This window comes from Maylandia zebra, linkage group LG7, assembly GCF_041146795.1.
Source record: "Maylandia zebra isolate NMK-2024a linkage group LG7, Mzebra_GT3a, whole genome shotgun sequence".
NCBI lineage: Eukaryota > Metazoa > Chordata > Actinopteri > Cichliformes > Cichlidae > Maylandia > Maylandia zebra.
In genome coordinates, this window is record NC_135173.1 from 60,953,229 (window position 1) to 61,055,339 (window position 102,111).

Here is a 102,111-nt window from a genome sequence, read left to right on the forward strand (position 1 = left end):
TTTCGTCTCATGTGTTTCATGTTTAGCTTTGGTTCCTCGGTTTTGTCTTTCTTAACTGTTACCAGCTGTTTTTCCACTGGCTTCCTGACCACTTGTTATCCCATACTTGTATGTATGGTCTCACGTTCCCTTTGTTTTTTGTTATGTCCTCCCTCATGTTGTGAACTCCATGCATCTGTATTGATTCCACACATCTCAGTAGTGATGGCAGAGATAGAACATTATTTTGAAACATTTTAAACACATCACTTATTACATATGGTGACCAAATAAATGTGATTAAAAAACATTGCACTCAATAAACTGTAATGTTTTTGTGTGTCTTGTGTCTTTTTGTCTCTAACCTTTGTGTTGGTTTGTAGTATTATTTCTATGGATGGATATTTTATTTGAACCAGTCAGTATTTGTATGGGGCTCTTCTATACATTTGAGTATTTTTATTAAGAAAGACAACTGTTAAACAGTACTCAAGCTGAGAAGGTTTCATGTCTTGCTCTCTCCTGTTTTGGAGAATATTCTTTCACAGGGGGACTGATGTGGCTGGAGTAGAAAGCTATGTCTTGACCAGGTGGAATAGATGAGAGAATATGGTGGCATGCTGGGTTCAGTAATCTAGAGGGTTATCTCCTCTTGGTAGATATGAGGCTGAGGGATAGCGCTGAACCTCAACAGAAGCATCAGCAGTAAGACTCTGTTTTTGGTTGGTTTCATCTACCCTGCGGTCAAAAACGCCCCACAGCCTCTCTTGATGATGTTCACTTGCCTCTTGTACTGTAGTGGCTGATTTTGATGGTACACAAGCACTTGTTTGCGCTTGAGAAGTTGACTGTTTCTAGGTCAGCACTGTTGAAAGGAGTCAAAGTTTGTTTTCAGGGAGGACAAGGCTGCTGCAGCTCGTTCACAGGCGCTGAAACCTATTTAATGTGCTGTTCCATCTAGTCTCAACTTCCTGTAGGAGTTTCATCACAGGTTTTCCCATTTGCTCCTGAATGTCTAATAGCTTCTGCTTAGCAGTGGTACTAGATGCAATATATCAGTTCAAGGGTTTCTTAAATGGATTTTTTCACAAACAAATTCAGTGTGTGAGCAAAATAAGGCATGTGTCACACTTGTAAAAGTTGTGCACAGGCTATCATGTTGAGGACATCATCAGTAAATTAACATGTAACCTCGTTCTGTATCCCCCCCCCCCTCATATCAGGGCCTAGTGCTGACCAACTCTTCATGCTTCAGACCCTTTCTTGGATGTCTGGCATTGTTCAGAGAGGTTGCTGTTATGATCTGCTCTAAGATCTGCAAGCCACTGAACATTAATGTTATGGATTGCATCCTTCTGTCATATGCTTTTCCAGTATTGCTCTGTCACAAGCCTTGGTCAGGCTGCTGTTCTCATATTGTTCAGCGTCACCACGTTGGATGTAGGTCAATGATGATCTGGGGATGCATCCCCCCCATGTAGTAAATGGTAAATGGACTAGTTCTTATGTAAAGCTTTTCTACTCTATCTGAGAACTTAAAGCGCTTTACACAACTTGCCTCACTCACCCATTCACACCCATTCACACAAGCAGTTTTTTCTATGCTTTGTCTAAGTGCTTTCTATCTAACATTCACATGCATTCATACTCTGATGGATGCATCAGAGAGACTTGGGATTAGTATCTGGCCCAAGGATTTTTGGCATGCAGACTGGAGCACACGGGGATGAAATCACCAACCTTTTGGTTAGTTGGTGAACTACAGCCACCTCAGGATTATGGCAGGAATATGCAGGCAGTCCCTGGAGTATGAAGGAATTGATATCATGCATGATATCAGATAGTTAATCCAACAGCTAATATAATAGCTAATCCATGAGCTAACTGGAAAAGGAAAAGAGAGTAGAATTTTAAATGTCAGAAATAAATCTTTGATTTTTGAAAAAATTTACTATATTTCTCTTTTTTAAATTGTGTTTGGAAAAACAATTTTGAACACCTGTTTTTTTTTTATTATTTGGAATTCAAAAATGGTTTTTGAAATGAGGTTTTTATTGAGAGTTTTTTACTGGTATTGGGCTCTGAATAGCCACTTGAAGTGTTCACTTCACAGGAGTACTTTACTCCCTGGTATAACTCACAAACTCACGCCTTAAAGCAGCAGAGGTGGCAAAACATTGACAGACATTCCGTATTTAAGTAGAGGTACAGATACTTTTGTCAAAAAAATCCTCTGGTAAAAGTTGATTCAATTACTTTAGTTAAGTAAAAATTCAAACACCAGGCTCTGAAATTTACTCTAAGAAAGTAAAGTAAGAAAGTAAAAAATAGTTCTTTTAAGGATGTTTCTACCAGCAAGTTTTGCGAAAAGCTAACTCAACCTTGTGCTATATAAATACAATGAAAGTGTGGCGGGCTGTGCTTTGTGGCTCAGCTGCAGGGAAGGGGTGGAGCAGCGGGTTAAGGGTGTGGTGTCAGGGGGAGGCCGAACCACATAGCTGTCCTCCATCACCAGGTTATGCCTATTTCAGTGACTGAATCTACGCATCATCAGCTTAAATTCAAATGAATCTCTGCTATCCATTATATAACCCAGAAACACCGCATCCATAGTACACTAGTATAACACACTGTTCTTTACTTTAAATTGCAGTTACATCACAAAACTGAAAGCTAACCTGTTTATACTGCATTAAACTGCAGAGTATTTTCATGCAACCCTTCAATAACAAACAGTTTGTTATATATTAGTGTGTGTGCTGTCTCTAGTAGATACACTGTGCAACAAACTTCACACAAAGAGTTTGTCTGTTTGCTGATATTTGTTGAGCAGACAGAAACATTGCATTTGATATTACCTGCCATGTCACTTCCTTTATGTTCCTCTTTTTTGGAACAAACTAAATGCTGGAGTCATTTTGCTATCTGGGTATACATTAAATATATGATTTTTTTTCTCTTCTCTTTAGGCTCAATTCAGTCTGATGTTCTAAGGTCTGCAGTCATGTTAAATAATAATAATAATGCCTTTTAAATGTCTCAAATCAAAAGTAACAAGCCTGTTTTGAAAATTTAAGGAAAAGAAAATACAGATATTTTTGTTAAATTGTAGGGAGTAAAAGTAAAAAGTTGTTAGAACAATAAATGTTGAGGTAAAGTACAGATAGCTAGGGATGGGAACAGAGTACTGGTTCTTGTAGAGAATCAGTTCCCAGTGGTTCACTTCCTTGGAATTGTTTGTTCCTGTCAATCGCCCTTATTGGTTTTACTTGCACTTGCAGCTGATTTCTGTCATGGTCTGGTGAGTCACAGTATTTTTCCACACTGTCTGCTCTCCTTTTCGGGGCGGAGCAGTCATCGCTCGCCCAAGTATAACCACCTGGAACTGAATTTGAGCTGTATTTAAGACCAGTGTTCTCCACCAGCCTTTGCTAGACTGTCTGCTAACCTAAGTTAGTTCATGGCTTCATGTGTCTCGTGTTTATTCATAGTTTTCATACCTACCTTTGCTCTCGTCCTCTCAGGTGTTCCCTGGAAAATCATTCATCCTCGCAATTTAATTATTCAAACTTGCTTTAATAAATAATAATAAAAAGAGGAAGTGTTTTACTGGTGATTCCTCAAGGTGGATAAACAAACACATGAACCAAATATCTCTAGAAACATCCCGTCTCAGAATTAAAAATAAATATGCTGATGCTAATAAAAACGATTTTATTACTTCTAGGGTGAATTATTGTAATTCGTTATTATCAGGTTGTTCTAAAAGTTCTTTGAAGAGCCTCTAGCCAGAAAAGTTACAGAACATTTCTATTGAATTCCTTTTATTGGCTCCCTGTTAAATCAAGAATTTAAAAATCCTCCTTACTTACAAGGTCTTGAACAATCAGGCCCAATCTTATCTTTAAAATCATAGCACCATATCACCCTAACGAAGCAGCTTGCTCTCAGACTGCAGGTTTACTTGTGGTTCCTAGAGTATTTAAAAGTAGAATGAGAGCAGAGCATACAGCTTTCAGCCCCCTCTTCTATGGAACCAGCTCCCAGCTTGGATTTGGGAGGCAGACACTATCTCTATTTTTAATATTAGGCTTAAAATGTTCCTTTTCAATAAAGCATATTAATTAGGGCTGGATCAGATAAACTCTGAACGAGGGATAATAAATCACATTTAGGCAGATGTTGTTGTGATTTGGCACTTTATAAATAAAACCAAATGGAACTAAAATGGTTGCACAATTGAGAAAGGTGAAATATTGTATAAAGAAACCATAAACATGTGAGAAGACATCTAAAAATAAATGTTCACAGGTAGAAACAACAGCCAGTCAGTTGTTTTATCTGAAATATTTCAATTCAGCACATCAAAATCTTTTAGTAGTTGGACACTGTGTCTTCAGTGTTGCTATTTTCTGAAAAACTGTTGAATACTGTTATTAGCAATAAGAACTCAGTTTCTACTCCAGTCTTCTATGGATGTCCTCTCTGTGACCTCAGTTTGGGCCTTGAGAAAACTCAAAGCTAGTATTTTCACATGTCACATCGAGTTATATGCTGGACTCCAGGCAACATCGAGATTTCTCTTTGAAAACAAAGAGCTTTCCAAAATCTGTTATGCGTAATCATAAACTACACAATGCAATCATCTCAATTCTCTTGAAAATGATCCAAGGTGTAAAAATCTGTATTTATTTGTTACAAAAGTGGAACAACTGTGCACAGTTCAAGTAGGAGTAGACTGCAGACACAAATCAATCAAAAAGTACAACAGGCTTTTTTGGTCATTAAATAGAAAGGCAACAAGTCATTTGTTTTGTGGAAATCAACTTTAGTTCTAACTGAAAATGTTCTCTAATAGTGTTTGGGGGGCATTTTTACTCAGAGCAGAAAGGCCCACACTAACTTTCAACATGTAGAACATATAACACAATATTAATAAGGAAGAAAATTTATCATTAACATTCATTCATTAGTAGAGATCTCACGAGTCGGTCCGCATCTTGCGGATCAAGCTGTTGTTTTACCCAACCAGTGGTGTAGACTTCTGTTAAAGCTCCAGTGATGTCTGCTAACTTATGAGGAGCGCTGAAGCTGCCTCTCTGATACAAGCCACAGCCTTCTGGATGTCTTCCTCTGTTTGTTCAATGGTGACCACCACTCTGATACTGGAGACACACAGGTGGAGCAGTGAGACACACTGAGACTGTGTAAAGGTAATGTTATTTAAACAAATTATTTCAATCAAATGTTTGAATGCTTCAAACAAAATCACCCTCAAATGAGACTTTAACTCATCAAATAATAAAGCACGTACAACCCCAACGGGTCATGGCAGATGGCTACCCCACGCTAAACCTGGTCCACCGCCAAAAAAGCTATGGACCATTGAGATACAAATGCATTAAAGTACTAAACAATGTTAAACCCCATGACAGAACTAATAATGTGCCAGGTGCATAGAAATGTAGGGTCTTTTACCTGGGAGGTGGAAGAAAGCGCTCCTCTTTTTCCAGACACCGAGCTAGGGTCAGAGCCACGTGTCTTTCCATACACTAAGACAGAAATCATAGAAACTCGATGAGAAACTAAACATATTTTATACAGTATTCCATCACGTGATCGATGGGAACTCGAAAGTGAATTATAAGAATGTTTTGGGCATAAGACAATACAGATACTAAAAACACTGTGTACTACTGATCAAATGATGAAAGCACTATGCAGTCGCATCCTATTACAATGTAGTCCCAGTCTTAACCATATACCATACTATTCACACAAGTAAATGGTAAATGGACTGATTCTTATATAGCGCTTTTCTACTCTCCCGGAGTACTCAAAGCGCTCTATACAACGTGCCTCATTCACCCATTCACACCCACTCATACAAGCACTTCTAAACACTGTTGGCCTTTAAAAAACCAAAAAAACCAAAACTATATTTGTGAAGTTATGGTACTATCTTGCTGTCATCTAAAATAATGTGCCAATGACATGTCCATACTTTTGCGTTTTGATGGGGACGCCCCTTAAACTTAACCCCATTGGGGATTAAGTGTAAGAAGGTAGTTACAGTGAATTGTTTCATTGTTTCTTGTGTATTTGTGCCTTAGTGGCAGGTTTTACAGTGAAAATTGTTTTATTGTTTTCTGCAACAACCTGACTTGTTGTCTGCAAAATGCACACAAGTACAGGGTACTTGCGCCTTATTCGCAGGTCGTGTTATAAAGTGTTACCGGATTTCATCTTGACTTTGACACTCTGTCTGAAGTTATATATGAAATCCCACAGAGGTCTCCAAAAACTTTAAATAACAGTTTCAGTGTGCGACTGATTGAATTATCTGGTACTGTTAGACTTACATAATCGACAACTGAACGGAGCTGCTTCATGTCAGATTCCCTGGAACCAGAACTTCTCTCTAGCTCCAAGTGAAGAGCTGGGGCCACTGGAACTCCAGCTAACTTTAGACCTGGTGTTCTGTTTCACATAGAAAATAAAGCAAACATATACCAAAACACAATTTATTATGGACACTGTAAAGGAAGACAAAGCCAGAGCATAATTTGAATGTAAGCCTATGTGTTTCCTCTATGTGTGAAAGGCTGTAGTGTCTGGGGATGCAAATAATGATGCTGAATCAGAAACCTGATGTGGAGGGACACCTCCCCCACCTACAGAAGGAAAAAAAGAAATCATCATAAACACAAACATACCCTTGTAAAGCGTTGTAGACATGTTTGCACTTTTCTCTGAGGACTCGAAAAACATCTGCAAAACAGAAGAAATTCTTTTTACAAAAATTCTAATGATAATGTATTTTTCCGGAGCTGGAGTGGATGAGAACAGATTGTGTACCTGGGTCCTCCTCCATGATGTTGAGAGCCTCGATAGCAGCAGCAGCCAGCATGGGAGGCAGAGAGGCAGAGAAACAGTAGCCTTGACCTGAGAGACGCTACAAAATACATTAAAAAAAAAAAAAAAAAAAAAGTTTTACTAAATCATATCTTCATGATTAACGTGCTAAAATTGATCACCTTAAAAATACCTATCGATTAATGGAATAACAAACCAGCAGTTCTGGCCCATATCAGTATAATTTCAGCTTACGTTTCCCCAGATTCACTTCACTCAGCTAGGTGTAATGACTGAGGTCTGAGTTTACAGTTAGGCCTAGAAACTGTTGGCACCTTATTAAATGTGTCTTTAAACATTTCCCAAAAGATTTGAGAACACATCCACAATGAAAGTAGTTTACTTTTGTTTCATATTAAAATATTATAAATGTTCATATTTTCTATCATAAAATTCGACCAATTGAGATGGAATGAGAGGAGAGACACCATCCTGTTCTCGGTGCTCGCTTCAAAAGCCTGCATCTCTACTTCACCTATTAAGACAGCAAAGCTTCATAATAGAAGAGTTCTGGTGCTTAACCGGCCTTCTTGCAGTCCAGACTTTTCACCAATTAAAAACACTTCGCAAAGTCACAGCAACTGGTCTCCTCAGTTCACAGACATTTGTGGCGCTGCTACACAGTAGGGGTGATGTGGGCCGCGAGTTTGAGACCCCTACTCTATAAAATATGATTAAAATATGGGTCAATGAGATTTGCAAATCATTGCATTCTGTTTTTATTTAAATTGTACTTCAGTATAAAATGTAACTAGGCGTGTAAATAAGTGAAACGTTACAAAAAAGCAACAGATATATACTAGATATAATGATTTGTCAAGCATTTGATTAATCACTAATCTTGACAACGACATGTAAAAATGCTGGCTGATTATCTGATGATGCATTACAAGACAGACTCCCAACACGGCTGTTACAGTACCTGGTGGTCGATGACAAAGGAGCGGCCGCAGCAGAAACCTCCGATGGAAGCCAGAGCATTTTCCATGTTAGCACTTATCAGGTCAATGTCATCTATCTGCAAGAAACACAGTTTTTTCATTTTGCTAAGATAGATTTAAAATGAAGCAATCAAAGTGCAATTTAATGACAAACTGTCATATTTGTTTTAAAAAGTTAAATAAAAACAGATTTTCTTCATTTTTGTCACTACAAATTTCACTTTAAGTATTCTACACATTTTATTTTTGCATCATTGTGAAATAAAACTATACACCACTCAAAACTGTCACTAGCTGTCTTTTGCAATGTGAAGTTTATTATTAGTCCCTCTGCAAAATACAACAAAATAAAAGTTTTTGTTATATTTTAACAAGTCAATTCTGAGCAACTGATGCATCTATTGATCTGTCGTGATTCACTCCCTTTTCTTACCACTAAAATGAAAGTTTGAGACTTTTATCTTTAATAGCTTTTGAGACATTCGTGTTCAAACATTGCCTCAGATTTCAATGTGGGAGGAAACTGCCTGAAAGTAGGCTGACAGAACAGTTTTCAAAACTGCTCTGTCAACCGCACACACACACGCACGCACACGCACACCAGATACTTGGACCACAACATTTTTATGGCAATCAGAAAATGGTTGAGCAGAAGGCCCACATTAGATTCACTAATCTAAATGAAGCAGGCTATCATTAGACCTAGACAAACATCTACAGGCCTACTAAAGAAAGTTCAGAAGCTTTAAGTGTGGCTGTAACCGACTGGTACACCACGGTACGCCAAAGTGCTAGAAGACAGCTAAAATGGATGGCTGCATAACGTTTCCCTTTGCAAGCAAAACCCCTTCATAACATACAGCCAAGTCAAGAATACTGGCGAAGAAGAGGTCCACATAAATGAGGAGACACACATTTCTTTCCTTTCTTTTTTTCGTTAGTGCAAATCACTAGTCTGCTAACCAAAGATTCAGATATTGCCATTAACAAAAATTAGTCCGAAAGGATTGTGCATTTGTGCAAGCTCAATGTAATGGTAAATCTTACAAAGCTTTACAACAAATAAAATTCAGCATTTGATCGTGTCCATAGATTCCAGACGTTACATAGCCATTGTCTGCAAAGAAACCTTCTATTTTATTTATATTTCAATCACTTTTATTTATTTGATTGCATCAGCTGACCTAGACTAGTTTGACTATGGTAAAGCTACCAAGAGAGAAAGATAATAACACATTTTGAATCAGCTGTTAAACTGTTTACTGCCAGTATTAAGTATTTTTGCATTTCAAGCTAAACTACTCACATTGACCCCAAAGTGTTCTGTGACTCCTCGGCCATGGTCTCCCAAAACACCAAATGACATGCTCTCCTCAAGAAAGATCCGCACCTTGTATTTGTACTTGAGTTTTACCTGGAAGTTAGAAAAACATAAAAAACAAAACATAAAGTCAATAAATGGCAAAAGTATCTATGTGTACACTATCTGGTATAATCAAGAAATCAAGCGGGTGGTGAATGATTTAGTCTACTGTAGTAGACGGACATCAGCTCAACTACAGAAGGTGAACGATGTTAAGCCATAATATTTGCCTGTGCTTTGGTGGGGTTTTTTAACTTTTTTCTGCAAAACAAGCAAAATTAAATTGGAAACAAAATTGTTTTCCATTTACCAGTTCAGGCAGAGGACAGATATCTGCAGTGTTGATGTAGAGCCCCTCCACTACAATGAACTTCCGGGTCACTCGAGCTTTGCGAGGATTCTGCAAGAGAAACATTCTTATTTGGAGATTTTTTAAAAAACCCAATGAAAATAGCGAGAATGTAGAAGCATTTAACATCCTGTACCACCTGTAACACCATTACAGCACATTTGTGACACTTGAGTTTCTCAAACGGTCCTAACCTTCAGGTCCTCTAGCTCCTGCTCCTTAAGCAACCTCTCCAAGTCCTCCATGTCATTGTGTTTGAAGTACTTGATTAAGCTGCGGGATGCCTGAAGACCTTTTTGTATAGCGAAACAGGCTGCTTCATCTCTGAAAGGAAACAAAAGAGAAAACATTAAACTATGGAACCAAAATATCCCACACTTGGAGTCAGTCAGACTTACACATGGTAGGTAAATCAGTCTGTGCAAACAAAATCTGACTGACAATCACTTCATCCAGTCCATCAACATGTCTATGAAACCCCACCCCTACAAGACTCCTCAAACAATTCTTAACAGTAATTACTGCCTTTCAGTATTATCAGTTTATTTTTAATAACAGGTTACATATTACAGGCTTTTAATGTGGTTAAACCATTACTTAAAAAGCTCTTACATAATCCAGCTTTATTCAAATATAGATCAATTTCACAGACCAAAACCTAGTGAAGCTTAATAATCGTCTTATGGCCTCTGGCAGTGGCCTGAAAACGGCTTGTCCTGTTACACCTCAGTGCCGCATTCAACCGTTGATCACAACAGTTTACAGAGACTAGAATACACTGTTAGCTATAAAGGCAAAACACTGTGCTGTTGTCTGACAGATTAAAATTTGTACATTTAAAGAAGAAGTCTCCTTCACATACAGAAGTTAGTCTTGGAGTTCTACAGAAAACTTTATGTTAGACATGCTTTTCTTAGGCAATTTATTTAAAAAACAATTTACACATTTCTGTTGCTGTACAGATGATACTCAGTTATTATCATCTAAAATGTTATCCAAAAGTTTTGAGCAGCCCATGATTTGAATGATTTGACTTTTTTTTTTTAAATTATTTTGTTTGATCATATTAGTTCCTCAAAAAGCCCACCCTCGGCCTGGTGGTAATTATTCATTTTTTCATCTAAAAACACTCCTCTTTTATTGATTGACCTGTTACATGTAGCTCTGGCTCATGTTTACGTGTAACTACCGTAATTGTCGGGCTATAAGCCGCTACTTTTTGCACAAGCTTTGAACCCTGCGGCTTTTAGTCAGGTGCGGCTTTTCTATGGATTGTCCATGATTTTTGTCATATCGTAAGACGATTTGTTTTGTTTGTTCCGCTGTTGTACGGCACTACGTTGCCTGGCGGAAGGGCATGTGATCAGACACACAGTATCTGGGTTCAAGAGTGGTATGTTGGTCACGTGTCCATCCGCCAGGCAACATAGTGCCGTACAAGTAGCGCGAAAAACAAACTTCAAATTAACGCTACGCCAGGGGTGGCCAACCAGTCAGAGACCAAGAGCCACTTTTTTTTTACTGTGTGTCTCTCTCTCTCTCTCTCTCCCTCTCTCACACACACACAAAATACACACATCTCTGCTCAGCCAGATTTATTGTAAATGTCACACACACCCATGTTAATGACAGAAATGGACTCCTACAGTACTAAAACCACAGGCCAGTCATTTTCAACAATGAACATTGTGTGCACTGTCTCACACACACAAACTCTCAGTTCAACCAAGTCCACAAACAAAAATATAATAATCTACAATAGCATTTACTTTTATAATGCATGTTGTTTAGTGGGACTTCTGGCATTCCTTGCCTTGAACAATCCTCTTTAAATCTGGCTTGTATTCCGTTGTTGTCACTCGAAGCAATTCTTTCACATGTGTGTCCGTCAGAACAGATCGATGCTTTGATTTCACATGTTTTAGGGTAGAAAACACAGACTCGCAGACGTATGTTGACCCAAACATTGACAGTATCTTAAGCGCAGCCCGTTTGACATTGGGGTATTTTTCCATTGGCACACTTTTCCAGAACTCAATGGTCCCTTCCCTTAAAGCAGGTTTCAATTGGTCCTCTTCACAAAGATCGATCATCTCCAACTCAGCCGCAGCTTCATCTGTGACTAGCGGGACTTTCAAACAGCCGGTCTCTGCATTAAATGGGTCGACGAGGAACGTAATCTGTGGCCTTTTCAATTGTAGATCATGGAACCGGGTCACGAAGCTTTCGTGCAAGTTTTCAATCAGCGTTGCATATCTGGCTCTTTGCTTACTCAGGGCAGCACTGGCGACTTGCCCGCTGGCTTTTAGCAGAGTGGGAAAATGCGTTAAATCTCCCTTTTTAATATGTGTCTTGAACAGCTTCAGTTTGTTGACAAACGCAAACACACTTTGCACTAGGTCAGGGAGCATTTTTAACTTACCCTGCAGGGTCAGGTTCAGTCTGTCCAAGTGACACAGCATGTCGACCAAAAAGGCCAGATCCATAATCCACTTGAGGTCCGAGAGCTCGGGATAGTCCTTGTCCTTCTTTTCCATAAACAGTTTCACGGCATCCAAAAGCTCAAAGAAGCGAGAGAGTACCTGGCCTTTTGACAGCCACCTCACAGTGCAGTGCAGCGGCAGGTCACCTGGAAGCCCTTGGTCCAGCTCAGCGATGAGATTCTTGAATTGCCTGTGGTTAAGCGCATGTGTGCGGATATAGTTGACGATTTCCATCACAGGCTTCACGACGTTATCTAAATTCAATGATTTAGACACGAGTTGCTCCATGTGGATGATGCAGTGGAAATTCCAAAAGTCAGGAATAGTTTGGTCAGCTTTGCACAGCCCCACAAGCCCGTTCACAGATCCCATCATGGCTGGTGCTCCATCCGTGGCTATTGCAGTTAATTTTGTTATGGGCAGATTTGCTTTTTCAAATGCAGCCATCATGGTTTCTTTCACATCTATGCCACGGGTTCTGTCTTTTAATGGCACAATATCCAGGAGTTCTTCTTTGATCACACAATCGTTTGAAACAGACCGTGCAAATATTGCCAACTGAGGCTTGTCTTGTATATCACAACTCTCATCCAATGCGACACTAAAATACTCACATGCTTGAAGGTCAGAGTGCAACTGTGATTCAATAGCCGTGTTAATGTCCGATATTCTGTGTTCAACAGTGTGGCGGGACAGTTGGACGTCTGATACCATGCGTTTTAATTTGTCGTTTTCAGGAGACAAGATTTCAACAACATCACTGAGGCATTTTTTAACGAACTCCCCTTCATTGTATGGCTTTTTAGCCCGTGCAATGTTCCAAGCCAGCTGATAGGATGCGAGCGTTATGGTCTCTGACCGCTTCGTAAATTTTTGGAAAAACTGTATCTGCTTTTCTGCCTGACTTTTCAAAGTGGCCAACTCGTGCTTGCGAAGTTCAGTCCCTTTTGGAAATTCCTGGTCGATGTTAGCATGGAGTGAGCTGAAGTGGCGCTGAAGATTTGAAGCTTTGAAATGTGCTAATGACGTCTGACATATAAGGCAGAATGGCTTACCATTGCGTTCAACAAAAAAATATAAACTCTCCCACTCTGTTAAAAACGTCCTGTGTTCATCTTCATATTTTCTTTTTGCTGTGCATTTTTTTCCTGCCATTTTAAGGGCGAACTTGCTCCTACTGGGAAACTTTGCGGTATTTTCATCTCACACACATGCGCATTTGATGAAAATACCGTATTGAACTCAAGCGAAGCGAACGCGCACATTTTAAAACAACAACATAAAAAAAATCAAAACACAAACTTTGATATGAACGTAAGAGCCGCATGAAACCAGGCAAAGAGCCGCATGCGGCTCGAGAGCCGCGGGTTGGCCACCCCTGCGCTACGCGTTCAGCGGGAGGCGTGGATGACGAGCGGCGATAAACTTGCGAAAAGCAAGTTATGCTCAACTCCACCGGTGAAATCTGACAGCGTGGAAAAGTGTGAAAACATCCATGATCACCAACGGATTTCGAAGGGCTGGACTGCTGCATGATGGAGAGGAGGACACCACCACGGCCCTTCTGAGGGTGTTCGACTCTGACAACGAGGATTTCTTTGGTTTTGTAAGTGACAACGAAGGAGAGAAGCTGAGAGTGGATGACGTAGCCATCCTGAGCCTGTTCGTATCCGACACTGGAGAAGAGGACTTTGGTGGTTTTAGTGCGCAGGAAGATGGTGGTGAATGACTGACTTTTCTTCTTGTTAAAGCCGTGTCACTGCACCTGAGCCTAAAAGGTAGTCTGAATCTATTTTTCTGGTGTGCTGCAGGTTATTGTTATGTACTACATTTGTTACTCATTTATGAAGCACAGTACATGTTTCGTACTTGTAATTACCGCTACTTGTACATATACCTAAAAAGTTGTGCAAATATGTACCCATAACTTGTTTTTTCAAAATATTAATAAAAGGGGTGTGTCTCCAAACAGCCATCTCTTTCCTGACAATTCCCTTTGTGCATATTCTCTTACATATGATAAGTCAACATTGAAACACCTGCGGCTTTTGGTCAGGTGCGGCTAATGTATGTACAAAACAGGATTTTCCCCTGATTTTAGCTTGTGCGGCTAATATTCAGGTGCGCTTTGTAGTCCGGGAAATACGGTAGTTTCTGTGGATGGTATTACACTGACCTCCAGTAACACTTTGAGGAGTCTTAGGGGTGTTTTCTTGTCTAGGATGTGTTCTTCCATATTCACATTCAACTAGTATGTAGGAGACTGCTCTAACACCTCTATTTAAAGCTTTCATTTGAATCACAATGTCACAGTAAGGGTACTAATACGGACTAGAAAGACACCTTAGACATGTTTCCTATTTTAGTTTCTTTTTGAGTCCCTGTTAAATCCAGAACTTAAAATCTCTGTCCTCACAAAGGCCACATAAAATAAACAAAACTAAAGCTAACTGAAGATTGGTTTAATTGAGTGAGGGGTGTTATATTGGTATACATATTATGAGAAACAACACTCACACAAAGATGATGTCACCCCTCTTGGAGTAGGCAGGTATTGCACTAGCAATAGTCGCAAAGCCATATGAATAAAGAATGGCCTCTTCAGTTTTCATGAATTTGGAGAGACGGCTTTCCAGCTCCAGGTGAACATCTGGGGGCAAGGAAACATAACATTAGTTACTAATTGGTTACATTTTTTAGATGTCACTTACCATTACCTTTAGTATTTCTGAGTTTTTAGTGGATGTGGTTTAATCAGAGGTAAAAAACTACTGCACTTTGAAAGAAAGACTGTCAAGACACCAAACAACAGTATGATTTTAAATATTTGTGCTTGACTGAGAAAAGTCTCAGTTCATCACTTAGCATTAGATACATTCACTTGCTTATCCCTTGACAGCTTAACAAGGCTCATTAAAAAATACGATAAGGCTGTCTATCCCATTTATCATGGCAGAAAGACTTAAGGATAATGACAAAATTATAATACCAAGAGAAAATCTGAGAAACTGGAAAACTCCAGTGAACTTAATAAGATATAGTTGGATATATAGTTGTGCGAGTGACTCAAACTATGGTTTGAGTGAATGTTTCTTGGTGTGTGAAAGAAGTTGCTGCGGTGATGGAAAGTAAATGTCCATACTAAGGTAGAATGAGTATGACTATTGGTATTTGCTTTACTACTGTGGTTTCACTAATTCATTTGAATTAACTTGTTGCATGATCTGATGATTGAGTCATTAGGTCTTTTTCCAAAATTATCCTCCTTGTATTATCCCTAGACGGCTGGAATTTCGATTGCAAATCAACAGCTAACATATAAATGCTTAAGCTAACATAACGTAACTAATGTCATGCCCCGTAGTAATTAGGCTACTCAGAAGCCATCCTAATATTTCGGTCTTTGTCGTTTCAAAAAAATATAATGTTAAAATCTCAAATAAATAGTCTGACACCCCCCTCCTTGAATCTCTACCTTATCGTGGTGGAGGGGTTTGTGTGTCCCAGGGATCCCAGGGGCTATGTTGTCTGGGGGCTTTTGCCCCCTGGTAGAGTCTCCCATGGCAAACTGGCCCTGGGTGAGGGACCAGACAAAGAGCGATTCATAAGACCCTTATGAAAAGGACACCGAGGGAACAGTTTACCCTGCCCGGGATAGGGTTTACCCTGTTTACCCTGCCCCGCCCTGGAGCCAGGCCCGGGGAGGGTGCCCGAGGGCGAGCGTCTGGTGGCCGGGCCTTAGTCCATGGGGCCCGGCCGGGCACAGCCCGAAGAGGAGACATGGGCCCATCCTCCCGCAGGCCCACCACCCGCAGGAGGCGCCATAGGGGTCGGGTGCATTGTGTGCCAGGTGGCGGCCAGGAGCGGAGGCCCTGGCGGACTGACCCCCGGCTGCCAAGACTGGCAATAGGGACATGGAATGTCACCTCTCTGGTGGGGAAGGAGCCTGAGTTAGTGCGTGAGGTTGAGAGGTACCGGCTAGATATAGTCGGCCTCACCTCTACGCATGGCTTGGGCTCTGGAACCAGTCTCCTGGAGAGGGGCTGGACTCTGTCTCAGTCTGGAGTTGCCCCTGGTGAGAGGCGGCGGGCTGGGGTGGGTATTCTAATATCCCCTCGGCTTGCTGCCGGTACGTTGGGGTTTTTCCCGGTGGACGAGAGGGTTTGTTCCCTGCGCCTTAGGGTCTGGGAACGGGTCCTGACTGTCATCTGCGCTTATGCGCCGAGTGGCAGTTCAGAGTACCCAGCCTTCTTAGGGTCCCTGGGGGGGGGGGGGGGGGGGGGGGGGGGGGTGCTGGAGGGTGCTCCACCTGGAGACTCTGTTGTCCTGCTGGGAGACTTCAATGCTCACGTGGGTAACAACAGCGAGACCTGGAGGGGCGTGATTGGGAGGAACGGCCTCCCTGATCTGAACCCGAGCGGTGCTTTGTTATTGGACTTCTGTGCTAATCACAGTTTGGCCATAACGAACACCCTGTTCGAACATAAGAGTGTCCATAAGTGCACGTGGCACCATGACGCTCTAGGCCGTAGGTCGATGATCGATTTTGTAATCGTATCAGCAGACCTGCGACCATATGTTCTGGACACTCGGGTAAAGAGAGGGGCTGAGCTGTCAACTGATCACCACCTGGTGGTGAGTTGGATCAGGTGGCGGGGGAGGACGCTGGACAGACCTGGTGCACCTAAACGCGTAGTGAGGGTGTGCTGGGAACGTCTAGCAGAGGCCCCAGTCCGCGAGATCTTCAACGCACACCTCCGGCAGAGCTTCAACAGCATTCCGAGGGAGACTGGGGACATTGAGTCCGAATGGACCATGTTCAGCGTCTCCATTGTCGAAGCTGCTGCACTGAGCTGCGGCCGCAAGGTGGTTGGTGCCTGCCGTGGTGGTAATCCCTGAACCAAATGGTGGACACCAGAGGTGAAGGGAGCCACCAGGCTGAAGAAGGAGTCCTATCGGGCTTGGTTAGCCTGTGGGACTCCGGAGGCAGCCGACAGGTATCGACAGGCCAAGCGGAATGCGGCTCGGGCAGTGGCTGAAGCAAAAACTCGGGTGTGGGAGGAGTTCGGAGAGGCCATGGAAAAAGACTTTCGGACTGCCTCGAAGAGATTCTGGCAAACCGTCAGACGTCTCAGGAGGGGAAAGCGGTGCTATACCTGCACTGTGTATAGTGCTGGCGGAGCACTGCTGACGTCGACTGAGAAAATTGTCAGGCGGTGGAAGGAATACTTCGAGGACCTCCTTAATCCCACTGACACGTCTTCCGAGGAGGAAGCAGAGTCTGGGGATGAGGGGAATGACCCGCCAATTTCCGGGGGCGAGGTCACTGAGGCAGTTAAACAACTCCTTGGTGGCAGAGCCCCTGGTGTTGATGAGGTCCGCCCCGAGTTCCTGAAGGCTCTGGACGTTGTAGGGCTGTCCTGGTTGACACGCCTCTGCAATGTTGCGTGGAGATCAGGGGCAGTACCTGTGGACTGGCAGACCGGGGTGGTGGTCCCCATCTTTAAGAAGGGGGACCGGAGGGTGTGTTCCAACTACAGGGGGATCACACTCCTCAGCCTCCCTGGGAAAGTCTATGCCAGGGTGCTGGAAAGGAGAGTTCGTCCGTTAGTCGAACCTCGGATACAGGAGGAACAATGCGGTTTTTGTCCTGGTCGTGGAACACTGGACCAGCTCTTTATCCTCTCCAGGATACTTGAGGGTGCATGGGAGTTTGCCCAACCAGTCTACATGTGTTTTGTGGACTTGGAGAAGGCATTCGACCGTGTCCCTCGGGGTGTCCTGTGGGAGGTGTTGCGGGAATATGGGGTGTCTGGCCCATTCGATCCCTATACAACTGTTGCAAGAGCTTGGTTCGCATTGCCGGCAATAAGTCGGACTCGTTCCCGGTGGGTGATGGGCTCCGCCAGGGCTGCCCTTTGTCTCCGGTTCTGTTCATAATTTTTATGGACAGAATTTCTAGGCGCAGCCAAGTGGCGGAGGGCTTTCGCTTTGGTGGCCTCAGAATCTCATCTCTGATTTTTGCAGATGATGTGGTTCTGTTGGCTTCATCGGGTGAGGGCCTCCAGCTCGCACTGGAACGGTTCGCAGCCGAGTGTGAAGCAGCGGGAATGAGGATCAGCACCTCCAAATCTGAGGCCATGGTTCTCAGCCGGAAAAGGGTGGAGTGCCCACTCCGGGTCGGGGATGAGTTCCTGCCCCAAGTGGAGGAGTTCAAGTATCTCGGGGTCTTGTTCGCGAGTGATGGGAGAAGGGAGCCGGAGATCAACAGACGGATTGGGGCTGCAGCTGCAGTAATGCGGACGCTGCACCGGTCCGTCGTGGTGAAGAGGGAGCTGAGTGTAAAAGCGAAGCTCTCAATTTACCGGTCGATCTACGTCCCTACCCTCACCTATGGCCACGAGCTGTGGGTAGTGACCGAAAGAACGAGATCGCGGATACAAGCGGCAGAAATGAGCTTCCTCCGAAGGGTGGCTGGCCTCTCCCCTAGAGATAGGGTGAGAAGTTTGGCCATCCGGGAGGGGCTCAGAGTAGAGCAGCTGCTGCTCCACATCGAAAGGAGCCAGCTGAGGTGGTTCGGGCATCTGACAAGGATGCCCCCTGGGCGCCTCCTGGGTGAGGTGTTCCAGGCATGTCCCACCGGGAGGAGGCCCCGGGGCAGACCCAGGACACGCTGGAGAGATTATATCTCTCGGCTGGCCTGGGAACGCCTTGGTATTCCCCCGGATAAGCTGGAGGAGGTGGCTGGGGAGAGGGAGGTCTGGGCCTCTTTGCTTAGGCTGCTGCCCCCGCGACCCGGCCCCGGATAAAGCGGATGAAGATGGATGGATAGTCTGACACCAATATGTCACAGATTTAAAAACGATCTTCAGTTTTCGTGTTTGCAACATCTTCTGAAAACCTGACCTCTGACTTTAAGGTCAATCCAATCTAAGACTTCTAAGAAATGGTGTCAATTTAAAAATCCTTACAAAAGCGGGTGGCCATGCCGCTCAGTCGTTTAAGGGTGAGCTATAACTGCAGAAAATAAGTTGTCCTATAGTTAACCCTTGAGGTAAGCCAAATTTCTGTATAAATGGGTTTGATTTCTCTGACAACACATCGTTTTATGTCAGCAAGATATTCATTCAAACCAAGAAAAGAATAAATTAAGGGTATATTTAGGAAATAATTAGATTATCAAAGAGTTTAATTACTTTTCTTACAAGTGTAGCTTAACATCAAATGGTGGAATGTTAATAGAAGATAAAAGTACCCCATCAGCCTTTTACAGCTGAGGGGTGAAAAGCTAAACTCACCAAAGGTCCCATAGAAGCCTCTTGGACCACAAGTGCCCACACCATATTTCTTCAGTGATGCCAAAGCCTTTTGCTGTAATGAAAAATTAGCTTATAATTCTAAAATTAGAACAAATTCAAGTTTTAATAAAACTCATTGACTGAGGCATACTGTCAATGTCACACTGTGTTTGTGCATAATTCAAAGAATTATTTTTGCTAGCAATAATACAACTTAATAGTTGCTTCTGATAAAAACTGCACTGCCCACTGGGCAAGTCATTCACTGGGCGACCTAGCTGTGTGTGTGGCTGTTTTAAATGAGGGGTTTTCCCTTCAGAACATAAATGTTGCCTAGATAAAGATTTAGCTATAACAGTAAATGGATAATTTAGCACATTAGAGGAAGAACATATCGTACTGAAATTACAAGGTTGCCTTTCAATAATAAATACCGACCTTAACCCGCTCATTATCAAGGAGACCCAGGAAGTTGAACGATGCAAAGTTTATGCAGTCTTTTCCATTGATTGTGATTTTGTGGCTGGGAGGTCTGTAACAGAAATTTTGCATTTGAATCTTTATTTTATCATCTTACATACTCAAGGCACAAATCAGATATTTACAAAAATCGGATATTTTCATTTTCATCCAAGCTGTCAAGATGTAATTTAAGCTCGGATTGATTTTTTTTTTTCCCTTTTACTTTTTCTCGAGTATATGAAAAACATTATCATTTAGTTTGAGATCAAGTAAGTGACTCAGTCATTTACAAGTATTCAATTTTTGCCAGAATAAGCCCTTGGCCTGCTTTTGTGAAGGTCATTTAGCTGAATCTCAAATGCTACACCCTTCGTATTATCCTGCTACTATCAGCAGTCACACAGCAGTTTTAGATATTATATAGCAAAGACTAACCCGGGCTTCCTGTTCTCGAGCGTAAGCAGTGGTTTACACTTTGTTTTAAATCTTCATTCATTATAGTGACTTTTGATTATAGACATTGGCAAAGATATTGTGTGGTTTTTTCCCATATTACTAACATGCCAATTTGTTTGTTGTGATTTATTATCAGCCAGACTCATATTTGCTTTAAATGACAAATTTATTTAAGACGGAGTGATTTATCCAAGTCTGGGATGGTATGTGTTAACGGCCGCTCATAGATCCTACCTGCCGGATCTTCTTTTCATTGATATCGCTGTTATGACTGATGAAGCCGAGCTGGTGAGTTTCTGTGTTAACCAAGTAACGTGTTAAAGCTATAAATATGACTATTACTAAACTGTACTGTCATTAATAGTGTTGCTTTGTTAATGTTGTATGGTTGTTTTATTTTGTGTCTTTCAGTTGATTACCTGGCATCTGTAAAGGCACGGTTACTGTACTGGTGTTAGTTTATGGTTGTGGAATAAACTTATAAAAGGCAGCAATCAGATGTCCGAGCCTGAGTACGACACAGTTTCATCAGTTAAAACACACCCTTACGGTGGGAGTTTGCTAAATTAAAGGTAGTTAACTTAGTAAAAACCGTACAGATATGATCTCTACATCGAGTATACTATTTGAATAGATAGTGTCATGTTTTTTCTTAACCAAGTAAAGACTTCTCCAATGATGCTCTTCATCTTCTGTGGTCTTTTAGACATTTCCGTCTGTCTGAGCTTGACCAGTTAACTCCTTGTTTGTATGAATGTGCTAAATAACTGATTTGGCCACTTTAAATTTTTGGATATCTACCTGATAGATTTATTTGGGGTTTTCAGCTTAGGCATCTCTTGATACAACTGCCTATTACTTACAGTTGTTCCTTACTTCCCTGCCTGTTTTTATTGTCTTTTTGATATAGCCCTGTTAAAATCTTGTACCATTTCTGATGGGTATGTTTAGCAACTTAATTTTAGCCTCTTACACTTGCATAAGCTTTGGACTGCATATTCAAAGCACCTATGATCACCATGTGTGGAAAGGCAAAAAGATAAAAACTATCTTTGTCCAACTGCTTGTGGACTTGCCTAGCAGATTACCCATAATTATATTAAAGAACTTTATTTTTCTTAAGAGTATCAATGAAAAATCTTTAAAAGTAATTAGGGAGAGATGTTTCTCAAGATCCCAGAGCAACTGCCAAGACACTACTGAATCACTTAGCCAAGTCAAAAATTGTAGTCTTAAAAAAGGCAATCACTTGAACCCTGAACATAAATGGACTGTAGATCAAGAAAACCCCTGCTTCTGCAGAAGAAACATCTTCAAGCTAGACTGACACATGCTAAAGATAACCTGGAGAAAGGTTAATCACACTGGAAGTACATCCTCTGGTCAGATGACTAAGGTCTTTTCCAGAAGACCATAAAAGAGTTTGAGAGATCTGCCAAAAACAATGGGATGGGATTGCTTAGTAGATAAGTGCAGGACTGCTTGAAAACAAATGAAACTGTCACTAGGCTGTCATCCAGCTAAAAAGAAAAAAAATTAACTACCGGTATTAGCATTTTGGGTGGGATAATTCTGTTGGCAAATTAATGTAAGCATGCAAACTAAAACTAGTATATTTGGAAAAGTCATGCTAATCCTGGTTCAGAGGAAAAAAACGAATAATATTATTTTCACAGGGGGGCTAATATTTCTTTCGTCATCTGACTCTTATAGACATTTTGATTTAGTGAATACTTAAAACCTGTAAATAAAGCAGTGAGGTAACAGAGTGTTTACCCTGTGACAACATCATAGTTGAGGGTGGGATAGTCTTTGGAAACGGGAGGAACTAGCGCCTCTGGCTGCCATTCCTCAATCAGTTCCTCCTTTTCCTGTAATGTAGAATCATGTGAGAAGAGTTTGGTAACAAAAAATAATACTGTTTGATTTTCACCGCACGGTTTACCTTCTCTGTCAGTTTATACGTCTCATGAAGTTTGTAGGTCTTAGAGAATAGAAGCCTAATTATCCACAATATGAGGATTCCCTCCAAAATAAGGTGGTAAGCAGGAGCCTGAGGGGGGGAAAAAAAAATACTTGTTTTTGAAACATGCTCCAAAAAATGCATTTTTACACAGGAAAGAATTAAAATAAGTGGAAACATTTCAGAAACATTGCAAATGCCTGAATGAAATTTAAATGCAACATAAACAACTAAGCTGTAGAGAACTTAACACATCCATCAGATAGCTGTATAAAATCCCACCTCTAAATCTTTGAATTCCTGTTTTCAGTCGCATTGCCACAAGTGTACAAAAAGCAAGTGCCTAGCCAAGAAATGGGCCTTTTCAAACATTTACAAAAGAATGGGTTGCTCTAACGAGATTACTGAATTTGAGCATGGTACTGTAATATGATGTAGCAATTAAGTTTGTGAAATTTCTTGCCTCTGAGATATTCCATAACTAATTGTAATCGGTATTAGTGCAGAGTAGTAATGTTTATAATTCAAAGAAATTTAGCTGCGACGCTGCAGACCATGTGAAGTTCTAGAGCGGTAGTGCTAAGTGCTAAGGCACACCACTTGTAAAAGTTGAGCATTCCAAACCTCCTCTTAGCACATGAACTGTGCATCAGGAACTTCATGGCATTTATTTCCACAGCCAAGCATCTCTTATAAATGTAGTTGGCCCAATACTTTTTGATGTAGTAAAAGAGGACTTGTAAGGGGTAAGTGTAACAGAGTAGGATGCTGACCAGGAGGATGAGGAAGAAGAGGAAGAACTGAAATGGCAGTAAAAACAAGTTCAGCACTGTTGAACACTCATGTCTTCAACCCAATCATGCTGGCTGCACCACCATGTGCAAGGTTACAAAAATTAAGAGGAACACAATCAGCTAAAACAACAGTGAGGTCCAAAGCATACTGCTGCATTTTTACTAGGGTTTCAACAAATAAAATAACTCAATTATAAAAAATCCTCAACACAAATGTTTTGCTCCGATGCTTCGTTTAATACATGGCACTGTAGTGTGCAGTTGTTACCATGTAAACGCGAGCTTTTCACCCATGTTTGTGACTAAAAATAGACTTGCAATAGGAACATATCTAAGAACAAGCATATGAATACGTAGTATGAAGACATTAAGCCTACGCAGCCCCCAATTTTTCAACACAAAGACTTATAACACAACAGCAGCAGTGATAAAGTCAGGAAGAGTGAAATAAAACGTTTTTCTAGTGTTCAAAACAGCAGTGCTGCTCTTGTAATTGCCATTGAAACCTTTACTGGGAAAGGGTAGTGGTCCTTAATGAAAGCACCTGATCAACAAACTCTGACATGAAGAAAAGTGAAATTTCTAGCTTCTCCATCCACCACTGTTTGCTTTATACAGCGAGAAGCTACAGTAAAGCTGCAGAAATTATATTAAAATATGCAGATGAACTGTTAACTTAGTCTGACACATGTTTAAATTAGGCAGCCTGTTGAAGGCTGATGGCAGCCGTCCCACTTTCTATCGCAGTGACAACTGCAGCAAGCAGGGGGAGTCAGTTGACAGTTAACAGCTGAAATGTCCTATGTCCAAAATTAATGTCTTATGTTGGACACTGAATTATTATTAACATTCTTTATTAACCTCATACACCATCATAACAGAAAATTAAAGATATGAAGATGTGACAAACTAAGGATGAGGATACTTGCATGTCCAAGACAAGTCAACATTTTTCTAACTACCTAGATTGGGAATAATAATAATAATGATGATGATGATGGATTGGATTTATATAGCGCTTTTCAAGGCACCCAAAGCGCTTTACAATGCCACTATTCAGTCACTCTCACATTCATACACTGGTGAAGGCAAACTACAGTTGTAGCTACAGCTGCCCTGGGGCAGACTGACAGAAGCGAGGCTGCCATATCGCGCCATCGGCCCCTCTGGCCAACACCAGTAGGCGGTAGGGTAAAGTGTCTTGCCCAAGGACACAACGACCAGGACAGAGAGCCCAGGGATCGAACCGGCGACCTTCCAGTTACAGATACACTTCCCAACCCCCTGAGCCATGGACGCCTTAAATCTAGAGCCTAACTGAAAGAGGCAACAATTCACAAATACAGCCAATTTAAAATCAACAATTAATGTAGCTTGCATGAATGGACTGATTCTTATATAGTGCTTTTCTACTCTCTCTGAGAACTCAAAGTGCTTTATACAACATCCCACACTCACCCATTCACACAAGCACTTTCTTTTATGCTTTAAGTTCTTTCTATCTATAAGCATTCACACACTCAAAGTAACTTGGGGTTAATATTTGCCCAAGGATACTTGGCATGCAAACTGGGGCAACCTTCTGATTAGTAAGTGACCTGCTCTACCTCCTGAACTACAGCCACCCCACAGGACCATGCAAACTTCCACAGAAAGGCCACAGCTGGCTCTTATTCAAATCCAGAGCCTTCCTCTGAAGTGATAGAACTAACCACTGTTCTACTTGTCATTGCTTAAAAAATGTAACATGGACACTTGTGAATAGTTGAAGAGATCTCAAAGATAAAGTCTGCTCCTACTTCATTCCATCATGACAGTGCCCTACCAAATGACGGAAGAGACGCCCTGTACACACACAAGTAGCCGATCACTAACCAAAAACGTGAAGGAAGACAGAAATCTACAGTCAGACCACAAGAGTAATTCTAACAATAATAATAACAACAATAATAATATTAATAATAATAAAACAGCCAATCATAGCACTGATAAACAAAAGCTACAACACCTCCAAAAGTTGATTCTGTTCATCTGGACGTAGCGTTTTGTGAACAGAATCAACTTTTGGAGATTTACTTACCTGGATGATTGAGCATGCATCAAGACGTTAAAAAGCTACAACAGTTAGCCTGACATCGTCAGCATAGTTTGAAGCTCTTATCGTAGCAGCTCTATCGTACTATGTGCATTTAGAAACTTAACTCCAGCGCTGTAGCTCACCTAATGTGTAAGCAGTAGCTAGCTACTACATACTTCCTTGATGAGTTACTTCTTCGCTGAACAGCTACGGGCTAAGCCTTTCATCGGGTCGTAACCGAGAACTTTACAGTTAACAACCTGGGACAAATTTTACAGCACCAACGTATAGCCAAGCATAAGAAAAATCGAGTAAACGTCAGGGAATAATTCGGCCCAACAACTGAGGAAAAGAAACACTTACCTCATAAAACGCCTGGACCATTTCCACCAACACCCATTGCTGTCCGGTCGCCATGTTTGACTTCCTAAAACGTCACTTGCAATCACGCCACACCCCTATTACGTCACCCACCACTGCTACTGTCCTTATCTCACGATAATGACTTTATTTTTATATTTCTTAAAAAAAAATAAAATCAAATAATTAAACCACCCAAGTATAATTGCACAGCTTTTTATTATAATAAAAAAAAAAAATAAAAACTCTTACTCTATGCAATACTGTACTAAATGCCACTTTAAATCTTGTACTGCTCTAAAAATTTGCACTGCTGCTCACTCTTGCCACTTTATCTCATGTGCAATCACGTTGTCCGACCCCACCTCAATACATGAATACTGAGGTAAGGTGGTCCATCAATACATTTCTATTTTCTTTTATTTCTTGGAACTGTAATTTTAGTGTTATATTGCATTATAATTTTAACTTGCAGTGCTATATTGTACTATGCTGCTGAGAGACTTGTCTTCTGCTCCTCTAACACATTTCATTGCAATGTTGACCCTGTGCTAACTTGCTTATGACAAATATAGCTGAAAACTGGTGATTGAATGATTAAATTTAATTAAAATGAATAACTACATAAAGCATTAGTGTGATGAATGAATTTAATACTCGAAACTGACTGACTGTACTGAAACAAATTATCAAAGAACAAAAGTAAAATTTAGTAAATGCTGGTTTCTACAAGCAGTGCTTTGGCACAGGATTTGAAAAACAAAAACATTCCAAACAAACTAAATTTGGGTCAAAAACATGGGTCAGATTTGTTTTAGTCCAGACGCAGCAATGACACACAATATTATCTCTGTGATTGATTGTAGATACAAATTCATGCAAAATGGCTCATGGCTAACAAAGTGTCCTTTATTTAGCCCAACAATTTTCTGTGGCAAAATACAAAGAAAACATACAAAGAGAAACTGCAGCATTATCAGAATGCACCATCAGAAGAACATCCCATGCGTGAAAGACGCCAGCGAAAAATAGCTTTATTACAGGTGCTAGAGGTCTGCCTGAACTGACAGGAACAGGGGTGGCTCAAAATATTTATACCAGAAAGTGCTGCATAATCAGTCAACCAATCAAAAGGCTTGGCCAAGAACTCACCAACTTCAAGCTTCAAAAACCAACTGTGTGTGGAGCTGTGACATCTGGTGGAGAGCTTTGTTTTGCCACCAGTGCAGGCAGAGCCTTTTGGGGCACTGTTTTGAGACGGTGCAAAAACTAGCAAGTTAAACTAACTGTTGTAGTGGGCAAAGGAAGGAAATAGAATGACACTCAAATTTCAGTTGGTTCCAGATCACTGTCTTGAAAACTGAAAAGTTGATTTGTTTTTCATTTGTGTGTAATTTCAGCTTTTCTAGAGTCTGTCCTAATGACTTCTGTAGTCACATTTAACAACAACAAAAATAAAAATAGAACCAATAAAGGATAATCACACATCTTCTATTAAGAATTAAAATCAATCATTTACACTAAGGATAATTACAATAAAAATGGTCAATAAAACAATAAAAAAAAATTCAGAGCCAGTAAATTAACAGCATTCAAACTTTGCAGTTCCACATGAACATCATTAAATCAACGTGAAATAATTAAAAATTGAATTTTCAACCAACCCTGTACTAGATTTACCTCAAATGTCTAAATGATTTTAAAGGTCACCCAATCATTGCTTAATCAGTCAGGGGAGAAAGCCTATATTTAATTCAGAAACAGGACTTCAGTCTAAAACAAGATTTAGACATTTGCTTATATTTTACAATCAAATCTCATTTTTATAATAAATACTACTGCTTATATCAGCTCTAGAGTTACAGAGAGCTGTAAACCTTATGCTGAAATTGATCTTAAACTGTACAAAAGTTAAAATGTCTGTTTTAAAATGCAAAAACTGGTTAGTATAGTACTTTAATTCTTCAAATTAATAAAACAATACCTCACCATCTGGCTGCATGGCAAACTTAAAGTGCATTATAACACATAATTATCTAAGCTTATAAATGCTGTGTCTGAAATTGTAAGATGTTTTTGATTTGTTTTGCAGAAAAAAAAATCTTTTGTGCATGAATAAGAAAGTATTGTGAAAGTGGTTATCCTGCCTTTAACTGAGTATTTTATTTATTGGTAGGTAGTGCATTCCACTTTCAAGCCTTTAGATGCAGCGTGTCACTTTACCTTTGGTTTAATCACAGAAATGATTATTTATTTATTTATAATGTAAAAATATAAGTGTGATGGAGGTTCAGGGGGTAGTGCCAGGGAGGCTGGAGTTGGAGGTGGCAACAACTGGGAAGCTGCTGGGGCAGCAAAGTGAAAGGCACAGTTGTACATAAATGCACACAACGTGCAACGCTGAGTGTCTCGGGTCCTTTTGGTGTTTACAATAATTTTTTTTAATTTATAAAGCTATAATATCATTTTTCATTGGTATTTGATTTAAGCTGTGCCTACATTTATTGTATGCATCCTGGGTAACTGAGAATGAGGTTCTGTCTTAGTGCATCTTCCTAGGTTTTGATTGAGTAAAATGATGGCAGTGAAGCTGCTGAATTATGATACTCTAAAATTAATGAAAGCAACATTATATTTAGACTTGAGACTGGAAATAAGACAGCTGAGCAGGACTTATTTCTAGAACAGAAGCATACAAGAAATGTGGACAGACAGTAACTACACGGGCTCAGCTTCAGCTTCTGCACGAGCCTATTTCTAAACTGCAGTGGGAGATTAAGGTAGATTAGTTTACCGTAGATCAATACAGCAGTACCAAATCGCTCACCTAAACATACATACAGATTGTTTAGCGCAGCACACCATGCTGCTCAATGAGAACTTATGGAGAGAAACAACAAATTATCTAATTCACTGACTCACTGAGTTGTAGGCAGCATAATTGTTGTAGGCGACAATTATGCTACAGACTCAAACTTGTAGCAAAGTAAAATATCACTCTATGAATAACTTCCAGCATTTACAAATCTCACTTACCATATCAATAATTTCTGTTGATTTCATTTTCTGATAGTACTTTTTAATTGCCAAGTATTTTGAATAATGCAACTTGTTCTTTGGGTCATTTAATTAATTCCTCAACTTACCCAGATTAGCAAGTAGTTAATTTATATCCGGGTATAAAAAGGAGACTAGTAGAGAGTGATGCATAACTGTACAAATAACAATCAGCTACATTTAGCTATTACATATAACAAATATTTATTTTTCTCATTTTTTCCAATTTTCCAGCTGGTTTGGAATAAAGTAAAGAAGCAGATAGTTGGCCTTGCTTCTGCACTAAATTGGGTGCAGATCTGTTCTATCTCCTTTTGGTGTCTTCAACATTGGTCTATCTCCTGCTGGTTAAGCTGTGTCTAGTACCATTTCATTGGTTAGAGTACACTCAGTTTTAGAGACATGACTGCCTTGGGCCCCACAGTGCATAGCTATCTGCGTTTAAGCAGAACAGAAAGTAGAGGAGTCCTGGAAAGTTGAAGTATCAGGATGAAGTTCTGTTATAGCCTACCTCTATGTGTTTCTCAAGCCACATCTCTGCTAACTGCACAGCTGATGCAAATGCACTTGCTCTTGACCCAAGACACATTTTATATTGCTTCTGTTCAAGGCTTGAATTGCAATTGATAGGATGATAAACGTGGACAATTCCTGGTTCTTGACTGCGTAAAACCTTTAAACCAGAATTAATAACCTTGGTGTAGAAGTCTACATCTTCCAACCCCCAGCCTAGGATGGATGTATCAAAACCTCCAGCTTTTAGTAAATCGCTCTTAAAAACACAGGTGGTTCCAAAGCCATAATCACGCCAAAAGCCACTTTTCTTGGTGAGCACAAAGTTGTTTTCACTTGGGGCTTTTTCACCGTACACAATCTTAGGGCTGTATTGGCTAAAGATAACAGGAAAATAGACCTGTCTCCCTTGAATAGCATTATCTCTGCAGCGCTGCAGAGCATCACCACTAAAGATTAGATCAACATCACAGAGGAACAGTAAAGTGTCATTATCAAGCTGTGACGAACCCAGCTCTAGAGCCAGCCCTCGTGAAAAATTTCCTGTCATGGGGATTACAGACATATCAGCTTTAGGATACTTTCTCTTATAGTCCATTATTAAATGAATATGCTTTTTTATATTCTTATTGTTTACATTGTCCACCAAAATGATGCAGAGCTGAACATTTTGTTTAGGTATCAAACACACTTTCTCAAAGTTCTCCATAAACCGAATAAAAGTGCCATAGCGACCAGACAGTGGGACGAGAATGCTGATCTTTTTCTGGCTTTGCTCCCACATTTCTCTTGTTGACTCATAGAACTGGAAAGGTGACAAGAACTTCAGAGAGTTGGATAGGAATGACAGGGATTGGGATTCAGAGTTGATGGCAGCCATAAGTTCTGAAACATTTAGATCTTCAGCTTCACTAAAGAAAGGTCGGCTGAAGGACTGTTGAAGGTAAGCATGCCGCCTCACAGGCAGAGTTATTTTACGTCCCTTGTGTTTTTTGTACAGAAGCAACAAGTCTAAGACGTATTCTGCACCATGTATTGGATCCACCCTGTAGTAGCCATACTGAATCTCTTTAAAGTCAATTACATGGCCACGTGTCTTTGAATTTTCATTAATCATTTCCATGACCTCTAGTATAATATTGTCTTCAAGGGCAGTCCGAAGCAATTTTCCAAGGCTTTGCCTAGCCATCTTGTTTTCAATGGCAGAATAAATATGTTGGCCTGTCAGGAAATCCCACTCAGTGACATCATTTCTCTCACTGGGCACATAGCGCATGTAGGAAGGTGGAGACCCCAGCTGTTGGTCCTCCCACAGTATTTCTGTATCACTAAGATAACTCATATGTAGGCCTTCACGATGGAGTAGGATCGTGCGGTAACGGAGCCTTGAGATCTCACAGCTGAGCATGTAGTTGTGGAGCCGGTACTGGTAGGCAGGACTTTTGTTGGGATGGAGCGTAATGGCATTGTGGATCTTGCGACTGTGAAGTTCTTCAATGAAGCCTTTTTTGTTGTGTTCATAGTTTTCATAGAACAGTTGCTGCATCTACGGAAAGAATTTAAAAGTAATAAGAGTATGGATGTCCAAGCATCAATACACACAACATTGTTGATTAGAGCTGGATGATATATATCATTAGCAATTCAAATTTGTTAAACAACAAGACAATTATTTTTCTTTCACGAAACAAAATACATTCCATGTCCTAATTGCTTGCTGGCCTTGGTAGCTGGGGATTGGTCTGCCAGGGTCTCCGTCCTGGCTGCCATCCAGCACTCATTGCACCTGACGCCTATGGTGCCTCATGCGGGACGCGGCCTCGGAAGGGGGGCCTATGTCCCTTTTTCAGGCTGGGCCCAGCTGGGCTCCATGGACTAAAGCCGGGCCCTCGGGCACCCTCTTCGGTCCCAATCTCTAGTGTGGGGATCCAGCAACCCTATCCCGGGCAGGATGAACAGTTCCCTCAATCCTCTGCACATAGGGGTTTTTGAATTGCTCTTTGTCTGTTCCCTCAACCAGAACTAATTTGCCATAGGAGACCCTACCAGGGCAACACAGCCCCTGGTATCCCTGGGACACACAAACCACTCCACTACGATAAGGTACCATTTCACAGAGGGACAGTACAGTTGGGTGACCTCCAAGAAAATATCAATTAATATCTGTGATATCTGTGAATATATAGGAAAATACTGACTGGAAGGATCACTCACAGATTTTAGAAGTCTGACAAAAAAGAAATAATCCAATATGCTAAGAACAGGGGTGGATCTACATGGGGGTGTGAGGGGCACACTGCCCCTCTGCTGTAGAGGCCCACCACAACTTTTATGTCTTTAAAATACTTGTAAAAACGAATAGTCTAAACCTACCTACTCAAAAAATGTCTTTGTTTTCTTAGAAGAATGATATAGCAAATAGTTTTAAAGTGTTTTTGTGGATATTTTCTTGACTCCATGTACATATAGGGGATTTTCACATACCCCACTGAAGAAGTGTGTGCCACCCTGCCTACACCTCTGCCCGTCCTTTGCCTCCCCATGTGAAGTTTTCTCGATCTGCCACATGCTAATGACCTGAAACACAATCTCTCACACATACACACACGCAGATTCAAGTCTTACCTCATAAGACCATACACACTGTGTGCCTCCAAAGCGTCGTACACAACGCCCTACTTCCACATCCTCATGGGTGGTGTACATCTCCCTTAGACAGGTACTGATGTGAGGGACCATCCTGCGTAACACCTCTCTACTAAAGATCATCCCAGGACCTCCCATGCAAAAGTTTTCTCCGGGTTCTAGAGCCAGTCGTCCTAATTCTTCAGCTGTGCCCAGCCCTGTCTGGCCAAGGTAATGGGGCTGACTGCTGTTGAGTGACCGCAAGAACAATTCCAGCTTCCCACCTAGCAGAAAGTGAGTTGTAAGAAATAACTGTTATCAAAAATGGCAAAATGTATGTATTCTAGACGTGTATGTGTGCATGCCTTTATCTTACTTATCTCTCAAGATAAAGACTCAAAGTATGTAAGCATGTAACCCACTGTTTTTTTTTTTTTAAACACTCTTTTTACACTTTGTAGCTGGATGAAAAATATTAACAACTTAGCAAAGTGTACAATCGTAGCTTTGGTTGCCTAAAATGAGACTACATTAATTTATCTCAGTAATTTCAAAGAGATGTTGTTTTCACTAAAGCGACACAATATTGCATAATGCATAGCATGTTCCATTTTTCTGTGACAAATAAACAAACTGCACTGGCATCAAATTCACTCCCAAAATAAGCACCTCTTATATAAACATCATCATCTGCCCGCATGAACCACTCGAATTTATCCAGGTAATGGTCATGGATGTACTTTAGCATCATGAATGATTTCTTCTGTGGTGGATAGGAATCATCAACACCTGCCAGCGAAACCACAGGGAGGGGAGCAGGCGCGTGGACGGTCCCAGACCCAGCGCTCGAGAAGAACTCCACCTTCCCGGGTATAGAAGCCGCCCATGTCTCATACGCAGCCCGTGCTCGAGACGTCAGGTATTTTTTGGCTGTCATCACGCCAACATAAATGAAACGCTTTGGTTTGCTTTGGGTTCTGCCTAAATGTGCACTGCTGTTCTTCGTACTGAATAACCTGTTCTCCTCCGGACTGTCCAGATCTTTGACTGACACGGACTTCCCGTGGATGTCAGCACCTATAGCAACGGCGGAGTCACTGTAGTACAAACACATGGCAGATCTTTTCCTTTTACTTTCCAGAACCTGAGGTAAAATGAGCCAAGAGGACGCTGTGAATCCGAGAAAGACGCCGAAGATCACGGTCGTCCACGATCTTCTGGACTTAACAGCCATTTTCGTATCCTACGAAGAGTACAGTTCTGCGGTTAACGGGGACCAAATGTATGATTGCTGACGCTGTAAGGGTGGTGCTAATCTGTGAAGCATGCTATCCCTATGGAGCAGGAAGTTTCCGTTTTAGTAGCATAAGTCACGTAGCGGGGCATTTCCTTCACAACATTAAGAAACATGTTAGCCTGTCCCCGGCCGTCCCATGACGTCTGTACTGAATATTTGTATTTTAGTTTCTTTGGGGGTTAAATGATTTTGTCCTCATCTGGGACCGCTATCTTGTCGTCCGTCAACAAAAACAAATCGACTTCCAGTCGTATTTCCTTTTCAGAATAAAAGCAAATGTCCATAAACTTGCAGCAATAGTTTTCTCGTTTGTTTGTTTTAATAAAAACCAACTGATTAACCACGACATGCAAATTACAACGGTGTATAAAACCTTCGAAAATTAACATTGGTCTAAGGAGTAACAAATATAACAAAATGTCAATACTTTTGTTTTGAAAGTATCCTTTTCTCTAACAACTTTTAAAATGATTGCCAATACAAAATAAAAGCTTTATCACCGTAGACTGACGAATCATACAAATATATATATTTTCTCTGGTATTTGACGTGCATGAGCATTATAAGACCTTACCACGCCACAATTTTATAACCATCTCTTCACAATAAACCCGCAATATTCCAGTTGGTTAGGCTGAAAAATAAACGCATTATCAGCTGTGCTATCGCGCAGTCCGTTTCATTCGTGCGGAACTGGTCGGTTAAATTGAATGGAATGGTCGAGGTGCAGGGATCTGGTCTCATTTCAGCGGATCTGGGCTAAAGCAGATCGGTTAAATGGAAGAGTCGCGTCATCTCCGTTTACTCCAATGGACCTTTTTTCCTTTCTTTCTTTCTTTTTTTTAAACTGCAATTGCGGATTATGGAGCCTCGTAATAGTCCCGGTGTTCCAGGTGGTTCCAACTGGTTTTTATATTAACTGGTTAGATTCGTTTACATATTCCACTCTCAGTGTTTCAGATGTTGGATCCGCAGATTCGTCATTTTTACTGAATGGGCTTCTGTCTGTCAGTGTGTCATGCGGTTTGTCAAGATTCATTCCTTTTAAATTCCGTTTGACATTTTTAAATTAGATCAGTCAGTCTGAGGGCAAACACAAGCTGCTGTAGCTCTGCCCTGAGGAACAAGCTACATTTGCTGATTTTGTGCAGAAGTTTGCCATAACATCACGTTATATAGAGTAGCAGCTGCCCACTTAAAATTTTTACATCACGTTTGCGTGTTTCCTGAGTCAGTCAACTCGAGGTACGAGTCGAAAAAAAAATGTTGGCTCGTTTTTTATGTTATAGAAAGACAGAGGTAGGAGACAGAGCAGAAGACTTTTTGATTTAAAAATAATAATAATAATAATTTCATTGTTGCCTGAAGATAATATTTGCATGAGCTGGAGACCTCTTGTCAAATCGCATGACACACTAACAGAGAGAGAGACAGAGAGAGAAGACCAGGATCAAACATCTGGAACTCAGAGCATGGAATATGTAAACAAATCCAACCAGTTAACCTGGAACACCGGATAGGTTTTCTGTATTTAATCTATCACAACACCTGTGGCTCTCACAGATTTAAATATATTAATCTTTCCACATCAAAAGGAGCCAGTTGAGATGGTTCGGGCATCTGACAAGGATGCCCCCTGGGCACCTCCTGGGCGAGGTTTTCCAGACCCAGGACGCTGGAGAGATTATATCTCTCAGCTGGCCTGGGAACGCCAGGGAGGGAGGTCTGGGCTTCTCTGCTTGGGCTGGTGCCCCCGCGATCCGGCCCCGGATAAGCGGAAGAAAATGGATGGATGGATAATCTTCCTTACTGTATTGGATTGATGTACAAAAATATAATTATTAAAATATAGTCACTTTATTTTCCACTCAGATTATGCGATGTTGATTAAAGTTTTTGTGTTTTGTTAAGAAAAGCCCAGCACTATGCCTTCCCATAGCTTTTTCTGTCAAGCTATTGACAATCTACAGAACCAATGCAGATGGAGAAAATGATTATACATGTTCAGTTGTAGAATCAAATCTGTGAAACATACCAAAACAAACAAAAAGAAGTGTTTAATTTTTGTTTCTTCTTATAGATCTTCTTATATTTATTTTATTTCCACAGGTACAAGTGAATTATGAAAAAAAACACTGAAAGTCTGTTGAATGTAGAGTCCATTGTTTTTGAGGTTATTTAAAAGACAAAAGAATGCTGTACTCATAAATATACATAGATTAAATGGTAAGTAGACTGTTTCTCATATAGGGCTTTGCTACTCTCCCAGAGCACTCAGAGCGCTTTATACAGGATGTCACATTCACAGAAGCACATTCTTCTTTGCTTTTAAGTGTTTTCGAGCTAACATTCACACCCCGAAAGATACATCAGAGTGCAACTTTGGCTTAGTATCTTGCATGTCCCAAGGATATTTGGCATGCAGCCATGGATCAAACCACCAACCTTCCTATCAGTAGATGTCCTGTTCTACCACCTGAGCTACAACCACCACAGATCAGCATGCAATTACATCTTCCAAGAAAATGATGCGCCTTCATAAACTTTGAATTAATCCATTAAAAATACATAGCAATGTGGAAGCCGCCACATTGCCCTGCAGTTCTGAATAGAGTGGAGGAGATGAAATCACTCTGCATATGTAGCACACAGAACTTTTGTTGCAGTTACTTGTTGTTAGGAGATTAGACCCTACAATCTCTGGACAGTTGAAAATGAGTCAGAAAAACACATGGATATATATTTTTTGTCATTATATTTTCTGGTCATTTAGATATTTCACAGTAGTTTTTCGAGGTCCTAGCACACAGGGAGATGTTGATGTTTGTTTGAAAGACAGCATGGAATTTAAATCGTACTGTAAGTTTGAAGAAAAAGAGTCACAGGATAGTTTTTTTTCTGGAAAAGAGAAACACTATTCATCTTACTGAAGTTAAACGAGTGTAATGCCTTAATATTTACTCTCTTTACTCTTTACTGTTGCTCTTTAAAAAAATTTTCTAATGCTTGTTTGACTAACTTTGCAATCCTTCCCTAATACAAGAAAGTGTGGTATGTAAATATGTTTAAACCAAAAATTGTGCCATTAAACTATGGGCATTCCTGATTATGATTATTGATTAAAATGGAAAAACTGGATCACTCCATAATAGCTGTACTGCCACTACCTGACTACAGTTCATTACTCCGTATTTATATATATATATATATATATTTATTTATTTATTATAGAAAGTATAGTTGACCAGTTATAATAAAAAAGCATTGTGACAATATGTGAAATGACTATTAGTTAGAGAGCCTATCTCAGCTGACATACACAAAGGCAGGGTACCTCCTGGATAGGTTGCAACTCTATAGCAAGGTTAACACATAGAGACAGACAACCTTTAATAAAATTATTTAGCTACAAAATTAGATTTTTGCTTCTAGGATGGGTTAATAACATACAGCTAAGTTAAATTTTAAAGTATTACCTAACAACAAGCTTAGAGACTTGCCTTGCACAGCATAAAAATTAACCCTGTAACTTTTCTGAATTGTTAAATGGTTAAAGTAATATTATTAAATTAAGATTTTTCATGTCCAGAAAAGAAAACTATCAAATACTGTTGCAGGGACTCTGATTGTGACGTCATAATACGACCCATGCCCCCAAAAGTACAAGGTACTTACAATGTAATTATGTCATTGTTTCCTGTAAAAACCTGACTTGCCACTTGATATTAGGCACAATTACAGGATACTTACGCCTTAGTTGCATGTCTAACAGTGTCATTATTTCAGTGTTTCCTGTAAAAACCTGACTTGTGACGGAAAATTACATGTGGTTATAGGGTACTTACACCCGAGTTGCAGGTTGTATTAACACATGGTAAACATCCAGGGAAAACAGGAGCTGTGCAAATACACAGAAAAGAAGAAGCCAGGGTTTCACTGTGTAGCTCAACAAGTCAGCAAAGATTGACTGCCAGCTGAATTGCCAGAGGGGGAACCCTGGATTAGTCATGCCCATAAATGCAGACAACAACATCAACAGACAGAGAGGGAGTGAGAAAGAGAGCGATAACCAAAATGGAGAGACAGAGGGAAAACAAACTGGGGAAAAACCAGCCAGGGAGAAGTGAGGGGCTATCTGCTTTAGAGCATTAGGCTGTTATACCTCATGTTGAGAATAGCGTCCTTCTTTCTCCACAAAATAACTGATGAAAACAGCTTCTGTGTTTACTGGGAAATCTTTTAATTTCCTTAGAACTATAGCAGTAATTTAACCTGAAACATAAAAAGGGAAGAACAAACTTTGATTTCCAAAATTGAATGTCTCATTACTCCAAATGAAATCTACTGAAAAAGAAGACGTAGCTATTTTAAATGACCAACTTCACAACCTTTATCTTTATAAAGGCAAAAGCTCATATGTGAGCTCTAGAAGGCAACGGTTAGCAGAGGGAGACCAAAGCACAGCTTATTTATTTTGTCTAGAACAACAAGAAGCACAATTTCATTCCTTCTAATCTGCAGCTTACTGTTTACTAGCAGATTACTGTTTTGCCTTTTACAGCAAACAATGCAATTCTATCTACTCACAATGAGGTTTCCTTTATTTTATGATTAACGTTAATATTTATTTGTTGAACACATAAATAAATGTGATGCTCCACTTACTCTGATCAATGTCAAAATGCATATTTAAAATCTAAAAAACCAACAACTCTCTAGGTTTAGGCTGTTTAAGTGTTGAATTTTAAACATCATTCTCTGATTTGCTGACAACAGAGACTATACATACAATTTATTGAGCAAGAAATTTTACCTGGGGCCTTATTACATTAATAAAGCTTCTACCACTGGGATATTACTTTTATCCCTGTTATCTTTTAGAATAATTATATCAATAGAATTAAATGTAAAAGAAAAAAAATCATTTTCTTTTTTTATTTCAGTATACCGTGTAAATTTTAATTATGCTATTATGAGTCCTTGGTTTGTATTGTATATTCTGTTTGTGTTCCTGTTCTGTGTAGATGAGACGTACTCATCGTGTGTTTCTAATGGGATGGTGTTTTGCGGCAGGTGGCAGCAGAGTCAAAGTGTTGCTACACAACCCTCAGAAAGATGCTGTTGATGCCGCATCAATGACGTCACATACTTGGTCACCAGTATTTTGACAATGGGAAAAGTTTATCGTTCTGGCGACGAAACGTTGTAGAAATCTGAGAAAACGATTCGACTAATGCGCTTTCCACTAGTTATTTTTAATTTTAATTTCAGTTTATGATTTATTTCTTACGCGGTTTCAGGGGGATAACACTTTTTCCTTTTCTTGTCTTTTTTTTTTTAACTACTGGACATATCAACCTCATACACCGAAGGACGGATCGACAGCCGTGGCATGATCGTGTTTTGCTCATAGAGAAGGTATTGTATTGTACTGATTTGTGTGATATTTTTATGTAATAACTGTAAATGACTGCACAAGAATCTGCTATAGAAAAAAATATACATAAAATGTTTTTGTTTGTTTTTTCAGTGTAGCTCTTCTGGTAGATTTGAACTTTATTCCTGTTGTGCTTTAAATTTGGACGTCTTTCATAGACCTAAATGCTGTTGGGGTTTTACAATCTTAAACTCTAGATTTGAACTATCTTGCAAAAGGAGGACAAAAAATAGTGACCGAGAGATGTCAATGGGTTTAATAATTTGCACCTCTCAAAATCACCCATCTCCATATTTTGGTGGTTTAAACCACCAACTGCAAAGGTTACTAGCTGTAAACACTGAGTAATGGTCAGATAGGAACCGTTTGAGAGTTTCAGACCTATGCTTATCTTTGACATCTTCAATACTTTCACAGTAGGTGAAATCAAAGTACAAAGCTCCTAGCTTCGAAACTCTCTCTTGGTTTTTTTTGTTTGTTTTTTTTGTTTGTTTTCTTTTGTTTTCCTTTGCTTTTAAAGAGTAAAAAGGCAAAAGTACTGCACTAGCAGTACTGAAAATATGTTCTGACGACAAACAACTCTACGACAGACTTGGATGCTATAACTTTAAAAACTTTCTAAATTAATTAGCTTAAAGAAAACTGAGTATATGACTGCTCATATTTATACATCTCATTTAGTTCCATTTACACCAATTCTAAAAAGAGAGAATTGACGTCAAAATCGCATGTGTTTGCAAATAAATACTGCGCTAAAGCCTGACTGTTTTTTTCAGGGATTTCAAGCAGCAGATCTGCTTTTCTGGAATTCCTTTGTGCATAGAGAGAGCCATCAATGCTGTGCTGCCTGACTGCTAGTATATCAAAGTTATGCAGCCTAGCTTAATCCATTTCATTAGCATTGTGCCTGGAGCTCTTTCACGCATACAGCATAGCCCTTATGTGCGTAGCAGTGCAGTTGTCTTGGGGTGGGGAGGATTTCAGCATTGGTCAGTGCAGCTGTGCCCACTTTCAGCAGAATGAAATCAGAGATGACTGGCTCCAGTATCCAATACACTGCCTGAACAGACACAATGTTACTACCCATACAGCTACTAGAGACATCTTGTAGGCTTACTCCATTAGCCAGTATTTTTGAAAGAAGGCTGGCTAGAAGTGTTGACCTCAAAAGATTTTGCTTGGCCACCACCGCCATGAAGTGTGATGCGCTAGTCATTTAATGTCTGTGTACTATTAAAAAAGGTCATCCGTACTTAATTTGGACTCTTATACAAATTCTAGAAACTCTTAAGGAGATTTTAACCATTGATAATTTGAATGAGTGTTTAGCACAATTTTGATTCACTGATCTTACACCATTTCTTTATAGTATAGGTTTGAGTTGAGGTTGATGTTCAGTATTTAATTCTAAATTTATTAGTTTAGCTAAACTGATGATACTTTGTTTTATGTGTTTTAAATATAGTTAGTGGTGGGGAGAGTTGAAGGGAAGTTTAAGCCTAATTTCAGTTTGACTACAAATAAGTTAAAAAATAATGGTGAGTTTGCAGGCTACAACGCTTTCTCAGGTCCTTCCCATTTGAGTATACTGTAACCCAGTTCTTTCTTTTTTGGTACAATTTACATATGTCCCCTAAATGTGTCACATGGTGTTGAATCATAAAGTTTGTGTTTTGCAAGGTGGGTAGCTATAAAGATCATTAAATATTTGTGATCACTGTGTGTGAATTGTGCCTGTGCAGAAGTGGCACATTTTGAGTTCTAACTTTCTCGAGAACCCAGATAACAGAAGTTAGAGCTAAAATAATTTGTCATTAATTTGTTTACAGACAGCATTCACAAAAGGAAACATAAGAATATGTCCACTCATTTTTTCTGAGAATCTGATTAACTTTTTGTGACATGAATGAGGACACACACACACACACACACACACACAGCTTGCACGTTGCTAGATGTTTTATTGTTTGGGATTTTTTGTTGCAGCTTTTCAGCTGCTACATACACACAACGCACCATTTCAGGTCCCAGCACATCTTTTACATGGGAGACATGATCAGCTGATGGAGCTGAGGTGTGCGTCAGCCTCCCCTGACACCACACCCTGACACCACTGCTCCACTCCTCCCCTGCAGCTGAGCCACAAACCACACCCTGCCACACTTTTAAACTATCAGACTGATAAAAATGAGTAAACGTGAGAACTTTTTGCTAGCCAAACTCATCAAAAGTCTTTTTTAAATGTTCACAATAAACCCCACTGAAGATGCTGATATGTATGAAAAACAACATGACTACAGCTGTTTTCTATTTTAGTTTATTTCTTTTCATATCTATATTTGTTTGTTAGATTAAAAAAAAGTTACCCATAAACTTATTACCTAAAGTATTCTATTTAGGCACATTTTGTGCATCGGCAAACTTATCTTGCAAAAGTAACTCACAATTTCCTTCTATCTGTAAAAACACGTAATGTTAAAATCTTCTTCTGGGGGTGGTATGTGCTTGATCCTTGAGCTCGGGTCCTCAACCAGAGACATGGGTGTTAGAGGGTTCTGCGCACTGTCTTAGTTGTTCCTAGGACTGCACTATTCTGGATAGAGACCTCCAGTGTTGTGCCTGGCTCTTAATACTCTTATTACCGCAAGAACCAATTTGGACTATACCTTCTAGCAGCAGTTCTTTCAGCCCCTAGCACTTCTCTATTTTCTTGTGCTGCTTTTGGTAAATGTCTGGATCTTGTGTTTAGGCTCTGTTCTGGTGCTGCTATTATCATTGCCTCTGTGCTGGCCTCTAAGCAAGCTTTTTCTATCCACTGGTAGGATTTCTTTATGTCAGGGATTTCCTCTATGTGTCTGTGGTACATTTTTTGCAGCGGCTTAGTCATCCATGATCTTGGTCTTGTGGTGCAAAAAAACCAATGGTACAGAAATAGAATATATGGTATTTACAATATATATAATATATACATCTCAAAATAAATATTAATATAAATAAATACATCAGGAATATATACTAACTACCTACCTTAAGAAATGTGTGTGTGTGTGTGTGTGTGTGTGTGTGTGTGTGTGTGTGTGTGTGTGTGTGTGTGTGTGTGTGTGTGTTGGGGTGTGCAAAGTGCATGTATTGAGTCCAGTGGGAAAGTTATTGTAGCCTGAGTAAATAAGTGTGTTGTTGTAACATGTTAAGTGAGGGGGTGTTGTTACGTAGTCCGACGTCTTCTTGTGCCATGAGGTGTTGGTTCTGATGGACCACAACCTCCTGTAAAAGGGAAATATCACAATTTATGCCCGGGTGAAGAGTCAGTAGCAATCCTGATTGCCTGTCTCACTTGCATGAAGGAGTACATGTCTTGTAGGCAAGGCAGATTGCAGTCATTCACCTTTTCAGTGGAGTGGATTACATGCTGTAGTCTGCCTTTGTCCTTTGCAGTGGCAGCAGTATGCCAAAGTGTTAAAGGAGGTGAGAATAAATTCAGTGATGGAGCAGCTAAACTGCAATCTGTGATGGTGAGCAATCCATGCCACATGCTCCATGTGTCGCCCTGGTGGAAGCGATGCTCCCGATACCGGCGTTTGGCATCCCTCACCATGCGCCGAACTTGTTTGGTTTTTTTTTGTCAAAAACAAAATAAATTTTTAGACTTGAGAAATTTGTTGCTGCTCACAATGTAATAGATTTATATATAGAACAACTTGTCAGAACAACTGACAAGACGCTAGAACTTTGATTGTAGGGTGTTTACCTTACAATATAAAGCACCTTCAGGTGACTGTTGTGATTTAGGACAGTATAAATAAAATTGAAGTGAATTGAACAGAACCCTGACAGGAATGGATTGTGAAATTGCAGACCAAGAAGAAAAACTTTTTTTTATACCGGTTGAGACTTCATTGTCATTAAGACTCAACATCTCGTTTACAAGAGAGACCTGTTTCAGACAGCATAATAAAATTAAAATTAAAAAACCACATTAAAATAACTAAGAGTCATATTAAAAACAAGAACAAGTTTCCAGTAATGATGTCAGAAAATCATTTAACCCTTTCATGCATGAAACCTCAATCAGGATTTTTTTCTTAAGTATTTTTATTCACTTTAAGCCTTCATTTTTTTTAAACATGTACTTTTCAAAGAGTTTTTTACATGTCCACTTAGGTGGACAACATCACCTTTGGAGTGGCTGGCAGGGTATGGATTGACGCACCAGTGTCCAATGTAGTGGTTTATGTGCAAGTATACTATCAACACTGACACAAATACAAGAAAACAGCCTTTGAATAGCTGTGCACTGTAGTGACCACTGTGTGTGAAAGGGTTAAATGTATTTTAAAGTCTGCATGTGAAATCAATTGAGAGAGCTGCAAGTCCTTCCTTACTACGCTAAGAACAACCTGGAGAAAGATGATGCATACTGCAAGTGCCTTCTTTGGTCCATGTAAAAACAAGAGCTCTTTGGCAGAGACACTGCTTATATTTATGCTTAAATAGGGGAGAGGTGTTCAACCCAAAGAACAGCATCCCCACAGTGAAACACAGTAGTGGGAGGATTATGCTGTGGGAATGCTTTGGTGGGAACAGGTTCACATCAAAGTGTAAAGAACCACGAGGAAAGAAAATTGTAAAGATTTTGAAAGAAAACCTCAAACAGTGATTTAGCAAAAACTGGGTCTGGGTTGTTTCCCTGCACAAAAGAAATTTTCATAGGTGGGCAAACAATCTTGTACACATCTGTATCAGCTGAAAAGTTCAGATTCTGTATCTCAAGCATTTGGTTGGAATAGCTGATTAAAACAGGATCTATGTTAAAGTCAAATTATGTCAGTTACAATATAATTAATCGTGTCAAATACATGTTCATACTTCTGGTAAATGGACTGTTTCTTATATAACACATTTCTACTTTATTTGAGCACTCAAAGCCTCATTCACATCCATTCACACAAGCACTTTTTACATCTAAGTGCTTTCTATCTACCATTTACACCCTGAGAGTGTAAATGGTAAATGAGAAAAGTACATGAGAAAAGTACAGAAAAGTACAGATCTCAGCAGAATCTAAACATTGTAGTTGGTTTTGACTTTTAACAATTATGTCGAGAACAAAATTAAACAGGATCATATAGACTACAAACATAGTAAAGCACAGATGTATTAGGAATTGACAATGATATTGGATTTGGAAATTTCAGAATGACATAAGTACAGAAATAAGTAATTGCATAAATAAATACCCCGAGGGACTGTTGGTAGCTTACAATCACCAGAGTTTACCGAATGTTTTTCAGACAACAGAAACTTAAATGGTGTTTTCTCCTTCTTCCTTGTCTTAAGGTGCAGCCCTCACAGCGATGACTACATCACTGTTGCTCCACAGGACAGTCTTGCTGACTGTAGTCTTCTGTAACTTGCCTTGCATCGCTTCCTCCCTCAACCTGGAGGATCCCAATGTCTGCAGCCACTGGGAGAGGTTAGTCAAGATAATAGCCCATAAAGGGCAATAAAGGCATTCAGCATTACGTGTCCTTTACCCACCTCCAGACTATACTAAGCATCGCCGTAACATTACGCCCCTGATACTAACACTACATGCTAATGCACTAACAGTGGAAATGTGTTATCAACCTGATAACTTTCTTAAGCTGTGTTTAAAGTGTCAATACTTAGCAGTCTGTTTTTCCATTTGCAAGGATGAAAAAAACTTCTATGTTCAGGACTATCCCAGTAAAGCTGAGCATCGCTCATTTCCCTAATTATAGTACCATCATTCCACTGAATGCTAAAGACACAGTTACTAGAGCTTGTGCACACACAGACTTACCTGTAGAGGTTACTGATGAGACTTACATGACTTACAGAGAATCTGTTCTGTTCAGCCTCATAACGCAGAAACATATCTTCAAAACAAGGCTGAACACAAAAAGTTTCTCTGTCAAGGTTTGTCAAAACTTGCAGAGTACTTTGTTTGCAGAGTACTTTGTTTGCAGAGTACTTTCAGTTTTTGCTCTCTGCTGAAACCGAAAGCTGAAACCTGAGCTTTTGACTGGCTCACTTTAATATATAAATCCAGCACTGTAACAGTTTGCACAAGATATTAGAAACCATATGCGTTTCCATTGTTAAACAAATGACACCTATATATATAATTATATTTCTATATGAAGGCCAATAACTTCAATTGGTTGCCCTGCAGGCATAGCATAAAGATGTTAAGACCTATAATTTTTAATCTTATAAACTATTTATTGTATCATTATCTCTTCTAAGAAAACAAAGCTTTTGGACAAACAGGCAATTAGTTTTCTCAGGTATTTTAAGGACATAAAAGTTGGTTGAGTGTCAATCTATTGTGTGTCAATCTCTTTTGAAGTAAATCAACTAATTGAACAGAGACGATTAATGAGGCAGTCATGAACTATCATCAGCCACACACTGGTTTCATGTCTGATATCCATTTTCTTTTTTCACTTTCTGTGGTTTCAGTTACTCTGTGACAGTGCAGGAGTCATATGCCCATTCTTTTAATCAGATTTATTACACCAGCTGCACTGACATCCTCAACTGGTTTAAGTGCACCAAACACAGGTAAGAACCAATTAAAATGATACTTGATACGTATGGAAATGTGTGGTGATAATGGGTTTGATTAAATGGCAGTACCACAGTTTTTCCCTGTTGTTTTTCTTTTTTTGTTTATTTAAATCAGACATTGTCGCTGTATATTTACCTCATTGTGGTCTCATTTGCCAGTGTCAAAAACAAGGTCTGAAAGTGGCTTACCCCCTTTACCAAATAAAAGTTGCAATAATAAAGACAAAATTTACAGAAGAATGTAGACATGCTAAATGGACTGGAGCTTAAATAGAGCCTTTTATTCACCCAGTTACACTGACATTCATACAGCACTTTTATCTAACAATTAAGACAGTCACATGCCAATGCATGCAAATTGGGGTTCAGTATTTTGCCCGGGGACATGTCAACATGCAGACAAGAGGATCTGGGAATTAGAGCCTTGAACAAGACTATTCTTTTGAATTCTGCTCCCACCAAATTTCTGACCATTACTGTCTGCTCCCACTGTCTGTCTCTGTCACCTGCCTTTGCGATATTTGTGTCCAATCCTGCCTGCATCCACAGAAAGTATTGTAAGATGGTGAAAGATGTACCCTTAGGCCCCCTCCTCGATTCAGAGATGGTCTTTCTATTTTCATGTAAACGGCCTTGTTGACTCCCTGCTCAAACCAGCGTTCCTCCCTGTCCAGGATGTGGGATACATCCTCATCACTGAAAGAGTGTCCACTGGCCTGTAGTAGTAAATAGACCGCAGAGTCCTGGCCTGACGAGTTAGCTCTTCTGTGCTGCGCCATCCGCTTAGCCAGAGGTTGCATGTTATCCCTGATGTATAAATCACAACAATCCTCCTGGCACTTAACACTGTTCACTATATTACTGTTTGTGTGCTTAAGGGTACATCTTTCAATATCTTACAGTGCTGTAATTGCAGCCATTCCCCAACTCTCGATGAATGGCACTCGTCATCACGACAGTATTAATGATAAAGAAACTGACCCCTATTGTTAGTCAGTGGTGTTAGTTTCAGCTTGTTTCATTAAAATGTACTGTTCAGAGGGTTGGGGAAACCTGCAGTCAGCTGAGACTGAAGAAATCACTTGGATGAGTGATTAAATATTTCTTCCACTGAAAAAGTTACGTCCAGAGAACAGAATAAGCTTTTTGGGATTTACTTACCTGGATGATTGAACATGCATCAAGTACTGTGGCCCTAGCAACTACCTGGCATTTTGGCTAATGGATGCACTAATCACCATTTATTTACACCTTTCAGAAGGGTAGGGTAGAGTATGGCACCAACACGTTAGCACACCTCTCATAATCCTGCCTTACAGGACAAATTGCACCAATCCCTGCTTCTCCACAGCAACCCAGGTTGTCAGTGGCGGCTCATTTAAACTGTAGGAATGATTTACCCAACATCGGAAAAATACTAGGTCAACTTTAGTGTTATCACACAACATCAATGTAACTAATTAATGCTACCTTAACTTCTCTGGCCCTGCACTTTAAATTGTCCAAGTCAACAAAATGTAAGATTTACCTGTGGTAGTTTATTTAAGCAAGTTATGTGGTGCTAACCTTTGCTTTAACAATGAATAATTTCTTGTCCTTCACCTCCTACACGGTGGCATTACTTACCCATCCAAATCCAAAATACATGTTGCTGTCCATACTTTGAAACCTTTCATTCTGGCTACAATGTTAGGGATCCTCTACAAGACACATGTAGATGTGACCAAACTGGAGCTCTGGGAGAGAGGTCACTCTATATACAATACTTTGAAAAAGTATTGTATATAGAGTTTTTCTAGTCTTACTCACTGCTTTTAATACACAAGCCCAACTCAGAGTGGAAGATGAGCTATTAGTAACACTACATAGAGTAGATTTTGCAGTAGTTTTGCTCTCTTTGGAGAAGAGTTAGAGTTAAATGATGCTTTTGGTTATTAATGTCAATGATCCACTTTACACATTTTAATAATATAATAAAAGCTGAAAAACAAAATAATTGGTTACTCAGTGTCTAATTTTGTATGTGACTTGAATTCTTTTCTGCAGGATGATCTATAGAACAGCATATCGTAGTGGGAACAAGACCATGTACCGGAGGAAGTCTCAGTGCTGCCCAGGCTTCTATGAGAAAGAAGAGATCTGTGCTCGTGAGTAACACACACACACACACACACACACACACACACACACACACACACACACACACACACACACACACACACACACACACACACACACAGCCATGTTTCTATCACTTTAGAGGATTTCAAGCTATTTCCTTAAACACTAAGAGAGTCAGGAAGACATCTTATGCAAGTTTCAGTGCTCTGTGAGACAAATAGTGATTTTGCTTAAGGTCAACTTTTAGTAACACTTTCCTTACAGCCATTTATCACACTTATTAAATCCTGTAATGAATATTTCTTTTTCAAATATCTTGTCACACTTACCTTCCCAGCAAGGCTATTACACAACCCACATCCCTCCCTTTTAATAGGCAGTGACAGGTGTTGCTTTGGCAAAACTAACAATTGTAACAGCAGTAAAAAAAAAAAAAGAAGAAGCTTTCTGTCAAGACAGCCTGTTCTCATGGTGGAAAGAGTTAGTGATGAAAAAGTTATGTGTGCTGTGGTGGAAGGGAGAAAACAGTTAATGTCCCCCAGGAGTTCATAGGGGAATTTGTTCTAGTGTGAAAATACTCTGCTTTATAAGTAGCCTAAGCATCACATGCTGCTCTGAGAATCACATTTAATTTGCCAGACACTTTAGGCAACATGCCGTTTCCTGTTGGAAGTTGTATTGGAGAAGGAATCAGTTATATTAAGGATTTATTACTTTTTGTTTGTGTAAAGTCAGAGAAGAATCTGTTTGTTTGAAGTGGGTTAATCAATGCAAATCCAGCTTTAAAAAGAGTAATAATCTTTCAAATCAGTGGCATTTGCTTGGTATTAGTGGACAGTGAAAATATATCATAGTCTTGATGGGAGTTGTCTGTTACAAGGACTGTATTTAGAGTTTCTTGTAAAGAAAAATATTTGTTTGCATGAGGAAAAATCTGCTTGAAAAACTCTTTAAATCAGTCAGCTGTAGAAAACACAAAGTAACTAAAAGAAACATTGACATTTTATTGAAAAAGCAAACAATTTCTAAAAGTCCAATTCTGTTTTTGGCCACAAAAACTCTTTAAAGTGTTAAGTCAAGTCAAGTCACAGAGCATTCAAAAAAGAATAGCAAGTCCCAGTTTCCATTTCACAAATCAGATTTATGTCTTTGACATGAACATTTATGTGATTACTACTACATGACTAATTCTAATGTAGATGTGTTTTGATGGGTTATTTTTTGGGGGGGCCGTGCTGATCCCTGGCCTCTCTCCCTGTCTCCTCGATGTCTAGCTCATTGTACAGAGAGCTGTATTCATGGCCGTTGTATGGCACCCAACACCTGCCAGTGTGAGCCAGGCTGGGGGGGCTCCAATTGCTCGAGTGGTAAGTCCTCCAGCTGTTGCTGTCTGTTCACAATAATGACTTTGTGAGTGGGATTGGTTTTCTGTAAAAACACTCTGAACTCACAAGAGGAGAATCAGACTGTTCTCGTCTTACTGTACCACACCAATGGCTAGACATACTGCAGGGCCAAAATACTGATGTCAGTCACAACACATGCAAGTCAAAAGTTGGAACGTGAGCATGTAGGAACTCAGGAAATTAATGGATTTAGTTTTGGTAATCAGATCTTCTTACATAGGAACTTGTTATAGGATTTTAACTACCTGTCCTCCTTAGACATATATATATATATTTTAATTTCACAGGGAATTGGGGGGTTTTAGTGGGTGGCAGATTTTTTATGTAAACAGACCAGTTTAGCAACTAGACTTTTTGTGCAACCTGGCTGCAGCACTTGATTAATTCTCTAAATGTTGACTTAAAGCAAGTTCCTAAAATGCTAAAGGTGACATGAAGTACGGATAATAGTTTTGAGTCAGTTTTGTTTGATTTGGATTTTGCACTCTCCTCACATGGAGCATTTCTTATCAGCAAGACATCAGGACTATATCACTTGACTCTACTTCACCAACACTTTTTTTTGTCTGCACAACACGGGAGGCATTAAGGAAGATTTACATAGCTTACTGTGTGATATTTATAAACCACGTGCTTATCAACTTCATTCACAAGAAAATCACAAAACAAAAAACACACAGCATCTGAAATACAAAACGGGTAGTATACAAACAAAAATACAATTTTGCTGCGGTGTATGTCTGTGTGTGTGTAAGAGAGAGAGAAAGAACAATTGGAAAAATTGTGAAATTCTGTGTATGAGCATTTCTCATGCAACATATTTGATAATGAGGGTCAGAGAATGCAATACAAACCCCTGGGAGCCAGAGGCAGACAGTCAAAGACTCAGGAGAGCTACACTGTACACCGACCCCAGAAGTGCTGAAGACCTGAGGTCACACACCTAGACGAAAACCATGGGTCCAACCCAGCAGGGGGAAGAGGGAGGACCTGGTGGAGGACTCGGTGGAGGGCCCACAGCCAAAGGGCAGGAGTGCCAGACAACCAGAGGCAGCAGGCAGCCAACCGCGGCAGAGGCCAGCCTTCCCAGCATCAGCTGAGGATGGGAACCCAGGCGCGAGAACCTCCTGACGGAGCCGACTTGATGAGAGGTCCAAGCCTCCCCATACCACAACCTCAAGGGAGCAGGCCAGCCAACGCCAAAATTTCCACCCAGGGTGCCATTGGAGTGCTAGCTCCAGCCAGCAGTGAACCTGGGACGCAGGCAGACTGGCCCCAGATCAGCAGCCAACCTCACCGCCAAAAAACAGGGTGCAGGAAACAGGGGTGTAGGCCACTTTTAACAGCTGTTAGTGTCAAAGGTAGGCCTTTTGGGTCCATGTGTTGGTGCACGTCACAGTACGAGTAAATAGTGAGTAGGACTGTGTGAAATCTAGACTAAACCACTACTGATGAAGGAACACATGCGACATGAGAATGTGGCAGCTGGTTAACAGTGCTCATCCAACCAACTTTGACCCATGTGGCACATGTTCCATCCCTCCCCACGACCCTATGTGTAAAAGTGACTGATAATCAGAGGAGGTTGAGGAGGAGAAGGCATGGGATCTCTAAGACCAGTTGACTACCCTTGAAGGAGAAAGCCACTTCTGCTGGCTCAGTAAGCACTTCTGTTTCCTCTATGACACTGCAGGGCAACAAAAAATTGAACCAGCACCCGTGCAAATGGCACACCCTACCACCGCTGCACCAAAGGCTGTCACACTGCTGACGCCACTATAAAGAGTATTCTAACATGTGCAGACATGCCCCAAATCTGGGGGCCCATCTGCACATGGAGCCAGTAACCCGCTCAATCTACAAGGACAAGAAGAGTCAAACTGAGTCTGAACCTAGTCACTGTGTCAACCACTCCAGAATGCCAGAACATTCGGCCACTTGCTCTGGAACCAACAAGTACCAGCATACCGGGGAGGGGCATCAACATCAAGCAGGGAAAAATAGGGAGGGGTAACCTCACCCTCCATGACCTTGTCCCACAGCGGCCAAGGCTCAGCAAGCCCCAGACCCAGACATGGACACACACACAGACACCCGGGGAACCCTCTTTTGATGATAAATCATAAAAATAATCCCAGGGTGTTGTTTGACACCATTAATAGCATTATATCCTCCCCTCCTCCACATGCATTGATAGCCTCTGACGATGACTTTAATGTATTTCTCCATGATTTTGTAAATAGGGTGATGGACTTAAGCTCGAAATTCTCCTTAGGTTCCTTGCCTGATGGGGATTGCCCTCAATGCTTTGATTCATTTACCTCATTCTGTTCAATTACACTAAGTGACTAAGTTAGAATAATGGTTAAGCTGAAACCTTCATCACCATCTTTAGGGATCTTGCATCGCTCTGTTCTTTTTGGGTCCTTCGTTGCTTTCTATCATTAACAGCTCACTGAAGCGAGGTTGTGTTCCATCTTACTTTAAGCATGCTGAGGTCATTCCATTACTTAAAAAACCTAGTCTTGATGCCACGTCTCCTAGTAATTACCGGCTTATTTCAAAATGACCATTTATTAGCAAATTATTAGATAAAGTTGTCAAATCAATTTATTTATTTATTATGCAAACTACACATTTCTGACCCTTTTCAGTCCGGTTTTCAAAAGCAGCACTCCACTGAAACTGTTCTTTTAAAGGTCTGTAATGATTCTTTTGCTTTGTGCTTGTGTTGCTTGACCACAGTGCTGCCTTTGATACTGACCATAATATTTAATTACTAGGCTGAAGGTTTTGGTTGGTAACTCTCGCTCACCACTAGATCTGTTTTCCTCCTATTTATGTGAGAGGACGTTCTGTTGGGGCAAGCAGATTCTCCTTCCACACTGCTGGTTTAACCTGTGGCATTCCTCAAGGTTCCATCCTGGGTCCATTGCTATTCTCCTTTCACATGCTTCCTTTAGCTGGTATTATTCGATCTTTCTCAGGCATTTCTTATTAATTTGATGCTGATGACATTCAACTGTACTATGTCTTTTAAGCCTCACCAGCTGGATAGGTTGTCTACCCTAGTTGACTGTTTATCTCATTAGTGACTGGCTTTCCAACAATTACTTTGTTTTAAATTCTGACAAGACTGCCATGATTATAGCTCCTCCTGATATACAATCAAGAATCAGTCAAATGATTGCTTCTTTTTACTTGGTAATTTTGGTGTAATATTTGATTCCTCCTTGAACTTTGACTCAAATATAAAATTTTGCTTAAGATCCTGTTTCTTTTATTTAAGGAGTATTTCTAAATTGCAACCTATAGTTTCCTCCTATGAAATGGGAAATTTTTTTCATGCATTTGTATTATGCGCTTAGATTACTGTAATGCCTTTCATTTTGGCTTAAATCATCTCTGTCACACCTCAAGCAATAAAAAATGCTGCAGACAGATTCCTGACACACTCTCGTTTTATTTTCTCAATATTGGCTCTTGGTTGATATTAAAATTCATTTTAGGAGTCTCACAATTGCATACAGAGCAATAAATTTCCCCACCAAATTTCCCAGAGGAACCCACCCGAGGGATTAATAAAGTTTTATCTTATCTTATCTTATCTTATCTTATCTTATCTTATCTTATCTTATCTTATCTTATCTTATCTTATCTTATCTTAAATAGACAAGCTCCACACTATTTGTCCCAAACATCTTTTTAAACACACTGCTGCTTGTTACCTCCATTCACAAGCTCAAAATCTATTAGTTGTACCTCATACAAGAGTGAAGACTAGAGTGGACAAAGCTTCCAGGCTATGGAACAGTTTATCACTCCAGCTCTGTTTAGCTGACACTGAGTCTTTTAAGGAATAGTTTTCTTCCATTTAATCAGGTTTTTTGCTGATTTTCTTTTGTTGTGTGTCTGCTGTGGCAGACATGTGGAGTGGAGAGAGTGTGGACCCAAATGCAGACTTCGGAAATTGACTTTTTTTGAACACAAACAAAAGCACAGTAAGAAAACGACTAAACCTAAACAGGGAGGAAACTAGAAGCAAGTATAAAGAAACTAAAAACCTGAGTCATGGGAAATTCAGTGGGTGATATGCAGACAATCGAGCAACAAACAGAGGAAGACAAAAACTACGTGTACACTAATCCGAATAAATTTGAAAATGCCGTTTTAGTCTAAAAATGCTTCGCGTCCACACTACTGTGTACAATTGTTTTCATCCACACTGAAAGCGCTTAGATTCCTGTACTACGCATGCGTGAAACCTGCGTCATTTCTGCCGTGTATTTAGTTTCCAGCTCTTTGAAATGTTGGGGCAAAATGTCGAGGAAAAGAGGAAAAACTGATATTATTCTTTAATAGGGCTGCCAAAATTGAGAGCAAACAAAGCAACTGCTGTACAGTACCAAACGCCATTTTAGTTGAATTGGTCACATTGGGAAGCAAAACTGAAAACACTAACATATTACACGAGACTGTCCTGGTAAAACAGGAAACATGAGACAGGCACTTGAAACAATGCGAAACACAGACGTGAAAAAATAACTTGACTAGACGCAACACAAGGACCACAGGGGAAGCACAGAGACAGACACCAAGAAATCCAAGACATTTGTTTTTAAACATGGTTCACTGTTGACACTGTATCTTAATTGTCGTTCAGCGCTTTGTGACTGTTATGTCTGTGAAAGGGGCTAGATAAATCAACTTTACTTACTTACTCAACGAAAACAACAAAGAGCGATCATCTTTGTATCTCACCGACACCGAGGTCTAATGTATGATTTAAAACACATCAAGCATTCCTATATTCTACTGTTGAAATAATGATCATGATCTTTCAAAAGTAAGTAAAAGTAATAAAGAACTATAACATCTAAATACTTCTACAGTTACATGATAAATTCAATGATCAACAGAAATGGAAATGTCATAACTGAAAAGACTTAATTAGAAAGCAATGGTTTTGTCATAATTTTCGAAAATCGTGTGCCAAACTCTGAAATGTTTGGCCTGTCTACTTTGTCTCTTGTTGATTTTATCTTCTAACTGTGGAAATTCAGTTTTTCGACTGTGCGTAAATTGGGGAAGTATTTGACTCTTCTCCCTTTTGTGTCTTCATCAGTTGACACACCAAAAAAGTCCCAAACGTCATAACAGCAAATCTTAGTGCATCTGGTAAACTAGCTTGAGCTCATCACTATTTTGAGACTGTTGTTTGTGTTTGTTGCCTTTAACAGTCATTTCCCTAAATTATTTTGTTGATGCAAACTTACCAAGAGGTGATTTTTGCTCTTATGAATCTGTAAATGCGTGTTCATGCAGACTGAGATACTGAATACTGAAATGGAAGAGGGCCTCACACGGTGTGTCCCATCGTCTTCAGTTTCACCCTGTGATAAAAGAGCTTGTTGTGTCTGTCCCTTAGGGCAGGCCTGTCTGCTTACTGCTCACACACACACACACACACACACACACACACACACACACACACACACACACACACACACACACACATGCACACATGCACACAAGCCCGTTCAGCTATCTTAGTGAGGACCTTCATTGACATAATGGTTTCCCTAGCCCCTTACCCTAACCCTAACCACTAAAAATGAATGCCTAACCCTAACCCTAACCTAATTGTAACCCTGACACTAAAACCACATTTTGAGCCTCAAAAAGGCCTTCAAATTTGTGAGGACCAGTGTGTGTGTCCTCACAAGTGACTGTTGGTTCTCACAAGTATAGTAGAATGCTATATTTGATCCTCACAAAGATAGCTAGACAGGAACACACACACACACATTTTTCTTTGTGGATAGAAAGTGTGATAGATAGAAGTGTGAACAAATTACTTCAGTTGTTAATTATTGTTTCTTTTTCTATTTTTTGCTTATTCATTTTTTTAAATCTTAAAATGTATCTTGCACAGAAAGGCAAACACAGGTGTTATATTTGTTATATTTTATTTGAAAATAAAAGCTGTAGGAATGACTTGATAAAAAATGTTGCAAACCCAGGAGACAAGTGAGGGAAAAATATGTGGTTAAAGTTACTGTATTGAAGGAACAGTCAAGTTCAAACACAGTATCTTGCTTTGTTTTTATCACTTGCACATGAATTCGGTAGTTTTTGTGCAAAGCCATTTCTTTCTTCCACAATTAACCCTGCAGTAGTTGCCCTGCAGTAGTCCTTCACGGTCCATATCCATATTAAGATCTCTTTCTGAAAACCATTGAGCTCTTTGGGACTAACCCTTAAATCTATGTTCGACTTTCTTTTACAGCTACACAGTTAAAATTTTAAGGCTAGAATTTCTTTGTGAAGGCCTTTTTGAGGCTCAAAATGTGGTTTTAGTGTCAGGGTTACAATTAGGTTATGGGTAGGTTTAGGGTAAGGGTCAGGGCTAGGCATTCATTTTTAATGGTTAGGTCAATAATGTCCTCTGATACTCAGATGAGAGTTAACAAGGATATTTATGAACTCAAGTTTCAAGTTTTTTCCAGTTAATTCTCAACCCCATCTTGGATTAAATAGATTCAAATTACACCACCAGTCACCTCAAGGCGCTCAAGATTGAGGGAAATATTTTTCATCAGTAATGACAGCTATTGTTAGAAAATGATTTTATGTTTTTAATATCTGATGGACAATCTGTATTGCAGTTGGAAGACATCAATAATCGTATCAATAATCAATAAACACTGACATGTTTGACTTGAAATGGGTGCTGAAGTAGGGACTAGGTTTTTCTGTAAAATGTAGCAAAAATAGCTCAGTATATGGAACTAGTCACTCCGTTCATATTCATGTGGCTTTCTGTAATATGTATTAAATGGCCTAAAGATCGAAGAAAGACTAATCTGCTGACTGTCTCATACAGGTCAGTGAACCACAACAATATGTCTGAGGCTCAATTTGACATACGAAGAACAGGAAATGGCAAAGACAATATGTGCTGTGTGTGCATGTGCATGTGTGCGTGTGTGTGTGTGTTTATGGGTGGGGAGGAGTGGGTTATGGTTAGGAGTAATAGCAGGAGGAGAAATTTTTGCGGGAGGAAATGACCTGAGGCAGTGGAGCTTGTGATTTAGTACACATGATAATAACACAAGATCCTCAGGAGGGGCTCAAATTCAGCTGTGAAATCAAAGTAACATCAATATTATGGACTATGTTTCACTGTCTACGTAAAAAATATTCTCTTTTGTGTTTATATCGGTAGCTCACTTTGAACTCTTAGTTGTCAACAAAGACTCTCAGTAGTCTGCTAATGACAGAAATGATTAAACGTAATTCCACCTCAAACAGCAAAAATATTTTGTATAATGCCCACACATTTCGTGATCTGAGCCCTAAAAGCCAACAAAATGCTTTATAACTAATTATAGTATTGCTGTTATTTAAATTATTCAAATATTTAATTAATATTTAAATCGTTAAAAAACGTTGCTGTTACTGTTTGAGAAATGGCCTCACTTTGGCTCAAGAAAACTTTGGTATACAGTATAGTTCATGGTTGGCTTTATGTCTGCAAAGTGCCCAGGTGTTGTCGCCCTAAAACAAGCCCAAATCATCCTCTTTTAGACGTTTTATCTGATTTAGTGCTCAGCTCAGATAAAATAATTAATTGTAGGTGATTTTTAACATTCATGTAGATACTAAAACTGACAGCCTGTAAAGAACCCACCACTTTAATCACTCTCTAGATCTTGTTTTAACATGTGGCATAGAAACCGAACATTGAACAGTGTTTCCTAAAAACCCTCTCTCATTTCCTTAAATTGTGAACATGTCTAATAACTGGTTTGATTTACCTGTCTACAGACATGCTTAACAAAATAACGTGACAATTAAAAACTCTGGAGGATGACACACACACACCTCCTGAGAGAGGAAAACTGGAGGAATGCTACAGCTGTTTCTTCTCACTGGGAATCCTTCGTATTAGTGTGACAGTGCTTTCTGTTCCCATGAGTGCACCATTTTTGGCAGGCTGGGTAATCACTAAATAGATGGAAAAACATCCAGGCTCCCCAGTGTGGAGAGTAAGATCTGAACCCACTCTGAACAACTGGCAGTCACTGGCTCCCAGTCTTTTCTCTACGCACCCAACTCTTTTATACTCTTTCTTCGTTTGTGATTAGAAGAAGCTTTTAAAATTTATCTGATGCAGATTCAAGTGAATATACATAAAACAGTTGAATTTACTGTGGCAGAAAGTGAGAGCTCAGGATAACAATGTGAGGTCTGACAAATTTTTCTCATGTTGAACATTTTAGAAAATAAAATCCTTAGGATCCTATTTGAGACTGTGATGCAACCAGCGTTGTGACAAAACCGTGCCACAGTATTTTTTCTGCATGTGTGTGTGTGTGTGTGTGTGTGTGTGTGTGTGTGTGTGTGTGTGTGTGTGTGTGTGTGTGTGTGTGTGTGTGTGTGGCTGTTTTGAATAGGCTGATGACAGAGAACAATCTGTTCTCCGGGAAGTAGATGAAGAGCCCTAAGCTCCTGGACTTGAGCTTTTATTCAATCTAGGTCAGGTTTCAAAAAGGTATCGTGATAGTGGACTTGAATGGAAGAGCTTTTTATATGTACATGTTAGTATCTCTATTCTCCTCCTCCCCCTTCAGCCCCGCTGCTGTTTGTCACACAAGGCCAAACCGCCGGAGGTAAGAGAGTATGTACATTTTATCAGGCCAGAGTGAAGCGCACTAATGCAGAAGGAAGAAAAGGAGCCTTTTAATCACTTGAACAACTTCAGAATAGTGGAGTAGCTGGAAATGGCAGCATTACTCTGCATGCTAGGCATATAAATGCCAAGCTGTTTGTGGTAGTCGAAAGAAGGAGCTCGACCTTAAATAACATTTATTGCTAATAAAAAAAACAAACAAATTATTTATTTTGACTTAAAATGTAACTGAGAGCTATTACTACCTTTTTATTGACAAATCTGAACATTTTGTTCAGATTTGTGTTCAACTATTAAAAATTTTGGACTAGTTTTGACTCTCAGTCAGACTCTCAGTCAAACTATCTGTTATTTTTTCTGAAAATCAAGCAAGATGACACCAAAGATTTTCAATTTTATACTATAGGTGCATCTACTAGGAGGCTACGATAGCACTGGAAACCACAAGTATTTTTGAGTCCCTGAGTTTTTTTGCGGTGCTTCATTGCACTACATATTAATACATGCAGAAATAAAGTTGCTTGTAAAAGGATACAACTGCAATCAGTGTGTTTTACTGTGGATTTTTCACAGCCAGCAGCTTTTCATTAGTTAGCAGATACACCAGGCTTTGAGAATAAAAGTTGAAGCCCAAAAAACTACAGCTAAAATGTATTAGCCAGTTGCTTATGTTTAAGACAAAACAAGATTGCACTGAGGACATGGTGTGGAAGGTCATGCACTGGACTGATGAGATTTGTAGTCAGTTCTTGTAGGCAATTATCAGTCTTTAAACATAAATTAATGAGAGCTTGACGGGATGGTGCTTCATCCCTAGTGGATATGTTGTCTTTTTGTTCATTTTTAGTTGAGACTTTCCCTCTGCAACATTATATGCTGCCAATCCTCAGCCTTTTAGCAGTAGGCTGAGGATTGTGCAACATTTTAACAGTCCTTAACTTTGCAGATGTAATTTACATGTATACATCCTGGTGCCAGTACTCTTAAGCCACTTGATTCTATACATCACAGTTCTTAGACTTCTAATAACTGTGATGTATAGGACAGATAGAACAAGATTTACTAAATCAGTCATAGGAATTGACAGTGATAGGAATTAGAGCAGGCACTGCAATAAGGCACGAGGGATGTTGGAGGCCAGGAGAAAGAGGTAGGGAACAAATAACTTGAGAACAGAAGAAGAAATGTGAATACACAGAAAGACTTTGACACCAACACCAGCTATATGTCAATTTAGCAGGACAACCACAGGAAAATGGATGATAATACACAAATCATGGATATATTACAATGAATAAGATGAATAAGTTACCGCTAATAAATACTCCATGTGTTGACAAATGCAGAAAAGCCTTGCGTAGCTTAAATGGCACCTATTTCTTTCTTTCTTTCTTTAAATTTAGATGTGTGTATAGTATACAACAAAAAATGAATATCTTCCTGACAGCAGAATATACAGAAAACTCCAGTGTTCCACCCACAAACCATTTGGCCTGATAGAAACCCCCAAAACCTGTAGATGGTGCTATATTCATGAAGAACCAAAGGCAGAAGACTATACTATGACGTGCCAGAAAAGAATATTCTGTTCCAGGTATAGAGGAGCAAAGATTACACTTACAACTCAGATGGGGGTTATAACGAAGGATGCAGAAATAAAGCTGCGCTGCATTTATTTGTTTAGGAAAGCAATTAGGAAAGCCCAGAAACTCCACACAATGCTGAGCACATTGATTTTTCATTCGAGAAAGGCACACCTAAGAGAGCCTGAGGCATTTTGTAGTGAAGAATGATGAGTAGTTATTATTATTATTATTATTATAAAAAATAAGAATTATAGCTATATTTAAATCGACTTCAGCACTCTGGGGGACTGAAAAAAAGATCTGGACAGTGATACTGATGAGTGTTTTGAGTGAGTTTTTATGTGCAAGCCGAATAAGGTGCTAACTCCCTATAATAGATTTTACTTGCAGACTCAAGGCATCTCTAACTTAATGATCTATTATAGCTTCATATGCAATTATAAATGACAACCTATGTCCAGTTCTGTGACACATGTCAAGTAAGATAAACATGAAAGATAAAAAAGATGTATTTAGATTTTTTTCTTTCTTTCTTTTCAGCTTGTGACAATGATCACTGGGGTTCCCACTGCAGTAACAGATGCCAGTGCCAGAATGGAGCTCTGTGTAACCCTATCACTGGAGCTTGTATCTGCACTCCTGGATACAGAGGTTGGCGCTGTGAGGTGTCATGTGCAGTAGGCACCTATGGGAATGGATGCCAGCAGAAATGCCAATGCCAGAATGGTGCTGCCTGTCATCATGCGACCGGAGAATGCAAGTGCCCACCGGGATACACTGGTGCTTTGTAAGTCTGGAGAGATCATTTGTTAAATTGGTTTCCTGCTTCTAATACCAACAGTGACATAAAAGAAAAGGTAGGCATCTATAAGAATGGATACCAGCAGAAATCGTAGATTGGTGCTGCCTGTTATTATGCAACTGGAGAATACCAGAGTGCCCACCTCCATCTAATGCCAACAGTGACATAACATTAAAAGCCTAGTATCTATGGTCATGGCAATTTCATTTATACAGCACATATCATTATTCTTAAACATTGTGTGCACACACTGGACGGTTCTCTGAACTGTTGCACCAGATGAGAAGTCTGACATGGTTACGGTGCACGTCAGAGACCAAAGCACTGAGAGCTTTACAAATTAATAGAAAGATTTTAAAGATAATTCTGAAGTGACTTCAGTAATGATGCTAAAAAACTAGTTCATGCATTTATTATTTCTAGGCTGGAGTATTGTAATTTATTATTATTATCAGGTTGTCCTAAAAACGTCTGCACTGACAGTACTGACAGGGACTAGAAAGAGGGAGCATATTTCTCCCATAGTGGCTTCTATTCATTGGGTCCCATTTAATCCAAAATCAGATTTAAAATCCTTTTCATCACATAAGGGCTTGAATAATCAGGCCCCATTTTATGTTAAAGACCTCATAGTACCGTATCACCCCAATAGAGCACTTTGCTCTGAGACTACTAGTTTACTTGTGGTTCCTAGGATACTTAAAATTAGAACGGGAGGCAGAGCCTTCAGGTTTTAGGACTTTCTTCTGTGGAACCACATCCTAGTTTGGATTCACTAAAGACACACTCTGCATTTAATCATTAGTAAATATTAATCTCTGGCTCTCTTCCACAGCACGTCTTTTGTCTTGTCTTCCTCCCCTCACCCCAACCAGTCATGGTCACCCCTCTCTGAGCCTGATTCTGCTGGAGGTTTCTTCCTGTAAAAAGGCAGTTTTAACTTCCCACTGTCACCAAATAGGGCATCATAGGGGTTCATATGATTGTTGAGTTTCTCTCCGATCTACCTTAGATTGTAAAGCACCTTGAGGTGACTGTTGTTGAGATTTGGTGCTGTATAAATAAAACGGAATTGAACTGAAATTTAATTGAATGTAGAAATTATGAAAAAGATTAGAAAAAAATGTGTGGCAGTGCTGAATAAATAACTACAAGAAATATTCTTCCTTTTACTAGAAACTTTGTTGTAGTAATAGAACATTTATTAAATTCAGACACTAGTGTTTTGGAGGAACTGATTAGTTTATTAATGGATGACAATAAAAAGGAGTTATACTGATCTTTTTTAAATTTTATATCATTGTTGAAGCACAGAATTTTCCATTATATAGATAGATATATAGTATCTACTGTCAGGGGAATAATTATTTGATTGCCCACTGAATCAGTTAGACTGCTCACTTATGAATACAGTGGGGCAAAAAAGTATTTAGTCAGCCACCGATTGTGCAAGTTCCCCCACTTAAAATGATGACAGAGGTCAGTAATTTGCACCAGAGGTACACTTCAACTGTGAGAGACAGAATGTGAAAAAAAAATCCATGAATTCACATGGTAGGATTTGTAAAGAATTAATTCGTAAATTAGGGTGGAAAATAAGTATTTGGTCACCTCAAACAAGGAAAATCTCTGGCTCTCACAGACCTGTAACGTCTTCTGTAAGAAGCTTTTCTGTCCCCCACTCGTTACCTGTATGAATGGCACCTGTTTGAACTCATCATCTGTATAAAAGACACCTGTCCACAGCCTCAAACAGTCAGACTCCAAACTCCGCCATGGCCAAGACCAAAGAGCTTTCGAAGGACACCAGGAAAAGTATTGTAGACCTGCACCAGACTGGGAAGAGTGAATCTACAATAGGCAAGCAGCTTGGTGTGAAAAAATCAACTGTGGGAGCAATCATCAGAAAATGGAAGACATACAAGACCACTGATAATCTCCCTTGATCTGGGGCTCCACGCAAGATCTCATCCCGTGGGGTCAAAATGATCATGAGAACGGTGAGCAAAGATCCCAGAACCACACGGGGGGACCTGGTGAATGACCTGCAGAGAGCTGGGACCAAAGTAACAAAGGTCACCATCAGTAACACACTACAACGGCAGGGAATCAAATCCCGCAGTGCCAGACGTGTTCCGCTGCTGAAGCCAGTGCATGTCCAGGCTCGTCTGAAGTTTGCCAGAGAGCACATGGATGATACAGCAGAGGATTGGGAGAATGTCATGTGGTCAGATGAAACCAAAGTAGAACTTTTTGGTATAAACTCAACTCGTCGTGTTTGGAGGAAGAAGAATACTGAGTTGCATCCCAAGAACACCATACCTACTGTGAAGCATGGGGGTGGAAACATCATGCTATGGGGCTGTTTTTCTGCCAAGGGGACAGGACGACTGATCCGTGTTAAGGACAGAATGAATGGGGCCATGTATCGTGAGATTTTGAGCCAAAACCTCCTTCCATCAGTGAGAACTTTGAAGATGAAACGAGGCTGGGTCTTCCAACATGACAATGATCCAAAACACACCGCCCGGGCAACAAAGGAGTGGCTCCGTAAGAAGCATTTGAAAGTCCTGGAGTGGCCTAGCCAGTCTCCAGACCTCAACCCCATAGAAAATCTGTGGCGGGAGTTGAAAGTCCGTGTTGCTCGGCGACAGCCCCAAAACATCACTGCTCTCGAGAAGATCTGCATGGAGGAATGGGCCAAAATACCAGCTACTGTGTGTGCAAACCTGGTAAAGACCTATAGTAAACGTTTGACCTCTGTTATTGCCAACAAAGGTTATGTTACAAAGTATTGAGTTGTATTTTTGTTATTGACCAAATACTTATTTTCCACCCTGATTTACGAATAAATTCTTTACAAATCCTACCATGTGGATTCATGGATTTTTTTTTCACATTCTGTCTCTCACAGTTGAAGTGTACCTCTGGTGCAAATTACTGACCTCTGTCATCATTTTAAGTGGGGGAACTTGCACAATCGGTGGCTGACTAAATACTTTTTTGCCCCACTGTAAATGAACAGTCTCTAATTTTTATTTGATCACCAAGAAAAACCTGACTTACTAACTGATGGAGAAACCCTAGTTGGGAAGCACAGTAGTAAGACATTACTTCTAGTTTCCCTAAAGGTTTGCACAAAGGACAGATTTTGTCCCACTTCTCTTTACAGAAACTAGAACACACTGTGACTTAAGTGTGTGTTTTTCTTTAACCACTCCTTTGTTGCCTTGGTGGGATTGTTTCCATTATTGTCACGCTGGAAGACCCATCCCACATGTTCTGGGAAAGGGAAAGAGGTTCTCGTCCAAGATTTTACAGTACAGAGCCCAGGTCTATTGAAGTTGTCCTGCATCATTAGCAAAGACTAATAGTACTCAAAGTACAGTCTTTCCGTCTCTGTGCTTGACTATAGGGATAGTGTTCTTTTAGGTAATATTCGGAATTTTTCTTCCATCAAACACGGCAGGTCGAGTTGATGCCAGAAAGTGCAACTTTAAAACAAAGTTTTAGTGAAACAAGGGTCAGCACAATTTTACTTTATAATTTTATATCTATAAAATTACTAGTTGTCTATAATCTCAAAGAAAACTCAGTAGTGCAAAGATGTAGTGTTGTTTTCTTTTTCTTTTCTTTTTTTTGAAGGTGTGAAGAACTCTGTCCACCAGGTAAACATGGGCAGCAATGTGAGGAGAGATGTCCATGTCAGAATGGAGGAGTGTGTCACCATGTAACCGGAGAGTGCTCCTGTCCAGCAGGATGGATGGTACAAACACTAACTGTTCCTTAACTCTTTAAGAAAATTCAGCTCACTAGACATGCTAGTATTTTATGGTAATATGCAAGCATGAACTAAACCAGAGAGAAACTTTTGATACTTTTGATAGGAAGAGAATTTATTTTTGAAGTTATAATTATTGAAGTTATTATTGCAGATTCTGTATACGATAAACACATGTTTGTGCTGTTGTCTGCAGGGAACAGTTTGTGGTCAGCCATGTCCAGAAGGGAGATTTGGAAAAAACTGTTCCCAGGAATGTCAGTGTCACAACAATGGCGTTTGTGTGTCATCTACTGGACAGTGCATCTGTAGCCCTGGATACACAGGAGAACGGTAAGAGAGACCTTTACAACAAAGCCCCACAGTACAGTACAGGGTTTTTTATACCCAAAAATCAGGATATCCTCAATACCAAGCATCTCCATAACTAATAGTTAAAGCTCAGAGTGCATAGAAGGGACCTGTAGAACCTTAAGTATTTGAAGACTGTGTGGAGGAATGGGCCAAAAGCATACCTGAGCAAAGTTTCTCCATACATGAGGCATCTTGTCATCACCAACAAAAGCCTTTTTTTTAAGTATTAAATACATTTCAGTAAGCATGTTCAATGCTTTTCCTTTTTCCATTTCTCATTATTAAACAATTTAATTTATGCACATTTATTGTTTGATTTCTTTGGATGTGTGGATTGGATGGATTGCTGTTACAGACATCTGGTGAGAATTTCATGTCACCTTTAGAAATATATTTACTTGTGTTCAATACTTATTTTACCCGTTGTACAAACTTGACACAGACAAATGATAAACAGAGACATGACTGAGCTGTGGGTAGTGACCGAAAGAACGAGATCGCGGATACAAGCGGCGGAAATGAGCTTCCTCCGAAGGGTGGCTGGCCTCTCCCTTAGAGATAGGGTGAGAAGTTCGGCCATCCGGGAGGGGCTTAGAGTAGAGCAGCTGCTGCTCCACATCGAAAGGAGCCAGCTGAGGTGGTTCGGGCATCTGGCAAGGATGCCCCCTGGGCGCCTCCTGGGCGAGGTGTTCCAGGCATGTCCCACCGGGAGGAGGCCCCGGGGCAGACCCAGGACACGCTGGAGAGATTATATCTCTCGGCTGGCCTGGGAACGCCTTGGTATTCCCCCGGACAAGCTGGAGGAGGTGGCTGGGGAGAGGGAGGTCTGGACCTCTTTGCTTAGGCTGCTACCCCCGCGACCCGACCTCGGATAAGCGGATGAAGATGGATGGATGGATGGATGACTGACTGGGGAGAGAAGACTAATTTGACACAACTGAACAGGGAGAGCAGACAAATACAGACAGAGAACACAGAACTAGACAGACATGGGAAACAGAGAGGGATCAAAAATGGGAATGACCAAACACAGAGGAACAATGATCAACTACTATCAGAAAACTAAAAAAGCTAAACATAAGTTCTTTATCAAAATCAAAACAGATCATGAGCTCACAAAAAACTCAAAACCCTCGGTGCAAAACCCAAGGACACCACGAGGCAAAGCAGGATTCAAATGCAGGACTTAGTGTAAAAATTTCAGTGAATTTATTTAGATAGTAAAGAATAGGAATACTCGAGAACCTCCTTAATCCCACTGGCATGTCATCCGTGGAGGAAGCGGAGTATCCGGTCTTTAAGTGATGGCGTGATGAATCCTGCTTCCGGGCCCAAAGTAGTCTGCATTTAATAAGGCTGTTGTGTTTTTAACATGTTTTAATGCTTTGTATCTTGTTCTATTTAATCTCAACAAGCCCCTAAAAACTGTCAGTGATCACTGTTGGCTTCTCTCGGTTTTCATTACCACTAATCATTTTAAAGCTCAGTTTTTAAAACCTTACGATGTAACTACAGCCCAGCCCTTGCAGCAGCATATTAATGACTAACCTCGTATTGTGGATGGATTATCTCAGTTGTTCTCCTGACTGAGGTTTGGTCTGTTTACGGCATCCTGCCATGCGATGGTATTTGCCCCTAACCATTGGAAGCCCTCACATTAACTTTTATCGAGTGGGAAAAATTCCTGCGTTCATTAGCATTTGTCCTCCAGATTTACTGTTTAAGTAATGCTTACATAGCTTTGTCGCACTAGCGATCACGTAGCACATCATTATATATCAGCTAACTTCAGTAACCTTACAAATGTCGCTGCTGTTTAGTTTTCTGTCTTCATTTATGTTGGAAGTGATAGCAGAGCTGTACGTTTGAATTTGTTTCATAAATCCTTCAGTCAGAACATGGTTAGTTATATTTAGATGGAAGCTAGCAAGCTAACTCCCTGCTAACTTCTAAAGCCGTTAAATGTCATAAATTCTGTTTTCATGGATGCCTGGATGTTAAACTTAATTGTTACACCTGGTAGAGCAGAACGCTGATCATTTTATTAGAGAAGAAAGAATTTAGACAGTTTTTCTCTCTCTCAGTAATGCTGCAGTGATCATTTGACTTAGGGACCTGCAGCAGAGTTTGTGCCCAGAAATGTCTAATGACGTCAGACTTAAAGACCGGATAGGGACAAGAGGGACAACTCATCTATCTCTGGGGGTCCCTGAGGTAGTTAAATAACTCCTTGGTGTCAGGGCCCCTGGGGTGGATGAGGTTCACCCTGAGTTCCCGAAAGCTCTTGATGTTGTAGGGCTGTCTTGGTTGGCACGCCCCTACAATGTTGTGTGGAGGGGTCAGGGTCGGTACCTCTGGATTGGCAGATTGGCGTGGTTGTTTCCATCTTTAAGAAGGGAGACCAGAGGGTGAGTTCCAATTATAGGTAGAAAACTCTATGCCAAGGTGCTGGAAAGGAGAGTCTCTCTGTTATTTGAACCTTGGACACCAGAAACACAATGTTGTTTTCGACCTGGTTGCTCGCTATCTAGTGTTGGTTTAAAAAAATTGATTTCCCGATTCAAACTGATTTTAGTTTGAATAATGAAATATCGATTCATTACATCCTGAATCGATTTTTTTTTAATATAAATGATTTTTGCCAGAAAAACGCCAAAATCTCAGGTTAAAGGTCACTAAACTATTTCAACAACTGCCAAACAGCTAAAACAACAAATGAGAGCAGGTAAATGGATTCTGCAAAAATGCACCTGACGGGCATGGACATGCACGTGCTGAAAGCCGACATCTCACAGAATCTGAAGCTGCAGGTTTCATCACTCTTTGTATTTATACATAGATATAAAATATGGATATGTACTGATAAATGATCTGAATTATAATATTTCTGACTGTCAAGAGACAGACAACCACACATTCCAGATTTGCAGCCAGTAAAAAACAAATTAACCTTAGGCCTCTTTCCATAGTCACGGAGCTAAATACGCAACAATTCATATTTCATTTGAGAGAATGGTCATTGATCACCACCTCTTTTTCCTAATCACTGTCTCTGGATATTTCTGTGTCTCTATAAACAGGTGCCAGGATGAGTGTCCCCTTGGTACTTATGGTGCTGCCTGTGCAAAGACATGTAATTGTGAAAACAACAGCAAGTGCTACCACAGCAATGGAATGTGTCTTTGTGAACCAGGATACACAGGAAAGACATGTGATGTCCGACTGTGTCCTGAAGGAATCTATGGCCTACGTTGCGATAGGAAATGTCCGTGCTATGTCCAAAGCACTCGTAGGTATGTAGTAAATCATGTTGTCATCTTTGACACACTTTGATCTGCAGATCAGGTCAGTTTGAAGCCATTTGATTAATGCTGCCTCACGGTTCCCCGAATTCCGAAATATAACTCTGTGTTTCCTTTGTATCTTTTGGGTTTTAGCAGTTTGACATGTTGCGTGTATAGATTTGTGTATATGACCGCTGTGTCTGTAGACAACTGAGTGTAGTGATCAGTTAGCCTAGCACAGCTGGTGGGCTGCATGTGTCATTGCAGATAACAGCTGTTCTGCTTCTTTCTCAATGGGACTGCTGTGTCAGCTACACCATCTGTCAGTCAAACTCTGTTACTATCAAATATAGCCACATTTCACCTGTATTACTACAGTTAACCCACACACTGAAAAATGAAAAAAGTCTTCCTCAGGTATATTGTAATTAATTTTTAGATTTAGATTTTTGATAGTTTGATAGTTTGATTAGGTTTTTTGTTTTGTTTTTGTTTTTGTTTTTTCAGATTTAGACCAAGACAGCTAGAAGAAACACTTATGGCCTGATTTGCCTGTTGCCACTGCTGTTAGGCTTTCAGTATGTTTCCAGTGAGCACTGTTTGGATGTAGAGAAATTGTACAAGCTAAAAGAAAAGCTAAAGCTCAGTCCCACAGGGAAGCATGACAGTGCACTTCATATTTGTAGCTAACTGCAGAAATGCTACTAGTGTGTTAGCTAACCTTTGAGATTAAATACTAGAGATAGTCACTGATCTTAAAAAAAACAGGTCATAGAAAAATTTGTTTCAAGCACACTAAATACTTTAAGTAGGAAATAGTACTGACTAGTAGGAATCTTGACTGTAGGAAACACCTCAACAAAGTTTATAACTATTATCGTTTTCTCTCTTGTCACCAGCTGCCACCCGATATCAGGGGAGTGCACATGTCTGCCTGGTTGGTCAGGTCTCTACTGCAATGAGACGTGCACTCCAGGATTTTATGGCGAGTCCTGTCAGCAGGTGTGCCAGTGCCAGAATGGTGCTGATTGCCACAGTGTCACTGGAGAGTGTATCTGTGCTCCAGGCTTCACGGTAAACCCATATATTAGTATGTGTTAATGCCAGTGAGTGTTTTATGTCACAAATCATAAATATGTGATGCATGATATCAGACCTAAGTATACTGCACACGGTACATGCAATATTGTAAGACACTGCTGTAATCATATTGCATGTTTTTTGAAAAGCAGCAATGTGATGCATTGCTGTCTAAATTCAGTAATCACTGCAGTTAGTAAGCAGCATAAACAGAGCTGCAAAATGCAAAACCATCTGTTTCCAAATAATAACACATTAATAACCTATGAAGCTAGGCTGTGCTAGGATGCCACCTGTCATGAAATTATTCACTTCTAAGTATCCCACATAACTATTAGAACAAAGTGTAAGTGATTAGGAACAATAGCATAAAAGTGGTGGGCCACATAAAATACTGAGGCATACGGATCACCACTTTTAATAATAATAATGGATTGCATTTATATAGCGCTTTTCGGGGCCCTCAAAGCACTTTACAATTCCACTATTCATTCACTCTCACATTCACACACTGGTGGAGGCAGCTACAGTTGTAGCTACAGCTGCCCTGGGGCAGACTGATAGAAGCGAGGCTGCCATATCGCACCATCAGCCCCTCTGGCCATCACCAGCAGGCGGCAGGTGAAGTGTCTTGCCCAAGGACACAATGACCGAGACTTGGCTCGAACCGGCAACCTTCCGGTTACAAGACAAACTGCCAACTCTTTGAGCCACGATCGCCCCGCAGAGTCAGTAGCTACAGAACTCCAAATTTCCTCTGGCCTTCAGATTAGCTCAAGAACATGAGATAGAGAGCTTCATGGAATTCCTTTTTCATGGCCCAGCAGCTGCATCCAAGCACAATGCAAAATGTTGGATGCACACTGCCACCGGACTCCAGAGCAGTGGAGACATGTTGACTGGTGTGATGAATCGTGTCTCTTCATCTGGCAATCTGGGGAACAAGTCTAGGTTTGATATTTGCCAGGAAAAATGTATTTGGTCTAACTGCATTGTACCAAGTCTAAAGTTTGGCGGAGGGGGATTATGGCTACCTTCACACTGCAGGTCTTAATGCTCAATTCCGATTTTTTGATCAAATTCGATTTTTTTGTCTGCTTGTTCACGCTACAAATAAAATGTGACAGCAAACACGTTCTAGTGTGAACGCTCAAAGCGGCAAAAGAAGACGTCACACACAACGCACTCTGTTTAGACCCAGACCAAACAGTATTGTTTGACTGATGGCCGTTAATATAAAGACTTTTTTCCTACTTTACGTTTCCCAATTTTGCTTTATGTTATAAAGTTATTTTGTTATTTGCAAGTGGCTGTTTTAGAGAGGAGCGGTGCTTCAAAGGATAGTTGCAGATTTCTGTCAGAATCTGCAGATTATACAGTACAAATAAAATGTTCACATTTCTCCAATACTGTCTTCCCAACAGTTTCACTGACATCTACACTGGATGGCCAGGAAGCGTTCACGATGTCTTCTCCGCCGCTGATAATTGGCGTCTGTCTTGTGTCAGTGATGTAAAAGACGGATTTAATGCGACATGACCGTTCAAACAGCAGTCGCTTTCTAAAACATCAGATATGTATCGGAAAATGACCCAGGTCAGATTTGAAAATATCGGATTTGTGCTGTTCACACTGTCATACCATGATCGGATATGGGTCGCATAGGGTCAAAAAAGTCGGATTTGATGCGCTTTCGCCTGCAGTGGGAACGTAGCCTAAGTTGTGGGGTTGTTTTGCAGGAGTTGGGCATTCCCATAAACACCTTCCCAGAGGCGTTGAAGCTGTTATAGGTGTAAATAGCAGCTGTTATAGCTACTGTAAACCCTATGCATTAAGAATGGGATGTGAAGGCAGAGGGGTGCATAATTCTGGCAATTTAAATGGGAGTTATTTGGCAATGAAGGAAATGTTGCAGAGTAATGCAAGCAGTATTTTCTGCTGGGAATTGTTAATGCATGTTGTTCATGGGAAATCTATTTGCCTTTCTTAAGTAAGATACATAATACAAGCACAAGTTATACTTCCAAACACTGTGTGGGCCCATTAACCCGCCTGACTGCCTTATTCACAACCATCATTCCAGTATAGATTAATGTTTCAAAAATTACCAACAAACAAATGGATAATGTGAGGCTCTGCCCGTACTGTTATTGCATATGTGGCTTTGTAGAAAGATCTAGTGGCAACAGGTTGAAACGTCGACAAAATGTGCAATTCTGTTTTCAGAAAAAAGCTCTTAATTATTTTCCTTTTTCACACACTTACACATGATAGTTTTGTCTGTCTGGACACAACTATTTTGGGACTGTTGAAAATTTTAGAAAATCTAAATATTTGCTTCCTTTCCTAGAGTTGGGTTCCCTACTTACTTGTCTCCTACTCTGTAAGTGAAAGCAAAATGGGTTAGCTTAGCAACGAGTGTAGTCAAAGCTCAGAATTATTCCTCACAACATCAATTCCTTTGAATAATGTAGCTTGTGAGGCTACATTATGTGCTTAAAGAATTGTGTCAAGGCAACCAGTTCTCCAGCCACAGTAGTCGTATCCAAATAGATTCAGTGAGCAATTGTTTGCATTTTGGGTTCTATATAGATGTGGCAATATGATCCTCATCTATACAGAATCCAAAATCTTAAATCTCCTGCTTATAATATTCTAAGAAGCTGATAGGAAATAGTTTGTTTCATTTTTGCATGTATTACACTGCCATGAAAAATAACATCTAAGAAATGTTTGGTTGCCTCTCTTTAAGTGGCTATGCAGCTACACTCAAACATTTTAAACAGCCATAATGAAGCTATCCAAAGCTATAAGGCACGCAGAAAAGAAACAAGAGTAAAAGAAGAGTGGCTCAGAAGTCTTTAATGTGCTATGTGACTATGTCAAATACAGTTTGATGAACTGTCCCTTCAGGTCTGTTGATGATCAAACTTTACACAAAAGACAAAAGCAAGCAAAGTTACCAAAAAATGAAACTGTGTTGTTTTCGTCGTCACTGTTAGCATTTTGTCTGTTAATCTTCTCAGGGTCCCATATGTTCAGTGCCATGCCCAGCAGGAACATTTGGTGTGAACTGCTCCTCCAGCTGCAACTGTAAGAACAAAGCTAAGTGTTCCCCCATAGATGGATCCTGTTCCTGTAAGCCAGGTTAGTTACTGTTAATATAACCCCTGCATTTGCTACAAGTTACAGCCATTTCTCTATATAGTTCCCCTGGATTGGTTATTAATATCCTTCTGATAAACACTTGATGAGTCAAACGTTTGACTCATCACATCTAAAATATTCCCAGGTCCATAGTGCACTGTTGCTGAGATAAAGCAGTATTTGCTCTGAATGATAACTGAATATAGGAATCCAAGAATTTAAACTAAAGTCAAAGGATTGCAAAAGTTAAATAAGTATTGTCTAAATTCATGAGCACTGCCTGTAGAAGCCTAGAATGAAAATGCGAGGTCAGAGACTTTGCCTTCCTAGTCCAGCAACACCTTTATCTCCTCTGCACACACATTAGAGCCTGCAACACATTTTGTGATGCTCACCTTGCTTCTCTTCACTAACATTTGTTTAACTGATCTTTTTCAATAGTCTCTTTTGTCCCCACAATATAAAAAATAACCTTCATCAATGTCCATAGTTGTGTTTTTATTTCTATGGTACAGTATCATTCTGTGTAGGCTTTCGAGTTTTCTCTCTCCCTCTCTCTTTCAAAACTCGGTCAAATGAAGTAAATATTCTACACTATATTTGAGCACTAGTTCAACTAGTTCAGTTTATCAAATTAATACAAATCTCAGTTCGTGTGTTATATTAATACAGAAATATTTTGATCTTTGTGCTGCACTGAATAAAAATGCTTTCATAAGTTAATCAAAAGTAAGGTTTACATGTGTTCAAATATAAATTACCTTGTTTAATCAGGGTGGCATGGGTTAGACTGCTCCATCAACTGTCCCAGTGGCACCTGGGGTTTGGGATGTGGTTCCGCATGCATTTGTGGGAACGGAGGAGCGTGCAACCCACTGGATGGTCACTGTACCTGTGCTCCGGGCTGGAGAGGAGAGAGATGTGAACTCCACTGTCAGGTGAGTTATAGGATTATATGGAAGCTCCCAAAGTTTTTTGGAAAAGAAAATCATTGTTCTATGTTTTATCACTACTTTCAAAAAAGTGGTATCTTATTAAATTTGTAAATAGAATTCAAACAACAAAAATACAAATCATTTAAATTTTATATTTGAATAAATATAGTACAAAGACAAAATCTGATATTGAGAAGTTTGAACGTTTTTGAACTGTTTTTGGACCTCAGCTTTTAATAACACTAAACATCTGTATTTTGAAACGGAGCCAAACCACACCTCAGACCATACACCATATTTTTGATTATCTTGATAACCAAATGCCACATGTCATATGAATGAACATGTTTTTACATTTCTTCATGGATTGCCTTGTTTGTTTGTTTTTTCCCCTTAGGATGGTACCTATGGTCTGGATTGTAAAGAACGCTGTGACTGCAATCATGCTGATGGATGTCACCACGCTACTGGTCACTGCCGCTGTTTGGCTGGATGGACGGGTAATACCTAATTACAATGTGCCATGTGTCATAAACTGGCTGTGAAGCAGGCAGCGTAGGACCCAAATGCAGATTCACAGACAGAACTTTAACAAAAACAAACAAACACAGCTTTTATTATAGGATATAAAATACTGTCACGGCGAGTGAGATGAGCCGTGTGGAGATGATAAAGGAGGATCCAATCGCAAGCACTTGTAAAGGTGTGAAGGTGGTTTATTGAACACAAAGTACAAAATAGAAAAACGGCAAACGGGACTGCAGACTGTCTAAACTGAGAACAACTAAACTACAAGACACGAACCAGAGCACGAACATGAAGGAGGATGGGCAGAGGTAAGTGACGATGGACAGCAGGGAGAACACACAGATGAAACATGGTGGATACACAGACGGACCAGCGGCTACTACAACAGAAGACACGACTTAAATTAAGTCTGCATGCTAAGATTGTATTCAAAATGCGGAGGTCTGCATTTAACATAATTATTGGGCTTTAAAACTGACACTCTGTCGGGTCTTTGCCTTCTTTAGGAAGATCCAGTATTATGGCCTCTGTCCAGGATGGGACCATTGTTTTTTACTGTAAGGCGTAATTAAAAGCTTATGATGCCTTACTCTCCCTTTTTTTCTTCTTTTTGTGATCTTCACCAGGGGGGGTTGGCAGGGGGCTTTGCTGCTGATCCTCAATTAGACCTCTAAAAAATAGCAATGGACTCACTTCTCCTTCAGCATCAATAGATGTTTTGGTTTTTTTCATTCACATTCAGGATTGCAGTATTTGATAGTCAAATTAATGTAAGAATGTACTGCAATGATGGAAACACATCTGTGCGTGTGAACAGGTATCCACTGTGACAGCGTGTGTGCAGAGGGCCACTGGGGTCCAAACTGCTCCCTCCCCTGTAACTGTAAGAATGGAGCATCCTGCTCTCCAGATGAAGGAACCTGTGAGTGTGCTCCAGGATACAGAGGCCCAACCTGTCAGAGAAGTAAGTCCTACATCAACACCACACAATACTGTAAAATCATCACATAGGTTGTGGTGAGCTAAAATGATATATAGGTTTACTTAACCTCACTCTGATTTAATAGTTATTATAGACATCAATAGTCATGATTAATATCAGTGTTGTTAAAAAAAAAAAAAAAAAGTCTGGAACAGAAATAAACCTTGTTTTCACATTTGAAAGAAAAAATGAACATCAAAAGCAAAATGTGATATGATTAACCTGCATCTGATGATTTAAACTAGGGGCTTTAAAATATTTTGACATGGTTCAATTAAAATATTTGTACTTATTATCTTAACTCGTTTAATGTTAAAATATATAACAGGAAGGTCCATAAGTATTTGGACAATGACACAAATGATGACACAAGTATTTTAAGTCAAACACGTAACTACAGATTTTCTGTTTTAATGTAAGGAGTTTAACGAAAGTATTACACTAACTGTTCAGGGATTGCAGCTTTTCATATACATAGTCAGATATTTTTACAGGCTCAAAAGTGATCTGAGCATTTAATGACAAGAAGTCCCATGGCCAAGTGAGGCCTGTTGGCTTATTATTCCATGAGAAGTTGAAAGATGTGGAGCTGAGAGGTGTCAATGCAAATAAAGTCAACATAAGGTGGAAAACCAAATTTTATCAGAAACACCAAAAACTTTAGGAGCGATCAAATGAATTAACTTTAGTTAATAAAAGCTAAAGCGTGAATGTCTGCCAGGCTTCACAACACCCACTCGAGGAGGTAGGGTATCATTGTCAAAGTCTATAATCAAGAAATATCCTCACACAGTTAAATACAGAAGGCAAACAACTGATATACAATCACTTACTTTACTTTACTTTATTGATTTATATAGCACTCTTCACTGGCTATAATCAAGAGTGGGAAGGCTTGGGTACTGTCCCAGAAAGTAGAGTCAACAAAGTCAGAGAACAGCAACTCTTGAGTAAGGTGTGTTTTCTTATGCTTGAATGATTAATGTCAAATGATTAAATGGCCTAATAGCATCACTCAGCAAATGGTCAGGTGCAAGGCCTGAACTAAAAATGGGTGGAAAAGAATCAATCTTCAAAAAAGACATTTAAAAGACCTTCAAAAAGCGTGGAGAAGATAACTTCTCTGGCTCCTTTTAACTAAAATATAAATACATTTAAGGTGGCTCAAGAGTTTTGCACAGTACTGTAAAATCCACTAGGATGGTGGACAGAGGAATAAAATTACCACAAAAAATATCCCCTCACTGTCCACAAATATATGATCCAACAATTTTATAAATTGCATGTTGTGTTTGCTCTGTTTTGCTCGCAGTCTGCTCGCCAGGTTATTTTGGTCACCACTGCAGTCAGACCTGTCCACAATGTGTCCATAGTAATGGACCATGTCACCACATAACAGGACAGTGTGAATGTCTGCCAGGCTTCAAGGGAGCACTGTGTAATGAGGGTGAGTGACAGGCCACATACTGTTGCTTCCAAGAAACAAATGCTGGTCACGTAATTCAACTAGTGTAGGTAAAGGGTTAGTGGTCAAGCTTCCTGTTAATGTTAATCTTTGATGTAATATTCTGAGTAAAGTATGACACATGTTAACACATGTCTATACAGTGTGTCCCAGCGGTCGTTTTGGGAAGAAGTGTGCCCAGAGCTGCAGCTGCACAAACAATGGAACCTGTCATCCTATCGATGGCTCCTGTCAGTGTTATCCAGGATGGATTGGCAGTGACTGCTCTCAATGTGGGTTTACTCTGGAAATAATTATATATTGCAATTTATATATGCTTGATAATGTTACCGCCCTGTATTATTCTTCGTTATGAAAAAATTATTGTGCTGTGAAAGGTTCTTTAGAAAAGATTATTTAGCCATCAACTGGTTCTAGCACTAACATTTGATTATCACATTTTGTAGCTTGTCCAACTGGTCACTGGGGACCCAACTGCATCCACACATGTAACTGCCACAATGGAGCATACTGCAGCGCTTATGATGGAGAATGCAAGTGCAGCCCAGGATGGACTGGCCTCTACTGCACACAGCGTCAGTCAAATTGCAAACACACATACACATAAACACACACCCAAGTTATGTCATTTAGTCCAAATTGTAAATGGTTAAGAGAAAGACAAATTTTTGTTCTGCCATTGTCGAGCATTGCCATGCTCAAACTGAAAAAACAAACGATAAGAAACAATCCAAGGGCCCAAACCTTTCTTGGCAGTTTTTACTTTTTATAGTATTTCTATATATTAATTTCACTTTCTTTCTTTTGTTTTTTTACTTTAAGAAAATAGTTTAAGTTTGTAGTGCAGTAAAAATCTGATAAGGGTGGCATGACAGATGTTTAGACAAACATTATGTAGGAGTAAGTAAAAAGTATTGATTTGTAAATAACTGGACATGGAAAAGTTGTTATACATGTATATAAATATAACTTGTTATATAATATTATACTACAATTTTTCTAACTAACTTGCACCTCATTCTCTTTCTCTTAGCAATACTTTCTTTAAAGATTTAACACATTTTGTTGTCAACTTGAAAGAAAGGTTATGTATAGGATGTGTACTGTAAAAATGAGATCGGAGGTCAAATGGGACAGGATATTTGATGCAAACTCTAATGTGATATGTCGAATCCCCATATACCAGTATCATTTCCTAAATGTTTCCAATACAAAAAAAGGTAGTTCAATAAGGAGAGATAATTTGGAAGAAATGAACATAATTCGTTGCAATAGAAAAATTAATGCATTTGGCAATTAGATACGATGACTCATCATGGCAGAACAGAATCCCAGTGACAACAGGATTTAGGACAGGACCCCTTGGACTTAAGGAGCTTTGATGGTGCTCTGAGTGACTCGGGTGGGGTGGAAATTTGAGGATGCTGGCTGCATGAATGAGAGCATGAGAGGGAGAATGACAGGGCACTGAGATTTAAACCATACAAAGTGGAAGCTAATACGCATAAGCTTCATTAAAATTTTAAGCATAGTTTAAAAGATAAAAGACATTTTAGAATTTTTATGAAACTTGCGTTTATTTGACTTTAAAGAGGAGTGACCTTAATAAGAAGTGGGCTACCGGAACAAGAAGGCAAGGGATGAGAATAAGGAGCTGTTGGAATGCTTCTATGCAAAGAATTCCAGCAAAAGGTGGTTACATGAATAGGATGTGGGACCTATGGCTTCTTTGTCACCCAACTTTTAGATTAAGAGCGAATCAACTAATAGCTCAGTGTTCCAACATCCAGAAGAAGCAACTGCTACAACTAGAGATGAGAAATGAGGTACAACACAAATGCTTTGGCAAGGGTTGGCCAGGACCTCAGGCCATGGGGGAGATATCATCATCTCTCTGAGATTGGGTACCAAACCCGATGAACAACTGGTCCATTGAAGGCTTTGAGTTTGAAAGAAGCTGAGCTGAAAGAGAAGACCATGGCTAAGCTTGAAACCTGGACCCTCCGTGGCCGATTACCAAGCCTTGACTACCCACTTGGAACGGTATACCAGAGAGATAGTAGCCAGGAGAAAAAGCCAGCTGTTCTCCACTAAATAATTCAATCTGTACTGTCAGTGGCAAAGGAATGATATGAGAAATGCACCACCAAGACTGGAGACGGAGCAATACTGGAATAGCATATGGAAGAAAGATGCTCAGTGGCTGGTGTAGCTAAGAGCAGAACTGAGGGGATTGCACTACATGAACAGTTAAACATTACAGTGGCAGGCATACAAGAAAGATTGTAAAGTATGAAGAGTTTGACAGCCCTGACATGATTCGCACCTACTGGCCAAAACTAACTGGAATCCATGAGTTTCTGACAGCACAATGGAAAAAGCTGCTAAGTGATGAGATGCACCCAGACTGGCTAACTTAAGGCCAGACAGTCCTAATCCCCAGAGGGGACCAGTCACATCTAAATACGATGGGACTGTTAGAAGCCACTGTCATCAAGACAAGTAGGGTCCTTACTGCGAGGGACCAAGCAGCCAAGGCATAGAGGACACAGAAAAAAATGTCTTCAAAAAGGGTTTTCTTTATTTTAACTCTCAAACAGACAAAATTCCAAAACATAATTAGCAGGCCCATAAAAGAGGTCAACTAAATATAACTCTACACAAAGTAATTTCCAGAAACTTAAACAAACAAAGTGGACACAACTTAACCCACAAACTGACCTAATTACAAAGACACATGAGGGTAGCTTTTAAAGTGGTTTGGCCAAACCATTTACACACAGTAGGGGGGAAACAAAAACACACACTAATATTAACTAAGCACAGAATAACATAAGTAAACCTAAAACACCCCTGTTCCTGATAAGCACATGGTTGGTCCTGCTGAGCAGGCATTTTGTTCTCAGAATCCTGAGTCAAGACAGGAAACAGCCACAGCCCCAAACCAGGTAATTCAAAGAAAGAGAAACATAATTAAACAGAAAACATTTTTAGAAAAACCCCACAATGCTATTATGCGCGCGCCTCATAATATCAGTGTTAGGTTTAAATAAAATGATTAATGAATTATATTAATGAAGAAAACTGCAAACCAAACTAATAAAGTGAACAAATGGACTGATTTACCCATGTGTGGCTGATGCCATTACACTTACCATGAATAGGGGCTTTCATCCCAAATCCAGCACCCTGAGTGACCTTAGTGTTAAAGGTCCAAGTCTGATCCTATGAGTATTACCCAGTACACGTGCCCATGAGTACCCTGCTTATCTCTGGGGAAGTATTGTCTCTGAGTAACCTTGCAGGTCAAGGGAAATTTCTCAACCTCACCTGTTAACAGCAGAGTCTATATTCCTCATATATAGGCATATAGTCCGTGCTATTGGTAACTGACTGGGTTAAGATGGAAGCACTTTTTCCATTAGTACCTACTCCAATCGACTCGACGCAGCTCGAGGCAATACAGCTCGGCTTGACTTTATTTCTATTACAATCGAGTGCCATCTTATGTGTGTGGTGTCCTTATAGCAACACATCCTGTGAGGTCATTTGTATGCAACACAAATGCTACAAAATAGGTGGATGTCGAGGCGATGTTTGTACCAGCTGCTGGGTCGATGGCTTTTTGTCAGACTCCGGAAACATGGTGTTGTTTTTGTGAGAACATTTTCCACGTTGGCGGGTTTCAAAAATTGCGGTTTTGGTTTTTGTGAAGAAGACGCTTTCATGACTCATTGAGTGACACAACTTTCAATTCAGTTTCATTTATGCAGCTCCAAATCACAACAACTGTTGTCTCAAGGCACTTTATATTGTAAGGTAGACCCTATAATAATATATACAGAGAAAAACCCAACAATCATATGGTCAAAGGAGCTTGCAAAGAAAAGCGTCTGGACTTCTTTAAGTTACTTGAAGACGTTTCACCTCTCATCCGAGAAGCTTCTTCAGTTCTAAGGTCAAATGGTGGAGAGTCCCAGATATAAACCTAGTGGGAGTATCCCCCCACAGAGGGACAAAAGGACCCCCTGATGATCCTCTAATCGCCTGAGCCAAGGTGTGGCCTGAGCCAAGGTGTGGCCTGTCGCCTGAGCCACACCTTGGCTCAGGCGACTGATTGTGACCCACACCCACTTTCACACTTTAGCTCTTGTGATTAGGAAGAGGATCAACAGAGGGTCCATGACCCTCTTGGGGACACTCGCATAGGGCTTAAAATCTGGGACTCTCCACCATTTGACCTTAGAACTGAAGAAGCTTCTCGGATGAGAGGTGAAACGTCTTCAAGTAACTTAAAGAAGTCCAGACGCTTTTCTTTGCAAGCTCCTTTGACTACGATGACCTGGATGACTGAGAACCTTCACAGACCCAACAATCATATGATTCCCCTATGACCATAAGACTGACTAGCCAATTGATGACATGCATTCTGTTGATGTCATACTTTTGGATCGCTTTGGATAGCTAGCTTGTCGTTCTTGTATTGACATTTGTGTCCCAGTGGCAGGCGGGTCACATGTTGGCCATAACACAAATGACTAGGTAGCATTAGCAATTTATAGCCAACAGAATTTGATTGGAGTGAAAATATAAGATTAGGTGGGCCCCATGTGATTTCTTTTGGATTTTAAGGGGGGTGCAGCACTCTTCTCTTTGGGAATGGCTGATCCAGATGATACTGGTATAATCTTGGATAAATTTGTCAAAGGTACTTTTTTAATTTAAAAAACTGCATATTTTAAAAGTACAGAATATAATGACGATAACTTCTTTGCAGGCTGTCCGTTGGGTTTCTTTGGGAAGGACTGCTCTCAGACTTGTCAATGTAGGAATGGAGCCGACTGTGACCACATTTCTGGACAGTGCACATGTCGAACTGGTTTCATGGGGAAATACTGTGATCAAAGTAGGTTACAAGATATTGCTGCCTGTTTTGTTTGCTTTTTTGTGTTATGGTTGTTTTTTTTTAATCATATTAAGTTTCAGTTTTTCTTTTGTTTTTGTTTTTGTTTTACTTTAATCTTGTCTTATTTTTCAAGTTTTTAAAGAAAAGTTGGATGCTGCACTATCCTGTCCTTTGGTGCCACACTTGTGGCACCTTTAGTCAGTCACCTTTGTATAAATACCTCCTGCCTTATATCCCCCATTTTCCAGATTCTCTTTGTTCAACTCACTTGGCAGGTTTTAATTTTTTCTTTGAGCATTCCTGATTATCGATATATCGATATATTGCAAAAAGTATTTGCTCGTTTGCCTTCACGTGCATATGAACTTGAGTGACATCTCATTCTCTCATCCATAGGGTTTAATATGCTGTTGAACCACCTTTTACAGCTCTAATAGCTTCAACTTTTCTGGGAAGGCTTTCTACAAGGTTTAAGGTTTATGGGAATTCTTCCACAAGCGCATTTATGAGACCAGACACTCATACTGGACAAGAAGGTCTAGCTTTGCTTTAATTCATCCCTTTCTGTTCTTTTGGGTTGAGGTCAGGACTCCGTTGTAGAAGATCTTGACTAACCTGCACAGAGCTTGGCCTGGCTCGCAGTCTCTGCTCTAAATGATCCCTTTCTATCAGTTCTAACGAGCTAAGGTCAGGACTTGCTCACCCATGTCTTTATGGGCCTTACATGTGCACTGGTATGCAGTCATCTTGTAACAGGAAGGGGCAATCCCCAAACTGCTCCCACAGAGTTGGGAGAATGAGATTGTCCAAAATGTCTTAGAGTTTCTTTCGCTGGAGCCAGTCCCAATTCCTAAAAAGCAACCCCACACAATAAATTGCCCATAGGTGTGAATGGTTGCCTGTCTATGTGTTAGCCTCGCGACAGACTGGTGACCTGTCCAGGGTCTACCCTGCCTCTCGCCCTAAGACAGCTGGGATAGGCTCCGGCGACCCCGCGACATTGAAAAAGGATAAACGAATGGATGGATAAATTCAGTTATTTTGATGGGTGGGCAAATATTTTGGCAGTATAGTGTACATTGGACACTAGGTTTTTTTTGGATCTTGCCCTTTTGCCTCCCTGCCTTGGTAGATTTTAAGGTCCATGTCTGTTGTTAGTTTTGACAAGCCACAAATGCAGTTCTGCAGCTTCTTTCCTACCATCATTGATGGTCCATTATTTGCAATACTTATACTGATTTAGAACGTGGCTAAAGTCAAACCAATCCTAAATAGCACTACATCCAGATGAACAGAATTAACCTTTTTCTTTTCTTTTTCTGTTTTCCAGAGTGTCCTCCTGGTTTATATGGTTATGGTTGCCATCAGGTCTGTGACTGTCTAAATAATTCCACTTGTGATCACATGACTGGTTCGTGTTACTGCAATTCAGGTTGGAAGGGAGCTCGATGTGACCAAGGTGAGAATGTACTTCAGTAAGAATGGAATCAAACGTTGTTTAATGACACAAACTACAAACCTAATTCACAAAAACAAAAAAGTTGTGATGCTGTGTAAAATGTAAATATAAACAGAATGCAACCATGTGCAAATCAGTAATGAGCTTACCACTCAAAGACTTAGATGGAGTTTTACTTTTTCTGAAGTCCTTAACATTAGCCTTGTCTGTCCTAATAGGAATAGGCCATATTGATGTGCTATCCTAGACCTAAAAACAAAATGAAGACTTTGGAGTGGCCTAGTCAAGGTCCTGACCTGAATCCAACTGAGATGCTATAACATGACCTTAAAAAGATGGTTCAAGGTCAAACACCCTCCAATGTGGCTTAATTACAACAATTCTGCAAAGATGAGTGAGTCAAAATTCCTCCACAGCACTATAACGATAAGGCTCATTTTCATTTATCGCAAATGCCTGATTGCAGTTTTTGCTGCTAAGGGTGCCGCAAGCAGCTATTAGGTTTAGGAGGCAATCACTTTTTCACACAGGGCCATGTAGCTTTGGATTTTTTCCCCCTTAATAATAAAAATCTTCATTTAGAAACTGCATTTTGCATTTACTTGTGTTATCTTTGTTTAATATTTACATTTTATCCCAAACATTTAAGTGTTCAAACATACAAAAAAAATAGGAAATCAGGAAGAGGGCAAACACTTTTTCACTCATCAATAATTCAGTAGTTTTTTTTTCAGCTAGATTTCAATTTGTTTGTGTAAATAGTGAGTCTTCGTCACTCAAGTTAGTCAAATAGTTCCACAGGGTTCTGTGCTGGAACCAATTCTGTTTATATTATACATGTTTTGCTTAGGCAATATTATTAAAAAAATACTGCACATATTTTCATTGCAAATTATTGCTTTTTGTTTTATTTTACATTTTACACAGCATCCCACCTTCTCTGGGATTGAGGTTATAGAGGTTTAATTTAATCAAATTTACTGATTTCTCTAATCACTCTCCATTAGAAAAACTAACTCATTTAAACTTAACAGACTCAAAAACATCTAACTCTTATTCTACATTCCCTCCCCCTCCTGTGTGCAGCTGGTGTGATTGTGGTGGGCAGCCTCAACACTTTGACTAGTGCAGCGATGCATGTAGACTCTTACCAGATTGGAGCCATTGCAGGAATCATTATCCTTGTGCTGCTTGTGCTCTTCCTTCTGCTCCTCTTCATTATCTTCAGGAAAAAGCAGAAGGGCAAAGAGCCCACCATGCCATCTGTGACTTACACTCCTGCTGTGAGTGTTGCTGCTGATTACAATATAACAGGTACATTTACATATTTACTTGTTTTAAACTGCAACTAGGTCTCATTGTGCTGTACCAGCATTATTTCTTCTAATATTTATACTGTTTTCCTTGTTTGTTTTATTGATTTTAAATGGTTAACCTCACTACAAATTTACAGTTCTAAACCTTATATTGCTAAGCTTATATTGTTAAATACCAGAGGTGTAAAATTCCTTTCATAGCAAGGGAAGGAACACTGGTTATGCGAAGCTAAAATAGCAGGAGTTGACTTTCCTCGTGGTCTTAATCATTTTGGGAAGGTTTTTCTTGCTACGTGGTAAAGGAATTACATTTTCACAATGCACTCTAACTCTTCATCATCACACATGTTGGACATGGTGACAAGCAATAACATTTTAGCTGTTAAAAATATAAATGAGGTTTGTTTGTTTTGTTTTGTTTGTTTTTTTATCACTGAAGAGTTGAAGCACCTCGTACATCTCAGGGTTATGAGATAACCCCGACATCAGAACTATATTCCAATGAGAGCCTTCCAGAGGCAATTGCTTCTCCTTTCCTAAACCCTGTACTTTAATGCAGGATTTTGGCTTATCGGGGTGTAACTTCAAGGTTAACCTTGGGGTTTCTGTACTATGAAGATGGGTCACTTCTTCAAGGGGTAATTTAGGTTGTAATTTATACTGTGAAGCTAAACTGCTGCAGTGCAGGTTAGATTTGCGACACATATTAGGTTAGGTATAAAATCACTTCCTACTGACCAGTTAATTCCCCACAAAACAGCACCACCATTCCTGAAAGATCCCTAGACCTCTGCAGGTAGAGAAAGAGACCTAAAAAATGTTAGTATCATCTTAATGTTTCAGTTTAAAATAGGATGTGTGCCAAGTTTTCATTTACAACATATTTTGAACACAGTGAAGACAGGACAGGAAAGCAGGAGCAGAGAGAGACAAGGGGGAAGACATGCGACAAAGGGCCAGACTTGAACCCGGGCCGGCCGTTCTCAGCTGTATAGCATGTGGTCGCCCGCTCACCGCACTGAGCTAAACCAACACCCTCTTTCACAGCATAATTTAAGCACATTGGAGATTCTCTGCCGGGGGAATGCCTTTTATATGTGCAGATTATTAAGAAGATACAAATATAAATAATAATGAAGCCAAAAACCAAATAGAGAATATTTATCAATAAACAAGAAATCAAAGTCCAAGAGTTAAGAACCCTGGGGTAAAACCAAGGACTGCGACATGATTTACTTTGCTCCTCAATTAGACAGCTAACAGGTCGAAGTTAAGTAAGCTGTCTAAGTGAGCTACATGTTCACTGAGTACTTCAAAAGGGTCTTTCCACTCCTTCCTTTCCGGAGTCCAAGTCATTCCGCTGAGTTTAAGCCACTGACCCACTGGCCCAACAGTGTCCTGAAAACTTGTTTTTACTGGCATGATCATCTCCAGTGACACTCTCCCTCCTCCCACACACACAGGCAAAACTGTTTCAATTACCTCTGTTTTTGAATCTGCTGTAACTGTTACAGTTGATTAGAGTCAGTGTTCTTCTTTTCTTCAAACTTTCTGTCTACAATGTGGGCTATAAGCACAAGCAACCTGTAATTATCATTACTGGTGATTTATTGTTGAGATCTCTTGTGCTATCAGCCTTGGTTATACTTTATCCACAAGTATGAGGTGGATATCCATGGCCCTGTATTTTTCCCGGATAGTAGACTTTAAAATATGATCACAATCAAAATGTTTAATTAATCCCAGAAGAAATTATGTAATAAGTAAGAGACAAAGAAAAGTATGGAGAAAGAAAAACAGGAGCAACTGAAACCGGCTTGCATGCCAGCTTACGCATGCGCATTCACTTGTGTACAACAGGAATCTCTCCAGCTGTCTGTATCTGTGTCCACAGAGTATTATCAAGGCTTAACTATCTCCATGGTGGCAAAGTGGGAGATATGATTGAAGTTCTGCCATTATTCTACTCAGACACTAATTTTTCCAGTTGGTACCAATGACGTCATGGATGAACAGTCCCTTCACTCCATGACTAACCAGAGTTTTTGGCAGTAGCAGTCCTGGAGTCTGAAGAAGAACATGTGTTTTTCTGTCTCTACCCCTATACTTTTAAAAGCTCTGAACATTTCCTTATGGTCTGCATGAATTGCTAAAAAAAAAAAATTGGTAGAATGTGTAGTATTGTTATAGTATTTCATTCCTCCTTGAACTTTAACTGGAAAAATTTTTTTTGATATTCATCAAAAGTCAAAACTATTTACACACCAGATTTAAAAGAAGCCATTCACAGGTCTTGGTCCTGAAGTTCTCTTTCTACTCACAGCACTACAATCCACATTCATCCATTTACTCTATACACTTTAAATACTTTATTACTTATATAAATGTTTTCTAAACTATATCCATTTAGTTTAATATCATGCACATACGCAGCTCAAGAATATTTCAAGTGAAGTTGATGCACCTGAACATAATCCAGTTTTTCATCGCTAAAGTTCTTCAGTACTTTTTAAATTAACCTCCTAGGACCGGGCGTCCACATATGTGGACATCACATTTTGGGTCGTATAGACCAAAATAATAAAGTCTGCTCTACAAGGGCCTGATGTCCACTTACGAGGACATTATACTGCCACTATTCTATTGAAATTTAAAACAAATGTTCTCATATGTGAATCACAGTTTTCTCAGAAACAAAAAAAAAATTGAAAAAATCAGGTAATTCTTTGTTCTTACATTCATCAGGTCCCAATCAGCCCAAATAGCAAAGAGAAATTAAAAATGCATGCTATGAAAGAGTTCGGGTCTTAGGAGGTTAAATTTACTGCGATTATGAAAAAAATAAATTTGTCTTCTTGATTCTTGTGGAAATGAAGCTTTCACATTTTGTAATGTGAGATGTATTCTATGAATAAGTGTGAATGCATGGTAAATGCAAATAAACAACTGACGATGGGACAGATGTCTCCTATATTTGAGTGAAGCTTAACCAAAGACATGACTGTTTTATAGACTGCCCCAGAAAGCAATGACATGAAGAAATTATATACATACATGACATACTTTGTTTCTAACAGTTCCTGTAAATTTTCAGGTGGTTATCCAGCAACATGTGAGCCCCATCTAAGCAATTATTTCTCCAACCCTAGTTACCATACTCTGACCCAGTGCATCAGCCCCCAGCGTGGTCCAAATGGAAAGGTAGAGATTTAAATCCTCTAAGACAGAGGGACAAGGAGATTGCAGAGTACAATTTCTGTTGACTGTCTGTAAACGAACATACTAAGAGCTATTTTTGTGCCATTTTTAGGCAAAGAACAACCAGGTTTTTGTAAACGTTAAAAATATGGATCAGAGAAAATGTGCTCTTCTTGTTGATCATACTGGCACACTACATGCAGAGTGGAAACACGAGGACTGCTTAAATCAACTGGGTGAGTTGTGGACTGCAAATATTATAATCAGCTGTTGTGTGTGTGTGTGTGTGTGTGTGTGTGTGTGTGTGTGTGTGTGTGTGCGCTCATTATCAAGAAAACAAAAAATTAACATTGCATGATTTCCTACTCCACATAACTGTATTGTGACAGACACGAACAACCTAGGGTAGGCTAAATTATTACATTCACTTTGAATGAGGCTGCTGTACATAGAGGATCCAGGTTGTGTGATGTGCATTTTTGACCTACAGTGAGTAGATTCTTGCTTGTATAGTTCTGGGTGATCACTTACATATTATGTGTGTACTAAGCAGGTATAAGGTAAGAAAACATGTTAATTTCTTTCATGTTGCTCGCTTTAGACATAAGATGATAGAATTATATTATAATTTGTAATAAGTTTTACCAGTTTAGGATGACTGTGGAAAAATATTGTGGTCTTCCACGTGTGTAATATGATGTTTCTTTAAGTTAAGGTGTTAATTGGTGCACCATCAGTGACTAACATACAATATCTGGTTAATGCCACCAGGTGAGGCTATATTAACAGAGAAGTCTGAGCTAATATGTCAATTTTATGAGTTTGTTTTGTGTAGATGCTTATTTGAGTTGGACAGTTGGTCAGTGTTATATGATCAATATTTTTCTTGATCTAATATTCAACATTTGTGAAAATAATTTAGATCTTGCGTGGTGCTTTCACTCATTGTCTTTCTAAAGTCCAAAGACACAACTATTGTGAGAATTCTAAGTTAACAGCGGGTGTGAATGTGCATAACATTGGTAGGATAAGCCCCAGCTGCTCTGTAACCATGAATCAGATAGGAACTGAATCGATGTAACACAAACACTGTCACCTTACAGTCACTAGTCCACATACCTAGTGCTTGTGGGTGGAGTTATGTAATAAGACTTTATTAGCATAGTGTTTGTATTGACATTAAAACTGGTAAAAAAAAAAAAAAATAGAATACTTTAGCTCTACTTCAGCCCCAGCTCTTAATATTATAAACGATTTTTGCCTAATCTATTTAATAAAATCTCTCACATTATTTTTACTTTTACTGTTCAGTTATTGATCTACTGATTTAGACTTTTTGGTTTCAGGAGCCTGTGGAGGTGATAGAAGTTACATGGAGAAATCTTTAAGAGGCAAGTCCTATACATAACTATGAACTGTCATTTTTAATGTTGATATTCAGTTGTCACTGGATCCTTTGTCTGTGCTGTGCAGATCTGATGAAGGGCACACCCTATCATGCCAGCTCCTGTTCGCTCAGCAGCTCTGAAAACCCATATGCCACAATAAAGGATCCTCCCATGCTGATAACCAAAAACACAGAATGTGGCTATGTGGAAATGAAATCACCAGCTAGGCGGGATTCACCATATGCTGAGATTAGCAGCAGAAGCCCAACCAATAACCAGAATGTCTATGAAATTGGTGAGGACTGAACTCTGTTTGTTATCGCTGTCTACTTTCTTTCTGCGACATTAACTGCATAACTGCTATGCAGAACTAGGGATGGAGAATATGACGTAATCTTCAGAGTATAGTATTTATATTACTCTATTTTTCTACTGCACTATGTTAACATTTTAACATTTTAACTCTTGAAGTGAATTGTAGATGTAGATTGCAGATTCATCAGCTATCAGTTCATACAATGTGCAATAAAAAAAACATGATAAATTGATTTATATCATGCTAATGAACATTTTAAAAACCCATTCAGAGTGAAAATAGCAGAACTATGCCCTTGCAGGTAGAACAAAATTGCTGGTTGTACAGTAATTGCACTGGATTGTTTCACATTTGGTGACTGACTGCAGCAACTGGTCACCTGTAGTTTGACAACACAATACCCTCAACCCTCGACTCCACAGTCTTGACATTACATTTTTCAGCAATGCAGTAATATAATGCATTACTATACTTAATTCAGTAATCACTTTACAGCATAATTGGAACTGTAAAGCTTCTTCAGTTATCTGTGCACCAGGCAGGTAAAATAAATAATAAATTTTCATTTATTTATTTTTTCTGTTTGTTTGTTTTGGGGGGGGGGTTGTTTTTTTTTTGTTTTTTGCTACGATTGGCTTATTTTTGCTAATAACAATAAAGTAATACAAATTGCTAATACAAAGCTAGCCAAGAACCCAGAGTGATGATAAAGCCGGGGAAACCCAGCCCAGTTGCCAGACCCTAAATTTTGACAGGCAGTTATGAGCAGTCAGATTTGTAGCCTCCATTTCTAGCTGTTCATGTTTCTACAGTAGAATAAGCATAGCAAACCTGGCACATGGAAAACGTGGCAAACAGCAGAGTCACTTATATGATGGCAACCAGCTGTGAGTGGCCACAAACCTGGTCACACTCTTTGAAGCAAGTTGGTCACAGCACTGTCTTGTCCCAGTTTCCAACCACTATTTTACTTAGTGTAGCTGTGCCATTAAGCACATTCTAACTATCATGTATGAACTTATCAAGGGTAAGGAAACTTTAGCATGCAAACATAAAAAACATCTTTTATGTGCTGTGAGTGTCTCGTGGCGATTTTGACGTCACATCATGTGTCACATGGGCTGGTCATGAACCGCTTGATTTTTGTAGCATGGCTCTAGTCTCACCATACTACGCATACATACACTATAAAAACAAATGCTTTGATTTGTATTAAGTTTTTCAAAATACTTTCAAGGCTGACATTTTCATTTACACTGTGTCAAGAGCCTGTGGAGGTAAGAAATACGTGAATATTGTCCCAAAAAATAGAAGAACTGAATAGACAAATTGCCACAGTTCCTCTCTGATTTAGACTTTCTCACTGTTTCTGACATTTTATTTCTATTTGTATAAATGTTCAATCAAATAAAAATAGAGGTACATGATTAAAAGTAAGCATCTTAAAATAGTGTTCTGGTTCTTTATATCAACAGTTTTGTACCTTATACTATGCCAACTGATATCTCTTTGATTACAGATTCAACGGTAAGCACCATCCAGTCCACAAGAAATGGCAGTGGCCTTGTGAAGTTCGGGCAGGATCCATATGATTTACCAAGAAACAGCCACATCCCCTGCCACTACGATATCCTGCCATCCAGAGAGAGTCCTTCCTCAGAGCTCAAGAAGCTGGACAGTGAATAATCACACAGAAACTCTGAACCAAGATTAGGCCTTACAACAAGGCTGTAGCTTCAGCACTGTGTCTTCTACAAACTGGCACACTATGTACCCATAAAATGCTAGTCCTTATGTGTTATTTTACAATATTATTATAACTATGGATTATGACTACAAGTCGGATATATACAATTGTGGTCAAAAGTTTCACTCGTCATTGTAATTATGGTCTTTTTATTATTTCTTTGAGCTGTCCTCTTTCAAGGGTAAAATTATCATACAGCATAAATCTTTAATGACTTTGAAAACAAGACGTTGGTTCAAAAGTTTGTATTTATTTGGGGTTTTCTCAGATTCACACAAGGTCAAAATTATGCATACAGGATCAAATATATAAACCTCCTTACCAAGTAACACCGTGACCATTTAAATTGGTTGGTTTCCTGGTACAGAACTGACCTTTATGTGTAGTCCACTGTTTGCAATAGGGTTGAGTTTTAGGCTTTGAAAAGATCATTCCAGAAGCTTTGATGGAGTTTTGAAGAGATTTTCTTTGGAATCATTGTCTTGCTGAAACAGGCTTTCCGTCTGCATTTTTGGGAAACCACCAGTTGGAGAAAGTGGTATAGTGTGGGTGGGTTGTTGTTGACTTCAACAGGTTACGTGACATAGTTGGGTGGTAAGATACCTTCCTTAGTGGCCAAACTGCCAGGAATCAATGAATCAGTGAGTTCCTAAAGGCCCTGGGTATCGTAGGGTTGTCCTGGTTGACTTGCCTCTTCAATGTTGCATCGAGATCTGGGGTGGACTGACAGACCCTGGTGGCGGCCCCCATGTTTAGAAGGGAGACCGGAGAGTGTGCTCAAACTACAGGGGTTCAGGCCCACTAGGAAGATCTATGCCAGGGTACTGGAGAGGAGTGTCTATTAACTAAATCTTGGATGCAGGAGGAAAAGTGAGGTTTTTGTCCTTGTCATGGAATGCTGAACCAGGAGTTTGCCTAACTATTTTACATGTGTTTTGGACTTGGAGAAAGCATTTCACAGTATCCCTCAGAATGTTCTGTGGCAGGTGCTTTGGGAGTATGGGGTATACAAGGGGAGGGGAGAAGCTGGTCTGGGAACGCCTCAGTGTTCTCCTGGGTTGGCTGAAGGAGTCGGCTGAGAAGACGGGGGCATCCTTGCTTGGGCTGCTACCTCCACAACCCTAGATAGCACTAGATAAGCGGTGATGAAAATACACTTCACTGTGGATAGTGACACTAATATTCCAGCTGTTTCCAGTTCATGGCAGGTTTGTGTTTGGTGGCTCTTGAGTTCTTCATGAACATTCTAACCAATTTCATTTCCTCTGAGGGTGACAGCTTGGGTCTTTGGTGGTTACACATCAAAATGATTTGAATTTACCTATTTTTGTTTGAAGCAATAATCTTGAAAGTTATTTAGAAATGACGCCAAAGATCTTTCCAACTTGTGTAAATCTACATTTCTCCTCCTTAGATTTTCACCACGTTTATTGGTTTTCCATTTGTCTCAGTATTTTATTGCCCAATGAGTACAAATCCTTTTTGTGCTATCAAAGAGAAACTATCTGTTGTAGGCAATTATGACGACCAACAAGAATTTAATTGGCCTTTGACTTGCCAATTAAAAAAAGCATTGTAGAACCTTCAGCACCACTTTTGTAGTTTGTATGGTACCAGCATGCGTGTATGCATGCCAGACAATGGGGAGGCATGCTCCTAATGAGACAGCAGATGGTGTCCTCCTCCTGCAACTTGGTAGCACTGAAAGGACTGACACATATTGTCCAAAAGGTTTTGTAATGGACGTACGTCAAGCAAGCATGGGGGCTAGTCACTGGTATCAATTCCTCCATCCTCCACGCCTGCATACTCCACCAAAATGCAACAGTGCAGGGTTGGACAATTGATCCCATGATTTCACCTTAATACCCAATGGCAGTCATGGTACTGTTGCCTAGCCTGCAGAGGTCTGTGCATCCCTCCACGGAAATGACTCCTTAAGACAGTCAGTGACACCCCCCCCAAATTGGTGATGTTAAACAGTGCTACAAGTTGCAGCATAATGTTCACATCTACTCAGGGTGAACCTGCTCTCATCTGTTGGAGTTGGTCTACCTGTACAAACTCTGTAGGGTTCAAATATCACCTCGTGCGACCAGTAATGACACTAACCCCAGCCAAATGCAAAACTAGTGAAAAAACAGTCAAAAGTTGAAAAGGGGAAAAAAGATCTGACCTCCACCTGTAAAACCATTCCTGTTTTGAGGTTTCAATGTTGTCTTTCTAGTGCACCTGAAACTGATTAACAACTCCCTCTGCTACTTGAGTAACTGGATCAATATGCCATAAGTGTAAATGATGTGATGCTATATTCTCAAGTGTTCCTTTATTTTATTTTTTAGCATTGCATTTCACCCTATATTGGAGGTTGGTTTTCAGGCTTTTTTGCAGCTGTCGCTGTAACATAGGCCTTCCCATAACTTTCAAAATCTGATGTTCACAATCCCAAACAATTCCAGGGTACGCTGCTGAAAAATGTGAGCACTTTGTTTCAAGCTTACTGAAGTAGCTGAGCTGTAGCTCAGGAGGTAGAGCAGGTCACCTGCTGATCGGACGGTTAGTGGTTCGATCCTGGCTCCTCCAGTCCGTCGGAGTATGAATGTGTCTGTGTCTGTGGTTAGGAAGCAGTATAAGTATAGAAGAAGGTGATTGTAGCATGTTGTATAGAGTGCTTTGAGTTCTCTGGGAGAGTAGAAAAGCACTCTATAAGAATCAGTCCATTTACCATTGCATATGACATGGGATACCCATCAATTCTTTTGTTTTATTGCAATAGAATTGTATATGGGTTATTTGATTGAGTTTAAGCAACTTTCTGAAAGGTTACATGATTGTTTTTAGAAGATGAAATGTTGAAGATTATAGCAGCTGAAAATGTATTTGATGTTTTTATATAGAAAACTGGTTCTTGTAGAGAACCTGCTCCAGTAGTCCAATTCATTAGAATTGTTAGTCTGCCTGCCCATCGATCTCACTTACCGGTTCCAGTTGCACTTGCACTACACTCAGCTGATTTCAGTTTGTGTGTCAGACAAGGAAAATAGCAGCACAATCTACAGCATGGATGTGGACATTTATTTTAATTGCACAAAAGGACGAGAGTGTGATGGTAAACTTTAAACTATATCAAGACAAAAACAACCACAGTATGCTGCTAACACAACTTCAGCCTGCACAAAAAGACCTGCACGGACAGCATGCTAATGCTAAGCTAGCCAAGAACCAAGAGTAAAAACTGAGTGAATGCCGGCCCAGCACCAAGACCCTTAACATCAACAGTAACATACAAATGAGCAGTCAGGTTGCAGTCTCCATTTCTACCTGTTCATGTTTGAATCACTCTGGTCATTACTTTAAAGTCTCTTCCTGCCGGTTTTCATCTTTGCTTTGTATTCATACCTAAATACTAAGAGAAAGATCATATGTTTGTCCTCATTAGAACATGTATTTGTGTTGCTGTGTTGAGTTGTAGTAGCAGGTTTATCTTGTTAAATGGTAATTATGAGAGAGTGTGTTTCAGCTATTTTACAGAGAAAGTAATGTAATGAGTGGTACAATGAATTACTCTCTCCTGGGAGTAATTAAGTAACATACAGCATTTTTTTTTAAAGTGTGAAAAATGTTCTGTGTAATATGTGTAATAATTACTTTTTGTAAAACTGAGCTGGGAAAGGCTCCAGCGAGAATAAGCGGAAGAGAGTGGATGGATCCCAAAACTGATCACAAAAAGAGCAGAAATATCTCCAACATGCACAAACATTTGCAACATGCACACACTGTGTGGTCAATAGAGCACATGTAAGATGTGATATATTTTTATATGCTAGCGATGGTGGTGACTCTCAAAGCAGAGCCGATGAAAACATATTGATAAGTTTTGAACTTATTGAACTGATAAGGAATTGAATCGATAAATGTTATCGATAATGAAACAGGGATCACTAAATTCTCAGCATTCCTATCCCTAGTAATCCTAGCAAATGCAGTCAGTGTTGTATCAGTACACAAGTAAACCAAAGTGCCATTTAAAAAACATTTTGTTTTTCTGTTTGCTTTTTTGTTTGTTATTTTTTGTACATAACACATGACGTTTTGAGATTCTCATTCTAACAGTGTTTTGAATACTATGATTTTCAGTAATTTACCACTAATTATAGGATATTTTCTTTATGGTGATTAAATACAGCATGTAGGAAAAGGTGATTGCATTGCATTTAATTTCAAATTGTAATGATTCATTTGTGATTATTCTACTTCATAAATACCATCAGTTATACATATGCATGCATAGCAGTCGCTTTCATTACTCTGTGGCCCCTGTTGTTATTTACAACTTTTCTGAGCTAGATACATGGCTATTCTAGCTGTTATACACAGTTTTATTTTAAAAAGTAACTTGTTACCCACCCTGCTGCTTCAGGGTCCATGTTCAATGGGATGTTTTCGCTTGCTTTTAGCATGTGATGTTTAGATATCTCAGCGATAAAATATGATTGATTTTGAATGTGTAACAGCTTTCTTAAACCCAACACTTTTTTGCATCACTTTATTGCATTTGTACAGATTATCATTGTAAGAAAATGTAAATAGAGGAAATTATTATTCCAACACTACAGGTTTGATTGAAAACCCTGACTTTGATTTGAAAGTCTGGGTCAGCTCAGCTGGTTCCTCAATAACCTTGATGGAAAAAGGATGTATATGCCAAAACAAGTGTGATTTCTTACTGGCCTCTCTGCTATTTCATGCTGTGGGGAAATAAATGGAACCCATTAAAGGGAGTCATACCATTGGCCCATCACATGACACATGACCAAAATTATTATCCTGTAAAATAAACCCATATAAGTACACTATTCAATTCAATTCATTCCTATAAAAACAGGTGTAATTTCCTGGGTAGTAATCAACATTTGGAGAGGTTTGTGGTTTTACAGGTGGGTAAAGATAGTGCAGCAGTTTGCAGGTTTCATTCGGGGGCAGCGAACAACTTGAACATCTTCGGCATGCGTGCCAGGATGGCTGAACTATTTTCTGATGCGAGTTGAAATTGTGATGTGGCTAGGGTTGGTCTAGCGGTTGTGCATGAGACATTTTCTTGGTAGGCGGTCCAAAATATCCAATCTAACCATTCATTTTTTTCAGTGTAGCCTGTTTCATTTCTAATACCTTTTCAGTATTTGTTATATTTAGGGTTGTTACTCCTGTGGTGTGTCTGTTAATTTTTTCAGTCATCCAGGTCATCATAGTCGATGGAGCTCAGAAAGAAAAAAAGCATCTGGACTTCTTTAATTTTCTTGAAGATGTTTCACCTCTCATCTGAGAAGCTTTAGTTCTAAGAGCAATTGGTGGAGAGTCCCAGATTTTAAGCCCTATGGGAGTGTCCCCAAGAGGGTCATGGACCCTCTGTTGATCCTCTTCCTAATCACAAGAGCTAAAGTGTGAAAGCGGGTGTGGGTCACAATCAGCCAAGGTCTCAGATGAACCCATTGTGAGACCTAGCCCCACCCCTATCATGTGATTTACTGTGGTCAAATGGCCCAGGATGTGAGTGGGCGTTAAGGCGTCTGGGAAGGGATCTCAAAACTGGATTATAGACGGCAGACAGTTGGGGTCTTAGAGCTGAAGAAGCTTTTCCTGTTAGCTCATGGATTTGCTATCATATTAGCAAATATATTAGCTCTGCAATCAACTATGGGATTACCTATAGAGTTACCTATAGAGTATTACCTATAGAGTACCTAATCCTATACTATGGGACTACCCTAACCCTATACCTATAGCTATAGCTTTACCTATATAGCTAACCTGATAATTAACACATTAATTCATTACACCACTGGTTATTTTTGCTTGCGCTTTCTTCCCTTCACGTTACAGAAAGCCTTAAAGAATGACCAAAAAATACAAAACAGACACAATTATTTGATTGTGCTTCATATTCGTTCATGTCTTTTTATTGTTGTAATTTCAGTTAAAAAGAAAAAACTTTCGGGAAACCAATATAAGGCCTGACACCAACAAACACAATCAAAAGCACACAACTCACACCGAGAGGATCCGTACTGAATTTTATACACTAAACGTAAACATATGCACATCAAAACAGCATAACAGGAAAAATGGGCCTTGTTGGGATTCCATTGCTTGGCATATTAATGAGAAATGTACGCAAGCATTAAATAACCATTTTTATTTATCTGTGCAGCTTTCCTTTTTCATGTCCTCAGTGTGTAAACTCCTCCACCTTTAATGATTGTCACTAAGTTAAAGCAGCTGTTTAAAGGTACATTGGTGCACTGGTATAGAAAAAATCAGAGTCATCACAACATGAAAGAAAGCTGCAAAAGTCCAGCTCCAACGTCTCGTGCGCAGATGTTCAGAGTGTCACAATTCAGTCTCCTCATTTGTCAGTTAGTTAATTACATGCAACATGACATGCGTGTACAAAATGCTTTCATCCAGTTGCAGTCAGTCAAATGAGGAGTTCAGAGCAGTTCTCTTAAACAGCATGACTATAGCACATAGAGTCTGCAGCATATTGGTTCAGTTTCAACATTAGTCCAGTCAAAGCAGATACAGTACATGTAAATGGAAGAATATGACATGAAAGCAAGAATAATGAGGAAAGTTAAACAAGCTGAAAAACACCCAAAAAGTGATGGGGATGGAGGAATTAAAGGGCAAAAAGACAAGTAGGTGGGGAGAGATTAATTGGAAAGCTTATCTGTATATAAAAATATGTGATTCATTAATATTGTGTCACTGGTATTTGCCAGTCCCTCTGTGTTTGTCCCACAGCTTCTAAACTTCATAAAAGGTTCACCACAGTGACGGGTTAGGATCTATGTGTGCATTTTACTAGAGTCATCTAAACACTTTTCTTGATAGACTTTTAAGGCAGGGATGTCAAACACATTTTACATCATGGGCCACATATAGCTCACTTTCATCTTAACTGAAACTCCCTTTTCTATCGGTTTAAAGAAGTTAACTGCACATTTATTCCCTCCTATATCTTAACAGATTACTAAGAAGTGCAATTTAAATTGTGCATCTCTTTCTACATGATAAAGAAATGCTGCTGTAAATAAATACAAGAAATCTGACAGAATGACTTTTGGGGCTTCGATAGTAAGAAATAAAAAATAAAATTACATAAAAAGCTTTGGTAGCTCATTGCCCAGACATTAAAAAAGATGTTTTTTGTTAATTTCCAGGAAAAGTTCTGTTTTCACTGGAAATCAGCCAGCCAGGTCTTTATCAGTAGAAAATAATCTGTAAAACCACTATTTGGGTCCAAATATATTCATTTTAGGATATTTGGTGATTTTACCCTGGATGTGAGTGTGAATGTGAACATTGGTGGATGTCTGCCTCTACATGACTCTCCAGGATGTACCTGTATCACCTTATGAAGGAGGAACGTAATCAGTGTTGGGAAGGTTACTTTTAAAATGTATTCCATTACAGAATACAGAATACATGCCCCAAAATGTATTCTGTAACGTGTTCCGTTACGTTACTCAATGACAGTAACGTATTCTGAATACTTTGGATTACTTATTAATATATTATCATGGTTTTTACAACAACGTGAATGTACTATTGCTGTGTGATTTATTACTATTACTGAAGGTCCGCGACTCCGAACTGTAGTAAAGGGACCTCTGACTAATACGGCGGGGTCCCTGTCGGCTCGTAGCCGAAAAATAGCTTTACTTTGTTGTGTGGGTCAACTTTTCTTGCAAGAGACAGAGAGAGGTGTTGAAAGGCTGCTCCAATGGAACTTGTTGTTTTCGGAGGAAAACACGAACACAGTGTACAGTCGAGTCTTAATAGCGTACTTACAACTGGGCTCGTCAGGCTCTCTTCTTGGCTGAAGTGGTTATTATTATATTTACATGCTTCCAGCTCCCGTTTTTGCTCGATGACAACTCGTACCTTTCCACTCCCCTTTTTCTCCCTCCTCGTGCTCACAGACACATAACGTGTATGGCAGTGCATTCTCCCTGCAACACGGACTATACTGCCCATGATGCTACATTCTTTAGAGCTATGCTTGTAGCATTCTGCCTGTTAGCTTAGCACAACAACAACAACAACGAAAAGGTGCTCTCTCACCCAGGAAACACAGTCGCGAGAGAGAGAGAGAGCGTCGCCCTGTAACCATGGCAACCGTAACGCTGCCGCCTGGAACAACAGAACGTAGCTGTCAAACCAAACCCAAACAGTCCTGACCCGCGACAATATGAAACAGGAAAGTACCGCAGTGTAATCTATTTATTTCAACAAAGTAACTGTATTCTGAATACCACCTTTTTAAACGGTAACTGTAACGGAATACAGTTACTCATATTTTGTATTTTAAATACGTAACGGCGGTACATGTATTCCGTTACTCCCCAACACTGAACGTAAGTGAATAAATGGAAATGGTTTCCTTTCAAATTTCATTGCAAATATAAAGTCAACATGTAGCTTGAACGGCATGATGAGACAGTCACATGCTGAGGGTGGTTGGTGTTTGTTTCTGGGGTTGTCATCACATTTTATAAATGTCAGAGCGCGATGAGACGGCACAGTGACTGCTGATTATTTCCAAGCAAAAGTCTGTTGAAGTCTTGTTGAAGCACACTTTGTTCTTAAAGATCAAGTAAAACAATAAAAATTAGCTTACAAAATGCTGTATCTCTACAAATACATCATCAGGCATAGCGAGGTTCTGTGCTTATAAGTGACACCTGCTGGAGGTAAACGGGTGGCTGGTAGCACAGACCTTGTGACGTCACCATAAAGATCTGGACGAGGTAAGGCTTTTGCCGTCTTTCTTTAATGTATGTCTCCTCTGCCAATGACAGAGTAAAACTTCCACCTGCTCTCTGGTGGTCAAGGTGTACAGGATGGGGTTGAAGGCACTGTTGATGGGGAGGATGAAGATGACAACCCAGCTGGAGATAGTATCCTGAGTAGGGATGGGTATCGAAAACCGGCTCTTGTTGCGAACTGTTTCAATTCCTTGGAATTGTTTGCCATTTTTGCAAACGATTCCCTTATCGATTCCAGTCGACCCGAATGACGTCACCACGTTGCGGAGCATCATTTACCTGGCAGGAAACACGGCGCCTAAGCGGCTCAAACGCTCAAAAGTTTGATTATACTTTAAGAGAACGGATGACAAACAGGGCAACTTGCAATACTTGCAAAGTAGATATTTCATTTAAGAGAGGAAACACTACGAATATGCAAAAGCATTTGCTCACAAAACACGCAATGACCTTAAATGAATGTCGTGTTTTTAATTCCGCTCCGGACTCGTGAATCTCAACCCAGCAGCAGCGGTAACGTTTGCACGTCCTCTCCCGTTAATGCGGCAGGTAAATAATCAACTAACAGCGCATATTATGTTAGCGCGATCTGCCTTATTACAAAACCTTCCATTACTGTGCATTTAGGTGACCATGATGAGAGAGACAGACAGAGTCTGGCTCAGATGTTGGCAGTTCTCGCTGCAGTCTACCGTTAGCGTCTCCTTTCAGGCCAGGATAGACGAATGTCACCGAGCAGTGTCTAAGTTTGTGGTAAAAGGCTTGCACCCATTTGCCGCAGCAGATGCCCCGATTTTCGGTAAGTGAATGTGTTTAATTGTAGGCAGGGACATTACTGGATATTCTTGTGTAATTGCCACAGAATAATTTATGTTATACTTTGTTATTGCTACAGAAGAATATTTATTTTATTATTTTACATTTACATTTTTTTTTTCCTGGGGACCCTGTGACACCCGATTGAAGAGCCATAGGCTGGATCTCTTAAGATCTCACTGTTGGGTTTGTAAGGCCATGTTACTCCTAAATTTCTACCTTGTTCAAAGAGAAGATATAAAAGAAAGTTCTAAGCTAATCGACCTCTGTGTTCTCCTTTTTTTTTTTAAAAAGAATCGATAAGAGAATCAATAAAGAATCAAATCGTTAAACAGAATCGAAAATGGAATCGGAATCGTGAAAATCTTATCAATACCCATCCCTTATCCTGAGGAAAGAAACATTTCACAAGTGATTGACATTTAGAGAAATATAACTGCGTTGATGCTTTTCAGCAAACTATTCTATAAAGTAACACAGTGACCTATATTAAAAATCCATGTAAAACCTCTAAGATACTATAAGGCAGTTGTTTCACTTCTTCAGTGGCGTGTCTAGAAAATTTTTGTTGGGGGGGCCAGGTAGGGGCACAGATTTGGAGAAGGGTGGCAGATGTAATTGGCAGATAATGTTAAAAACAATTCTATTAACCATAATTCAATAACCCTGTAAACCTAATAACCGAATGCGCTTTTAACTCTTATTAGAATGAGATTTTAACCACTACTGTGCAAAGTTTTTAGATACTGCGTTGCTAAAGGACAAGAGATACAATCAGTGTTTTGTCAGTGTTTACTCAGCATTCAAGGACAGCAATATTTGCATAGTATTTTTACTGACATATAGTACACATATGTTTTGGGCAAAAACATTTTTTAATATTAAAATATGAACATTTGTAACAAACAATTGACAAATTAGCCAATGCAAAACTTTATCTGCCTGTTAAAAAAAGAAGATAATCTTCTCACAAACTGGTGTTTGATTGTGAAACAGGAAAAAAGTGGGGAAACAACTGAAAAGACTAACATTTGAATAAAACCTAAAGGCAAGTAAATACTTTCTATGCTGCCTTATGGTAAACTTTGGTAATATTGATAAAGAACAACACTGGCTGATGATGAAATCCAGTCAGCTGGCATGGTGACACTGCCAGTATTAACCTGCAGGGCTGGACTGGGACAGAAAATCGGGCATTTTGACTAGAGACGGGCCCCCCAGGTATTAAAGCCATAAAGCCTTTGACTGAAAACAAATGCTGTTGTGACAGTGATGTACAGTCTTGTTGGTATATGTATGATTTCTATACATTTTACGTCAGATAAAAACTTTGGTTGTAAGATTTAGATAATTATTTAATAAAAGCTAGATATTTTAAATGAGAATAAGAAAGAAAAGTATTTCTTTGTGCCCCACCTTTCCCTGTTAATGCCCTACCTGCCCCCTGGCAACACTTTGCTAGATCCGCCCCTGCACAGTTACCAGCTGTCAGCTGCTTAGAAAAGGATGCTGGTGTTATTTGTCTCTCAGAAACAGTTCATAACTTCCCTTCAACTCATTCATGTCACCTAAAAGGTAAACCTGTTTCTCCATCACAGCTCTGATGATTCAGTAAGGACATCTCCTGGTTTCATCTTCATGTTTCCCTCTCACCACATATCCAAACCGACATCCTCACCAGCAGCTTTACAGCTGTGGCTCCAGCAAACATCAGCTGATACTAGAAATTAATATTAAATAAATTCTAACAACAGCTGATCAAGCTTAAACGTGCTGCTGTTGTTTAGCGCGACATCCGCTGGTTTCCTCTTTCTGGCACAAAGTGGGCGATAAATAAACAAGAGAGACGATCAGCTGATCATTGATCAGTTTCATGATTGAAGTAGCAACAGGAGAGGGAGGGGGAGAATGAGAGAAGAAGAGGCAGCTGTGCAGCGTAAACAGAATAACTCCAGCTTTGTGTCTTTTTCCATTCTAGCTAAAGTTCGGGACAAACTGCGTCTCTTCTCAGCTCAATACGAAACGTGTAATATTTTCTCTGATTGAGGGACCATTCCATTTTTTTAAGGAGCCGTTGGCAACTCTACTAACTAACCTTATGAATAAAATAAAGTTCACTATCAGTAACATGATAGCACCCACCCACCTAAAAACTCCATCAAGCTGGCTAGAACGCAGTACGAGTTATTGCAACTGAGGGTAAAAAGTCAGCACAACGAAAATAAACTCCACCTAAACTTGGTTCATATCTGACCCAGATAGACTGCAGCTCATAACTTCTTACCTGAAGTTCAGTTCACCTGACACTCGGACTGGCGGCTGCCTCGGGGCTCTCCTCCTGCCTCCCCTTCCCTCATCCACCTGTTGCCTCTGTGGAAGCCCCGTCATAGCCACCACCAAACAACTGAGTCATTTTTACACATCGACCTGCATCTGGCCAATCCACCACCTCTCATTGTTCATGCCATTACAAAAAAAAATAAAAAATAAGTCACCGGGCACATGCCCGGTATGCCCGATGGCCAGTCCAGCTATGTTAACCTGCAACCAAATCTGCAGCTCCATACAGCAATGTTACGACTTAGATTATATCTTATAACTCATAACTCTTATGTTAGCTGCCCTCAGTAGCATACTGTCAGAAATATTCGAGGGCTGCAATAATTCTTTAAGTGTTATTTTTTCCTTGGGATTCTAATTTCACCAAAGTTTACTAAACTCAACAAACTTAATATTACTTACCGGGACATTTATTCTGTCCTCATTTTCTTTCACCGAAAAATTGTTTCCTGCGGTGCCATCTTTCGTGCTTGGCTCTCCTACCTTTGCTAACGTGATGCACATAGCGCAGAAGCCGATGCTGCATTCACTTACACTCGGATATCTGAGCATCACCGTGAAAACATAATCGTACATTTGATATTTGATTGAATTTTATTGTTTTGCCTTTGGGGTGGCACCTGGGGTGACCAGTCTGGTTGGGGGGGTGGCCTGTGCCCCCCCAGGCC

At 39.8% G+C, this 102,111-nt stretch overlaps 3 protein-coding genes across 3 annotated transcripts; 1 reads left to right on the forward strand and 2 right to left on the reverse strand.

Annotated features, from left to right (window-relative positions):
- Positions 1-4,647: 4,647 nt before the first annotated feature.
- On the reverse strand, positions 4,648-25,544 carry sptlc1 (serine palmitoyltransferase, long chain base subunit 1). The gene is made up of 15 exons (XM_004575036.4): positions 25,444-25,544; positions 22,192-22,299; positions 22,023-22,117; positions 19,767-19,860; positions 19,329-19,401; positions 14,548-14,680; positions 9,742-9,871; positions 9,509-9,598; positions 9,142-9,249; positions 7,817-7,912; positions 6,838-6,934; positions 6,696-6,750; positions 6,342-6,459; positions 5,458-5,531; positions 4,648-5,144 (listed from the first exon to the last, which is right to left on the reverse strand). Exons 1-15 carry the CDS (start codon positions 25,495-25,497, stop codon positions 5,048-5,050), a joined length of 1,422 nt encoding a protein of 473 aa, XP_004575093.1. The 5' UTR covers positions 25,498-25,544; the 3' UTR covers positions 4,648-5,047.
- A 784-nt stretch (positions 25,545-26,328) lies between these two features.
- LOC101473522 (chondroitin sulfate synthase 3) lies at positions 26,329-32,869 on the reverse strand. Its single transcript, XM_004575037.4, has 3 exons — positions 32,305-32,869; positions 31,636-31,919; positions 26,329-30,556 (listed from the first exon to the last, which is right to left on the reverse strand). Exons 1-3 carry the CDS (start codon positions 32,867-32,869, stop codon positions 28,982-28,984), a joined length of 2,424 nt encoding a protein of 807 aa, XP_004575094.1. The 3' UTR covers positions 26,329-28,981.
- A 5,243-nt stretch (positions 32,870-38,112) lies between these two features.
- Positions 38,113-94,315, forward strand: megf10 (multiple EGF-like-domains 10). Its single transcript, XM_012915985.3, has 25 exons — positions 38,113-38,350; positions 43,707-43,842; positions 44,856-44,957; positions 47,010-47,110; positions 48,359-48,451; positions 59,312-59,558; positions 63,219-63,339; positions 63,551-63,687; positions 66,789-67,001; positions 67,892-68,066; positions 71,099-71,219; positions 71,994-72,157; positions 72,552-72,654; positions 73,500-73,646; positions 74,977-75,111; positions 75,273-75,401; positions 75,576-75,704; positions 79,907-80,035; positions 81,366-81,494; positions 82,581-82,808; positions 85,905-86,011; positions 86,121-86,244; positions 87,355-87,399; positions 87,482-87,691; positions 89,232-94,315. Exons 2-25 carry the CDS (start codon positions 43,724-43,726, stop codon positions 89,396-89,398), a joined length of 3,375 nt encoding a protein of 1,124 aa, XP_012771439.3. The 5' UTR covers positions 38,113-38,350; positions 43,707-43,723; the 3' UTR covers positions 89,399-94,315.
- Positions 94,316-102,111: the final 7,796 nt, after the last annotated feature.

Coding starts and splice junctions, on each gene's coding strand:
- sptlc1 (XM_004575036.4), bottom strand. CDS start 25,497: ATGGCGACCGGACAGCAATGGGTGTTGGTGGAAATGGTCCAGGCGTTT. Junction 6,460..6,695: donor GTCTACAACGCTTTACAAGG/GTATGTTTGTGT, acceptor TATGTGAAACAG/AACACCAGGTCTAAAGTTAG. Junction 5,532..6,341: donor TCCGTTCAGTTGTCGATTAT/GTAAGTCTAACA, acceptor TTTCTGTCTTAG/TGTATGGAAAGACACGTGGC.
- LOC101473522 (XM_004575037.4), bottom strand. CDS start 32,869: ATGGCTGTTAAGTCCAGAAGATCGTGGACGACCGTGATCTTCGGCGTC. Junction 31,920..32,304: donor TGATGATGTTTATATAAGAG/GTGCTTATTTTG, acceptor ACTTTCTGCTAG/GTGGGAAGCTGGAATTGTTC. Junction 30,557..31,635: donor AGTGTGTATGGTCTTATGAG/GTAAGACTTGAA, acceptor TTCTTTCCGTAG/ATGCAGCAACTGTTCTATGA.
- megf10 (XM_012915985.3), top strand. CDS start 43,724: ATGACTACATCACTGTTGCTCCACAGGACAGTCTTGCTGACTGTAGTC. Junction 59,559..63,218: donor CCGGGATACACTGGTGCTTT/GTAAGTCTGGAG, acceptor TTTTTTTTGAAG/GTGTGAAGAACTCTGTCCAC. Junction 80,036..81,365: donor GGGGAAATACTGTGATCAAA/GTAGGTTACAAG, acceptor TCTGTTTTCCAG/AGTGTCCTCCTGGTTTATAT.